Source organism: Bos taurus, chromosome 1 (assembly GCF_002263795.3).
Source record: "Bos taurus isolate L1 Dominette 01449 registration number 42190680 breed Hereford chromosome 1, ARS-UCD2.0, whole genome shotgun sequence".
NCBI lineage: Eukaryota > Metazoa > Chordata > Mammalia > Artiodactyla > Bovidae > Bos > Bos taurus.
The window spans coordinates 80,584,755-80,728,933 of NC_037328.1; the positions used below are offsets into that span (position 1 = coordinate 80,584,755).

The 144,179-nt window shown below is 42.9% G+C and overlaps 4 protein-coding genes and 3 long non-coding RNA genes across 14 annotated transcripts; 4 read left to right on the forward strand and 3 right to left on the reverse strand.

Annotated features, from left to right (window-relative positions):
- Window positions 1-27,102: 27,102 nt before the first annotated feature.
- AHSG (alpha 2-HS glycoprotein) lies at window positions 27,103-34,016 on the reverse strand. The gene is given in 7 exon segments (NM_173984.3): window positions 27,103-27,788; window positions 28,418-28,504; window positions 29,363-29,464; window positions 30,648-30,811; window positions 31,178-31,262; window positions 31,580-31,690; window positions 33,794-34,016. Coding segments are annotated over 7 exon segments (1,080 nt in total). The 5' UTR covers window positions 34,007-34,016; the 3' UTR covers window positions 27,103-27,470.
- Window positions 31,624-46,665, forward strand: LOC101906884 (uncharacterized). The gene is made up of 3 exons (XR_001500641.3): window positions 31,624-31,713; window positions 32,101-32,327; window positions 37,666-46,665. It is a non-coding gene; the product is annotated as an uncharacterized lncRNA (long non-coding RNA).
- Window positions 46,666-58,984: 12,319 nt separating this feature from the next.
- On the reverse strand, window positions 58,985-77,182 carry DNAJB11 (DnaJ heat shock protein family (Hsp40) member B11). Its single transcript, NM_001034268.1, is given in 10 exon segments — window positions 58,985-59,429; window positions 59,886-60,045; window positions 60,269-60,380; window positions 61,358-61,415; window positions 62,273-62,355; window positions 63,108-63,250; window positions 64,921-65,053; window positions 67,361-67,458; window positions 72,995-73,151; window positions 76,938-77,182. Coding segments are annotated over 10 exon segments (1,077 nt in total). The 5' UTR covers window positions 77,006-77,182; the 3' UTR covers window positions 58,985-59,364.
- Window positions 60,362-73,212, forward strand: LOC132345655 (uncharacterized). The gene is made up of 3 exons (XR_009495106.1): window positions 60,362-61,441; window positions 66,967-67,151; window positions 72,961-73,212. It is a non-coding gene; the product is annotated as an uncharacterized lncRNA (long non-coding RNA).
- Window positions 77,183-77,408: 226 nt separating the features above from the next.
- TBCCD1 (TBCC domain containing 1) lies at window positions 77,409-104,776 on the forward strand. 7 transcript variants are annotated; one of them, XR_009494156.1, is made up of 9 exons: window positions 80,959-81,034; window positions 83,593-83,971; window positions 88,656-88,811; window positions 91,218-91,584; window positions 93,359-93,545; window positions 93,679-94,176; window positions 100,101-100,251; window positions 103,153-103,384; window positions 103,593-104,776. XR_009494156.1 is itself a non-coding variant. In NM_001083730.1 (9 exon segments), coding segments are annotated over 6 exon segments (1,674 nt in total). In that variant the 5' UTR covers window positions 81,009-81,034; window positions 81,635-81,775; window positions 83,593-83,635; the 3' UTR covers window positions 100,231-100,251; window positions 103,593-104,154.
- Window positions 101,456-108,936, reverse strand: LOC132345656 (uncharacterized). The gene is made up of 2 exons (XR_009495107.1): window positions 108,887-108,936; window positions 101,456-103,214 (listed from the first exon to the last, which is right to left on the reverse strand). It is a non-coding gene; the product is annotated as an uncharacterized lncRNA (long non-coding RNA).
- On the forward strand, window positions 105,981-111,749 carry CRYGS (crystallin gamma S). 2 transcript variants are annotated; one of them, NM_174292.2, is made up of 3 exons: window positions 105,981-106,011; window positions 110,757-110,999; window positions 111,403-111,748. In NM_174292.2, exons 1-3 carry the CDS (start codon window positions 105,991-105,993, stop codon window positions 111,673-111,675), a joined length of 537 nt encoding a protein of 178 aa, NP_776717.1. In that variant the 5' UTR covers window positions 105,981-105,990; the 3' UTR covers window positions 111,676-111,748. The 2 variants fall into 2 exon arrangements, with proteins under 2 accessions (NP_776717.1, XP_015327198.1); XM_015471712.3 differs by lacking the exon at window positions 105,981-106,011 and adding an exon at window positions 109,788-110,614 and having other exon boundaries at window positions 111,403-111,749.
- Window positions 111,750-144,179: the final 32,430 nt, after the last annotated feature.

Sequence of the window (144,179 nt, forward strand, 5' to 3'; positions counted from 1 at the left end):
ATGAGGAAATACCAAGGATGTCTCAACTTTGCAGGGCACTTAGGGTCACTCAGGCCTAGGGCCTAACTCACACTAACCCAGTGTAAAAACAACTGATGTATAAACCAGACCCTGAAGGTTAGTTTATAGTGGAGAGGGATGCCTCTCTGGCATCTCCTCAGCAGGCTGGACAAACACTGACAAATTCTTCCTCTCTAATCACCCTTTTATACCCTGCAAATAGTGTTCACTGTCACTTTAGAATGCCAGGCAACAATACATTTGATTGTATTGTTTGCAATTTGATTGCATTGTATTGCAATACAATGCAAGCTTCAATAGCTTGCATTCAGTGCTGGGCAAACACCCTGGTTCCTGAATTGGAGGCCTGGTCCTGTGAAGAAGGGTACGTTTTAATTAGGGATAGTCTATCTCTGAGGAGCTGCCAGGCACCTTGCTCAGACCTGGGTACTTCTCAAGTTATCTCATCAGCACCTTTACAAGCAGGCTGGGAGGATGCAGTCTCTGCAGATGGCTTCCTTCATCCAGAGGTGTTGGTTCTCATGGATTTCACTCCCAGTGGCTGGTTTTATCTCTAAATTCTACCCTAACCAATACTGCCTGCATTGGCCAAGGAGGGGAAGGAGAATTAACACCACAGCACGCCAGCACTGCTGAGTGTGAGGTACCTACAGTCAACCCTCGTAAAGCCTTGTTGGAAGTTACCTTCACCACCACGTGATGACCATGTCACCCCACAGCACATGTCCTTTCTAATACCTCAAGTGTAAGATCTGCCAGGTTAACAGGACCAGAACTTGGTCTTAGGACACATTCTCACAGAGGGGCTGCAGCTCTGACGTATTTTCTTTCAGTGGAAGCTCTGCTATGATTCAGTTGCTTCTTTTCTAGATTTGGTCTGCATGTTGGGGTTTAAGGAGATCCTGATGAAGAAATAAAAGAATATGGGTTGGAAGCTGGGGAAATGGGTGTTGGTGATCAAAGACTGCACACTTTCAGTTATAAAATGAATAAATTCTGAGGATGTAATGTACAGCATGAAGGCTACTAGTTACCAGTATTGTACTGTATACTTGAAAGTTGTTAGGAGAGTAGATCCTAAATGTTCTCATCACACACACAAAAAAGGGAAAAATAGTAAGAACATTAGGTGATAGATGTGTCAACTAACTTAAAATGAGTGTGGTAATTCATTTTGCAGTATGTACATATCAAGTCATCATGTTATATATCTTAAAATTTACACAGTGTTTGGTGTTAATTATATCACAGTAAAAGCTGGAAAGAAAAAAGGATATGGGACAGCCAAAGTTGAATGGGATGAGAAAGACGTGTGTTCAATGGGAGTTCTCACCAAATCCCACCAGATGGAGGTATATATAGTAATAATTAAAAGAGAATTCTAGACATAAATAAGAGAGAAAAAATATATTACTCAAAATTACTAGGACTATTTTTGGAGCATTCCTTTTTGTATAATTTTGACCTTTGGAATCGTGTTGATGTTTTCAGTAGTCAAAACAATAAAATTAATTCAATGAAACTGGGAGGAGGGAGCTAAAATGGAATACAAATGGAAGCAAACAACCTGTATTTCAAATGAATATCAGACACAGTGAAAGGGAAAAAAGAGAATTAATCCAAGTAACTTTTGAACTCAATTCTTTGATTGCATATTATCAGTCTAAAAAAAAGAAATGCAAACAAATCTTGAAACTCTCCTTAGCAGGTTTGTTTTTCCACAGTGGAATCAATGTAGTAATTCCTAAAACTATGCTGTGTGTTGTAATACTGAGCAAATGACAGTTCTACTGTTTGGGAAGCCAGGTTCTCACTGGGGAGGAGAATGCAAATGGGTGAAGACAAGAAAATACTGTGAGTTGGAAAGATACTAGAGGAGGCAGTATAAATTTATAATTTTACATAGACAGCATGAGTGACTGTTGAACCACATGAAATTACTATTCTTTCCAATTCTGTCTATTGTGAGGGTCTGGAAGCAAAGGTACTCAGTAGTACTGAGTACATCACATGCTCAGATCTCAATTTTTAAGTAGTGTTTCCCATGAAAAGCAAGGAAAACCCATTGAAGAAGTGACTGATTCCAAGAAAAAAGTACAAGATGGCCTCATGCCAGAAAGTAAGCACCTACTGAAAGAATGATTAGTTCACTTGAAGAGGAACCACTTGAAGGAAATCAGTTGCCAAATCTGGGACAGCCTGCGCATCAGAACAAAATGATGAGTACTGAATTATCAGATCAGATCAGATCAGTCGCTCAGTCGTGTCTGACTCTTCGAGACCCCATGAATCGCAGCATGCCAGGCCTCCCTGTCCATCACCAACTCCCAGAGTTCACTGAGACTCACGTCCATCGAGTCAGTGATGCCATCCAGCCATCTCATCCTCTGTCGTCCCCTTCTCCTCCTGCCCCCAACCCCTCCCAGCATCAGAGTCTTTTCCAATGAGTCAACTCTTCGCATGAGGTGGCCAAAGTACTGGAGTTTCAGCTTATTGAATAAACTAGTGACCCATAAGTGTACTGATACTAACTAAATAAGGAAAAAGGAAAAACACTTGCTTACAATAAAATGCCAATTACTAAATATTGTTGAAATTACAGAGCTAGAAAATCAACATTATAACCATCAATGTAAAAACTAATTAAGGCAAGAATCATTAGTATACATTAAAACTGAGTGAAATTTTATATATGGAATAGGTTATCTATATAGTGTCAAAATATCTTCCCACAAACTGCTTATTAATTACTATTCCTTGTAAAGGGAGAAATTATAATTACATAAGCTGAGAAACCTGGAAGACACCACCCTAGCCAAATGATCAAAATTAGCATCACCAATAATGGACAAACATACCATGTGTTTCCTGAGGACCCAGCATCACTTCCATGGTGTTCCTGTGGGAAGGGAGAAAGGATAACCTAAAGCTAATCACAAGCAAAGATTAGACACATTTCTAGACACACTATGTGTGTCGAGGGAAGATTAGACACACCTGAGCAAAACTAGCCTGTACTCTTCCACAATGGCAACTCATGAAAGACAGAGAAAAGCCAAAGAACTATTTTAGACTCAGTCAGTTCGGTCGCTCAGTCATGTCCGACTCTTTGCGACCCCATGAATCGCAGCATGCCAGGCCTCCCTGTCCATCACCAACTCCCAGAGTTCACTCAGACTCACGTCCATCGAGTCAGTGATGCCATCCAGCCATCTCATCCTCTGTCATCCCCTCCTCCTCCTGCCCCCAATCCCTCCCAGCATGAGAGTCTTTTCCAATGCGTCAACTCTTTGCATGAGGTGGCCAAAGTACTGGAGTTTCAGTTTTAGCATCATTCCTTCCAAAGAAGTTCCAGGGCTGATCTCCTTCAGAATGGACTGGTTGGATCTCCTTGCAGTCCAAGGGACAAAGGAGATTTAAAAAAGACTTCATAACTAAAGACAATATGTGATTCCAGTTTGATCCTGGATTGAACCTTGAGATAAGGAGGAAAGATTGCTTCAAAAAACACTGTTGGGACAATTGACAAGTTTTGCAAATGGAATATAAGTTATAAAATAGTATATACATGTTAAATTTTCTGATTTGATAACTATTCTGTGATCATGTAAGAAAATGTACTTGCTCTTAGGAAATAGACCTGAAGTATTTAGGGATAAAGAGAAAAGTGATATCTGTAACTTATTCTCAAATGGTTAAGAAAAAAATAGTATTAATCTGACTCTGTGTGTGTGTGTGTAGAAAGAGTACATGACAAAATAGCAACAATTTGTTAACCTGGCCAAAGAGTATCTGAGAGGTCTTTGTACTACTGTAATTTTGAAGATAATATAAATAAAAAGTGAGAGATACTATAAGGTTGCTTGGAGAAGGAAATGGCAACCTACTCCAGTATTCTTGCCTGGAGAATCCCATGGACAGAGGAGCCTGGTAGGCTACTGTTCATGTGATCACAAAGAGTTGGACACGACTGAGTGACTAAGCCCATAAAGTTACTAGTTGTTTAAATACCAGATAATGATTAAGAATTAGGAAATTATTAATGGCATCCTTTGCCATAATGCCCAAATGCTATGGAATTTATTCAGTGAGCACATTGAAAGTGTCCCCCTAAATCTACATGTTGAAGACCCCATCCCAGTGTGATGGTAATTGGAGGTGAGGCCTTTAAGAGGTAACTGGGTTTGGATGACATGATGGGGTGGACCCCTCATGATGGAATTGGTGCCCTTATGATAAAAGAAGAAGAAACCAGGACTCTCTCCCTGCATCATGTAAGGATACAGCTAGAAGGTGACTGTCTATAAGCCAGGAAGAGTCCTCATCAAGAACCCAACCAGGGGAATTCCCTGGTGGTCCAGGCTCCACAGTTTTACTGCTGAGTTTGACCCACTGGCCGAGGAGCTAGGATCCCACAAGCCTCAGGGCCATAAAAGAGAAAAATGCCCATAAAAAAGCCATCCAGGTTGACATCTAGATCTTGAACTTCTATCCAAGGACTTCTAACTTTCAGAATTGTGAGAAATAATTTGTGTTGTTTAAGCCACTCAGTCTATGGTATTTTTTACAGCAGTCCAAGCTGACTAAGCTCTAAATTACAGAAAATACTAAATATAAAGTAATCTCCCAATGAGAAGATTCAATTCTTGAGGGCCAAATGCTTGTAGCTTGAGACATTCCCAATAACAGCATTATACATGGAGATTGGGCTGGCCAACCCTCACTTTCTGTAAATGGCATAACCAAATTCCAGAGAAATTAGATATTCCTCCCAAAACCTCACATCCGGCAGGGGCTGAACTCAAGACCCACCTCCACCCCCAACCCGGAGAGCTTCCGGATGAGTGGGTGGTGTTTGTTGTTCTCTTTCATCATGGAATTTGTTGGGTCAATACTCAGACAGATAGACTATTATTAACTACAGGACAGAACCAATAGACACGCCCACAGCTTTGACACAGCTTCTGCTAATGCAAGGGTCCCTGACCTCTGGTGGGCTTACATTAGAGGACATCGATCTTGGGAATGAATTTGTTTTCACCTTTCCCAGTGCCGACACTGGCCTCAGGGCGGGGTGCTCTTTAGTGGGGCCTCTGATGTGTGGTGTGGAGGAAAGGCTGGAGCTTATGGTTGAGTGAAACTGTCAGATAGAATCTGTCACTAGCTGTGTGATTTCAGGCACACTGTTTTCTCTGGCACTCAGTTTTCTCACCAATATAAACAGAGACAATATGTATATTTTACAGGACTGAATGAGATCACGTATGTGATGTATGGCCAGACAGTCGCAAGTCTTAATATTTGGTAACTTTTTCTTTTTTCTTTTGGTCCCAAAGCATTTATGCCTGTTAATGGAGCTTTAGATAGAGGGATGACTTACTACAAGTCACTTAAATATTTTTCTTGCTATAATATTTTCTTGCTAATAATACTTTAGAAGTAATTTTTGTGTGTTTTAGAAAAATTTAAAAAAACAGAAAATAAAAAAGATAAGAATATTTCACTACACTTTATTCTATGCATACATTAATATATTTTATATAAAATAATATAACACTGTGCTTACTGTATTGCAAGTTGCTTTTAAATCCAACAATAGATCATTCCCATCTTAATATATGGTCAAACTGTAGCTGTACAAACCTACTTGTACAATTTAATTTTCGATTACTACATAGTAATTCATTGACAATTCATTTGATTATTGAAATTAGTTCTCTTATAGATACAAAGATTGTTTTTAATTTTCTGCTGTTATAAAGAATGCTACATTTAATATTGTCATGGGTAAATCTTTGTTCACACCCTTAATTATTTTCTTAGTACAAATGGCTAGAAATGGAATTACGGGGTTAAAGGACATTCCTAATGCTACAATTTTTGCTATGATTTACCACATTGCCCTCCACAAAATTTTAAAAAGTAGTATTCACACCAGCATTGTATAAAACACTGGGAAATGATCTTCATTTGAATGTCCCAAGTTTACACTTTTGGGCTCCTCAGTGGACAGATGGAGCAGGACTATGATAGGATAGGGATGGGGGTGGGTAAGAAGAAAGTTCCTTCATTCAAATAATGTCCTAAATTATTCTCCAGTGAATGAAGCCGTGACAGGAACTATGCTAAATGCTGGGGATTAATAATTAAATTCCATAAAAACATCATATTGCCTGCCTGAGGAGCAGATAACAATACCATGTGATAAATCTAAGCACAAAAGTTAAGCCTACGGATTAGCCCCAGTCCTGGGTAGATGCAGGGGCCAAAGGGAACAAGCAAACATTTCCTGGAGCATGTGACATCCTACACAACTCTTGAAGCAAACAAGAGGTAATTCCATGAAGAAAGGCAGAGGGATTAAGTGATCAAGACCTCCAAGTGGGAGCACACTCAGGGAAGTCTAAACACCAAAGAATTCAAACCGAAAATGTTCTAAAAAGGCTTTCTAAAGAAGTGCCTATTTTTTGATCCACTCCATCCTAACTTGAGAATAATTTGCTCCAGTGGCATGAGGTGGATAACAGACACTGTGGGGCTGCAGATGGCAGTCATTGACCACAGGGAGGGCATCTTAACTTAGGAGTGAAGGGCCATGCTCTTTAGAATGAAATCCCCATGTGATGGGGGATATCTGGCTTGCAATACATAATTGGTGACAATTCCCAGCCTCTTCTGTGTTTTTGTTGTTTTTTAAAATATTTATCTATTTGGCTGTGCCGGATCTTAGTTTCCACATGCAGGATCCTTTATTGTGGCATGCAAACTCTTAGTTGAGGCAAGCAGAATCTAGTTTCCTGACTAGGGATTGGACTCAGACTCCTTGTTTTAGAAGCACAGAGTCTTAGCCACTGGACCACCAAGGAAGTCCCTCTCTTCTATCTGTTAACGGGTAGTTTTTCAAGTGTTCACCTTTTCTTTGGAGTTAAGATATCTAAACTTCAAAAATGCTATTAATTTTGGACAAACTGGGCCCCAAAGATTATGGGTAAATTTTCTTTTGCTGCAGTTTTATGTGACTTGAGTGTGTGTATATGTGTGTGTGTGTGTGAATTAAAAGGGGAAGGGGAAGAGGGGAGAAGGGGAAGGACAGAGGAAGGACAAGTTACCAAACCAGAGGGGTAGACAGGCAGACAGAGAGCTGAGGGCCTCCTGTGTTGTATGATTTGCATGGCATTTTCAAAGCACTGGAGTCATGGGAGGATTTTATAGACTAAGTTCTCATGAAGATCATTCCAGGTAACAGTGATAAAAGACCCAGCTTCTGCAGGATACCCCCCTCACTAAGGTAAGAGGCAAAAGAATGGACATGGGTTTCCAGCTCATGCTCATTTGTTCCAGCCTGCTCTCCACCCCAACTTCACAGCAATCTTCTCTTTCAGAACACCTGTCCTATAGACTTCAGGTTCCAGCACCAAATAGACAAACAGCCTTAGAGGGACTGTTTATCCAGCCTCCACAACACGAAGGGGTACACAACTGCATAAGCCAATTCCTTGCAATACCCCACAATGGTTCTGCTTCTCTGGTTGAACCATGACTGATGCATCACCTGTCAGAGGTGATGCTGCAGCAGAGATAGAGGTGATAGAGCAAATAGAGACAAAGGGATGACTCTGAGCTACACTAAAGTGTAGAAAATCAAGACTTGGTGACCCATTAAGTATGGCAATGAGGAGAGAGAAGGGGTCAAGAATGACCTCAGAAGTCTCAGGCCATGTATCTGGGCTGAGGAGTTGTAATGTGAGGTCATCATGAGAGTGGAGCAGTTTAGGGAGGGAAGGAGATGGAGAACTGAGTTGGGACTATTAAATCTGAGAGCATGATGGATCTCTACATGGAGATTTATAATAGGTATTGAATATATGGGACTGAGGCTAAAAAAGGATAAGATCATCATCAATACTACAGGAGGTAAAACCATGGGAGTGAATAAGCTCCCTTCTGGTAGGGCAGGTTAGGTTGTAAGATGAGACTTGAGGTCTCATATATATAAGAAACAAGCAGAGGAAGATGAGCTAAAAAAATAAATGTCTGAGATTGAAAGGCTGCAAAAGAGAAAGCCAGGCTCCATAGACAAGGGACTGAATTAAAAAAGGAAATAGGTGGTCAGAGGGTCATATGCCAGTGAGAGTTTGAACAAAAAAAGGGCTAACCAGATGTCCACTTGATTCGGCACCAGGAGGTTTCTGGGACCTTTGTTGACAGTGGTGTCGGTGGAGTGGTGGGGCAGGGTGGGGTGGAGAAGCCAAATTGCAGTAAAATCGTGGAGGCACTTCTGTTAAGCCCAGGTTAAAAGATGCAAAATTTTTAACTATGAAATGAGAGGGAAACAGACATAACATTTCACCAGATGACAAGATGTACCAAGTCCTGATGTGAGATCCTAGTATTAAATACGCATACTAGCATTTTCTATCTGCATTTCTGAACATGTTTAGGGCTGTCAACGAGCCCATTCCATTATTTAAAAACTTGTTTTAAGCCCATTGATGTAGTTCTTTGCTAACCTTATCCCCACCCACCTCTATAATTATAGCTGCAAACAGTGTTAAAAAATAGCAACAAAAACTTAAAAAAAAAGAGAGAGAGAGAGTTCAGGAAGTTGAGACCATTGTTCTTAAAAGCTTGGCTATCAATAAAAGAAAGCAACATATGATAGAGAGGAATACAGCACTTAGGAAGGACCTTTAAAACGAATGGAAGAGATTCAAGTACATTTCTGTACTGATCTACTGGGGGAGATATAGAGCCATTGGGGTGGGAAATTGTTAAAAAATACAGCAGAAGGGCAGAAGGAAGAAATTTTATGGACTAAATAAATAAATAAATTGAAGTTATATATTGGATAAGATTGCCAAAGGGAAGTGAAAGTCGCTCAGTCATGTCTGACTCTTTGCGACCCCATGGACTGTAGTCCATGAAATTCTCCAGGCCAGAATACTGGAGTGGGTAGCCTTTCCTTTCTCCAGGGCATCTTTCCAACTGAGTAATCGAACCTAGATCTCCCCCATTACAGGCAAATTCTTTACCAGCTGAGCCACAAGGGAAGTCCAAGAATACTGCGGTGGGTAGACTATCCTTTCTCCAGCTGATCTTCCCAACCCAGGAATCGAACAGGGGTCTCCTGCATTTCAGGTGGACTCTTTACCAACTGAGCTACCGGGGAAGCTTCCTGATATGAGCTTCCCTCATGTATGATATCAGAGAAGGCAACGGAACCCCACTCCAGTACTCTTGCCTGGAGAATTCCATGGACAGTGGAGCCTGGTGGGCTGCAGTCCATGGGGTCGCTAAGAGTCGGACACGACTAAGTGACTTCCCTTTCGCTTTTCGCTTTCACACATTGGAGAAGGAAATGGCAACCCACTCCAGTGTTCTTGCCTGGAGAATCCCAGGGACAGGGGAGCCTGGTGGGCTTCCGTCTATGGGGTCTCACAGAGTAGGACACGACTGAAGCCACTTAGCAGCAGCAGCAGCCCCATGTATGATGTGGGCTTCCCTCATAAACCATTGAAACTTCAGAGTAACTCAACTCTGTTTTACAAAACATCTCTGTGAAGTGGAGGAGGTTGAATACAATACAGAAAAAATATTAATAGTGTTTGTATCTGAGATATAGAACTATAGGAGGCACTTGTTTTTATTCTTTCAGCTTCTCAGTATTTTCCAAATTTTCTTTAGTGAGAATGTAACATTTTTTAAAAATTTAAGTAATAATTTTTTGAAAGGAGATTTGATAGTAAAGGGGAGGGAAGGGATAGAAATTGTCTTGAAAGGGATGCAGGCTTACAGGGAGAGTGATATTTTAAGGCAGGGATTATCTGAGAATGTTTGCAGTCAGTGGGGAGGGCGAGTCTGATGTTAGGGTAGAAAGGATGCTGGGAAGGGCCATGTAATTAGGGAACATGATGGGGTAGAATAGGCTAGGGGGATAGCTGAGAGGAGAGAAAGACCCCTACCCTGAGCAAGAGAGAAGGAGGTAAGAATGGATGACTTTGGAGATAAACTGGAGGGAGGTGGAGGGGATTTTGGCCTGGAATCTTCCTTTTTTTTTGGAAACTGGGAATTCCAATCTGTTGAGGGTTGAAATATGGGAGTGTTATCAGGGGCTTGAGGAGGCAACTCTTGCACTCTTGTGGATTAACCACTGGGTGTGCTCAGTTGCTAAGTTGTGTCTGACTCTTTGTGACCCCATGGACTGTATGTAGCCTACCAGGGTCCTCTGTCCATGGATTTTTCCAGACAAGAATACTGGAATGGGTTGCCATTTCCTACTCTAGAGGATCTTCCCAACCCAGGGATCCAACCCACATCTCTTGAGTCTCTGCATGGACAGGAGAATTCTTTACCACTGTACCACCTGGGAATCCCACTGGGCAAAGTGGGAAATAGAGGGAAAATGAGGAGCATAAGGTTGGGAGTCCTGTGGTCCCACCTGAGGATGGAGAGCAATGCTTGTCAGCACACCAAGAACAAAGTGTTGAGAAGCCAGACCCAGCAGGCTGCAAACAGGAATGGGAACGTCCAGCTGGAGCTGGGCCCTGGAAAGGCAAAGAAGGTCGAGACTTGTAGAGGGTGCTGTGTGGGTATCACTGAAATTGCTGACTGCGAGATTGGGGCTCACAGGCAAGAAAGTGAAACCAGGAGGAGTCCAGTAGACTGGACTAATAGAGACAGAGGGACTGAATCCCTCAGTGAAGCTGAAAAACCAGTTTAACTTAACCAAGGGTGTGTGAGAGGTGGAGGAAAAGGTGGCTAAAGGACCAAGCAAGGGTGTAGCGAGATTTACTGTTCAGGATGAGGACAACTGCTCCATGAGGGTGTGACTGTGGGGACAAGAGAGTCCCTGAAGTAGTGTCACTGTATCATGTCTAATCTCAACAAAGACTGTATTTGAGGCTTTCTAAGGACAAGGCCATGTCCTGTGTACACTAAAAAACAAAGAGATAGATTAAAATGGACCAGAAAATCAAGGTATGACGATAGATAGAGAAGGGGAGTAGCAGTTTTGCAAACACTTAAATGCTGATTTAAGGAATCTAGACTTTATTCCTTGCATTAGAAGTTTCTAAATATTTTAGACTCAAGTACCCCACTAATAATAAAATTTTTGAATATGGATATGTATGACTAATTATTATATATGTCTATTTCAATAATTGACATGCTCAATATTATCAAAGCTTAATTTCTTTCTTTGCAGGTAAAAATAAAAGTAGAACCCTTTAAGAAAATGAGAAGGCAAGTCACATACTGGGAAAAATTGTTTGCAAAAGACATATCTGATGCAGGATTTTAATCCAAAATAATGAACTCTTAAAATTCAACCATAAGGAAATGAGCAACCCAATTAAAAACTGGGCAAGGAGAGAGACAAAATGGCGGAGAAGCAGGCGGACGGGGAGTACAGCTCTCTCCGTGGAAGCATCAGGAATACACCATCAGACACAGAAGATCCTGCAAAACACCAGCTGAGAGCGACTAGGAGTCCCTGACTGCCAGAAAGGAATACGTGTGCTGTGCTGTGATTAGTCGCTCAGTCATGTCTGACTCTTTGTGACGCTATGGACTGTAGCCCTCCAGGCTCCTCTGTCCATGGGGATTCTTCAGGCCAGAATACCAGAGTGGGTTGCCATGCCCTCCTCCAAGGGATCTTCCCAACCCTGGTTCCTCACACTGCAGACAGATTCTTTACCATCTGAACCACCAAGGAAGCCCAAGAGTACTGGAGTGGGTAGCCATTCCCTTCTCCAGGGGATCTTCTTGACCCAGGAATCAAGCCAGGGTCTCCTGCATTGCAGTTGGATTCTTTACTAGCTGAGCTACCTGGAAAGCCCCAGAGAAATATATAGGGCCTCACAAAACTCAGTAGGATGAAGGAAGGAGGGGAGGAAGAGGAGAGGGAGCAGGACTGGACCTGGACTAGCAGGGTGGGGGACTGAAGCAGGGGTGAGATCCTCGCATCAGGGCAGCTGTCTAGGACAGTGGAGAAGCATCTGAGGCTGTTGGAGAGTGCGTTAGCTCACCTGTGACAGCCTAAATGGAACAAGAACCACATAGACAACCCTTGCTGCAGCCCTATGCATCCTGGACGGGGATGCAAGTTCTCCTGGAACATGAGGTGCCTGGGAGCTGGAGTAGAGGGATGGGAGAGCAATCCCAGGGAAAAGTCCTCTGTGGACTGTAGGGAGACAGCCCGAGAGAACGTGAGGGAGATCATGGTGGGTAATGCTGGAGAGGGGGTGGAGAAAAGGGAACCCTCTTGCACTGTTGGTGGGAATGTAAATTAAGATAGCCACTATTGAAGTCGGTATGGAGATTCCTTAAAAAACTAGGAATAAAGTGACACAGCGCTACGGGGCATATACCCTGAGGAAACCAAAATTGAAAAAGACACATGTACCCCAAAATTCACTGCAGCACTATTTACAAAAGCTAGGACATGGAAGTAAGCTAGATGTCCATCGACAGATGAATGGATAAAGAAGTTATGGTGTATATACACAATGGAATGTTAGTACTGGAGTGGGTTGCCATTTCCTTCTCCAAATGGAATATTACTCAGCCATAAAAAGGAATGCATTTGAGTTAGTTTTAATGAGGTGGATGAATTTAGAGGATGGTACTGTCAAACCTATTTGCAGAGCAGCAGTGGGGATGCAGACACAGAGAACAGACTTATGGACAAGGATGGGGGAAGGAAGGAGAGGATGAGACGAATGGAAAGAATAACATGGAAACATATACACTACCGTAGGTAAAATAAATAGCCAATGGGAATTTGCTGCATGACTCGGGGAATTCAAACAGGGGTTCTATAACAACCTAGAGGGGTGGGCTGGGGTGGGAAGTGAGAGGGAGTTTCAAGAGGGAAGGGATATATGTATACCTATGGCTGATTCATGTTAATGTATGGCAGAAACCAATACAATATTGTGGAGTAATTATCCCTCAATTAAAAATAAATAAATTTTTTAAAGAGGTAAAGAATGGGTAAAAGACCTGAACTTCACCAAAGAAGATATATACATAGCAAATAAGCATATAAAACATGCGATGTGAAACATCATATATCATTGGAGAGAAATGCAAATTAAAACAACAATGGGATACCATTACATACCTTTTGGAATGGTCAAACTCCAAAATACCAAACCATTAAATCCTGGTGAGGTGGTAGAGCAACAAGAATGCTCATCCACTGCTGGTGGGAATGCAAAATATTAATAGTACAGCTACTATGCAAGACAGTCTGGCAGTTTCTTACAAAACTAAACATAGTCTTACCACACAATCCAGCAGTCACATTCCTTGGTATTTGCCCGAGTGAACTGAAAATTTATGTCCACACAAAAACCTGCACACGAAAAAAACCTATACTTGGATGTTTATAGCAGTTTTATTCATAACTGTCCGAACTTGGAAGCAACCAAGATGTCCTTTGGTAAGTGAATGGATAAATAAACTATGGTACATCCAAGCAATGCAATTTTTATGCAGCTCTAAAAACAAGAGTTATCAAGCCATAAAAAACAAGGAGTAAACTTAAATGCATATTACTAAATAAAAGAAATCTATCTGAAAATGCAGCATATTGTATGATTCCAACTATATGACATTCCATAAAAAGGCAAAACTATGGAGACAGTAAAAAGATTAATGGTTGCCATGGAATGGATAGGGAGAGGGGGATGAATAGTTAGAGAACAGAGGATTTTTAAGGCCGTGAAAATATTAATATTCTGTTTGATACTATAATAGTGTGTGTGCTGGGTGTGCTCTGTCGCTCAGCTGTGTCTGATTCTTTGCGACTCCTTGAACTGTAGCCCACCTGTCTCCTCTGTCCATGGAATTTTTCAGGCAGGAATACTGGAGGGGGTTGCCATTTCCTACTCCAGAGGATCTTCCTGACCTGGGGATCAAACCCACGTCTCTTGCATTTCCTGCATTGGCAACGGGATATTTTTTACCACTGCACCACCTGGGAAGCCCCGCTATAATGGTAGACATGTGTTATTGAATATTTGTCCAAGCCCACAGAATGAACAACTTCACTCAAAGGGCTAACGGTTAGGTAAGCCTCAGTCAGGAGGCCGTGGGTCCCCAAGCGACAGGAGGAAATAAACTGCAAGTGGCAGACATCTTTTTCCCCTTCTCTACACAAGATTAAATTCCCTGGTGGCTCAGATAGTAAAGAATCTGCCTGCAATGCGGAAGACTGGGATTCAACCCCTGGGTCAGGAAGATCCCCTGGAGAAGGGAATGCAACCCACTCCAGTATTCTTGCCTGGAGAACCCCATGGACAGAGGAGCCTGGTGGGCTACAGTCCATGGGGTCATAAAAAGTCAGACACGATTGAGTGACTACACTTTCACTTTCACACAAGATTAATGGAGGCTCCTTTTAATCCTGTGTGGCCATGCTGGAACTTGGTTCCGCCTGAACCTAACTTTTTCTCAAACCTTGAGCTGCTAATGTCTCAGCAAACCAAGGCGTTTTTCTCATGGAAGTGTTTTTCTTAGGCTATGTTAATGAAACTATGTCTTTTCTTGGAAGTCTGCCTTTCTTCAAGATTCATGTCAATTGTTTTATGTCCAGAGATGACTCCTCTTGCACCATTCTATCTCAAAATGGATGTTGTGGGAGCCTGGTGCAGCTCTCTCAGTCTTGAGGTATTTCTTTTATCTATGATTATCAGCTTGCTAACAGGTGTATACTGCCTTGCTAAAAACCAGCAAGCGGGCACTTTTCTGTCCCCTTCTGATGTCTATGTCAGAAGCTTTCTCTATCCCTTTTTTACTTTAATAAAACTTTGTTATACAAAAGATCTGAGTGATCCAGCCTCGTCTCTGGCCCTGGATTGAAATCTTCTCTTCCAGAGGCCAAGAATACCAGATCTGGTCACAGCTCACAGGCATAACCTTTCACCACAAATGAACTCTAATATGTGAACTCTAATATGGACTTTGGAGGATAATAATGCGTTAATGTAGGTTCATCGATATAGCTACCACCCTTTCCTTGTAACTAACTTTTAAACCAGGCACCCCCATCATCTCTGGACCAAGCAAATCACACAATACCTTGCCTAACTTGCCAGTTCTTTCCGTAGGTCAAATAAGCAGAAATGAAGAATAAGGAATTAACAGATGACCAGATCTCTTCCCTAGCTTCCTCTTCCATAATCTCTCAAATTTTGTGGACAAGATAACACCTAAGAAAAGATGACAAGAAGCCTGTGAGCCTGCACAGTGAGGGATGGCAACAACTCTGGCCCACCATCTGAATGATTAGCTGGGTTTACTTCCCTCCTTCCCTTTAAAGCTTTCATGGCTGAGCAGAATCTTTGGAGGTGATTTTTTTGGGGGCACTGAATCCACTATCTCCCCAGGTTACCAGACTCTGATTAAAGACAACTTTCCTTTCTATCAACATTTGTGAATTTGATTTTGGAACCGGTGAGCAGTGAGCCCTAACTCAATACATAATTTTGAGTCTTGCAAATTTTAAATAGTGAGATATTAAAATAGCAATGAAGTCTCACCCTATATACAAAATTTGAGACAACTTGAATCTCCTAAACTTTTAAAAATTAGCCAAAGATTGAGTATTTTTAAAGCAAGGACATTTTTAAAAATTCAAGTGTTAAATATTTATTGAACAACTATTACATATTGTGAACATATAAGAAGTGCTAGGGCTACATGAACTGATAATTTAGGCATGATTGACTACTTATTATTTTTAAAATGTTACACCTCAAATTGTCCAAATACATGAGATGATTTTGCACCAGTGCAATGTTCAATGGGATATTGATCTGACTGTACACTTAGAGAGACAGACAAATAAAGCAATAGATTTGGGAGTTGGGGAGCTATTTATTCAATGTTGGGTCATTTATTTCCATAGGGAAAATTCTTTTTGCAACAACATTTTTAGAGAGATCTTTGTTCAGTTTTCACAGAGTTACTCTGGAGCAGTATGAATTTAAGAAACCCTATAAGCCTCTTGAAGGAAGTATACTTTGCAAAGACTAAAGAAGTTTACTACTAACAAAAGGCATTTTAATGAACTTATTTATAAAATCACCCTTATCCAAATATATTGCATAGTGTCCTATTTAAGAACAGACTTAATTTTTAGTACTTTATCAGGTCAAATATCTTCCTCCATCTTTAAAAACAGATTAGCAATGATTAGTGCAAGAAATGAACATTAAATGACATTTTTATAAGCACCTTTTGACCTTAATTTCAACAGGCAACTGACTCATAGTTGATTACAGTTTCAAGATTTCAAGTATATAGTAAATTAAAATATAATCTTATGTCACTTGTGTTGAATCTAAAATATGACACAAATAAACTTATCTACAAACCAGAAACAGACTCACAAACATAGAGAACAGACTTGTAGTTGCCAAGGAAGAGTGAATTGAGATTAGCAGATGCAAACTATTATATATAGAATTGATAGCAACACACTCCAGTATTCTTGCCTGGGAAATCCCATTGACAGAGGAGCCTGGCGGACCACAGTTCATGGGGTCACAAAAAGTAGGGCACAACTGAACTGAACAACAACAACAAACACACAATCAGGCCGATTGTGATTTGGGGAAATACCTCTTGATGGAAATGTGGCATAAAATGGGGAGTGTAGTGACTTAGCAATATGGAATGTAGAGTTTTGTAAGAAATTAAACTTGTGTATAGAGTCATATTTGCAAATATTCAAACAATAAAGTCTTTGGCTAAAAGAAAAAAAGCTAAAGGATGTGACAGCTGGACCATAAAGCAGACTGAGTGCCAAAGAATTGATGTTTTTGAACTGTGGTGTTGGAGAAGACTCTTGAGAGTCCCTTGGACTGCAAGGAGATCCAACCAGTCAATCCTAAAGGAAATCAATCTTGAATATTCATTGGAAGGACTGATGCTGAAGGTGAAGTTCCAGTACTTTGGCCACCTGATGTGAAGAACTGACTCGTTGAAAAAGACCCTAGTGCTGGGAAAGATTGAAGGCAGGAGGAGAAGGGGATGACAGAGAATGAGACGGTTGGATGGCATCACCAAATGGACACGAGTTTGAACAAGCTCCAGGAGTTGGTAATGGAGAGGGAAGCCTAGCATGCTGCAGTCCATGAGGTCGCAAAGAGTCGGACACCAAAGGAAAAAAGAATTGATAAATACCAAGGTCCTTCTGTGTGTGTGTGTATATATATACACATATATATAGTACAGGGAATTATATTCAATATCCTGTCATAAGCCGTAATGGAAAAGAATATGGAAAAGAATGTTTACATATGTATAACTGAATCACTTTGCCATATAGCAGAAATTAACACAGCATTGCAAATCAACTATACTTCAATAAAATACATTTTAAAAATAAAATATAAATCTTATATTTGACCCTAGCTTTAATATTCACAGTTAGAATTCCCAAAACAGATGTTAGTTTGGAGGGCTGTCTAACCCAGTCACTTTATTATTGTTTTTACAACCAATTCCTATAAGCTTCCAAAAGAGATAACAGTTATACTGTAAGTCTAGTTTCCTGCTGCCATAGCTAATGACTCTAGGATGCAAAACCCTTGAGTCAGGTTGCAATTACAGACAAGAGAAAACCACTACAAATAAAGAGTAGACAGAACTTTTCAAAAACTCCAATGAAATCTGACAATGATCTGATTTTAAAAAGAACATTGAGAAAATACAAGCTTTTCATGTCACACATACACACACCCATCTGTCTTTAGCTTGAAGCAGAAAAGCAAAATGTTAATTACAAGCTACTATTGGTGCTATGCAGTAGATATAAACCAGAAAGCAGCGGACAATTATAGAGACATCTACTGTAATTGTCATTTGGAGATTAATGCATAGTAAAAACTGTTACATAAGCAGCTTTCACCACACCAAGTACTTGAACTTCTGAACAACTCCTTAAGGTCCACAAAATTATTAACTTTAAAATAATTCTATGACCTCTGAAAACAAGTATGACAAACAAACATAAATTTAGGAAGCAAATACCTTTCATGTAAAGGCCTATGTTTTTTCTAGCCTTTTGAAACATTTTCATTATTCTGTGATTCAAATTTTGTCTCAACCATTCTGAAACACACTGAAAATTTTGTCTCATCCACTCTGAAACACTCTGATGAGTAGGCAGTTAAAAAGTGCTAGAAGAGCAAAAGAATTCTTCTAAGGTTCTGAAATTCTTCAAATTTCAGAAGTCTTAATAAAACTACGTTGCTGCTGGGGAGATGGCACTCATCGCACTGAAAAGACTTGTTTGAGGCAGAGATGCCACAAACCTTCAATTTGTAGAAAACACAGTATTTGTGAAGGGCAATACAGCAAAGCACAACAAAACAATGTGTGCCTATAAGCCTGGACACGTCTGCCACAGTCAGCTCCTCAGGGACAAGCCAGAGAGCTTCTTCCTTCAACCATCTCAAAGCTAGCATTGTACAGGCTCTGGGTTCAGGTTGGCTGCTGTATCCAAAAGGACTAGTACACGTTTTTAGGAGCACAAAGCGAGTCTTTTTCTCTTTCGCAGTTATGCCACTGGCACCTCAGTAGGAGATTTCCTATGTTCCTCAAATCTGTTTCTCTGGTGGTTGTGTTGTAGTGAAGAGGGAAAAAGAGGAATGAGTTTTTCTCTTTCCCTTTCCTGAGAACAAAGAAGATAAAGATAACAGTGAGCAGGCCTGAACATTCCTAGTTTTTTTACTTTGTGCTGTGTTTCATTGCTCAGTCATGTCTGACTCTTTGAGACTCCGTGGACTATAGCCCTCCAGGCTCCTCTGTCCATGGGGATTCTTCAGGCAAGAATACTGGAGTGGGTTGCTATGCCCTCCTCCAGAGGATCTTCTCAACCCAGGGATCGAACCCAGGTCTCCCACATTGCAGGCAGATTCTTTACCATCTGAGCCACCAGGGAAGCCCAAGAATACTGGAGTGGGTAGCCTATCTGTTCTCCAGGGGAACTTCCCAACCCAGGGATCAAACCAGCGTCTCGTGCATTGCAGGTGGATTCTTTACCATCTGCATTACTCAGGAAGCCTTTTATTTTTTTAACTTTAACTGCTCCTAACTCTTGCATGTCTGTAATTAAGTTTGCTTCTGCCCCCTAACTCTGCAGGAGCTAAAATTCACATTTTCTCCTTTGACTCTATGCTAAATACATCCCCTGTCTGGTGTTTACCCTTAAAACACCCTTCTGGTTGTAGATACGTATCAGAAAAGGCCACAGAGCCACTGAACCACCACCCGTCTCAATTCCTGGGTTACTGACGGCACTTTATCACTGTCTTTGAAACAATGCGAGAGGAAGAAATCAGTCTCGTCACTGACTCCCGACTGTGAGCCTTGCCTTATATAAGCCCCTAGGCTCCTCATGGAGGGGGAGCACAATTCTTCAGGCATGAGCCTACTGGGATCCTCTCTCCGCCACTTGAGAATAAAAGCCACCTTTCTATTTCCTCCAAACTCTGTCTCTGTGTATTTTTCGTTCGGCTTCAGTGGGCAGAGAAGGCTAGATTTTGGCTGGCCACAGTTGTTGGGCTGTATCCTAGAGGTCTGCAAGTCCTGTGCTTGCCCAGCTTCGAGACTGAAGAAAGCCCAGAGTTAGTGACAGAGACATCAATGGTGTAATGGATGGGGGAACTTACTACACATCTGGAGCAAGGTCTTGGAGTGACACCCCACAGTGTGCAGTGGATGGTGGGCAGAATGTGCCAGCAGGCTTCACTCTGGGTGGGGGGAATAGGAAGGCTATCAGTTATGGGGGAACTGGCTTCAGCTTGGCTCATCAGTTACCGGGGAAACCAGCAGAGTAGCTGAGCCCTCTAAAACCCCCTTAGCCCCTAGGGGAGTAAGTACCTACCTGCAGCAGAGGTTTTCACTTTGTTAAACTATTAAGGAGAAGCCACTCTGAGCTAAAGATTAGAATGGTACCTCAGGTGGGATGAGGAGGAGAGTGTATAGGTATTTTCTAAATAGACCCTATGATTTAAGAGCATGATTTAGGGAGAGTCAGGTAAGTAAGGTGTAGGTGAAGCAGGAACTGGTCAAGCAGGGGATGTACAGAGAGCTTTTTAGCAAGTACTTTGTAAACCTTGTTTACAACATTGCCATATGATTGTTACATGGAAGAGAAATACCCATCACCCTTTGTCAATATCATTGGAACCACTTTTTTGATTTTCTTGTGCAGCAAATTTCCATGAGTGGTTTTGATGAATACTATTCTATTATTCTTGGGCTTCCCTGATGGCTCAGCAGTAAAGAATCTGTCTGCCAATGCAGGAAATGCAGGTTCAGTCTCTGGGTGGTCAGGAAGATGCCCTGGGTAGTGGTAGGAGAAGGCAATGGCAACCCACTCCAGTATTCTTGCCTGGGAAATCCCATGGACAGAGGAGCCTTGTGAGCTACAGTCCATGGCATCACAAAAGAGTCAGGGACACAACTTAGTGACTCAAAAACAACAGCATTCTCTAATTCTAATATTCACTGTTAATATCACTGTTGTAAGTACTTCTATTATCCTGACTCCCACCAAATATTGTTGATTGGTGTGGTGATACAATATTGAAAAATATACCTGAAATTCAGTAACTTTGGAAGATGAAGCAGATATGATTTTAAAAAACCATTAAGAAGGCAAGTAAATGAGACCCACACAATGCTATTAACTTAGGAGAGCACACTCTGCAAAATATTAAAGATGATGTTGAGAAAATATAGGGCTGCATTAGATGCAAAAATGTGCTGGAAGCACAGTAGATTTAACAGCTCCATAACTCATTCTCTCTAATTTATGTTTATTCTTAAGAAGAAATTTTTCTAGAATATGTACATTTCAAATATTACTAAGTCTTTATGTATGCATTCTTTTCTTATATCAAATAAATCAGACAGGAAACTGTTCTAGGTAAATTCAAGTGAGGAAATCTTAGAGACATTTGGCATGCAATGTTAGAATTTGAAAAAAAAAAATGCCCAAGCTAGAGTTATAAAGTTGGAAGTTATCTGTATAAGATCGAGAGTTTCAATCATAAGAACGAACAGACTTCCCAAGCTTAGAGTACACATTTAGGAGAAGGTCAAGGACATAATCTTCAGAAGCCACCAAATTCAGAGTACAGGAAGAGGAAGCAGCTAGGGAGGACCCTGACTGAGTACCTAGAATGTGTCATGAAGGTTCCAAGCATATACTTCTAGCATGGAATTTAATCCTCCCTACAGTCCTGGCAGGCTGTTGCATACACCTGGTTGTATAATGGAGGCCAGAATAAATCAAAAGGTGAGTTGTCTTAGCCCAGACAGCACAAGTCTGTCAGATCAAGGCATGGGTTGGGCTGACAGAAAAATCAACGGCACAGTTATAAGACAGAGAGGAGAGAAACTGGGGTAACTCAGATGAAATGAACCAGCGCCCTCTGCCTCAGTAAAAGACACCAGCCTCTACCCAGTTTGCAAAGCCACAAATCAGGAGTTATCCTTCACCTCTCTTTTTCTTACATTAAATCCATTGGTAGGTCCTCTCTTTTTCTTACATTAAATCCATTGGTAGGTCCTAGGGGTTCTACCTGAAGTTACGTTCCTATTTTTAAACCACATCTTCTGCTCACAACCTTAGACTAAGGTACACATCTCTCCCCTAGAAAGCTCCAGTCACTTCCTATCCCATGGCTACTCTTTCCCAGATACAACCCATTTTTCCTATAGCAAATAACAATGTAACATGAATGCTATTGGCTTTGGGGGGCATTAATTAATCATTGCTCATTGTTAGGACTTCATTGTTGGGAATGTCCTGTCCATTTCAAAATGTTTAGCATCCCTAGTCTCTGTCCAGTACCATCCCAAGTAAGTGTCTCCAGTTACTTCCAAATGTCCCCAGGTCCGGGGCATGGGAGGGAATAATACCTCTTCACCCTGCCTTTCCTCATCCCAGGTCTAGAACCATGATGCCTGGTTGATCTCTTAAGGTAAATCAGATTATGCCACTTTCCTGCTTAAAACCTTTAGTGGTTTCCCATTGCACTAATTTTTCTCAATGCACTCCTAATTCCTTCTGGGGGACTTCAAGGCTGTTCACGACCTGCCCTCACCTACTTCTTCATTCTCATCTTCTAAAGCCGTCCTCTTTCTCCTCTTAGCTGCTTCAGTCCAGCTTCCTTTCTCACTCTTAGCTACATCAACATATTTTCTGCCTTTAGGCCTTCATGCCTGCTCTTCCCCCGGGAAGCTTCTCCATTTTCTCCTCTAGACTAGCCCTTCTCTTTCTCTGCAGGGTTAGACACTAATACTTATGAAGGTGTGAGGCTGCCAGTGGCTATCCTGGCTAGGACTGAAGACCAGCACTGATGCCAGAAAGAGAGAAGGAAGGAGGGAGGGAGGGGAGGAGAAAAGGAGAGGGGGAGAGGGAAAGAGAGAAGAGAAATGATTTCTGGATTCTATGGTGCCCTAGGTAAGACTCACCCATTTCAATTCCCAGCACATGAGGGAGTGACATTTTTCTTTTTACTTAAGCTGCTTTGGATTGGGTATCTACCACCTGCCAAGGAAAACACTCTAATACTCTGTGTTCCCTCACAGCCACACCTGAGTATAGCAAGGGTAGAAAGTGAATGAGTCTCTTTTAATACTGTGTGAAAGGTGAAATTTTCAGAATTCCCTTGCAAACTCCCTCACAGAAGGACTAGTCTCTTTGGCAGAGTTGCCCAAACCATTTCCAGTTCTTCACTAAATATTGCCTCTGCCCCATTATATCCTTTCTCTCTTTCTTCTTCCATCTCTTCCTATCTTTTGCCCTAAGGACACTCAAAGCTCTTCTCTCCTGGAAAAGAAAATTTCCCTCTACCCTCTAATCTATCCTGAAGTGGGAGAACAGATGAGTTCCAGGTTAGACATTTTTGCAACCAGCCTCCAGATAGAAATAACAAGTTCAGTTCAGTTCAGTCGCTCAGTCATGTCTGACTCTTTGCGGCCCCATGGACTGCAGCATGACAGGCCTCCCTGTCCATCACCAACTCCCGGAGCTTGCTCAAACTCATGCCCATTGAGTCGGTGATGCCATCCAACCAACTCATCCTCTGTTGTCCCCTTCTCCTCCCACCTTCAATCTTTCCCAGCATCAGGGTCTTTCCAAATGAGTCAGTTCTTTGCATCAGGTGGCCAAAGTATTGGAGTTTCAGCTTCAGCATCAGTCCTTTCAACGAATATTCAGGACTGATTTCCTTTGGGATGGACTGGTTGGATCTCCTTGCAGTCCAAGGGACTCTCAAGAGTCTTCTCAAACCCACAGTTCAAAAGCATCAATTCTTTGGTGCTCAGCTTTCTTTATAGTTCAACTTTCACATCCATACATGAACTGCTGGAAAAACCATAGCTTTGACTAGAAGGACCTTTGTTGGCAAAGTAATGTCCCTGTTTTTTAATATGCTATCTAGGTTGGTCATAACTTTTCTTCCAAGGAGTAAGTGTCTTTTAATTTCATGGCTGCAATCACCATCTGCAGTGATTTTGGAGCCCCAAAAAGATAAAGTCTGACACTGTTTCCACTGTTTCCCCATCTATTTGCCATGAAGTGATGGGACCAGATGCCATGATCTTCGTTTTCTGAATGTTGAACTTTAAGCCAGCTTTTTCACTCTCCTCTTTCACTTTCATCAAGAGGCTCTTTAGTTCGTCTTCGCTTTCTGCCATAAGAGTGGTGTCATTTGCATATCGGGGTTATTGATATTTCTCCCAGCAATCTTGATTCCAGCTTGTGCTTCTTCCAGCCCAGCGTTTCTCATGATGTACTCTGCATGTAAGTTAAATAAACAGGGTGACAATATACAGCCTTGACGTACTCCTTTTCCTATTTGGAACCAGTCTGTTGTTCCATGTCCAGTTCTAACTGTTGCTTCCTGACCTGCACACAGATTTCTCAAGAGGCAGGTCAGGCGGTCTGGTATCCCCACCTCTTTAAGAATTTTCCACAGTTTGTGGTGATCCACACAGTCAAAGGCTTTGGCAAAGTCAATAAAGCCAAAATAGATGTTTTTCTAGAACTCTCTCGCTTTTTTGATGATGGACGCTGGAAATTTGATCTCTGGTTCCTCTGACTTTTCTAAAACAGCTTGAACATCTGGAAGTTCACGGTTCATGTACTGTTGAAGCCTGGCTTGGAGAATTTTTAGCATTACTTTACTAGCATGTGAGACGAGTACAATTGTGCGGTAGTTTGAGCGTACTTTGGCATTGCCTTTCTTTGGGATTGAAATGAAAACTGATCTTTTCCAATCCTGTGGCCACTGCTGAGTTTTCCAAATTTGATGGCATATTGAGTGCAGCACTTTCACAGCATCATCTTTCAGGATTTGAAATAGCTCAACTGAATTCCATCACCTCCACTAGCTTTGTTCGTAGTGATGTTCCTAAGTCTCACTTGACTTCGAATTCCAGGATGTCCAGAAATAACAAGAGGAACAGGGTAAATAGCCGGACTTTGTCTCCTATGGGCACTTTAAGATAATAGTCCAGCAATGGCAGGGGCAGAGAGGGACTAAGCCCTGCTTGGGTAAAAGATCAGGAGCTCACATATTTCCCATCCTTGGAATCAGAAGGACCTCAATTGAACGTGCACAGAAAGGCTCCTTGGGGGTCAAAAAGGGAGAGGATGCCAGATTGTATGTTTTGCTAACTTCCCAGGGACTCTCGTGCTGAATTCCATCTTGGCTAAAGGATGCACGTGCACATAGGGGAGGACCCTGAGATAAATCGGCTGTAGGGTCAGAGCAAGACAACTGGCCAGAGGAAAACAAAGACCAGGAGTCTGCCCCCTGGTAAATGATTTAAACTTCCCAAGGTGCAACTCTCTCTGAACTCACCTGTGAGTCTCTCTGCTTGTGTTTTGCTTTTCTAGTACATGCCTTACTTTCCTTTCTACCTTCTGTCTCCTTGGCAATTTTTTTTTTCTAGGCAGACAAGAACTGGGGCCCAGAGTCTTAGCCCCAGTCCCTCCTGGTCTAGTGCTTAGGACTTTGTGCTCTCACTGCTGAAACCAAGTTTTCATCCCTGGTCAGGGAATGAAGGTCTCGCTGCAAGATGCTGCTCTCCACTGTGTCTGTGCAAAATCAGTCCTTTAAGATTACATCCTCTGCTCCCACCCTTCACCATCAAACTGCTTGAAAGATATTACAATCTTCCACCAGACATCTTCAACCCTGCCACCAGGCTTTCATACTCACCCTTCTTGAAACTGTATCTGCCAGTGGTCACCACCACCTCCAAGTCAGTCAACTAACCCATGGCCTTTTCTTGGTCCTCATGTTTATTGCTCTTTCTACAGCATTTAGCTCAGCTGGTCATGCCTGCCTCATCTTCCCTGGCTTATGAGGCACCTAATAGTTTTCCTACCTTCCTGGCCATTCTTTCTGGTTACTGGAATGTTGGCAAAACCTCTAGGCAAGACTGATAAGGTGAGTGTCAATGGCTTGATTCAGTCTTCCTGGGTCAAGTGAAACCACTCAATTGGTTATTAGTTCCAATCCTTTAAAATTTCATAAGAAAGGGCCCATCACTTAGGCTGCTCAGAACAACCTAATGCTAGTGGATAAACATTGAAATTATCTAGGCACCACTCTATGATGGGAACTATTTATTTCTTTATGCTCTCTGAGCACTTGGATAGTATCTACAAATGTCCACTGGATTTACCACTGGAGGTATCCCTCTTCTATTCATACTATAAACCAGAGCTTAAACTTGAGGTCTTAAAATGGATTGGCTAGAATCCATTTTAGTATATAACTCTGGGAGTTGGTGATGGACAAGGAGGCCTGGTGTGCTGCAATTCATGGGGTCACAAAGAGTCGGACACGACTGAGCGACTGAACTGAACTGAACTGGTGGCTCAGAGGGTAAAGCGTCTCCCTGCAATGTGGGAGACCTGGGTTTGATCCCTGGGTCGGAGAAGGAAATGGCAATCCACTCCAGTATTCTTGCCTGGAGAATCCCATGGACAGAGGAGCCTAGTAGGCTATAGTCCACGGGGTCGCAAAGAATCAGACACGACTGAGCAACTTCACTTTGTTTCTTTCTTACTATATACACATATAGTACAATCAACAGGTATAATTAAAGTGAGGCTCCTGTGTTAATTACTAATGTTCCCTTACCTGGGAATTGGGGAAAACCTATTTTTGGGGGCTCCAAAATCACTGCAGATAGTGACTGCAGCCATGAAATTAAAAGATGCTTACTCCTTGGAAGAAAAGTTATGACCAACCTAGATAGCATATTCAAAAGCAGAGACATTACTTTGCCAACTAAGGTCTGTCTAGTCAAGGCTATGGTTTTTCCAGTGGTCATGTATGGATGTGAGAATTGGACTGTGAAGAAGGCTGAGCACCGAAGAATTGATGCTTTTGAACTGCGGTGTTGGAGAAGACTCTTGAGAGTCCCTTGGACTACAAGGAGATCCAACCAGTCCATTCTGAAGGAGATCAGCCCTGGAATTTCTTTGGAAGGAATGATGCTAAAGCTGAAACTCCAGTACTTTGGCCACCTCATGCGAAGAGTTGACTCATTGGAAAAGACTCTGATGCTGGGAGGGATTGGGGGCTGGAGGAGAAGGGGACGACAGAGGATGAGATGGCTGGATGGTATCACTGACTCGATGGACGTGAGTCTCAGTGAACTCTGGGAGTTGGTGATGGACAGAGACCTGGCATGCTGCGCTTCATGCGGTCACAAACAGTCGAACACGACTGAGCAACTGAACTGAACTGAACTGAATGGTTGGTTTGTCTGTAGAAAGTTTAAGCACTTGGTCCTAATTTATTAATATTTTCTGACCATTATGAAATGAAAGAGTTATTTTCTTATAAGGAAATTATCAGATCATATAGGTAGTGAGCAGATCCTGGTCTCACTTTTTCCTATGTATATAGGAGGTTTTCTATTTTATTCCTATTTTCAATTTGATTTTGATTAGGGACACTTATACGGTTGCTGGAAAGACCACACACGTGAGATTGGACAAAGTAGGCAACAATCATGATGACATTTCAGCTTAGAACCTTCTTTATTAGAGCATTTTTAATGACAAGTAGATATAAACTTGGCAAGAGCACCTTTCAAAGTCACAGTTCCAATTACTTTTGTGAGGTCAAGAGAAGGTAGAGAACACAGTGGTGGTGGCTTACATCAAAGCCATGACAATCAAGCTGCTGACTTTATGTTCCATCAAACATCACTAGCACCTCCTCTGCTCCTGTCCTTGGAAGGATGAGAAGTTGGGACTCAAGACCTGACATTAATCTAGACCATAGGCAGCACTTGCTTCCAGAGCAGACAAAGCCCCTACCCATACCCATGACTTGGACAAAATGATAGCTGTATTCTCTGTGCCAAACCATCTCATCTCCGACCATCTTCTAGATCTTGAAGTATCTGATTCTCCCTGGGCAAAGGCGGACTGGACCTCCAGGAATGCTAGGCTGCCCCACTATGGGTGTTTTGCCCACGTGGAACGCTTCTCCCGAGGATGACTCCACTGAGGCCACCCCGGAGAAAGTGTGGCGCAAGTCGTAGTGTGCTCGGTGCAGCGGCAGGGGAACTGCTACCACGCTTGGCCCCACCACCACGGAGGCCACAGGCGGGCCAGCTGCAGAAGGCGTAGGCCCAGCTGCGTCCGGCACAGCGCTTGGGGCCTCAGCCTCGGCGCCGTCGGGCTGGGGCTGCGGAATCACAGGCTGGAGGAAAGAGGACCGTTTCTTTGGGTTAGCTGCCTTTCTCCTCCTTCCAGGGGAAATCCCCACCCAATTCTCTCACAGAAATAATTTTTATTTGTAAGGAATCTGGAAAAGAAGAACTACCTAGGTACAAAGGATAGTCATCAGGGTTCCAGGGGAGGGGTAACTGGCTTGTGCCATTCCCTTTCTCACAAGCTGTTTTGGGGTTGGTAGACTTATTCTCACGTTTCACGAGCAAAAGAACCCCACCTGATGGCTAACTTTCACCAGCAGCGTCACCCTCTTTTTCATCTACACCTGCAGTTACAGGGGTCTAGCAGGCACATCTACCCACCTAGTCTCTGCAACTCAGAAACCACTCCCACACACCCCCTCACTCCCTGGGTCGGCAACTAGAAACATGACCTTGCCAACTGCACCTGGGGGTGGTTCTGCCCTATACGTACCAGTTCCTGGAAGGGGAGGGAGTAAACCGTTCATTTGCTGATGGTTTCACATTCCTGGCACTATCTATGTTGTGGGGCTCAGAAGAACAGGCAGCTAATGCCCTAATTACTACTGCATGGCAGAAATCCAAAGGGGTCACTGGATTCTGAGAAGCAGGGCGAGTACATCTGTGGGGCCCTTACCTGCGTTTGGAACAACGTGCAAGTCACTCTGACGTCCTCCCCACCAAGAGCTTTCTGAATGACTGACCCCTTACAGAAGCCATATTGCTGCACAGAAAGACAGGAGGTATTTGAACAGGTTCAAAAAGTGGACTTCTCACCCAGTTTCACTTACACTCAATACATCCAGGGTAAAACGCTTTAATTCTTAATTCCTGTCTTTTTTTTTTTTTTTTAACTTTTTTCCTAAAGTTTATGCTTTCTGCTTATATTTTATATAGAATGTAGAAAATACAGAAATGTTTTGGGAGTGAGAGAGCTCACCCATAATCTCAGAAATTGTGGTGACTCAGAAGAACTTCTGTTAACATCTATGTATTTCTTTATTTTTAAATACTATTAGATATCATTTGAAAGTTGACATCATTGTGACTATACCATTTTGGAGACTGTGTTTTTCACATTCTAGAATGATAGCATTCTCTTATATCATTCATTATTCTTTGAAAACATCGTTTATCTGTCTATTTACTAACATGTCATATTTTATTCAACGATTCCCTCCTGTTGGACATTCAGGTGTTTGGGGTCATTTTGAATCTGTCATAAATCATCTTTATAGATATATTTTGTCAAACATGCTGATCTCTTTAGGCTAAATTCCTAGAAGTAGACATTACTGGCTTAAGGACTTAGGTTGCATACCTGAGGTATATCTAGAAAATCTACACTTTATACTGCCAGCAGCCTGACATGACTCATATTAGTTAGGAAATAGCCTCTCTAACTCCAGGGGCCTCCAGCAAATGAGAAGATCTGGTGATAGCTCTTAAGCAGGGGAGATGACACCCCAAGGGATGACCTGGCATGACCCAGCCTCACAGGGCATGGGTATTTTGCATTATCTCTTTCCACAGCCCCAAGATATAAACTTGTTCCATGACCAGCTTTGCCTGGCCTGCTCACCTTTTCTGCCAGTAGGTTGCACTTGGTTGGATCTACGACTTCTTTAGCAATACAGTCAGTAGCAGCCACTGCAAACTCCACAGAGACAGAAACTGGAAGAGGCTGACGAAGATACATGAAAATCTTCATGAAGCAACATGACAGTATGAGAAAGGCAGGGAAGGGGAGCCCAGAGGGAAGTAGTGAGGACCATGGTACTACATAGTCCAGGGAGCACCATTCACGTAGACCGCACCGTGTGGCCAGGAAACGTGCCCCTGGTGTCTTACACAAGGCTCACATGAGGGCATTGGGTTTTAAGGGCTTGCACACAGAAGCTGGGGTTTGGGTGTTCCCTGAAGTAGGTGCAGGTATCCACTGCCCATCCTTCCAGAGCAGAGGCGAGTTTTCAGGTAGAAAGCAGGAACCCAGGGGGCTGACCTGACACTGATCTGGGTAGGAACCCTGCCTCCTGCCAGTTTCCGTATTGGGGTTGCACTTTCAGACCCAAGGTTCAGGTTATTCCAAGATGGGATGGGAAAGTAATTAATTTCTCTCCCACATATTTTAGATAGCAGGAGCAAATTAAAAAGATAACTGGACATGCAGAAGATATTTATGCTTTTCTATCTCATTGTTCTTGGAGCATAAGGACACTTAAAATAATAAAATATTTCTTATTTGTTATAGTCTGGGGTGGCGGTTCTAGAATCACATATTCTGGTTAACAGAATTACTACCTACAGTGTATTTCCAAGTATGCCATGGCTGGCACCCAGAATACCAGTTTGTTTGTTTTTTTAACATTAGAATTATATTGTGTTCAAATGTGCTAACCTAACCACAGGACAATTAGTTGTTGTTTTTCAGTGGTTCCATGACATTTTAAGATTCTGCCATTATATACAAGTATGCCCATGTCTTTGTAAGTATCAATTACAAGAGCTGATACTTACAAGAGCTGATGTTCAGCGGTGATAGGTGATGGTGGTGTGGAGACCCATGAATTTACGGTGTGTGCTTCTGGATAAAACGGGAACTCCCACCCTCGTGTTAACTAACCGAGGAATACAGCCTGAACACACACGCAGACTCTGACTATTTTATGTTGAAGTGGCTTAGGTCGGGGGTGCGGTGAGGGTTCTCTGGGTCCAGGACACTCAGGACCCTTTCTTTCCCTTTTCTCCCACCACCCTCCTTGACTTCCTGTGGCTGCCCCTGCTCCCTCCCTCACACTTGCTTCACCACGTTCACACCCCAAAGTGCCACCAACCTGCCCAACCTGTCAGCAGGGTCTCAGTCTTACCACAAATTGAGCCCGAGAAATTTCCACCAGCTGTAAGTAGGAGCCGTTGCTCTCGGCATTGAAGGTAGCCAGCGCGACCTCCACTGCGTGCACCACCCGGCTGTCGTTGAGTGGCGCCAGCAGGGGGCAGTCTGGGCACAACTTGCGCACGTCCTCGGCGGAATCTGCGCACAGAAGTAACCTGGTTCGGGCCTGGAATTCTCAGCGGCATTTGTCGCCGCTCTGCTTATTTGAGAGGGCTAAGACTGGCTCCAAACCGTTACAGGCTGATTCTCTGCATCTTACTTAAACCCTCGAGTGGCCCCTGGCGTGCTGGCATTTTTGCAGGAGCTCCTCTCACCAAGGGGCGATTTTCAACCTCGGAGCTGAACAATTCCTTAAAAAACAGTTTTAAAATCCCCAAACTCAGGAAATTTGGCTTCCCTTTTTCATCACCAATAAAGTGGCTAGATCTGCTTCTGTTGAAACCAATTCAGGTCCCTTCCTCACTCTCTCTACCGGGTAACCGTAATGAGAATAGTCAACTCTACCTGGACTGGAATCACATTTTGTAAACAGCACGGAAAACTGGCCATCTTGTTTCAGCACGTGGATATCGCAGTCTCCTTCCACCGCCTGGAGAAATAAACCCACAGTGAGGGCCCCAGAGGGCTGACCTTCACGTCTCAAGGTGGAAGATGGGAGGAGGGGGGAAGAGGGCGTGGTCTCTCAGGCGTGGATGTCAAAGGTGAGCCTCACAAAATCTCCTTCTCTTGGTGATATTGAAACAGGACACTGCTTTTACAGAGGTTGCGGGGGAGGCGTGGGGGGCGGGGTACAACAAAAAGGGGAATTGTAAAAATTCGGCCCTAGGGAGGGCGCCATTGACTGGCAGTTTTAGTTGGGGCACCACCCCACCCCACCCCCGCAGTTGCCCTGAGAGGGCCACTCACGTGCTGCGTCTGCTGCCTCACGCTGCAGTTCGCCAGGGGCGTGGGGTCCAGTACGTGGCAGGTGGTTTCCAGGGTATCTATTTCAATGTCATACACCTCTCCCGTGGGCCGCTGTGGAGACAGAGGATGAAGAGGTGAGCCTAAGCCTGCTAAGCAGGTCCACGGGTGAGCCCCCACCGGGTGCCAACACACCCATTGTTGGAAGGGTAAGAAAGAAGTGGGCATGGGCTTGGACAGGTTGATGGAACCACAGTCATCACTCTCAAAGGTATTTGGAAGGCAAAAATGAGTGTCGGTACTTACCCTTCAAGCGGTATTTTGAAAAAGTCAGTTTGGGATTTTTCTCAGTCAAGCAGCAAAGTAAAGTGGTGTAGGATAATAATTTACTGTCTCTCCTTTATCTTCTCCATCCCTCCCTCTACTTCGTCCTTCCTTCCTTCTCAATATCTACTTTCCTTCCTTCCCCATTTTCTTTTCCTTCCTAAAGGAAAAGTTGTCATCTGTGGCTTTTTGTCTTGTAGATGCCTGGATGCAAAGTTGCTGTTCCCTACTGTCCCCTGCTGGTAGTAAGGAGGAAGCGTGATCCTTCCTTTGCTGGAGGACGCAGTGTGTCTGTCCTTCACTTGCACAGAGGAAAGGAATAGTGGGTAAGGCAGTGACAGGGAAGCTTGGATGATTCCTCGGAGTTTTCCCTGCCAGTTCACCTGTTTCTGCATCCTTCCTTCAAAGACCGAAAAAAATCCAGAAGGTACGCATATGCCTATTTTTTCCTTTCAGCCCAACTCTGCTTGCCTCTCATTTCTGTTATGCCTGTTTCACTAGTACCTGAAACCTCAGAATCTCCTTTCCTGTTTTATATTGTGCAGATGTGCCCAAATTAACTCCCTGAAAACACTCAGAGCTAGTGAACAGGAGCCAGGCACTGGGTTCTCAAACCCTGCTGTAAGTGAAAATTGCAACATTGTTCTTTCTTTCCTTCAGATATGCAGGTTGTGTGTTATTTCCCCTGAACTGATCATTGCTTCCTCTGAACCACCACTGTACTTCACTATTGCAGAACTCCTAAACTCCATCCGGGACAATCCTGATTTCGATTATTTTGTCCCATTGTAAGATCAGAGGTCTTTGAGTCAGTCCAGATGTCCTGAGGTTTGCCTTATTTTCCTTCCTAGATTGTGAATCTTCTGTGGCACTAATTATGTCTTTCTCATCTTTGTGTTAGGTTGAATCATTAAAATGCCAATATCTGACTGCTTTTAATATACAAAGCTGGCTATTTCATATGATTCAACTTAGCATGTCCCATAGCACCTAACACTGGTTCTTGTCCTGGAAGACGTAATTAGCATTGGCTGAAAATATTATCCTTCATCAGCTATAAAATCTAATTTCAAAATAGGCAATAGATGGGTCTTTTCCCCACCTCTCCAAATCACTCAGCTGACCTCCGAGGCACATTTCCCAGTTTGATCATTGTCACCAGCTTCAGACTGCATTGCTTTCTCCTCCAGCATATGAGGAGGTGAATCCTTTCATGCCAAGATTTCTCACTGGGATGTGGGTACCTTTCTTGGGAAAGCAGCTTGTGTAGAGGAAGGAATACAGTACTGAAATAGAATCCTTGCCTGATGCTTATTATTTTATGACCTTGGGTAAAAAAAAAAAAAATGCCCTAAATATGTCAGAGCCTTGGTTATCTCTTATGTAAGACAAGGACAGTACCCCCCTCCCCTCCCCACAGAACTGGGGACACAGCGGGGAAGGGATTACAGAGATGAACTGTATGAAAGGGCCTGGCACATAGTAGACACTTAAAAAATGTGCACTTCATTCACACTCAGTCTTTATGCAGAGAAACAGAAACAAAAAAAAAAAGAAGTGTTTTCCGGCTAGTGGTAGTTTGGCAGCCAGAATCCTTTCTCTGGTGCTAGTTTTTCTAGAAGGTCACACTTTCTACTTGTTACCTTCAAAATACCACTTGAAGCCTTATCCTCTCCTCACACTTCCTGCTCCCATCCAGCACCCTCCTGGAGACCCTGACCACAGTACAGAATGTCTCCTCTCTTCCTTCAGCCTGCCCTCTCCCTCCCTCCTTGGAGGAATCGGGGCATTTTCGGTATGCAGTTTCTTTTGTTCTGGGAGGCAGGCTCTCAGAGACACCCAGCTAAGCCTCCCACGCCAGCCTGTCCCACCTGGCAGGGCAGGTTCACTTACCCTCGGCCACACCTTCACACTGTCAATCTGGTTCAAGGTGTGCTTGTAGCCCCGAGGAAGGTGCTTGTTGATGTAGTCCACGGCAGCCAAGGCTGCTTGCTCTGTGTCTGGGTCATCACAGGCCGGTTCCTTATAACCTGCAACCGGGTCAAGCGGGATCGAGTGGCAGCCCCAGAGCTGAGCCAGGCAAAAGAGCAGAACGAAGGATTTCATGGTGGCTTCAGAGAGGCCCCGGTGTGTCAGCAGGCAGGCAGCTGGAGGCGTCTGGACCAACCTAGGTGCTCTGCCTGGTGGAGTGTCGAAAGGCTTTATTTATATGTTGGAGCCTGCGGAAGGATTGCGTAAGGATATGGGATGATTTCTGTTCTGGTTCCAAAAAAAAAGCCCCCTGCAAACATCAGTCCTGGAAAAGCAAACAGGTTATGACATCGCTGGCCCCCAAGAAATCTGCCAAAGTCAATGCTGCTTGGGGGCCGGTGTGGGCAGGTTGCGGGGTGGGCTGGGGAGATGCTCCAGAGTTGGCCTGGAACATGGTAACAGCAGCAAAGAGGGGAGGCAGCTGAGAGGACGAGGTGAGCACCAAGGTGAGGAGGGGCTGGCATAGTCGGCCCTGGAGCGCTGATTCTGGCAGCAGAGAGAGTGCCCTCCATTGGGAGCTGAGGGCAACATGGGGTCCATGTTGGGGAAAGTAGGGATGCTCAGCAATTTACTAAAATCTTCACATGTCAGGGACAATTGCCTTCTTCTAGAGGGAGAACAAGGCCCACAGATGTAGCAAAGGTACCAATGATTTGGAGTGAAGAGGGAGAGTTACGGGATCTTGGATAAGAGCTTGGATAAGATCCTTAGAGAAAAGAAGAAAGGAAGGGAGAGATTTCTGCCTGGAGTGCGGAATGGGGAGAGAGCCCTTCCTCCCTTTCTGTAGCAGGGCCTGGAGGGCTATGGCCCACAGGGCTTCCCCACTGCCACTTCCCCTTCTCTCCAGACTGGACTGCCAACACACTGCAAAGATGCACCCTGACCTGGGTTCCCTGGGTGGCTGGGTGTGATTGGCACCAGTGACCAAGTGTCCGCAGTGACCCCGTGCTCCCGTGGCCTGTGCTCTCAGCCAGTAGACGAGTGCAGCAGAGAGGAGCCCTGGTCCAACAGCCACTCACTTGGCAGAGCTCTGGCTTTGAATCCTGCACTGCAGGCTGAGACTCTGTGAGGACATTAAGAACACAGATGCCTCCTTAGGGCCCTTTGGAGCATCAGCAGAACTAGAGTGAGTCTTGGTGGCCAGAGCACGCGGTCACAATATTGGCTCAGACACTGCCTCTCAGTTGTGGCCCATGATGATCTCATGTGTGACCTCCAAGGAGAGGTGGCCAGGATAGCAAGAGCCTTGGAAAATATCATCCGAGGTTTAGTTTGGTTTAGCCTGGAGCAAAGAAGCCCAAAACGTGGAAACCAACACGTTTTCCAAATATTTAGACGTTGTCATTGCGTGGGGGTGGACTTGCTCTGTTGTTTGCTATTGCTTCAGAGAACAAAACTTGGTTTAAAAGTGGGGGTGTGTGTTCTATAGAGAAGCTTAATAATATTGACTTCCTGTAAGGAGGGAGATAAGCAGGGGGGGGAGCCTGTGATGGGTAGAGAAGGTAGTAGGCAGTGTAAGCTTGGTTTTCACATTTGCTCCTAGCTGTTCACAAACAGACCCTTAATTCCAGAGGCTCAGAAGGTGTTATCAGGACCCCATCCTCTGGTCATCCATCAGGATAAGCCTCGGAACTGGGGGGACTTTCCATCAGCCTTGTGCCCCATTGCCTCCAGGGCCTTGACTCATGAGAAACTTTTTGCAGATGCTCTGCTTTTCTTTTAAAATACAAAATATGGTCATTACTAAAAATTTGAAAATCACAAAAAATATATGCAGTGAGTACATGTTTCATATGTCATGAGCTCAAGTGTCTACAATGTAATTTTATTTTCCATAACACAATTGGATTTCTGACTCTGAGCTTTCTTTCATGAAAATGGAATCTACTCACTTCCAGGCAACCCAGCTTTCCAGATACGTGGATCGAAACCCGGTCCAATTTAGGTTTGCCATTATACTTCTACTCCTAATGAGGTTAGAAGAAAGCCTGAAGTGCAGAGGGGGAGATTTATGCAAATACTGATTTTGTCAAGGTCAAGAGATATCTACTTTTGCCTTGGCATCTTCTGCCAGGTAGCCTGTCTCATGTGGTCCTCAGACAAATGCACTCTTGAGCTAATGGCCTGCTTTCCTCCATCTAATCCATAGAAAGACAGTCCTCCCACATCCTATGATCAGGGGTCATATTATCAAAGCTGTGGCACCCTTTCTAGCCCACAGGCCTTTTCTTAGCTGGGAGCTACCCCCCTCTTTTTATTTTTTTGGCCACACTTCACAACATGCGGAACTTCCCAGATCAGGGATAGAATCCACGCCCCATGCAATGGAACCACAGACGTCCCAGAGCTGCCCGCCTCTTTAAGCTTGGGAGAATTTGTCTGCTTGCCCTCCCAGGCTGTGAGGGCTTCCTGAGGCTGTTTAGACAAGTTTAGTCTAAACTTGTCTGTTTAGACTTTGCTGTCATGGCCCACCGGCCCCCACCCCCACCTGCTCCAGGGCAGCCCTGCTACTCAGGGGGCTTCTCCTTACCATGTTATATCTCACTGTGCTACCTGTGTGTCCCCTCTCCTCCCTATCCCTGTAGTGAGGTTCCAGGCTCTTCTGGAGGTTCTTCTCCAGGACTCCCACACTGTTCTGGGGGTGGTTCTATTGCCATCCCAACCTGAGGGTCAGTTCAGTTGAGTTCAGTTCAGTCGCTCAGTTGTGTCCGACTCTTTGCGACCCCATGAATCGCAGCACGCCAGGCCTCCCTGTCCATCACCAACTCCCGGAGTTCACTCAAACTCATGTCCATCGAGTCGGTGATGCCATCCAGCCATCTCATCCTCTGTTGTCCCCTTCTCCTCCTGCCCCCAGAGGGAGAAAAAAAAAGTTTCTCTCTGATCATCCTGTCTGACCATTTCTGTCTTATACTTGGCACATTTCTTTTGATATCTTTGTTCTTGGATCTTTCATGGGTGACAATTTCTAAAGCCCCAGGTATTGTCCTGTTTTGCTGATGCTAGAAAAACAAAGCATGTAGTAAAGAGCGATTAATATCTCAGCTGTCATCCTAACACAGATAAACACCGAAACAAAACTCACCCATAGTCTCATCACCCAGAGATCAACAGTGTTAATGTTTTGGTGCATTTCATCTTATTTTAATATAATTCACTGTAATATAATCATACTTATGTACAGCTTAGTATTCTTTTTTCATTTAACATTATAACTTGAATATTTCTTCATGTTATTAAATACTTTAAATCTGCTTATAATGACTGCCTATGATTCTGTTGTATCATAAGCTATTTTACCTTTCTCTTATTGTTGTGTATTTAGTTTGTTTTCCATCGAGCACTCTCATATACAAAGTCGTAATGAACTTTTAATTCAGGAATCTTTGACTTTCTAGTTATTTTTATTCAGGATAGAGATTTATTAGTGAATCATTGATTTTAAAACATCTTAATTTCCATGGCCAAATTGCCTGTCAGAAATTTCTACATTAATTTCTACCCCTACCATTTAACTGGTATATTATGGCAGGTCAACTGTTGTCTCTTTTCCTCTGCCACTGCTTCCGTGCTGACTTTTGGGGGAACTTAGATATGGGAAAATCATCAGAACTCTTTTTTAATGTATTTTATGAATATCTTTGGGTTTAGCTCAACTATTCCATATGTCTAATGTTTATAAACTAAAATAGCTTTGATGTCAAGCTGAATAAAATGGTCTCAATTTTTTTCAGTTGGAAAACGGAAGATTACCATTTACTTACTGAAAATGAAGGAGACACTAGAGGATCTTTTGATATGTTTTCCAAGAAAACTGTGACAAAGGATGCCCAAGGAAGGCTCTAAGTATTTCACCATGCCTGATGACATCACTTTCAAACTTTGAAAGATTTTCACACACCAAATGCATATATCCTTGAGTGATCTTGGGTAAATTTCATCCACCTGGCTCTAGCATATCAAGAGGAGATAAGCATTTACTCCATTTTCTGGTCATTCGTCTCATTACTTTAATGACTTCTCTTTGCATTTTTCTTTGAGGCCCAGGTCTGCAATAAAACAGTGTCTAGTAGCGCATTGAGGCTATCAGGAACTTGTTAGAGCTGGTTGGGAAGAGCAGTCCCAAAGATCCAAGGAGCAGAAGAGGACCAACAACCACCAGGAGATGGCAGCAGGGTGCTAAGCCGTGCTTGGTGTGTGGAGCTCACACGGCTGATGGCGCAATTCCAAGATGGCAGCTAGGATTGGCACCAGCTGCTCTGCGTTTGTGAGTAGGGCTGTCCACTAGGGCGGCGATGCATTCAAATTTCTCCAAAGCAGAATTCAGCCTTGCGAGTTGTTAGCTGGGAGTCAGATAAGGATGGTGGCAAGTGCAGAATCAGAGTTGCTGGGGGTTGGTTCTGTTTGGGCCCTGCCAGCAGACAGGAACTCAGAGGGTAAAGATAGAGCTAGAAGGGGGTGAAGTATCAAGTCAGGCAGTGAAGGCTCAGGTGAAAGCTAGAAACCCAGCCTCTCGCGAAATAGGACATGAACAAGTGCACGTCAGCAAAAGCTAGAGGAACCATTGGTTTTCACAGGGAGGAAGTGGCAGTGGTTGGTGTTTAAAGTGTTGGACCAGATTCTTGGCTCTGCTCTTTCTGGTACTTAAAGGGCCTAGGCCCTAAGAAGCCCAGTAGTGATTTCTGATAAGCCGGGTGTTTCTTCATCCTTATGGGTATTTATTGAACACCTATCTGTGATGTCAGGTGCCTGTATGCAGAGTGATGAGAAAACAGTCTGCACTAAAGGAGCTTACCTTGACTCCCTTGGTCCAGCAACATCTGATCAGCCAAGAGCTGTAAGTTATATGAGATGATTGTGTTGTATGTTCTAGGGAGACAGGTTGGGATTTATATCTCCAGTGTAAAACCCTTGATCAATGGAATGCAAATTGCCCTTCTCCAAGGACCCACCAGGCTTCTTTTCTTTTTTTTAAATTTTTATGTATTTGTTTTTTTGCCACACCGCATGGCACATGGGATCTTAATTCCCCAACCAAGGATCTAACCTGTACCCCTTGGCACTGGAAGTATGGAGCCTCAACCTCAGGACCACCAGGGAAGTCCCCCAAGAGGTTTCTCGTGAAGGTAACGGAACCCTAGTTGCCCTGAAAGTTATTTAGAAGAGCCTTTTGCTTTCAGGGCCGATGCACCAAAGTTGGGAGACACTGGCTTGAGCACAATGTGGCAAAATAGATTAAACCCCAATGACCACAAGTGATTACTTCCTTCTTTAGGTGGAGAAAGGGCTCAGCAAGTCCCCCCCACCACACACACACACACACACACACCAATCCTGCTCATAACCGTGATCGGGCTCAAAAATCTAATCCATGGAAAGAAATGCTTGCTTTGAGGGTCACACCTCCTTAAATTATGTGCCTTCGTCCTGTACTTTGCTGGATCCTAGTCCTGGCCCTGGGGAAGAGGCAGAATCTAAACCCAGGATAGAAAAAATGTTTGTATTTCATCAAGTCTTTCTATTCTTTCAAGTATAGTGTTTTCCTTTCTATTTAGCTATTGATATTCTGTGTGAAATCAGCCTCAAGAACTCAATGACACTTGTCCTCAGCTTTCATTATCGTATAGGAAGCTATGGGGAGCCTTCTATTCTCTTCTGTTTGGAAGAAGACTTAATATCATACACTGCTTAGTGTGGCCTTGATACCTGCTCCAACGTTCTGTCTCATGAAAGAGAATCATTTAGGGTTAAAGAAAGGATGGGGAGATTTGGACTTTCTGAAGCTGTAACAGCTTCTCCTCAGAAAAACAACATCATCATCAGAGCAAATGATATTGATTCCTTATTCTGTAAAAGGCTTTGTGCTTTTTTTTTTCATAACTGCCTGAGAGTTGTACTCTTCTCATCTTCCTTCCTTTATAGAGTAACAGAGGTTCGGAGATGTTCTGGAACCTGCCCATATCACACAGTAGTGGACCCTGGCTTTACTCCAATTGCTTTGTCTCTATTAACCTCAAACCAAAAGAATATAGGGCCCCCAAAAAACTGAGGAGGTTGGCCCCTAAACATTGCCTAAAAGTGAATAAATCATTATTCTTAGCAATAGGAAACATGGCTGTATGCCATATTTGAAGAAATGCAAAAGATATAGAAAATGTATTGTGTGGTTAACAATTAAAAGAAGGGGAAAAAATTAGTTTATCCACCTCATTTCAGTCAGTGGAAAATAGCTAAAAATCGATTTTGCAGAAGAGACTTTCACCTCTTGACTTCAGTTGTTTTTGAAACTATCTCTAACTCCAGTTTAGGAGGTAAATAAAAGGTAAATGATTACATTATTTCTGGTTAAACGTTTTCCAGAAGAAGGCTAGTCAAGGCAGAGAATTACATCCATCCTTCCTGCTGGGTTTGTCATCAACATTTGATATCCTCCAAATAAGTGAGTGAGTGGCTCTCTTCAGACCAGAAGGAAGATGAGAGTTGAAACCATTGTCTTCTAATGAGCACCTTGGGGAGCCATCTGCGGCCATTGGACATGGAGGTGTTCAGAGGAGCTGTGGCCTTGGGTCGTATGGTTATACTGAGGGCACTGAAATCAGCCAACTCATTGCTCCTTAGTAAATCTGGGCCCTTCTTTATCCAGCATGTAGATGACTAGGGTTGGAATGCGTCCTTTTGGACAGTGAATCAGTATTGGAAGTTTGATGGGATCCATTTATTGACTTGTATTGAGTTATTCTCTGGACACACATTAACTCCAAACTGTTTCCTGGACACTTACACTGTGCCCAGTGCTAAGGATGCACAGATGGAAGGTGACATTCCTGTCCTCGATGCTCACTGTTGAGTCTAGCTCCACAGCACTCTGCTAGTTCTTGTGCACAAGCTAGAGGAGTACAGGCTGTGGGTCCTGCCCTCAGCCTGCATTAAATCCACAGGAACACAAGCCTGAGTTGGAAGGTTCTCGGAGCACAGCGGGGTCTATGTCATTTTCAATTTTATGTGCTCAGCACTTGCCTCCTGCCCAACCCTGTAAGACTAAGCCCCATACATGACCACTGAGGGGCTCTTGGCCAGTCTCCTACTCAACTCAGAGCCTCCTTCCAATGTCTGGAGTCTTCCTGAGGACATCCAGATACAGACTTCTCTCCACCACTGTGGCAGCCCATCTGTTATTGAATCCCTCTAGTAACCAGGAAGTTACTCGTTTCCTTCACGCTGAGTCAACACCAGCCTAACTTGCAGTCTCACCAATGGATGCAGATTCTCCCTTCAGGAACTACATAAACTAAGTCGATTTCTTGATGCAGTGTTGGGCTTCAGGCATTTACAGACATCCTAAGGCAGTGGGAGGATGAATGCTAGCAGGAAGGCAGGGCGAGTAAGATGGAGAGGGACAGGTGGGTCGGGGGGAAGGGCTTGGGAGCAGCTTAGCTTGATCAGGAGCCCTGCATTTAGAGTTAGGTGCCACCCTTTACTAGCTGTTTGATCTAACTAGAGATTTAATCGTGGTAAGCCATAGTTTCTTCATCTATTAGGTAGTGGTAGTGGTTTAATCGCTGTGTCTGATTCTTGCAATCCCATGGACTATAGCCCACCAAGCTTCTCTGTCCATGGAATTTTCCAGGCAAGAATACTGAAGTGGGTAGCCATTCCCTTCTCCAGGGGATCTTCCTGACCCAAGGATTGAACTCACGTTCCCTACATTGCAGGCGGTCTCCTGTATTTCAGGCAGATTCTTTACTACTGAGCCAGCTGGGAAGCCCTCTTCATCCATTCACTAGGGCAGTAAAACCTGGCTAATAAAAATGTTCTGAGAATTTAATGAGATAACATTTGCAAATACTCAGCCTAGGGCAGGGCACACTTTGAGCTATCAATAAATGGGAGCTCTGAATAACCCCAACAGCACTCTAGTATAGAAAGCAAAGAAAGGTATCACAGGGCAAGGGGAATACAATGTGACTAAGATATGGTCTTTGCCTTCAGTTAACAGTGACTAACAATGACAACATCCTATTCAGATGCAATGTAGGCCAATGACTAAGAATGAGGGATCCTCAACTTTATCACTTTTGACAAGTTCCTTAACCCATCTGAGTTGGTTTACTCATCTGTGAAAAGGCATACCGATAGCAGTGCATACGTCAGAGGATTGCAGAGAACATTACGTGAGATAGTACACTTAATATTCCTAGCATCGAGTAAGTATCTACACTGCCACATAGAGAGAAGAACTTGAACATGTGTAAGAATGTGACTGCATTTTTTGCACCAACAAGCTGGCAAAGAGAGAGTCATGTGTGTGTAACTTTTAGCAACAGGAAGGAGCAGAAGGAGAAAGGGGGATAGTGGGATTGTGGAAAGCTGTGTATAGGTTCTTCCCTGTTCCTTGTGCTAGTGGCATCAATAAGGCAGGACTCAGGGATAAGGGATAGTAGGCATAGATCAGTGGCTGGCAGGGCTGGGGAAGGCGAGCCCTCAGCTAAGTGCCTGTGAGGTGGGGAGCCAGGCAGGCAGGTGCTGGAGTGCTCAGGTAGGTGGGCAACTCAGGAGATTCCCTGGGAGGGGATTCAAAGGAGCATTTAAACAACTGTGTCTGCCCAGTGGGCCTCTCAGTTTCCCCTGGAGGGTTCCAGTGTAGTCTCCTGGCTTCTGACTGTGTTCCAGACAGTGATCCAGGTACTTCCAGACAGTGCAAGCATTTAGCAGTGCTCTGCACTTGGTGTTACACTCTGCTGTCACCAAACTGAAATTCCTAATAACTTTTGAACAAGGAGCCCTGTGTTTTCATTTTGCATTGAGCCATGAAATCATACAGCCAGCTCTGTTAATTATAAAAGGAACCAAGCCTACAGGCATTCATGGGAGGAGGGGAGAATCATTTCCCACTGAGGGTGGGCAACAGAAGGGAAAGAAGACGTCACAGATGGGGGTGCATTTTGAATGTGACCCTGAAAATGGGCAGGGTTTGGATAGGGAGAAATCAGAGTATGGCTGTCTGGTTGCAAGAAATACACTGACAAAGTCAAGAGGTGGAGAAGGAAGGGCTGTGTTTAGGCAATGGTAAGAAACCCTGTGAATTCAGAGTCCCCACTCCTGAGCTGCTCACACGCGCTGTCCTGGGGCAGCACTGTGCTCAGCTGGACTTTCTCAGGGCAGCCTTTTCCCCAAGACTTCTCTTAGACCTTTCCTCCAGATCCATTCTGCTAGATGCCTGTAAGCCATGTTATTCATAGAAACCACAAAGCAAGGCACCAGGCAGGAGAGATAGATATAACAAAGAATCAAGTAGAAAATTTTCATTGAAAAGTGTGGTTATTGAAATAAAAATGAAAAATACTTCAATAGGTCAAGTAATAGATCAAATGCAGACCAAGAAAAAATTCAGTCAGGAATCCCCATCATCTAACTTGCTCTCTCTTGGTTTTTGGAACTCAAGTTCTGTGTGGGGGTTTGCACAGCAGGCACGTGGTGTAAAGGTGGAATTCTGACAAGAGTCCACATCCTGTCCTCTGTCCACTACCCCACACTGCCATGGCCCTCATTTCACTCCATAGTGGTGGGTTTCCCCAAACGGACTCCTGGAGCGATCTAGAAAGCATTGCCAGCATTGGTACTTATAAATTTAGCTATAGTCATAGCCTGGCCATTCAGAGGAGAGACAACATGAAAGATATTTTCTTCTAAAACATCTCACAATTTCTATCCCCAACCTTACTACCTTAAAATTTATCTTTAGAGTTTTATTTCAAACTTCCCTAGCGGTCCAGTGATTAAGGCTCTGCACTTCCAATGCACAGGTATGGGTTCAATCCCTGGTCTGGGAACTAAGATCCCACATGACCTAAGATCTCACATGCCCCACGGCATGGCCAAGAAATTAAAATAAACAAATTATTTGAAAGAAATAAAGTTTAGTTCAGTGAACAAAGTGGATCATGAATGGCACTCCAACATACATTTGCTGATATTTCCATTTGATTTGCATAAACATTGAACTTTGTCATTCGATCCACATGCCTTGATTTTCCCTTTCCAATATAAGCATGCCACGGCTTCTGAAAGTTGGAGCTCCCATTTCTAAAATAAGTGAGACAGAGTTATAGAGATAGCTAGTTGGTTTTCTGTGGTCCCAGAGCCTCAGCCCCCTTCTAGGTCATGTTGCTGTGTGTCTGGGGATTGGTGAAACAGACCACCAAGACACCATCTGCTGGAGGGGTGGGGCGCCTTCTGGGGCAGCACCCACCTCCTTGGATAGAGTCAGGGCCGACAGGCCTGCCTGGTACGGAGGCCTCCTCCACAGTCAAAGCGAACAACACAGCAGTGTCTGTCACTCAGATTTGTCTCCTGGCCTGGCACTGCTTTGAACTCATTATCTGAATTCTATTATGCGAAAGAACTGAAGAGGGCTGTCCCCAGAGGACCTCAGGAAAATTCCAGCATTTATGTTTTGTTGCCTGTTGACAGCCTATAACGCAGAACAGCAAAGAGACCTTCTCCCACAGACTGTACAGAACTCAGTATGGCCCTGGGTGCTCCAGGGCCTCCGCTGGGGCAGGAGAAGCCAGGGTCCAGCAGCAGGAGTGGTGCCCAGGACAAGGGCCAGTGGAGCCTGGAGGCAGGCAGCAGTGTCCAGGGGCAGGCAGTGTGCCCTGCAGAAGACAGTGGTGCTCTCAAAGTCCCTGTGGCATTTGATTGCTGTTAGAAAACAATGTCCACTCATTGTAAATAGCTATTATACAATGTATCTCTAGCGATAAGCATTTAACCTAAAGAAATTTGGAAGCCTTGTGTTTAAGAAGGAATAGTAAATGGTTACCCAGGGAAGTTTAAACCAAGGGAGACCAGATTATGGAGGGAGAGAGGATGGCAGCATTATCTCTTTGTGAAAATTCCAAAACTAACAGTTCAAGGTTGATTTACTTTCTGATGTAATAGAAGTCAAATTCCGTTTGTTATTCCTGTGTCCTTTGTCCAGGAGCTTAAAGATAAGTCCATGGAAAAGTATTGACCAGAGAGCCTGAGGCAGGGGGCGGGAGGGCCTTTAGTGGAGTGGATGGGGGTGAGGTTTGTGCCCTAGTTTCCATCAGCACTGCCTTGCCTTAGATGTGAATGATTGATGTTTCATCCAGTCTAACATGAAATGTTATAGGAGTGCCACTTCATGGTATGTCAGCTGCTCTCCCTCCAACCCCAGCTAGGTTACCCTGAGCCCCACTGCTGAATAGGAATCTAACCCCCAGTGCCTACAGGCTTCAGTTCCACCTCTGCTCTGCCACTCTGATGATGTTACAAACACGCTGAGGCCAATTTTCCTACCAAGGTCAGGAGAACAGCCATGACCCTCAGGGAGGAGATCACTGAACAAGCCTGCCTCCCCACTCACACTGGCTGGCTCCCCATGCATAAGCTGGCCTTTGGGCATTGTTTGTTCCCCAGGGTCTCCAAAGTTCTTGTCACTGAGGCTGCTTGATAAATGTGTAATGAATCAACAGAGTATATTGTTTTCTTCTTGTTTCCCTTTGAAAAAGTCTGCAATTGTTTCTAATTGTTTTTTATACCAAATTAAGCCTGCAGGGAGCTTCCCAGGTGGCACCAGTGATAAAGAACTCACCTGTCAGTGCAGGAGACATAAGAAATGTGGGTTCCATCCCTGGGTTGGGAAGATCCCCTGAAGGAGGGCATGGCAACCCACTCCAGTATTCTTGCCGGGATAATCCCATGGACAGAGGAGCCTGGCAGGCTATGGTCCACAGGGTCGCTAAGAGTCAGACACAACTGAAGCAACTTAGCACACACACTGGCAAGCCCGAAAAGTCTTCCACAGTCAAGTTCTCTCTTCTTCCTTGGTATAACTCTGCCCACTCCCTCTCTGCCCCACAGACACTGAACTTTTCCCTGGCTGCAGGGAGGACATGGAGCCCCTGCCTGAGTCATAGTGAGAGGGGCTGGCATTCATGGCCAATCTGTAGGAGGAGCTAAAATGACTCTAGAACAAACTGGAAACCTGGCAACTATCAGTCAAAGTCTCCATGTAAGTGTATGTGCTCAGTTGCTCAGTCGTGTCTGACTCTTTGCGACACCATAGACTGTAGCCTGCCAGGCTCCTCTGTTCATGGGATTCTCTAGGCAAGAATACTGGAGTGGTTGCCATTTACTTCACAAAGTTTCCATACCTGACTCCTTAGTCAATAGGATGTATATTATATCAGCCTATCCCCTCCATAGTCAAAGCTATGGTTTTACCAGTAGTCATGTATGGAAGTGAGAGTTGGACCATAAAGAAGGCTGAGCATCGAAAAATTGATGCTTTCGAACTGTGGTGCAGAAGAAGACTCTTGAGTCCCGTGGACAGTATGGAGATCAAACCCGTCAATTCTAAAGGAAATCAACCCTGAATATTCATTGGAAGGACTGATGCTGAAACTGAAGCTCCAATACTTGGGCCACCTGATGCAAAGAGCCGATTCATTGGAAAAGACCCTGATTCTGGGAAAAATAGAAGGCAGGAGGAGAAGGGGCAATGGAGGATGAGATGGTTGGATGGCATCACCAACTCAATGGATATGAGTTTGAAAAGACTCCAGGAGATAGTGAAAGATAGGGAAGCCTGGCATGCTGTAGTCCATGGGGTCACAAAGAGCTGGACTGGACTGAGTGACTAAACAACAACCCCCTCCATGGTGGACAGCAACCGCTCGTGGAAATAAAGACACCATCTCAAAAATGTTTCCTGTGAGCCTCGGCTTTCCCTCTGGAGGGTTTTTGCAATCTGTGCCTGCAGGCTCAGGCTGTGACAGGGACTCTGAGATCAGCCAGCTGGCCATTGCCTACTGTCTGTAGTCAGGGAAGGCTGGAATTCTGAAATGGAATAATACCATTGTTCACAGAAACTAATATGTTTTATTAATATTATATAAAATGAAAACCCTTAATATGGGTTTTAAGAGAATGCTTGGCACAAAACAAATAATCACACGACAAAAAAATAAAGAGACAACAAAACATTAAAAAGTGAGTGAATTTTGCCAACATATAGTCAGAAAAATAATTTTAAAGATATTTTTTAGGGAATTTAAGCCCAGAACCACATAAGTAGCTTGTACTCTTAGGAAGTATGAGTGAATAAAGTTATTCATTAAAATAAATGGAAATGTGTGAAAGACAATCAAGTTTACATTTTAACCATATTGTCAGTACATGTAATAGTTTCTACAGCTGTAATATAAAGGATGAGGTGCATGTATAAAGAAAATCCTTGCCTCTCTGTTCCCCCGCATAAATGTCCAAAGTGGCGTGCTGTTTTCGATGCATGCCAATCCATGAACCAGTCCAGGAAGGCCTCACCAGGGTCTGGCCTGTCACTGCACACACTCACCCATAAACAGTCATATCTTGGCCCTGCTCTTCTAGGTTTCCATGCACATTTCTCACAGATTCCTCCTTCATGGAACATTCTCAGGACTCGGCCTGGCTCTGCCCATCCAGTCCCTTCAGCCATGCTCTTGCCCATGGCAATTATGAACAACACGCATCTTCCATGAAAGCTGCCCCTTCAAGGCTGGACCTTAGAGTGACCAATCGTCCTGGCTTGACTGAGGGGTCCATGGGGTCGCAAAGAGTGGGACATGACCGAGGGACCGAACAACAAACCCTTCCAGAGTGGACAGCACCTTCTCGTGGAAATAAAGAAACCGTCTCAAGAATGTTTCTTATGGGCCTGGGCTTTCCCTCTGGAGGCTTTTTGCCATCTGTGCCTGCAGGCTCAGGCACACAACCCATGGACCCCAAGTTTCATTCTGGAATTTGAAACTTCTAATGCTAAAACCGGAAACTAACAAGGACCAGTTGGTCACCCTAGCGCTGGTACAGGTCACACCAAGTACCGTGAGTCTTGACTTTCAGAATTCCAGCAGCACAGGCCCAGGAAATTTAAGGCTTCCTGCTATATTAACACCCTGACAGATGGTACACCACAGGTCAATTCTGGAGACACCTGTGTTTATTTCTTCTAAGACTCTGTGGTTGGTTTGCTTTTCCCCCTTTTAACTGTTAGTACTGTTGACCTGAAACAAATGAACTACCAGATATTTCTCCAGCAAAGATGGATTGCTGGATCAGCAAAGAATTGGAGTTTGGCGCCTGAAACCAAGGTGAGGTACATACAAGTCCCAGCATGGCAAGGGAAGGAGAACACTTTTATAGAGAGGAAAAGGAATTTGGGAGGGCTGTGGTAAACAAATAGTCCATGACTTTTCATCAGCTGAGTCCTTGCTAGGAAAGAAGAGGAGTCTTTCTTCTTCCAGTTGGTCTGTGCTGTCATCTCAGGGCATGAGAACTTCAAACAGTCTGATTTTAAGATCACACCAAAGTTCCAAACAGTAACTCACAGGGAGAATAAAGCTTTAACCAGCAGGATGAAACCTTTAAATAGATCCTAAATAAAGGAGAGCTTTAAGCACAAGAGAGTGTGAGGTTAGATCCAGGAGAAAGATGTACCTTCCGATTCCAGGTTCATGAGAAAAGCAGTAATCCACTCTGGGCTCAATTGTGGATACCATACCTATTTGTTTAGCAGTCCTGGAACCACTGACAGTCTTTTCTGGTCCCTGTTTAGGCCACCAAAATATTGACCTGAAACAAATAGACTGTTAGATATTTCTCCAGCAAAGATGGGTTTATTCTGACCAACAGAGAATTACATTTCAGTGTCTGCAACCATGGTGAGCTATAGGCTAGTCCCAAACAGCAAGGGAAGGAGAACGCTTTCATAAAGAGTGAAAGGAAGTTGGAAGGGCCATAGTAGACAAGAAGTCCATGGTTTCCCACTGACTGAGTCCTTGCTAGGAAAGAGAAGTCTTGCTTACTCAGGGGTTCTGCTGTCCTCCCAGAGCATGAGAGTGCCCCCTTCTGGTCTCCTAACTCTATTTGCAGTTTCTCTATTAATGTTTTATAGTACACCCCCTGGGAGAAGGCAGTGGCACCCCACTCCAGTACTCTTGCCTGGAAAATCCCATGAACGGAGGAGCCTGGTAGGCTGCAGTCCATGGGGTCGCTAAGAGTCGGACACGACTGAGCAACTTCACTTTCACTTTTCACTTTCATGCATTGGAGGAGGAAATGGCAACCTGCTCCAGTGTTCTTGCCTGGAGAATCCCAGGGACGGGGGAGCCTGGTGGGCTGCTGTCTATGGGGTCGCACAGAGTTGGACACGACTGAAGTGACTTAGCAGCAGCAGTACACCCCCTCCTAGCAGTTCCTGTCTTTCTGGGCCTGGAGCCTACTGAGAACGTAGGGTCAGTTTCCATCCACTCTTTGCAGAAACCCTTCAGCAGAGACATTTCTGTTTTTTTCAGAGTGGGGAGTACTACGGGGTCAGAAATCCACACGTGAGCAGGTCAATGAATGTTTTACACTAGTTGACACTGGGGGAAGATAACCTGTTAAGGTTTCAAAAATGTGATGCTTTACCAGAAGTGCAAATTTCTTCAAAAACAGTTTAATTGCATTTATTTCATAATAGTAAATAATAACTGTCTTCACTCAGGCTGCTATAACAAATTACCATAAATTGGGTGGCTTAAACAGCAGACGTTTATTTCTCACAGTTCCAGAGGTTGAGAAGTCCAAGACCAAGGTGTTGGCAGATCCAGTGTCCGGTGAGGGCATGCTTCCTGGTTTGCAGATGGCTGTCTTCTTCTTGTGTCCTCACATGGTGGAAAGAGAGATCTTCTCTCACATCTCTATAAGGCACTAATCCCATTTATAAGGGTTCCATCCTCATGACCTTGTTACCTTCTGAAAACTCTACTTCGGAATACCATCACTAGGCATTGGGGCTGAAATCTGTGAATTCGGTGGTTGGAGGAGAATTAAGGGCCACAAACATCCAGTCTACACTGATAACTAATATTTAAAGAGTATTTGCTGCACACCAAGTACTTTACTAAGTACTTTTAAGTACATCATGTTGTGTATCTTCAGAATATGATGTAGGTGAGGAGACTGAGGCTCAGAGAGGTTCAGATACTTCTCTGAGGTCACATTGCTGATAATGGGAAGATCTGGGCTTTGAATTCAGACAGTCTTGCTGCAGAGTCAGCACTTGGATTCAGAACCACAGACCTGGAGCTAAGTATGATCACACTCAAGCAAATTGAGAACATTGCAATTTCATAGACAGTGTTCTGGGCAATTGTGGAGCGAGCATATCAGTCAGGGTGCATCTCCTTCCTGAACCTACATCTGTATCACTGATGGGGCTTTCAGTTTCTACAGCAAGAGTTAAGTAAAAAACAAACATATCTGTACATTGAATGAATCCAAGAATTGCCCAGAGTTTAGCCAGTCTGAGATTTTATGGTCATTCTGGATTTATATGCTGTCACCAAAATTCCAGGGACCACACACCCATGGCTTACACGTAGCCAAGAATTCGTCTCACTTCAGCCAGTTTCTCTAGAAAGTGAGCCACACTGACTAGATCTAGGCTTGAAACTTCAAAGAAAAGTTAAACAAAGACCATCAGAGAAATGTAAAGACAACTCATAGTGTGGTACTTCATAACAGTTTGAGTTTGCATCTCCTTTTTGATAAAATTCTCGGCATGCACACACATCTTGGAGTAACTGTGTTTTGAGTTCTTCCCTAGAGTTTTAGGTTCAAATGTGACATTTTGCATGTGTTTTCCAAGTTTTCTGCATTGAACATGAATTATATGGGGCCAGGGGTCAGTGTGGGAACCCCCTGCACTAGATTGTGAGGCCCCCAGTGCTGAGAAGCATATTTGAGCACCTTACACACACCTATCCTCAGCACCTTGCACAGCACCTGGCAGCTGGTGGGGATGAATTCAGTGATCACACTATGGCAAGTCCTGAGGGCTACCAGAAGATGCAATTGACTTTAAGGACTTTCCTTGTGCTATTTGGTTTAAAACACAACTGTGCTATGCTTAGTCGCTCAGTTGTGTCCAACTCTCTGTGACCCCATGGACTGTAGCCAGCCAGGCTCCTCCCTGTTCATGGGGATTCTCCAGGCAAGAACGCTGGAGTGGGTTGCCAGGCCCTCCTCCAGGGAAACACAACTAGGAGTCCTCTTTTCCCAGAACCAGGTTCTGAGAGGTTTCAGCTATGTAAATGAAAGGAACCAGACCTGTCCTCTTGACAATGGTCTCAGGTTTGAGTGTCCATGGCTCTAATCAGCATCCTTCATGTTCTCGTGGAAGGTCACTGATGTGTAACCCACGTTTTTCAGGCTCCCCCAGCAGAGAAGGGGATAACCCCATGGACTAGAATGCTGCTACCTTTGGCTCAGGTCCCATTTCCAAGACTCCTGCTCCCAGAATCCTTCCCTTCCTGCGTGGCAGGGACAGGGAGGTGCTCATGGATGTGCAGATAGTCCCTTCATTCTTCTGGAGTTTCGCTGCCCTCTTTCATGCTGCAAGAGCACCATGAGGCTTCTCCATTGCTGCTCTAACATCCCTGGATCATGGTTACCGCTCTTATGTTTACCTCATGTGATCTCCTGGGGCAAATTGTATTTTCCTAAACAAAACAAACAAACAAAAAAAAACAGAAAGGGAGGAGGCACAGCAATATATGCAGGTCTATGTACTCTTTCAGAACCTGAAGAGTCTTTCATCAAAAGGTTGAGTCTAATTTCTCTCCCCTGGAATACGGGTGAGCCTTTGTGGATGCCATGAATAGAAAGAATATGGAGAAAAGATGCTGCGTGACTTAGGAGGCTAGGTCATACAAAGAAATAAAGCTTTTCCTTTCTTCTGTCTTTTGAAACGTGTTTTGGAAGCCCTGAACTAACATAGAGGAAGATCAGCTATGCTAAAGCTGCCATGCAGTGGAGGTTACATGGGGATAAAAATTCCCAAGAAGCCTCACTGTTCCAGCCACTAGCTGCTTGAATCCTCCCAGGGTCAACTGTTAGAAATGTGAATAGAGCTTTCAGAGAACTCCAGTCCCTAGGTTTTGAGCTGTCCCTGTAGACACCACATGCACAAAGGAGCTGTCTTCATCAAGTCCATCCCATACTGCAGGCTTGCAATAAAAATAAATGTTGCTGTTTTAAGCCGCTCAGTTTGGGGTAATTTGATACCCGGCAATAGTAAATGGGGTATCACCATTAACAGCATCATCAGGCTGCTCACCTGGCTTCCTTCTTGTTGCAGTTGGTGAACTGAATTAGGGGAAGTTTCTTGCTCCCACCAGTGTCAAAATTCCTTTATCAAACCTCAAAATATGGAGACATTGAACTCATACCATTTGGAGACTTACAGCTTCACATAGTGGTCCTGATGGTGTAAAACTTTGAATCAACTGATTCTTTAGTTGGTTACAGTTTTGTGTGCTCAGTATACTGTTTCAGTTGTGTTCGACACTTTGCAACCCCACGGACTGTAGCCCACCAGGATTCTCTGTCCATGGGTATTCTCCAGGCAAGAATACTGGAGTGTGTTGCCATGCCCTCCTCTAGGGGATCTTCCCGACAGGGATCAAACCCACATCTCCTGCATTTTGCACACGGGTTCTTTGTCACTGAGCCACCAGGGAAGCCATTGTTACAGTTAGTTGCCCTCAAAATTTAGTGCAAGTCCCCTTGTAATTGTGTTGTGCTGTGCTTCCCCCATCCAGAGCATTGTGCAGGAGTCAAAGCTTGTCTGGTCAGCTTTAATGTGTCCTGCTTCTCTCCTAGGACTTTTGGACCTATAAGCACAAAAGGGCTATGAAACTGTCACACACATACTAGGCACTTGGCATTTTAAACTCTTCCTGAACGCTCACCACTAATAAAAGTACTGAATAGATCAAGACTGAGAGGACATAGCTCTGTTTTGTGCCAGCAGAGACCAGCTCCCTTCCAGGTTGACACTGATTCATTAATCAACAGCACGTTCAACCACAGTTAGTGAGTTATGAATCCAATTATATGTCTTTAATTCTGCCCCCCCAAAGATATAAAGATATGGATCATAAAATGCCTTGCTGAAAACCTTGTCTATCAGTTTTCTGTTGTCCTAGGTTAGTGACCTGTTATAAGAGGCTGTGATGGACAGGGAGGCCTGGCGTGCTGCAGTTCATGGGGTTGCAAAGAGTCGGACACAAATGAGCAACTGAACTGAACTGATAAGAGACAGAGGCTTTAATTACCTGACTTGTTTTTAATCATCTAGTCTGGCTCCTCACTATGTTTTCCACAACTGATATTAGTTCTCAGGAGCCATCTTTTATTTATTTTTGTTTTTTGGCAGAATTGATCTCTAAATCAAAATCCAGCCCCTGTGGAATCTACATTAGGATTAAGTGAGGCTAAGAGAGGAGGGCAGAGACAGTCAAGGTGCATTATTTATTTGAATTTGCATTGAAAGTTATCATTCTTGTCATTTTAACGAATAACTCATTTTTTTTTTTTAAGTGATAATAGCCAGAAAATGGCTTTTTAAAAAAGTCTGGAGTTTCAGGGCTGATTTTAACACTAGCATAGCACTATTTTAGTGCCACCTGGAGGCAAACCTCATGCATCGCAGAGGGGAGGAAATTAAAAAAAAAAAAAAAAATCATAAACCTTAACAAACCTTAGTTAAGCAACATAGAAATACTAACTTGCTCCTTTTTGCCTATCTGCCCCAAGCCAGGGATTCCAGTTGGAATTGTCCAATGACCCTGTGAAATAGGTGCTATTATTATTACCATTTTGCAGATGGAAAAACTGAAGCATAGCTTGTAAGTGGTGGCACTGGAGTTTGATTCTGAGCAGTTTGATTCTAGATCATACACATTTTAATCACTATGGTATATATAGATCAATGGAACAAAATAGAAATCCCAGAGATAAATCCACACACATATGGACACCTTATCTTTGACAAAGGAGGCAAAAATATACAATGGGTTAAAGACAATCTCTTTAACAAGTGGTGCTGGGAAAACTGGTCAACCACTTGTAAAAGAATGAAACTAGAACACTTTCTAACACCATACACAAAAATAAACTCAAAATGGATTAAAGATCTAAATGTAAGACCAGAAACTATAAAACTCCTAGAGGAGAACATAGGCAAAACACTCTCTGACATACATCACAGCAGGATCCTCTATGACCCACCTTCCGGAATATTGGAAATAAAAGAAAAAATAAATGGGACCTAATTAAACTTAAAAGCTTCTGCACAACAAAGGAAACTATTAGCAAGGTGAAAAGACAGCCTTCAGAATGGGATAAAATAATAGCAAATGAAGCAACTGACAAACAACTAATCTCAAAAATATACAAGCAACTCCTACAGCTCAATTCCAGAAAAATAAATAACCCAATCAAAAAATGGGCCAAAGAACTAAATAGACATTTCTCCAAAGAAGACATACAGATGGCTAACAAACACATGAAAAGATGCTCAACATCACTCATTATCAGAGAAATGCAAATCAAAACCACTATGAGGTACCATTTCATGCCAGTCAGAATGGCTGCAATCCAAAAGTCTACAAGCAATAAATGATGGAGAGGATGTGGAGAAAAGGGAACCCTCTTACACTGTTGGTGGGAATGCAAACTAGTACCGCCACTATGGAGAACAGTGTGGAGATTCCTTAAAAAACTGGAAATAGAACTGCCTTATGACCCAGCAATCCCACTGCTGGGCATACACACTGAGGAAACCAGAAGGGAAAGAGACATGTGTACCCCAATGTTCATCGCAGCACTGTTTATAATAGCCAGGACATGGAAGCAACCGAGATGTCCATCAGCGGATGAATGGATAAGAAAGCTATGGTACATATACACAATGGAGTATTACTCAGCCATTAAAAAGAATTCATTTGAATCCGTTCTAATGAGATGGATGAAACTGGAGCCTATTATACAGAGTGAAGTAAGCCAGAAAGAAAAACACCAATACAGTATACTAACACATATATATGAAATTTAGAAAGATGGTAACAATAACCCTGTATACAAGACAGCAAAAGAGACACTTATGTATAGAACAGTCTTATGGACTCTGTGGGAGAGGGAGAGGGTGGGAAGATTTGGGAGAATGGCATTGAAACATGTATACTATCATGTATGAAACGAGTCACCAGTCCAGGTTCGATGCAGATACTGGATGCTCGGGGCTGGTGCACTGGGACGACCCAGAGGGATGGTATGGGGAGGGAGGAGGGAGGAGGGTTCAGGATGGGGAACACATGTATACCTGTGGCGGATTCATTTCGATATTTGGCAAAACCAATACAATATTGTAAAGTTTAAAAATAAAATAAAATTTAAAAAAAAGAAAAAAAAATCACTATGGTATATAAAACCTCCAATTTTGCATCTGTACTCTGTCAGGAAGAACGTTTGAAATGTAAAGGGCAGAATGAACATCAGTAAGAGGAAATGGAAGCCCAAGAGGGAAGAGCTGATGACAAGAAACACTTTTACCACTTGAAAGGAAATCAGTCTTCTAGACTAGACAAAATCTAAGTACTTAAAGGAATATAGAGGAGGTTGTTAAACATGGCTGTGATGTGGAGGGACTGTGGAGGAGTGAGAGGCTGAAGGACTGAAGATGCGCGATTTTTCCAAAAGCTAAGAACATGATAGTCAACTTAGGCATCATTTGTAAGCATGTGAGTTAGAAAGTATTGATCCCTAGGGCGCAAATATGGGCTTGACCCAAATATGGGTCAAGTCAGACCCACCTCATTTCATAATAAGCTGTTGTATAAATGGATTTCAACAAGGCCTCTCAGCACATCCTTGTGGACATGATAAGAAATATGGCTACATGCAAAACAGCTATTTTCATGGAGGCTGATATGACTATATGCTGATGTTTTGATGACAACCTGGAGCAAGGCTTTCAATGGCAAAATTCAAGAGCTGGCCTTCAATTCTTTTCTTCACTATTTGCATAAAAAATCTTGATGTCTCAGCCAATACAGAGGACAGATAACATCAAGTGGAGAAGCACAGAATATCGGATGACTGAGTTGAAATCCCCAAACATCTTAACCATCTGGACCACTGGACTGAATTGAATGAGATGTAATTGAATAACAGTGAACATGAGGCCCTTCATCCCAAAGTATTAAGTCAATTTGCCTCATATTGAGAAGTAACCTGGCAGCCTCGCTATCAGTAAAGTGAGCTACACACGTAATTTAAAATTTTCTAGAATCCACATTTTTAAAAGTAAAAAACCAAAACTAAGGTAAGGTGAATTTTATAATGTATTTTATTTATAATTTTAATAATATATTTTACCAAATATACCCAGAATACTATCATTTCAACATGTAACCAATATATAAAATTATTGCATTACTTTACATTCTTTTTTTGTACCAAGTCTTCAAAATCTACTGTGTACTTTACATGTATAGCATCTCTCAGTTTGCACCAGCCACATTTCAGGTGCTCAGAAGTGGACACATAGGACATATGTCCCATATTGGACTGAGCAGCTCTAGAGCGTTCTCACTGACACTTAGCTCTGTGATGACACTGCACTCTGATCATGGTGTTCTCAGGCTGGCTGCATCAGTAGAAATACCGCTGGCTGCATCAGTAGAGATACCATACTTAAAGTTGTACCACTCATAAGTATTGATTTCATTTAGTGGAAAGAGAAAGGGTCTGGGCTCTTTGACATAAATCATGGTGGAAGCTGTACCGGTGCCCACTATCTGTGACCTCTAGTCAACCCTTCATCATGAGTTCTGGTACCATGCCAGTGACTGGAAGTCTAGAATTTTAAAAAAGTAAACACTCCTCAAACTTTTTTCCTCTCTGCTTATCTCCTGGAGTCTTTGTTCAGGATAGATGTTTTTATTGAAGCTAATTGCAGCTTAACTTTTTTCAAAGACTACTGTAAAATCTTCCTTCCATTTTTAAGGCCAACCAATGCAACTTTTACAATTGGTTTTAAGTTTCCATATCCTGTTCCCTTTTCCAACAACAGTGATTTCTGAGCACTAACACCATCTAGGATTCAGGAATCTGGCAGTGTAACCAATAGTGAATGTAGCTGAAGAGCAGAAACTCAACTTACATAAATGTATAGCCAAAATATGTTAGAAATGTGCGAAAACTCTCCTTAAAATATATCACCCATCATCATTTCCAACTGGCTTGCCCAGTGTCACAGAACTGAGTCTGATCCCAGGCCAACCACCCTTTCTGCTGCAGGGACATTCTTCCCTGCAGGGCTGAAGACACTATTATTTATCCTCCCACCATCACTACCTAGAATATTTCTCCACACCACCTGTTTTGAGTGGAAATCATGAGTTCATGGTACTTGAAGATACATTGGAGCAGACTGCTTGGCTTCAAATGTTGGACCCATTGCTTGTAAGCTGTGAGATGTAATTCAATTTCCTCATCTGTAGGTTGAGGATAACAGTCTCTCTTCCATATAAACAACCTCATCCATAAAAACACTTGAACAGAAACTGGCCCATAGTAAGGACTCAATAAATATTTTCTACTCAATGAATAAGAGGACAAGTTTTCAGTTCTTTGCATGAAAACTCTGTAAGTCATAGAAACTTTTTTTTTTTGGTACACAGAAACTTTTGGCTTGAGGGGAGCTTACATATTGACCACTATGGCCTCCTAAGCTCATTTCGTAGGAAGCTTGCTGCCTTGGGGATTTCTGCTCCACTTCGGGGCAGCATTAACTTCTGGGAAGGCAGCTGTACCCTAGTGCAAAAAGCTTGTACTTTAAAGCCTGGTTTTACAATCTTCCTGTCATCTCCACCACATCATCCTGTTACTATGCTTTATTACAAGAAAACCTGTGGGGCTCTGATACAAGTCTTCCCATATTACATTGTGTTTCAGGGAAAGCACTTAAATAGTGACAAAGCCCCATGAACATTCTTATTTGCAGCAAAAGAATTATATCTGGGGTCTTCCTAGCTAAGAACAGTTCTAGATTAGTATGTGACTGATTCTTGCAAAAATCTTGGAAAAAATCAATAGGTACAAATCATGATCGAGAGCTCTCCTGGGCTAAGATACAGAAGATAAATGTTGATAATAATTTCTGAGGAATAAACTACAGAATCTTAGAACATAATGAATATTAAATGCACAAAAAGTCCATGAAACATACATATGTATCTATGTGGTGCATTTACTTTATAAGATTTTTAGCATTTTAAATATTCCTCAATTTTCTTTCTCTTTACAAGTAAATGCACAGTTGGATCACTCAAATCCAAATAGTGTCTGATCAAGGTTAAATGATGTGCTTGTTAACTGTTCTAAATGGATGAAATTTCTTCCCCTCTTCCCTTAATTTTTATAAAACAGGGCAAAATAAAAGAAAAGGCAACAGCAGCATTGGCTGTTATACAGACATAGACGGGAATGTTGCTGGAACCATACTGATGGCTAGACAGCAGCTCCATAAACCCTCTGCAACAGTTGTTCAACATTGAAACATTCACTAGCTAAAGTAAAGAAGAGTAGAGTGTGATCCGACCATGTAATGAAGAAAAAGGAAAGAGGTTCCAAATTCATACACTGAAGTCACATACCACCTGAATTAGGTGCCACTGACAGAAGAAAATGTAAATTTGTTACTCTAGTACTTTAAATTTCATTTTCTAGGGACAACAACAATCCTAGTTCCCAACACAAGCCAAAGACTTGTTAAACATGTCAACTGAGATTGGACACATGAAAAGTGCTTTCTAAACAGTAAAGTTCCCATGTCAGATTTTACTATTCTCTAATTAAAATGAGAAGGAATATACTTTCTCAAGGATAATTAGGTCCTTGTTTCATCCACTCCCATCTCTAATTTCTTCAGGCTCCTCTCTAGGAAGTGCCATGCGTGTGTAACTGGGTATGGGGACTTGATCTTCACCACTCTCCCACAGGTTTGTGCGTTCATCTTGCTTCATGGGAGGAAAACCCAACTAGCACACAGGACCCAGGGAGGGAAATGAAGCTGATTAAGGAAAAACGACAAGGAAAAAAGATGGAGATGGGAGAGACAACAGGGGAGCTAAACCAACAAGAAACAAGAGTCAAGAAAAAAATTAACAACAGAATGTATTTAAAAACAGACTTCTCCAGTTGGCATTTCAAATGAAACAGCTAACAATTAACTCCAACCCTTTGTACAGTGTCTTCTGGAGTCCTCTTGCAGCTTTAATTCTTGAAACTTGGGCGGCAGCACCAGACATAAATCCCAAAGGGAGAGGTATTGTTAAACCTTTTGCTGGTCATTCTTTTCTCAACACAAATGGACAAATTCTTAAGCCTGCTTACTCATTTCATGACTGTCATTAGAAGAAAAAAAACCAAACTTGCATATTGAAAATGAAAACAAATACACACACAAAAAAAACCCCTGCAGATAATAAATATCGCTGATTCACTTATTTTAAAACAAAGTCCAATTTTATTCATTCTTAATATCCTTGCAGTCCATTGTAAACCTTCTGCACTGATCCTTGTTTCAGTAGCTGTTTGATACCTGGGGAAAGAATGAACAAATGACTCCATTAACAAAAATGCAGCTTAAAGAGCATGTTTCACAGAGAGGCTCCACAAAAGGCCCTAGGACAAGCAAGGATTGGAATTAAACAAGTAACTACCCTTGTCCAACTTCATCACATGTGGATACCCATACACGCACGTCCAAGGTGAGCCCTTGTCTTTGTGTCTCAGGCAGACACACAACACACACATCGCACAAAATCCCATGAGAAGAGGCAACTGGAATGGACAGAAAGTTCTTCAGCTGTCTTCCATCCCTTCTTCTTTGTCCTCTTTCCACTTTTGACCTCTTTCCTTTACCTTTTCCTTTTTACTTACAACCCACCACCTGGGCCCTCTTCTCAAGCAACCATTGCAGCCTTCACCCTCCAAGCCTCTGATCCTTCTAAAGCAGATCTCATCTTTCCCTGAACAGTAAACATTATACCCTCACCTTCTCTTGCTTCCTCTGACAACTGTTCTTTTGGAAAATCCACATCGAAAGTGATTATTAAAGAGCCCTTGATGTTGTTGTTGTCAAAGTTGGGGAGCCCTTCCCCTTTCTTCCATAGCTTGGCTCCGGGTCTGGTGATCTTATCGCGGGAAATATGTACCTGAAAAGCAAAAGGGGATGCTAGAGAAGGACTGTACTCTCGGAGCACAACACAGCTTCTGGTGAGCACTGATACCCAGAGCTCATGTCACAGCTCAGCAGAGCATCAGGATGAAGGGGCGAGCAAAACATGTCTCTGTGGCTGCAAAGGACTAAAGTAACCTCAACATCAGCCACAAGAAGGCTTTAAAAGGACAGACTTTTAAAAGAACTAGTTTGCTTACCTTGTGACCATCCAAGTGAGTAATGTCCATATCAAAGCCCACCAGGGACTCTACGAGGGAGATTGTCACATTTGTGTATAAGTCATCTCCTCGCCTTTCAAATATTGAGTGCCTGGAAGGGAACAAGGTAAACATCAGTAACTTTCAAAGCCTTTTTTTGGGAGAGTTCAAAAAGGTTTTAGACAAGTCATGGAAAAGGATGGATACCACTCTTTCAAACAATAAGCATCTCTTAAGACACTCCTTTGTGTACAGTATTAATAGAGACTATAAAGTTAGTAGGATTTATTAAACCCTCATCTTCAGGAGCTTATGATCAGCAACAGCAAAAGCATATAATTAAAATACAAGTAATCAGATTATGGAAAAAAGAGAAGGACAACTTCTGGCCGTGGAATTGGGGGAGAAGGGCATCAGAGATCAGCGGGAATCCCAGAGCTGGGTTTATAAGGCCCAGTCAGCTCTGAAGCTATAGATAAGGAGGGTGCATGGGAGGCTGGGGACAGGACAAGAGGGAATTCTGGCAGATATGGACTTGAGAAGGGACTAGGTTCATTCATGGAACAGAACATATCCCAGTTTCCCGGGAAGTGATCAGAAAGACAAGGCAGATGAAGAACACTGGGGAAAGATCACTGAGATTAAGGAGTGCTATGAGAGAGATCAAAGTCTTTGGCACTGGGGGCCCATTTCTCCATATTTGGGTGGGAATCCTGTTTCAATGAATCCTTAGAAGTAGAGGCATCACTGGTCTCCAAGATGGTAAACAAGAAAGCCTGAGTTCCAGGCAAAATTCTTATGTAAGGGGCACTGCATGTTGAAGAGAGGCAACCAGGGAAGCTGCCCAGCAGCTGCAGATGACGTCACAGTAGGTCGTTTCTATGGAAAAGTCTCCCATTATTGCATAGGGCGCATTTCCTCAGTTAATATCTCTGACCTCCTTGTCTGCTTCTCTTTCACAGCTCCTTACTTGTCTTGTCAATGCTCTCCTCCCAACATCTTTCAGAATCTTAAGTCCTGAGTAAATAAATATTTAGACTCAATAAGAGGCTCCAACCCAAAGAAGGCTTCCAAACTGAGATGACTTACTTGACAACTTTGATTCGGAACCGCAGGTCTCCTGGCTCTCCATCCACGTGAGGCTCACCTACTCAGAAGAGATTACCACACATTGTAAGCGGAACACTGCAAATCTGTTTGGTAGCTGAAAAAAGTTTTTAAAGCCACTAACTTGGGCTTTGACTGTTAAGCCTATCTGTGAGCGCAGTCTCTCTACCTGGTTATATCAAATTTCAGATTAGTGAGGCTCACCTGTGCCTCAGGCACAGAAGTAAATAAGTTGACCTATTTCCTAAACAAAGAATGATTCACTGATTTCTGAACCTTATAAAGCTATTTTTTCTTCTAGAGTTTTAAATTTAACCCCAAAATGAGGTCTGAGAGCATCTTATTAATGCCAATTAGAGTTACATCTCTTCTTTTATTGCAGAGTTCACATTACTCCATTAAGTTCTGAACATCTTAAACTTTGATATAATTCAGGCTGTGTGTGCATGCTAGGTCGCTCAGTCGTGTCTGATTCTTTGCAACCCCATGGACCATAGTCCTCCAGGCTCCTCTGTCCATGGGATTCTCTAGGCAAGAATACTGAAGGGGGTTGCTATGCGTTCCTCCAGGGGATCTTCCTGATCTAGGGATCAAACCCACGTTTCTTATGCCCCCTGCACTGGCAAGCAGGTTCTTTATCACTAGTGCCACCTGGGAAGCCCAATTTAGGCTACTGGACAGTAACTTTTGGCCATTGTATTCAGAGGATAAACAGTAATGCTAGAGCTTAAAGATGGTCACAAAAGGCTTCCTGTGTCCTAAAAAACGATGGAAGTGTGTTGGAAATGATGCATGCATTTACTATGTGGCCATGAAGTGTGGGGTGAGGTGGGAGGTTTCATAAGCAATCAGAGAGCAGAAAGTTACGGTAATAAAACATCAATGTCAATATTTCACCTTCTCCAATGAAGGGGTACTCCATGCCGTCTCTCACCCCAGGTTCAATTTCTACCTCCAGTGTTCGTTCTTCATTCACTAGTCTGAGACAAAGAGAATTTAAAAGGAAAAACAAATGAAAATATAAACCAAATCCCAGACACAGATAATTCAAATTTTATCTACTCAATCTACTTTTTCTTGGAAGACTAGTCTGTATCTCTAGATGACAAAGCCACTTGATATCCACTTACACCTTCCACCTGCCAAATGCCAGGGCAAAGCTTCTATATATCAAGTAATCACACAACCACTGGTTCCAAAAGGGCCTACAGTGGGCTGGCTGCTTTAACACGAGGATCAGTAGCAGAGAAAACCACTTACACTTACATAAATGTCCACCTGAAAGGACAGTGTCATGTTTATCAGAAAATCTAACAGGTGAGTTTATCCTATTTGATTTTTTCCCCTGATCCCACAAATAGCTAGATTTAATATATACAACTGAAGGTTCAATTATATAGTTGTGTTCATAATATAATCAGCAAACAGTATGTCTCTAATCTGAAATTTAGCTGGACATGTAAGATTGCTCTAAATATTCCAAGTAGAAAAAAATGGAATACCAACAGCCTTAAGAATATTCAGAAATAAAGCTGATTAGTTTATAGACATAAAAGAAGATATTCAGAAGAGATACTTTAAGAAGAAACAAAAATGTTAATTTCTTTCCTCTGGCAGGACATGAGGAAGAGAGGGAAGGAAAAAAATCTAGGTATGGACCATTGGCATTTTATTAGACCAATGAGATGATTAAAGTGTCCCTTGGCAGAGCAAACAAGGTGCTTCTACTCACTTGACATTCGGGCACTCGTCGCAGACCACCTCCTGGGTCATCTGGAAGCGCCCGGGGCCCAGCTGGGTGGTCCGCATCTCCTGCCTGCAGTTGCACTTCCGTTTGCCAGGGGCCTGCCTCGCCACGGGTTTGTTTCTAACCACCTAGGAAGTGCACACACAGCATAAGCTTCTCTTTTGCATCCCCCAGATTTCAGTTTCCTCACTGGATCTGGGCTGGAAACCTTCCCTTCTCTCCCAAGCCATCCTTCAGAGAGACCCACAGCTGAGAGAAGTCCTGGAGGAGTTACAAGTCAGCCCCCACACAGGACTGTAGTAAATGGATCTTTAACGGACTCAAATAGGATCACTTTCTCCAAGCCACAAAGAAATACTACTGAGTTAACATAGTCCACAGAATTACTATTTCTTGAGAAATCTGAGCTGTGTAAAGCAGGAGCCCTGAAGAACAACCACAGCCTTCAAAAGCTGGCATGTGGCTCCCACTCCAAGATTAGCCATGATTAACCTCATGAAAACACTTCCTTGTTTCAGGCAACTCAATCTGGCAGTGTTTTCCAATGCTGCCTCAGTCTAGATACTCAGCCTGTAAGAAGAGACACAATGAGCATCTCCTTGTAGCTGACTGCAATCGAACATTCTGATCCCTCCAAATCAAAGGAAACTAAAATATATGAAGAAACGCATGTCTATGCCGCTGAATGAGGCAAATGCTTGGAGAAAAATCCCTCAAAGCCTACGAATGTATGAAGCCCAGTTCAACAGAATAAACAATAAAAGTAATTAGAGCTAACAGTTATGGCACTTACTGTGTGCCAAGCAAGGCCCTAATCACATATATTTACGAACTCTTTATGACATAGATGCCGCTATCGTCTCCATTTTACAGAGAATGGAATGAGAGTACAGCAAGGCTCAGTAATATGACCAAGGTCACACAACCAATGTACGGCAGAGCCAGGACTCTAAATCAGGCAGGCTAGCTCCAAAGTCTGTACTTCTAACCACTATGCTCTTTTAGAGTAATTATTTTTCTTAAAAAGAATCGACCGTGGGGGCATTTAAATAGCAAGGTCACATACATATATTCTTTACAATAATTAGATTAACAAGGAATTTGTTTAGGAGCATGCTAACTACAAGAAAGTGATGTGTACTTTATGTATAGTCAATGACTACAGACAACAGGCCTGCAAGGGAACATGGGAAATTATTCTCTGTACTTGAACATAGGTATAAGGCTTCCTAAAAGCGCTGTTTGGAATTGGAAAAAAACTGGAAACAACCTACATGCTTATTGATCCAGTGTGGTCGCAGTGAAATTCTATTCAGTAGAATTATAGCTGTAAGCAACAACATGGGTGAATCCCGACAATATTAAGAGTAAGTAAAAAAAAGGGCAGTCTCACAAGATAATGTACAGTCTGATGATGTTTTCAGAAAGCCAGAAACAATGTGAGTGAACGAAATACTATTCAGGTATACATACACATATAATAGAACAAATAAACAAGGAGTGGCAACAGAGACGAAACTCAGGATACGACGTAGTCACCTTGGAAGGGAGGTGGGGGATGGGATAGGGAAGTAGCATGTAGGTAGATACAAGTCATGGTTTATTGTTTTATTAAGTTCTGGGGCTGAGAGATGAGTTCATAACAATTACAGCGTATCATGAACCAAGGATTATGATTAATTCAATTCTATGCACTGCCCCCCTTCCTAAAAGACAGAGAAGGTACCCAAAAACCTCTTAGTTTTAGTCATAAGAACACATTCTAGAGAATATGAAGAGCTGAATAATTTGGACTTACTTCTACAAAATTTCCTGCATACACTTCTTCCAAAGTGACTTCTAGATCTACAATAATATCACTTCCTCTTGGAATATTTCTGTCTTGCTGACGAGGGGTTCCTCCAAACATGAAACCAAAATCTCCAAAGAAGCTGTTGGTAAGTGTAAAATCATCAGGAAAAGAAATCAGAATTCACCTCTTACAATTTTAGTTTTCTTCACACTGATAAAATACTGTGACCTACCAATGAGCAAAACTGAAAGACATTTTTAATACATACACTGAAGTAATAACATCATCTATAACTTATATAGTATTTATAGTATAGATATACAGCACATATATATTGCCCCAACACAAAAAACTTTTTAATATTGTCTAGATTGCAGCCATGAAATTAAAAGACGCTTACTCCTTGGAAAGAAAGTTATGACCAACCTAGATCGCATATTCAAAAGCAGAGACATTACTTTGCCAACAAAGGTCCATCTAGTCAAGGCTATGATTTTTCCAGTGGTCATGTATGGATGTGAGAGTTGGACTGTGAAGAAAGCTGAGTGCCGAAGAATTGATGCTTTTGAACTGTGGTGTTGGAGAAGACTCTTGAGAGTCCCTTGGACTGCAAGGAGATCCAACCAGTCCATTCTAAAGGAGATCAGTCCTGGGATTTCTTTGGAAGGAATGATGCTAAAGCTGAAACTCCAGTACTTTGGCCATCTCATGAGAAGAGTTGACTCATTGGAAAAGACTCTGATGCTGGGAGGGCTTGGGGGCAGGAGGAGAAGGGGACGACAGAGGATGAGATGGTTGGATAGCATCACTGACTCGATGGATGTGAGTCTGAGTGAACTCCGGGAGTTGGGGATGGACAGGGAGGCCTGGCGTGCTGTGATTCATGGGGTCGCAGAGTCGGACACGACTGAGCGACTGAACTGAACTGAAGACATACAGTACAGTGTATAAAGTATGCCAGTGAATTCTTAATCAATGAAAAAAAATCTCTTTAATGCTGACAAATACCAGAATATAATGGAGATATTGAGAAAGGGTATAGTATATATAAGCCCATGTATTGCTGAACCCAGTAGTAATTTTGGACTCTTGTAGTGTTCACCTTTATATGCTTTTTAGATACTAACTTTGGTGAAAGAAGCTACTGCTTTGTACAAAAATCTTGGATACATAATTAAACTAAAAAAGCATCAGCCTCAGTAAAACTCTGGATCTGACAGAAAAGGAAGTTCTGGTCTCATACGATCAAAATTAACTTGTGTTAAATAACAGAAGCATCACTTTAAATATTTAAAGCATCACTTTAAGGTTAATATAAACAATGACCTTTAACTTCATAGGAGTTCTAATCATAATCTTAAATTTTGGTTAAGAAGTCTCAGATGTCAGCATAGTGATGACAACTATACAACCCCTCAACCCCTCCCTCCAGAAAAAAAAAAGACAAAAAAAACCCCAGTCTCGGTGAATAGACTCCCTGAATCTTGAATAAAAGCAGAGGGGGAGGATTTTGGTGCAGGAGGGGCATGGGCAGAGCCTTTTCTCTTTCTGGCATCTCTGGCTATCACTTCTAACTGCCAAGAGGTTCGAACAGAACACTTCCCTGGTAGGCTAAAGCAGCCAAATCAATCCTGCGGAAGAGGAGGATTTCCTAACCGTATTACTCACACATCTTCACAGGTCCTAAAAATCTACCATCACCCCCAAACACTAAACATAGCAACTGTGATTCTTACTTTTTTTGAGTTCACAAAACTCTTTAAGAATCTGAAGAAAGCACTGCATCCTCCCCACAGAAATGCATATTCAAATATCTTTTTATTTATAATTTGACTCAAAACCCCCAATCAGGACCTCCTGTTTATGCATCATCAGAGCACATGAAAATTCAAATGTTCAATAAAGTGGGCCTCAAAGAGTGGGAAGGTAAGGTGTTTATCATCCAGCCACTCAGCCTCCTCAGAAAGCTGGGAGCAGCAAGAGACGGACAGTCTCTGCCCTGACTCCTTCCACCAATGCTGATGATCACAATCATCCCTTTCTTGCTGCCAGGATGAAGAGGCAGCTTTGGGTATAGCGGCAGGAATTTCTCTCTCTTACAAGAATCACCTTGCTCAGTAAGTGGTTTGCAGATTTGAAGACAGCGAGGAGACAAATGGAACTGGTTTCCAACATATATCACCCTCAACAGAGTCGGGATTGATTCAACTGATATGGTTGGCTAGGAGGACATCCCTGTAAGTACTACCTGTCTTTGCTTGAGCTTTGTGAAAATAGAGAAGTATATTCCCATACAAAGGATGATGAATGACCTTCTGGTCAAGGATCAGTTGAGTTGTACTCTTCATCAAAAGATTCTGAACAAGGGAGCAAGGATAATTCTTTAATAATCACTAAGTGATCCACTCTCAGACACTAATACCTTGCAGATGGATAAATTACTTACTGTGAAAAAATGTCTCCATGGGAGCTCTGATGCCCATCTTTCAAGCCCTCTTCACCATATGTATCATACTGTTTCCGTTTCTCACTATCCGATAGAACCTGGGGGCAAAAGCCAGTGGAGGAAACGATTATGAATTGGTAATGGTTTGATAAGGTGCATTCACATTTATGTTTTAAAATTTTTTAACTCTGATACTGTGTGTAAAATTTTAGTGGATTGTGGTTTTTATTATGTACGGTATTAAGGCATGTTTAAGAGTTAGTAAATTCTTTGATCAGCGTTCATTTTGTAACTTTTCACAATGCTCAACTCATGTTTTTAATTTAAATTGATCAGAACTCACCTAGCTGCATAAACATCATGCAGATTAGCACTAACAAGATTAGCGACATGGCTATGAATGTGAGGGCAGTAACAGGAAAGAGTGAGATGAATTCCTCAGGTTCACTTCCCATGTAGTTTGACTCCCATACTTAGGCTGCTAACCACTATGCTATATTATCTCTCTAAACTATAAACCCGCCAGACAAGACTGTCATTAGTCACAGAAGCAGTAAATAAGGACAGCCTTCAACTTTGCTCAGCCTCACGTATCTATACCATAAGCTCTACCCGACACTACCCCAGACAAATTAAGAGATTGGAAAGTCGAGGGAATCAAATGAAAGGTCTCCAGAAAGGTCTACACTGCGATATTTTCATATTCCCCTTTCATTCTTTTGATATATGTAGAAATCCATTTGTGGAAGAGTGCTGTCTGGCACATACAGCTCATAACGCCCTGAGTCTGAATTGCAAAGAGTGAAAAGGGACACTGCTCTACAAAGGATGCTCAAGCTCAATTTCACAACTTGAAAAAAGACTTTCTAAAGTTTTAATAAAAGATCTTCACGACCAAGATAATCACGATGGTGTGATCACTGACCTAGAGCCAGACATCCTGGAATGTGAAGTCAAGTGGGCCTTAGATAGCATCACTATGAACAAAGCTAGTGGAGGTGATGGAATTCCAGTTGAGCTCTTTCAAATCCTGAAAGATGATGCTCTGAAAGTGCTGCGCTCAATATGCCAGCAAATTTGGAAAACTCAGCAGTGGCCACAGGACTGGAAAAGGTCAGTTTTCATTCCAATCCCAAAGAAAGGCAATGCCAAAGAATGCTCAAACTACTGCACAATTGCACTCATCTCACACACTAGTAAAGTAATGCTCAAAATTCTCCAAGCCAGGCTTCAGCAATACCTGAACCGTGAACTTCCAGATGTTTAAGCTGGTTTTAGAAAAGGCAGAGGAGCCAGAGATCAAATTGCCAACATCCACTGGATCATCGAAAAAGCAAGAGAGTTCCAGAAAAATACCTATCTCTGCTTTATTGACTATGCCAAAACCTTTGACTGTGTGGATCACAATAAACTGTGGAAAATTCTGAAAGAGATGGGAATACCAGACCACCTGACCTGCCTCTTGAGAAACTTATATGCAGGTCAGGAAACAACAGTTAGAACTGGACATGGAACAACAGACTGGTTCCAAATAGGAAAAGGAGTACGTCAAGGCTGTGTATTGTCACCCTGCTTATTTAACTTATATGCAGAATACATCATGAGAAATGCTGGGCTGGAGGAAGCACAAGCTGGAATCAAGATTGCCGGAGAAATATCAATAACCTCAGATATGCAGATGACACCACCCTTCTGGCAGAAAGTGAAGAGGAACTAAAAAGCCTCTTGATGAAAGTGAAAGAGGAAAGTGAAAAAGTTGGCTTAAAGCTCAACATTCAGAAAACGAAGATCATGACATCTGGTCCCATCACTTCATGGGAAATAGATGGGGAAACAGTGGAAACAGTGGCTGACTTTATTTTTTTGGGCTCCAAAATCACTGCAGATGGTGACTGCAGCCATGAAATTAAAAGACGCTTACTCCTTGGAAGGAAAGTTATGACCAACCTAGATAGCATATTCAAAAGCAGAGACATTACTTTGCCAACAAAGGTCTGTCTAGTCAAGGCTATGGTTTTTCCAGTAGTCATGTGTGGATGTGAGAGTTGGACTGTGAAGAAAGCTGAGCCCCGAAGAATTGATGCTTTTGAACTGTGGTGTTGGAGAAGACTCTTGAGAGTCTCTTGGACTGCAAGGAGATCAACCAGTCCATTCTGAAGGAGATCAGCCCTGGGATTTCTTTGGAAGGAATGATGCTAAAGCTGAAACTCCAGTACTCTGACCACCTCATGCAAAGAGTTGACTCATTGGAAAAGACTCTGATGCTGGGAGGGACTGGGGGCAGGAGGAGAAGGGGACAACAGAGGATGAGATGGCTGGATGGTATCACTGACTTGATGGACATGAGTCTCAGTGAACTCTGTGAGTTGGTGATGGACAGGGAGGCCTGGCATGCTGCGATTCATGCGGTCACAAAGAGTTGGACGCGACTGAGTGACTGAACTGAACTGAACTGACTGAAGTTTTAATGGTTTTACAAAACTAGATGCTCAGTCATAAGTATATGCTTTCTCATGGGACCATTTCATATCTAGAATAAAGAATGTAAAACAAAATAAACTTCAGTGTTATTCAAAATCTGCCTTCCAAAAAAAGCCTCCCATTTATTGACAGCATTCTGAAATATATGCACTTTGAAGGGGCTTCCCTGGTAGCTCAGTGGTAAAGAATCCGCCTGCTAAGCAGGAGATGCGGGTTTGATCCCTGGATTGGGAAGACTCCCTGGAGAAGGAAATGGCAACCCTCTCCAGAATTCCTGTCTGGAGAATTCCATGGACAGAGGAGCCTGGAGGGCTACAGTCCCATGGCATCGCAAAGAGACTGACAGAACTTAGCAACTAAACAACAACATAACTTTGAAAATTAAACAACTTTATGTTCTTTGGTATTCTTACATTTCTATTTAGATAGCAGACTGAAGGAAAAAGTTCTTTGAAACTCATGCTTGTGTTGGCTCAGGAAAAAAAAAGGTTGGAAGTATATGGGGCTTGTTGACTCAGCAAAAGAAAGGGAAGATCTGATTGGCATATGTAAATAGGACACATTTTTGGCTCAGGGCCTGAATGATGTGTAAGGAACCACAGTAAAAAAATCTATTAACATTTAAGATACATTCAGAAGGATAAGAAGAAAGTCAGTGTATAAGAAAGTGAGCATTCTTAAAATCAAAGAGAAATGAGTTAGACTAGAAATGACTAGAGTACTCAACTAAAGCCACTATGATAGAGCAGGTGAAAAATAAAGGGTTTGATAAATATCCTTAAAAAAAAAAAAAAAGCTACTTTGGGGAAATAGAAATGGGCAGAGTTAACTTAAAAAACAAACAAAAAAAACCTCATTATTATGTGATCAGGATTTTCAATATTTTCACTTTCAAGTCCACTTCTCTGTTCTTGTCTTGGCAAAGAAATGAATTCCAGATTGGATCCATAAGAAATTCCATTTCAAACCCCTCCAAACAAAGACTATTTTTAAGTCAGCTTCTTTTTGGACATAGGAGGCTTCTGTAATAACTCATCCAAAACTACCCTCAAAGTTATCTATTATCATTCACTTACTCCTCACTTCTCTTCTATCTAAAGAATGCAGTTTTATTACAGTCTTGGAAACTTTTTTTTTTAAGAGAAAGAAAGGAATTTCTTAGTTGACTGGCCAATCAACCAGTCTCAACTAATTAAAATGCCTGCAGTAATCTCAGCTCAGTAGAGAAGACAGATGTATTCACAATAGACCCTTCAACTTTAGTGAGATTTTGATTTGTGGACACTAATTTATCCAAGGGCCAAAGATAGGCAATCAAGTGAAAGACGCAAAGAAGAAAGAAAATTTGAACTGGGGACTAGAAAGGTTCTGAGTTAAATTGCAATCTCATTGAATGATGCATGTATAGCCTGCCTAGGTCATGGTGAAACAACATGCAGAATCTATAAAGAGCACGGAAAATTCTTAGCAACAGTTCTCCCAGAAAATATTTTTTATTATTGGGTTTCTAGCAAGCAATGGGAGTATTCATGGTAAATAAAGTGCAAAACATGGAATCCATATTAACAAGAAACAAAATGTTACATACAGTAATTTAAGAGGGTCCACCAACCCTCTCAAGTTTATTTGTGAGCCTAAGGTTAAGAATTTTGGTCCTATAGGTGTTGAGAGAAGAAAGGGAAACCCCATTAGTTTTAAGTTTCATGAGCATATAAATCACTTTTACTTCATTCACTTCTTTAACCCAGGAGGCCTTGGAATCCCGTCTTTGTGGTTTTTTCCCACTAAAATATTTTTCAGACTTGTTTCCAATCTTCTCACTATACAGGGATTTAATCTGAATTCAGAAGCTGTAGCTCCCTGACTACTGGAGTCAAATTATTTTTTTCTGTGCCCTTTTAGGAAATGGGAATAAATGGTGACTAGAATTGATAACACTGTATTGTATAGCTGCAAGTTGTGAAGAAAGCAGAACTTAAATGTCCTCACTATAAAAAGAAATACATGATGTGATGGATTGAGCAAAATCCTTTCACAATGTATACACATATCAAATCACCACAAGGCACACTTTAAATATCTTACAATTTCATTTATCAATTATATCTCAACAAAGCTGAAAAAAAATAAAACCACAGATCTCTTATCCTATTTCTAGGAGAAAGGTGAATTGCAACACATGCAAAGCAGCTAACTCTTAAATTAATACACATGAAAGATTATCAGTTGCTTATTTGTAAAAATTTTTTCACCATTGTGTTCTGTAAAATGGTTCTGTGTGAAATGGTTTTTCAAATAGCAAAAAAGGTGATTAAGGATTCAGTAAATATTCCTCTGTGTTGTTAAAAATGAAAAAGAAAGAAAGAAAATGGGAATAAGAATATGCCCAGCTCTACTATATTTCATGTTGTCCTAATGAAGATTAAATGAAATGATACACATCAAAGTGTTTTAACCTCTAGATTAGAGGTTGCAAATTCAAACTATAGCTATGTTTTCTTTGATCTGCACATAAAAGAAAATTTTAAATTGAATTACTTCCCAACATGTTATAACCAGGAAAATTTACCAAAAAAATCAGGAATTCCACTCCTCTAGAAAAATTAAATGATCTGGCAACACAGTGCTTACTTCTATATATGGCAAAAACTGGTTGGGGTTGAACACCAACTGCTCCCTTGAAATGAGTCAAGTCTTCAGTTTGTCACAGTCCTCTTCATTCCCTGTTGATTGCTAAAATGGAGGCAGAATATCCACTCTCCTGTTTTATCTTATACCTGCCATGCATATTATCTGCCTGGTCCATATAGGCAGGTGGATTTGCAATCCTCATTTAGATTTTGTTTCTGCTTCTGGCTCCAACTTCCAAACACACCGACCGAAGATCAATCTACTAATTAATCTACCAATTCTATCTGCTTTCATTCATCTTTGTTAACACTACTCTCCTTAATAAAACAAATGCTGATATGAAAAGGGGAAGGAAGTGTAGTACCTTCTAAAATACATGTACAATATAGCATTGAGTACTACTTTTATCTGTTGTCTATTTCTTTTAAAAAGTGACCTGAAAAATGGGAGTGTTACTCTGCGTTACACAGTCTTTTCTGTATCTGCAGGTTTTATTTATACTTTACCTTCTTCCTGACTCACCTCATAAGCAGCACCCAGATCCTGGAATTTCTCCTGTGCTCGTGGATCATCAGGATTCCGGTCAGGATGAAGCTGCAGGGCTAGTTTCCTGTAGGCCTTTTTAATATCCTTTATAGAGGCACTGCGAGGCACCCCCAAGATCTTATAGAAGTCTCGCCTGGGGATGCAGGAGAGGGAGAAGATACTTCATTAAAAGGTTATACATTACATTTTTAAAAGTGAATTTTTTTCCTTTACATTTAGGTTTGTGTATGAGCAAAGAGGTAGGAAAATGAAGGTACATGTGTGACACACAGAAAGAATAACTAAAAAAAAACACACCAGAATTTGTAATGAGTTTCATACATTGAAGCAATCATAATGAGAGGCTATGTACTTTTTGAACAATGCTAGGATTATTCAAAGTATCTGTGACATTCTTCTCCTACTAGTTTTAGTCAAGAAAATCATTTTCTTATTTTATGGTCACACATTATTTCCAAGCAAGAACTCTATAATCAAATTGAGTCTCTTTGTCATCCTCTATTACTGACTTCAAATGACTGCTTCCAAAGATCAAATAACCTCAAAGGATGATTTTCTTTACGCAAAAAGATTGTATCACATAAACGTTCTGACCAACAGTAGCACTCTTGGAATGTTAAAGATGAAGTGACTGAAATTAACTTCAGAGGTTAACATAGAAGTTAAGTCAAAGCCCAAACAAGAGAAGTCTGAAAAGAGAATAACATTCATTTGAATGTATGAGTTGTGGATTTTTGCGCCGAAAAAGAGAAAATATCAACTTTGCAGTCATTCAGTCAGTTCAGTCACTCAGTCGTGTCCGACTCTTTGCGACTCCATGGCTGTAGCACGCCAGGCCTCCCTGTCCATCACCAATTCCCGGAGCTTGCTCAAACTCATGTCCATCGAGTTAGTGATGCCATCCATCTATCTCATCCTCTGTCATCCACTTCTCCTCCTGCCTTCAATCTTTCCCAGCATCAGGGTCTTTTCCAATCAGTCAGTTCTTCACATCAGGTGGCCAAAGTATTGGAATTTCAGCTTCAGCATCAGTCCTGCCAATGAATATTCAGGACTGATTTCCTTTAGGATGGACTGGTTGGATGTCCTTGCTGTCTAAGGGACTCTCAAGGATCTTCTCCAACACCACAGTTCAAAAGCATCAATTCTTTGGCACTCAGTCCAACTCTCACATCCATATATGACTACTGGAAAAACCATAGCCTTGACTAAATGGACCTTTGTTGGCAAAGTAATGTTTCTGCTTTTTAATATGCTGTCTAGGTTGCTCATAGCTTTTCTTCCAAGGAGCAAGCATCTTTTAATTTCATGGCTGCAGTCACCATCTGCAGTGATTTTGGAGCCCCAAAAAATAAAGTCTCTCACTGTTTCCATTACTAGGAGTTATTCCAGTTTGTCTAGATCAAGTCTTAATCACAGCCAGCTGCTGGAACCCATATGCTGGTGCCTATAAGTCTCAGCAGCTGCAAATATGCACATGGCATAAGTTAGGAGACAAAGTGCAGAGCCACTGACCTCCTTGCCAGGAACTATGCTAGAACTAAATTAACTGGAGAGCGAATCTTTGCAGGAAAGGCCAATGGGAAGACAGAATCAGACTAATAAACTTTGAGGGCAGGGACCATATCCAGTCCATAGAAGACACCAATAAATATTCATTGAATGAAATGACTAAATAAGTATGCTCTCAAAAGTCTATCCCTTTAGCCAGCAGAAATTATTCTGAAAATACACTCTCTCAACCAAGGGATGGGAAAGTTATTCACAGTGGAGATAATGTAGGAGTGATGATAATTTTAAAATGTAGTGGGGGAAAAATGCATTGGGGTACCAAGATCCATGCAATATACCAGAGAACTTTAAAAAAAAATGATTTAATAAGCTCTAAGTCACACTTTAGGGAAATCATATAAACATTTTATGTGTAAGTTTTTAAAATTATCACTGATAAGGGGATGAAGATTATTCCATGAGGATTATTTAGGTGCTTTATCCCCCTCCCCCCAAATATACGAAAGCTGGCATCTCTTGAGACAAAACTAGATAAAGGTTCACTAATGTTAACAACAAAAGAGCTAACTATATAAAAAATGAGGCTTACTTAGGATATACTTAATATAAAAATGGTTAAGAAATAGCCAAGAAAAACACAGGGAGATGGTTGGCACAGCTCAGTATCAACATTACAGTTCCCAAGAGACTCCTTTATGAAAGACTTAAGTTTATAGTTGGGCTTCCCTGGTGGCTCAGATGGTAAAGAATCTGCTTGCAATGCAAGGGACCTAGGTTTGATTGCTGGGTCGGGAAGATCTCCTGGAGAAGGAAATGGCAACCCACTTCAATATTCTTGCCTGGAGAATTCCAAGGACACAGAAGCCTGGTGGGTTTCTAGGAACCATGGGGTTCCAAAGAGTTGGATAGAACTGAGTGATTAGCACTTTCACTTTTTCACTAACTTTATAGTTAAGAGTATTAACAGGATTTATACTGACATCTTGTTCCAACAATTTAAGGTACACATTGCTTTAAGTGCAAAAAGTGCTAACAAAAACATGTTAAAAATACAATAAAGTTTTACCCAGGAGAAGAAGATTTTTATTTTAGAAATATAAGATGTTTCACAAGAAAAAAAACAAAAACCCAACAAAGTTTAAGCATATATGCACACAGGGGTAAAAAAAACTTTTAAGAGAATAACAAGCACTTAAAGTGTCAAGTTCTTCTAGGTAGTGCTTTCTCCTTTCAGAGTAACCTACAAACTTGTCAGAAGCTAACTGCAAAGAGATCCAACCAGTCCATTCTGAAGGAGATCAGCCCTGGGATTTCTTTGGAAGGAATGATGCTAAAGCTGAAACTCCAGTACTTTGGCCACCTCATGCAAAGAGTTGACTCATTGGAAAAGACCCTGATGCTGGGAGGGATTGGGGGCAGGAGGAGAAGGGGATGACAGAGGATGAGATGGATGGATGGCATCACTGACTCGATGGACGTGAGTCTGAGTGAACTCTGGGAGTTGGTGATGGACAGGGAGGCCTGGCGTGCTGTGATTCATGGGGTCGCAAAGAGTCGGACACGACTGAGCGACTGAACTGAACTGAAGGATTTACTATTTTCCACATTCTAAATATGAGCCTGGCATATCAAATTCAGTGGGCACCGGGCCTACAGGATAGTGGATCTTAAAGGCTGGAGAATGTCTAGAGTCCAGGAGGTCCTGCTTCCTTCAAACAGGTGGCACATTATCATCCTCATGTCAAAGATGGGAATTTAGGTTTTCTTTCAAAGTCACATAATTCATAAGTTGAGTGGGGCTAGAATTCCAATCTACTGTCTATTGGTAAAATGTTTCTCCCTTCTGCTTGTAATACTACTCAGCTCCCTAAGAATGCTCCCTGGAGAGACAGTGAGGCATGATAACAGCTTAGGCTCAGTATCTCACGAAGCTGCAAGGTACAAGGGCTCTTCAAAGGGTCTGCCTTGCTCCCTCAATCCAATTTCTTTCAGTCCCGGCATGGCTACCCTACCTATTCTCCCCACTTCTTCACTTTGCCTGGCATCACAACCCACCCACTTTAATGTCAGCCCAACGGCTCGTTGTAGACTTAACACTGTCTCGTCCCCCTTCTCCAACTCAGCAGACCCCCATCCCACGTTGCGTTTGGCACTGCATCCAACCCTCGCTTCTCTGGGCAAATCTAGCTCTAGGGCTTCTGGGTCTAAGCCCCTATCACCCGGGTCACCCACTGTCCTCCTCTCCATCCCACTAGCCTGGCCCACACTACCCACTCCTCTCCACCGCCTCACCACAGCAACGCCCCTTTCCACTCCCCCCGTCGGACAATGTCCCCTTCTCTCCCCAGCCTCCTTCCCAGCCAAGACTGACTTAATGGCCCAGTGCCCGCAGATTCCAATTCCTCACCCGGCGATCACGGTCCCGATGAGGTACAGCAGCAACAGGCAGAAGGTGCCCAGGTTCTGCGGGGCCATAGTCCCTCTGTGCCCGCCCCGGCCCCCCGCACTCCTCACAGCCCCCGCCGCCGCGTCGGTTCGCCAGCCCACCCAGCCCTGAGAGACCGCCTTACACCCAGGTCTCCGACTTAGTTAGGAGCGACAGCTAGCTTGCCCCCTCCTCTACCAGTCACTTCCCGGGAGTCCCGAGTCCCGGCGAGAGAAGCCCCTAGCGGGCCAGAGCCAATCGCTGCTCCGGACATCACACGCGGCCGGCGCCTCACAGCCAATCAGTGCAGTACACTTCACCTCCGAAGCGGCGCGGGCGGCCAGTTAGGCTTCGGAACTTCAGCCGCAGCTCCCGGCCAATTAGAAGGGGAAACGTCAGACAATCGCGCCGCCGCAGGAATCCGTCCGGCCCAGGCACCTGCCAGTCGGAGAAAATTACGTAAAGATTGGTGATGTAGGATGTGTTCCTAGAGCCGGCGTCCACGGTACCAGAAGTTTCCCTCCGCCCGCCTCCTTGGACTCTCTACCAATCACAAGGCTCTTCCTCCAGCACTGGCCAATTGCAGGAGGGAGGTTTTATCTCGGTTACAAGTCCAGGAATTTCATTCATATAGAGCTAGGCGCTGGACGCCCGGGAGGAGGTACGCGAGCGAGATGGGCGGGGACAATGACTGAAAGTCAACGGTACAACGGACGCGACGCTTAGGTCATGTTTTGCCTTCTCCTAACAAAACTCACGAGAAAACTGTCTTGGTTTCGCAAAGAAGAGGCCTGATGTCCGTGGAAGCAGACAGACTCAGGTTCGAATTCAGCTTCCACCACTTCTAGCGGTGAGAACATGCGCCTTGTCCCTAGTCTGAGTCTAAGCTTCTTTTCTACAAAACTGAGGCACAGCATTTACTGATAGTATTGTGAAATTTTAATCTGTAAGCCGTCTAGCGCAGCGTCTGGCACATAGTAAGCACGCAAAGAATAATAAATATTATTACACTTAAGAGAACCAAAAAAAAAAAAAAAAAAGAAACGACCCTCTGACCCCTTCCACCCGCCCCTTTGCTCATTTCAGTAAATCACCACCTAGTTGTTCACTGCAAAGCTACAGGTATCTTCCTTGATTTCTCTCCTGTGTCCCCTATCCGAATCTTTACCTTTAAACCATTTCTTGAATCTGTCCACTATTATATATCTCCACCACCTCTTGGCCAAATCACATCATCTCCCACCAGGCAAGGGCTTCCTAACTGGTCTCCCTGCCTCCACTCCTAATATCTTAGGATCTCTTTCTCACCCCGACCCTTCTCCCTGCCATGATTTTTTACACACATGTCAGATCATATAATTTCTCTGCTTAAAAGCCTCGAATGACTTTCCATTGCACTTACAATAAGATCCCCAGCCTTTATACTAGCTGTTAGATAATATAATAATGTTTCCTTGTTTAGCCACTAAGTCGTGTCCAACTCTTTGTCACCCCATGGACTGTAGCCTGCCAGGCTCCTCTGTCCATGGGATTCTCCAGGCAAGAATACTGGAGTGGGTTGCTATTTCCTTCTCCAGGGGATCTTCCTGACCCAGGGATTAAAACCCATGTCTCCTGCATTGGCAGGTGGATTCTTTACCACTGAGTCACCAGGGAAGCCCCATAAGAAACGTCTAAAGAGATTTAAAATATATCAATTATATATATGTATATCACTTGGGTATCATACACATTAAAAATATTAATAGGCAGCAAAAGACAAATATACAACTTTAAATAAACCATCTGTCTAATTATTCTCTAAATGGGTAACTAGTGCCTAAAAAGTTTAAAGAGGAATACTGGCCTAGCTGAGTCAATGTTAAAACATTGATAATATAAAGAAATAGATTTGTTCAGTTGCTCAGTCATGTCTGTATCTGACTCTTTGCAACCCCATGGACAGCAGCAGACCAGGCTTTCCTGTCCTTCACTATCTCCAGTAGTTTGCTCAAACTCATGTCCATTCAATCGATGATACCATCCAACTATCTCATCCTCAGGAAGAGAATGGGTGACAGAAAGAAATTGAAGCAGTCACCCAAATTTTCAGAATAATGTTAATCCTAGAAAATATCTTAGTTCTAAAATCTAGTAACATCCCAAAGGCGAGAGTCTCTTCCTTTACAATCCTAAAAGTTTGTACTGTTACATCTCAAAAAATAAGGAATATGTATAAAGTCAGATTAAGATGATAATCAAAAATAAAATCTCTCAGTCTAGAATATAAAGAGCTGGGGAAGTAGGAGAATGATACTGTTCAAACATGCCAATGATCATCTGCAGAATAAATATAATGAAATAAAAATTTATGGGAACTTAAATAGAAAAAGCAAACCTCACAGATAAATATTTGAACCATGATTGGCAATGCAGCTTTGGTGATCAAGTGATCACGGCAGGCAGCAGGCAGAAGTCAGAATTAGGAAGCAGGACATGGGGAGGCATGTATTGATGAATGTGCCCTGACTCTCAGCATCATTCCAGTGTGCCACTAGCCAAGTTTCAAGTGCTCTATAGCCACATGTGGCCAGTAAGAAACATTATTTTTCAATAAAGCTGGGAAAAAAAGAACAAAAAACATATATGATCTGTACCTTCACCTAGTATACTCCTTACCACGTTTTCCAGCAAAACAGTTTCCTTTATCTTTTTTGACTACATCAAGCTCATTCCTGGTTAGGGCCTTTATTCTAGTTGGTTTCTGCCTGAAACACTCTTCCCTCAGATCCTAACAGGGGTGACTCCTTTTTAAACTCAGATAACAGCTTAAATTCACCACTTTATAGAAGACTTCCTTGACCGAGCAACCAAAATTAGCAACTATTGAATCTCTGTTCTTACACTGCCCTGTTTTATTTTATTATTTTCATCCCTGCCCTAACAGTCACACATACTGGAATGCCAGTTTCATGAGAGCATGAATCTGGACTGTTCTCTTAACAGCTGTTTAAGGCAGCAGCTTAGCACAGAGTCTGCCATGGCGTAAAAGTCGCTTCCACTGTGATCTTCGTGTGCTGGCTTCTTATTCTTCGGGCCTCAGCTCAGATTTGGCATACACCCCTTTCCCCAAATTTCGTAGCACTTACATATGAAATTATTATATTTTTTCCTAATGTATTATTTGTTCTCCCTATCAAAATATACACTCCAAAAAAGCAAGGGCTTTATGTTTTGTTCACTACTGTAATTCAAGTGGCTAACATTGTGCCAGACACAGTGCAGAGCTAAGAGGGAGACCAGGTTACTGCTTTCAGGAAGATGCCTACTAAGGGAGAGAGGCCACATGCAAGAGGAGCTAAATTGCATTTTATGGTCTTATTTACCTTTGTATCTCTCACACCTAGAGGCCATAAACGAACTAAGAAAGCAGAAAATGGCCAAAAATCATAAAATGAAAGTTTAGAGAAAGAAGTGATGTTCTTATACTAGGTGAAATCCAAAAAAACTTCTTAAAGGCAGTAACATGGAGGAAAAGCTAACAGTTAAGGAGCTCACCCTGGTCGCTCTTGCTTCAGATAGCCTGGGTTTGTATCTTTGCTCGGTCGCTGTGTTACTTTCACCTCTCTAAGCCCTAGTTTCTTCATCTGTAAAACAAGTGTACTTAGAGTGCTCTTAGGAAGACTGAGATAAGTTAAGGTGCTTTAATCAGTGCCGAGTTCATAGTATTCTATAAAAGTAAACTGTCACTTTCATTATTATTACTGATGAAAGCGTGCTGACCTTACCAGCAGCTAGTTGCTGACCACAGCTCTGTGGAGCAATAGAAAACTTCCTACTACCCTGAGTAGAAAAGCGCGACTCCAGAAAGCAGCCAGGTCTGGTTCCAGGTTCCAGCATCAAGTACTCTTGGCGCCAGCCAAGTGTTTCGCAGATCGAGAAAGAAGTACTGGTCCGCTCTAGCAATGTCGTGCGCCAGGTCTCGGTGGTGCGAGGCCTCGCGCTTGCGCAGAGGGTGGCGACGAGCGCTGGACCGGTCTGGCGCGCAAGGCACGGCCGCACCCAGAGAGATCCGGTGGAACGGCCCGTTGCCTTTGCAGGTAACCGCTCGCGGGCCCGCGCCAGGGAGGGAGGAGAGGGACCATCTTGCTTCGGGCTCCGGCTGGGAAGGCAGCCTTTGCGCTCGCCAGGTCTTGGGTCCTCTACAGACCCTGTTAGCTGGGGCTTCTCTGTTCCCGAAGTCTGATCTGGGCGCTCTCAGGCTGCACATCCCGCCTCCTAACCTGGACCGCGTCCTACCCCGGACCGCGGATGAGGTGGCGGCGAAGCCTCGGGAGGACGGCCTTGGGCCTCACGCTGGTCTCCCCTCCTAAAAAACCAGGATCCCAGGGAAGCTTTTGAAGCGGAAAGGAGCTTCCGTTTATGTTTATGAATTTAGCCGTCCCGAGTTTCGTGGTTAGAATAGAGGGTTCGTCTCCAGTGGGCTTTTGATTGCTCGCTTTAGAGACAGGTGGACTATACTGGAGCGGACCAAGATCTTCCTCACAGAACCTGCATCGTCTGATTTTACTCAGAAAATTCGAAGATAGCTGTCATCCACCCCCTCACACCCTTTCTGGGGTTCATGCTTCCATGATTCTTCACCTGGCCCTTACGTGGCCCTCCGTTTAAGACCACTCATTCTGGTAATTCTCTTCTAGATTCACTCCCACTTTCCAGATTCTCCTAAAACTGGGTTCCTAAAGTATTAATATATATGTGTGTAAGTAGCTCAGTTCTGAAGTCAGATTGACTTGAATTCTAATCCAGGTTTCTCTGCCAACTCAAGTATGTGACTCTAGGTAAGTAACTCACTTAACTTTTCTAAGCCCCAGTTTTCTCATCTGAAAATGGGGATAATATATGTATCTCTAGGTGATTGTAAGGATGAAAGAAGGTGAAAAGCATGAAATACTTAGAATGCTGCCTGGCACATAATAATCACTTAATTTATGTCCGTTATTTTTTGAACAGAGAATTCCCCAAAGAAGCACAGCTTTCTTAGAATCAAGTGCCAAACAAAAATAGCAGTAAAACTTTTTTTCATCCAGTCATAAAATGAAGGTTTTTAAAGTGAAGTTAATGCTGAGGCGTGCTCAATGAAAACCATTGGTTGGTCAACTGATGGAAAATTTTATATAATCATTTTGGAAAGCAGTGGACGTATGGCGGGAACTTGTGAAATGTCAATTACTTCATTTCACAAATGCACATTTGAAAATTTTCTCTGGGAATTAATCACAAGCCGGAATATATGCAGAAAGGTGGTAATTACAGCATTATTTATAAAAGTGAAAACATTAAACTTTATCATGGAAAAATTTCACATATATAAAAGTAGAATAGGTAAGTGAACCCCCACGTGCTCATCATCCAGCTTCAACAATGATCACTATTTTGTCTGTCTTGTTTTTGTGAAAAAATTTAAATTTACAAGGTGTCTGAAAATAGAACAGATGAATAAACGAGTATATTTTTTCAGCTTTTAAAATAATACAGAATTGTACTATACAATGCAGAATATACAGTATTATCACAACTATGAACATTCAAAAACCTGTGTAGAAAAAAGGAAGGAAGTACAGTAAAATATTAACCAGTTTCCCTTTGGTGGTAGGCCTGTGGATACTTTCCTCCCCTTCCATTTTTAGATATTTAATAAATATTCCATTAAAATAGTGTATTGTTGTTACAACAAGCAATGAACAAACAAAATCTAAAAATATTGCTCCTGAACTAAGGACAATAGAATATGCCAGAGCAGGTTCACTGTTACAGAAAATAAAGATGCTTTAATTTCCTTGATCAGTTTTTTCGGTTTGTGTTTACATGAGCGTTCTTGTCTGCCACCTCTGCTAGTGCTTGATGTTGCACTCATATGGGCAACTAACACATCCAAATCTTTAATCAATCTCATCCTCTATATGTAAGTGATTGGACTTTGAAATTTTATTCCCCTTATTTTGATTAGTGTTTGCCCTCAGGGTAGAGCAAGATTTCTGGTGATAGGATGGCTCTTTTTTTCCATTTCTTCTTTTCTTTATCCTGAGCAGGCATCTATCTCATACCTCACGCATTTATACTCTTCCTAGAACAACCACTTTGAACAAGTCAGATGGTTTTATCACATTTTTTTCTTGTTCAAATAGATTATGATGAGATCTGACCAAAAAATCTATTCTGCTTTTGTTTGATGAACTGGATTCACTTTTTAAACTGAATCTAGTACATGAAACTAGTACATGTAAATGGAGAAGGCAATGGCACCCCACTCCAGCACTCTTGCTTGGAAAATCCCATGAACGGAGGAGCCTGGTGGGCCGCAGTCCATGGGGCCGCTAAGAGTTGGACACTACTGAGCAACTTCACTTTCACTTTTCACTTTCATGCATTGGAGAAGGAAATGGCAACCCACTCAGTGTTCTTGTCTGGTGAATCCCAGGGACCGGGGAGCCTGGTGGGCTGCCATCTATGGGGTGGCACAGAGTCAGACACGACTGAAGCGACTTAGCAGCAGCAGCAGTACATTTAAAAACAGTTAAGGAAAAGGTCACCTTACAAGAAAATGTGTAAATGCGTTTTGTTTCAAATTAGTTTGTAAAGAAACTTTGTTTCCTAGGTATGCAAAGAAGCCTTTTCACGCAGATGTCCTTAGAGATAATATGGATCAGTCCCGAGTTCTCCTCTGGGTGAAAGCAGAACCCTTCATAGTGGGTGCCTTGCAGATCCCCCCTCCGTCCAAGTTCAGTCTTCACTATCTCAGGAAGATATCTACCTATGTGCGAACACGGACCATAGAGGGAGGTTACCCACGCCTGTCTTGGTCTACATGGAGGCACATTGCATGTGGGAAGCTGCAGTTGGCTAAGGATCTGGCATGGCTTTACTTTGAAATGTTTGATAGTCTTGCAATGAAGACACCAGAGGAGCGCCTGGAATGGTCTGAGATTCTGTCCAACTGCATGTCTGAGGATGAAGTCGAAAAGCAAAGAAATCAGGTATGAATTTATATGTGTGTGTGTTTAGTTACTTTGGGAAATAAACTATTTAAAATTTTTGTACTAGCTGTAGAGTGTGCAAGTTTTAGATTTTATTTATTTTTTTAATATTTTAATGATGGTCAACTTTTTTTGTATTTATTTTTTTAATATAAGTTTATTTATTTTAATTGGAGATTAATTACTTTACAATATTGTATAGGTTTTGCCATACATCAACATGAATCCGCCACAGGTATACACGTGTTCCCCATCCTGAACCCCCCCTCCCTTCTCCCGCCCCATACCATCCCTCTCGGTCGTCCCAGTGCACCAGCCCCAATCATCCAGTATCGTGCATCGAATCTGGACTGGCGATTCGTTTCATATATGATATTATACATGTTTAGATTTTAATGACCATGTGATCCCAAAGCACCATTTAAGTTTTAGCATTTCCAGTTTGGCAGTATTTAGTGAATTAGTCCTTACTTAGCAATCCATACTCATCTACTTTCAAAGTGATAATGATATAGAAACCCTGTAATTGGAAGAGGGAAATATTTTCATTGACATTAAAACTAGTATTGAGGTATGTGAGTGCTTACAAACTGTTGACTGTTATGGTAAGAGCACCTGCCTGCTTTGAAGTGTGCATCTGCTGTGTGCTGGGATTCAAAGATAATTAGACTAGCAGCTCTGCCCTCATGGAGCTCATAGACTAGTAGGGGAAGCTGGTAGGTGTAAAAAGGTGCTATTTAATAAACATTTCTTCAAAGAAGACATGCAGATGACCAACAATGCTAATTATTAGAGAAGTGCAAATCAAAAACCACATCGAATTCTACTCAGTACTCTGAAATGACCATTATGGGAAAAGAATCTAAAAAAGAGGGGATATATGTGTAACTGATTCACTTTGCTATGCACCTCAAACTAACAGACCTTGTAAATCAACTGTTATTGTATTAGTCACTCAGTCATGTCCAACTCTTTGTGACCCCATCGGCTGTAGCCCACCAGGCTCCTCTGTGCATGGGATTCTCCAGGCAAGAATACTGGAGTGGGTTGCCATTCCCTTCTCCAGGGGATCTTCCCAACATAGGCATCAAATCTGGGTCTCCAGCATTGCAGGCAGGTTCTTTTCCATCTGAGCCACTAGGGAAGCCCAAGTCAACTATACTCTAATAAAAATTGTTTAATAAAAACCACTCTGAGGTATTACCTCACACCATTCAGAATGGCTATCATCAAAAAATCTACAAATAACAAATGCTGGGGAGGGTGTGGAGAAAAGACTACCTTGCAAACTGTTGACGGGAATGTAAATTGGTACAGCCACTATGGAAAACAGTATAGAGGTTCCTTAAAATAAAAATAAAGCTACCATATGATCCAGCAATCCCACTCTTGGACCTATATCCAAAGAAAACTCTAATTTGAAAAGAGGCAAGTACCCCAGTGTTCATGGCAGCATGTTTACATTTGCTAACACTTGGAGGCAACCTAAGTGTCTGTCAACAGATGAATGGATAAGAAAGACACATATATTAATTACTCATCATAGAAAAGAATGAAATCATGCCATTGGCAACAACATGGATGATCCTAGAGATTATCATACTAAATGAAGTAAGAGAAAAATAAATACGATACCACTTCTATGTGGATATAGAAAATAGTACAAATGAACTTATTTGCAAAACTGAAACAGACTCATAGCCATAGAAAACAAACTTGTGAAGTGGGGAGATAAATTAGGAGTATGGCGTTAACAGATGCACACTACCATATATAAAATAGATAAACAACAAGGATCTGCTATATGGCATAGGGAACTATATTCAATATCTCATAATACACTAATGGAAAAGAATCAAATGTATATATATAATGGAAAATAATCAAATTGTGTGTGTGTGTGTGTGTGTGTGTAACCGAATCACTTTGCTGTACACATGAAATTTAACAATATTGTAAATCAACTATACTTCAGTTTAAAAAGTACTATTTAATAGAATGGAATGAACAGTAAAAGTATGCATAGAGTACAGAAACAGAATAGAGAAGAGAATAGTTAATTCTGGTGATGAGGAAAGATTTCACAGGGAAAGTATATTAATCAGAGTAAGCTTATTACAGTAACAAGTGAGTCCAGCATTTCAGTGGCTTAGTGCAATAACATTTTATTTCTTATTCATGCGGCAGTCCAACATAAGGCGTCTGGTTGGATGAGTCTCTAGGCTGCTGTTGTCTAAGCAATGACTCAGGGATCTAGGCATCTTCTGTCTTTTAGAGCCACTATTGTACTAGTCTGCTTTGCTGCAGTTAAAAACAAACAAAAATGAAATTCCAGTGGCTTACAGTAACTGGAGTTTATTTCTTGCTTATTTGACTTTTAGTTTGCACCTTAGTGAAAGCTCTTTTCCAGGCTCTGGCTCTGTTTCTGCCCATTTGGGGACTCAGGCTGAAGGAACAGCTTCTGTGAAGGTCATGCCTGTCTTATGATAGAAGGGAAGAGCAAAAGAATAGGAGACAAGTTTTGACACCTCTTAAAACTTTTGCTCAGATGTGACATAAACGGCAGCTACTTTTGTTCCACTGGCTAAAGCCTTGTCATGTGTCCATGCCTGATACTATTAAGATGGGAGGGAATCTGCCTCATAGGAAGTAGGGAAATCCTGTGGCCATAGATAGAGCCATGTAAGCCCCTTGGAAGATGAGGAAGTGAAAATTGCAAATAAAATACAGTTTGCTAAGGCCATGCCCACTAGGGCCTGAGTCCTTCACGTCTATTCTTTGGGAGGCTTGAAAGTATTATGTGTAAATCCACCCATATTCCATTGATTGTAACCCAGTTATGCCATATCCAGTTTCAAAGGAGGCTGGGAAATGCCATCTGATTGTGTGCTCAAGGAGGGAAAGGTATTTAATTAGCACCTAGTGAGACTCTACCACATGAAATAATATCTAAACAAGGTTTTGGAAATTGAAAAAAAGTTTGGCAAGCAACCAGGAGGAGAAGGGCATTATAATTAGTTGTTGTTCAGTCGCTAAATCATGTTCAACTGTTTGTGACCTCATGAACTTCAGCACTCCAGGCTTCCCTCTCCTTTGCTGTCTCTCAGAGTTTGCCCAGGTTCACGTCCATTGCATCAGTGGTGCCATCCAACCATCTCATCCTCTGTTGCCCCCTTCTCCTCCTGCCCTCAATCTTTCCCAGCATCAGGGTCTTTTCCAGGAGTCCGCTCTTGGCATCAATTGGCCAAGGTGTCAGAGCTTCAGCATCAGCCCTTAAACATTTATTGAGTGCCTACTATGTGCAGTGGTGAGTGTTGTGGATACAGAGATGAATAAAACCTTCAAGAAGCCCCAGTGTTTTTTGAGTGCTTACTATGTGTGCTAGTTATTAGGAACATAAAAATGATAAAGAGATCTCATAGTCTCATGGAGAGGCGGGTATATGGAGAAGTAATGACAGTATAACACATAATTATTAAACGGAAGTACTAATATGTATAAAATCAGGAAGTTATGTTGAGTGAAAAAAGTCAGTCCCAAAAGATGACATACTGTGATTCTGTTTATGTAACATTCTTGAAATGACAAAATTGTGGAAACAGAGAACAGAAAAGTGGCCAGGGGCTGAAGAAGGGGTGAGGGAAGGTGGGAAGTCGGTGTGGCTATAAAAGGGCAACATGAGGATCTGTGTGTGGATGGAAGTGTTCTTTACCTTGACTGCATCCATGTCAATACCCTGTCAATACTATGGCACAATAGTTTTGCAAGATGGGAAATTGAGTAAAGAGTACATCAGATCTTTGTTCTTGCAGCTGCATGTGAAACTACACTTACCTCAAAAGGTTCAGTTAAGAAAGTAACTTTAGTTAAGAAAAAAACCTAAAAAAAAAATACATAGATTCATGAGGTTCCATGTTGACTGCTGATCTGAATAGCTAGGTTTAGGTGGTTCTGAGAACCCATATTTTTAAGTTCCTTAGGCTTCATGATTTTGAGCTGTGTTGGCAATCAGGGTGAATATAGCTGTAGTCCTAGAGGTATTACTTCACTTTTTTGCCTCCATTGTATGTGTATGGGAATGGGTGTATGAGGATAATCATGAGCTTCAAACCATACCTTCTTCAAATAAATGATTTAGAAACATTTGTCAGGCCAGTAGTATTTTTTTTTTAATCAAGCACTTTTTAAAGAATTTGATGAAAACCTGAGGCCTACTCCTCCACAGAATACCATACACCAAAAAATTACATACAATTTCAGATGTTACCCTGATATCCTAAACTTTCTTGATTAGTTGATGATTATGTTTAACTTCTGTGTCTTGATTAAATTTCCTTCCTTTCTTTCTACTTTTTAATTCAAATTACCAAGGTTTATTAAATATAATTTTAAACTTCTGAAATAATATACTTCTAAAAAGAATGGGCTTCATGACTTTTGGGAGAGAATATCAGTGGCCATAGATGCTACATAGCTTTCTGAGAAGATAAGTGACTCCAGTTTAGTTTTAGACACTCCGTCTGGGTGCCAGAGACACCTGCATCCAATGCTAGAAACATGTTTCATTTGCCCTTTTAGGGTCAGAACACTGTTGTGACTTCTTTTACTATACCTACTTAGTTGTAGACTAGTGGTTGATGTCATTTTAGGACATGGGTTCATCATTTATTTTCTTCTTGGACAGCTTTCCGTGGACACCCTGCAGTTTCTGCTCTTCTTACATATACAGCAGTTAAACAAGGTCTCCCTGAGGACATCTTTGATTGGGGAAGAGTGGCCTAGTCCCAGACACAGAGCTCAGTCTCCTGACCTGACTGAAAAATCCAGTTGTCATAATAAGGTACTGTTTAAATTATGGTCTCTTTCTCTGACAGGGACAATTTTCGAGGGAGATATATTGCCTTCATTAAAAATTACTTTGAATAACTTATATAAGCCAGAGATTTGCTGGCTTGTTTTGTTTTGATTTTTTTCCTATTTATAAAACAAAATCAACATGTGTAGTCTTAATCAACATAGAGAAGTGATTTCAGTTCCTTCAATGACACAAAAATCACTTAGATAATTTTCTGGCAAATCATTCACTTGACTCTTAATTAGTGTTCACATTTTTGCAAATGTTGATGAATTCAATTTCACATGATTGTAGGCAAGTCAGTTAACTTCTCTTGCTTCGCTTCTTTTCTCTGCTTGGGGATGATAATGCCTATTTCTGAGTGGCTGTGAGAATTCAGTAATATACAGCACATGACTTGTTGCACAGTAAGCACCAGTATATGGTGACTTTAATTTGTGTATGGCATCTCCCAGCAACTGACTGGATCAGGGATGGACACTTGACTAGAGTAACCCATTCCTTGGCATGAATTTGAAAGTGGTCTGGTTTGAAATGGTGACCATGGCCCAAACAATACCCCAAGGGGTTGAAGAAATTACCAATTGGTGATGGGTATTTGAGCTGGTAGCTCATGTGGCATTGAGACCAGCACAGCTAGCACATTTGTGAGTGACCTGGAGTTATGATGGATTAAACTCTGAGGGAATCAGAGAAAAAGAAGAGAATGGAACAGATATGCAGAGCGTCCTGGGAGAGGAAGAGGTTCAAACTGGCTTTCCGGTTCCAGTTCTGATGAGGCCTCTCTGTACTTCCATTTGGGAGATGACTATGTGTCCCTGCAGTAAATCTCCCTTCACTTAAATTAACTTGTATTCCCTGTGCCAGTGAAAGTTACTACCAGCCAGCCATCCATGCTCTCTTTATCACCACCCTTACCTACTTAGTTGTCAAGCCTTATTGATTCTGATTCCAAAATAACTTTAAAAATTTGTCTTTCTTCTTGTTCTTATATAGGTCCTAGTGTCTTTTTTTTTTTTTTTGCTTTTATTTCTGGTATTAGATCCTACTTGATCATCCTGCTTTTAATCTATAGCCCACCTACTACACTGGAGTTTCCTAAATACAGATGAGTTGTATCCATCTCCTGTCAGAACTCCACCAGTGAATTCTCACTGTCATTGTTGTCTTCACCCTTGTACTCTTGGAGTCCTCTCCAGGCTGCTTACTACGGGGGAGGGAGATGCAGCAAGAAGGGGGAAGAGCAGGTGAGGTTGTGGGCAGCTCTGCTTTGAAGTGTTCCCTGGCATCCAAAAGAGAGTTTATTCAAAAGAGAAAATGGTATAGCTGTTTACAAAATAGTTTGAAAATCTCTGGCACACACAATGAAGCCCAGAGACCTTAGTATTTCATGCAAGGCTTTTGCTGAATGGACGCTACCTACCATTTTACCTTCCTCTGCCACTTCCCAGCATGCTCCCTACACCCCACCCAGAATTTTCTCTCAACATAGCATGTAATTTTACTCCTATGGGCCTTTGGATGCAGTTTACTAGGGCTAGAATGCCTTTTTTCCTGATCTGTTTGCAAAACTACCAATGTCAATCAAGAATCTCTTCAAACAGCACTACACTAAGATTTGTTTTCCCCAAATGACGTTCTTGTTCCTCTCCTGCCCATAGAACATCTTTCAGATCTCTGCTATAGGTCTTATCTCATTGTGTTTTAGTTTATGTTGTCATTTCACTACACAGATGCTGAATTCCTTGAGGACAGGAACCATGTCTTACTCAGTTTGTATAATTCATCACATAACACTGGTCATATCACATAAGAGGTATTCAAAAAAATATGTCAAATGAATGAGCCAAGTTATTAGAATGTCTACCAACTCAAAGCTTATTCCCAAAGTGATAACTTCTTTTAAATCTGACTACTGTAAGATCAGTTGCCTTTTTTCATCAGATTTTGAAATTCTGTGATTTGAGAAGGTAAATTTAAAAAACCTAGTGCTTCATGAAATGTTTGATGTAAACTTTTAGAATATTTACTAGCTGTGTGACCTTGGGCAAATTTCTTTTTGTATCTCCATTTCTTCATCTGTGAAATGGGCATGGTAATGGCATCTAATTTAAGACTGTTGCTAGGACTAAATAATGATAAAGTTTCTTTAACAGTGCTTGGCACACACTGAAGCTTAGCTACTAGTGTTACTTTTGGATTATCTTAGGTAGGATAGAATCTCTTTATACCTATCACATGCACAGAAAATCTTTGTAAGTTTTGTATAGTCACCTTAAATGCTTTTGGGGGGATGAGGCAAAGTATAAACATAAAACAATTAAAATATGAAAGTTTCAGATCTCACTGAATCTTGTTCTGTTAAGAGTGCTTTCTTTTGATATTTTTTAGAACTGGAATGATTACAGTCATCAGGCTTTTGTCTGTGATCATCTGTCAGATCTCCTTGAGCTGCTTTTAGACCCAGAGCAACTTACTGCATCATTTCATTCAACCCACAGTAGTCTAGTCTCTCGGGAAGCTGTTGTGGCGCTCAGCTTTCTTATCGAAGGTACAGTGAGTGGAGCTAGGAAGATATATCCGCTCTATGAACTTGCACTGTGGCATCCACTGCATGCGGAAACGGGCTTCTCAAAGGCCTCTAAGACTTTTTCTTTCTACAAGCTGGAAGCCTGGTTAAGGACCTGCTTGACTGGGAATCCATTTGGTACATCTGCTTGCCTCAAGTCTGGAAAGAAATTGGCTTGGGCTCACCAAGGTATTTATTAATATCTTAATCTATATTAAATTGAATGACAGGTTATGGAACCTAGTATTTTCTGGTGTATTAGTGATCACACATCTTTTGTGGAAGACCTCAAGAATATTGCTACAATAAAAGGGAAAAAAGGGAACATCTCTTTTGTAAATGACTTTTTCTCAAGGCAGCAACAATCTCAGTTGACTCATTAGTCCAACTTGCTTTGGTTGCAGCTAACAGAAACTCCAACTTCAGTTAGTTCTTTCTTTGCTTTACTTTTGTCTTTTCTGGCTCGTTTTCCCTCTCACTCTCATGCTGATTTGTTTGAAGCTTTCCCATTTTCTGTGCCATTTAGCAGAAATTGGCTATTCCACAGTTATACCCTCATAGAGTTGTTGCAAAAATGAAGTTCTTTTAGCTATACAGACACAGGCAGACTAGCTATTTCTGAATTAGAAATGTAAATTTATAGTAGAGAGAATTTGGCTTTGGTTGCAAAGGTATCTACTTCTGATCGTCCAGTGATGGCTAACGGGATAGGTTCAGGTACTGTATGACTTCTTGGAGCCCAGGTATAAGTTTTAAGAGAAGAGAGCCTCAGAAATAGGTGCTGCACTAAGGCAAATGCCAGGCAAAATTAATGGGAAAAGACTAGAATATACTTCCAAAATCTTTGAGTTTCAGAGATAAAGAGAAAATAGTTTCCATGCAAATGTAAAAAAAAAAAAAATCACTTTTGTATCAAATTTTTGTAATGCTAAAATTCAGAAAACAGTTGAGCAACATCTACAATGATCCAAGTATTTTATATGCAACCAAGTTATTGCTCTAGCATGAGGTCAGACTCTCAGGTATGTATGGCTCCTATAAACAGGAGATACTATATAATTATTGATGTTGATAAAAGAAATATAAGTGCAAGTAAGTTTTTAAACATCGTTAGGTTAAGTACTAGGAGGAAAAAGGACATCTGACCTCTTAGGATTACAAAATGTGTTAGATAGTAGGATTACAAATAATTTTTATCTTGTTTTACTTATAGTATTTAAAAGTTTTCTGCAGTAGCCGTATATTAGTTTTCTAATAAAAGAAAACAAGAATTGTTTTAAAAGAAGAATAGCATACTACGTGACCTCTCCACATTTGGCAGTTTTCTTTACAAGAGTGGTCCTGGTGGCTTGCAGGGAAGTACAGTCTGAGAAAGCAATGACGTCATGGGGAGACTGTGTTAGGAGGGCAGCCTGCACAGAGTTTTTGAGTGTGAGTTTGTGCAAGGCACCATGTCTGAGAGGAAGATGTACTCTCAGTAATGATCCCGGGAGTAAAGACATGAACCTAAATAGAATGCATGGAATGATGTGGTAAGTAACTTGGGAGGAGTTCAGAATTTGTATTATGGCAATTTAAAAAGAATATTTCAGAGTTGGGATGATAAATTAAGGTGAGTTGGGGAAGATACTTGAATCGCGTCAACTCTACCACTTACTAGCCATATGGCCTTAGGCACATTACTTAACTTGAAGAGTAGACATGAAAAAAATCTTAGATCTATAGGCAATCTTGAATGGATTGTAGATTTAACCTTTTTTAAAAAAGACAATTTAAAATTTGGCAACATACAGAAAAGCACAGAGAGTAGTATAGCATACAGCTCTTTACCTGACACTCAGATCTAACACTTTTTAAACCTGTTATGTATCTAATTTTAGACATATGGACATGTAGATATGTATGAGCTCATTTGGATGATGGGTTTCCTTTGAAACTATCTTTATGTATTTTTCTTAAATAGTTGAAGGGACAACCAAGAGAGCGAAGATTGCCTGTAATACTCACGTGGCCCCAAGGATGCACCGCATGGTGGTGATGAGCCAGGTTTACAAGCAGACGTTGGCCAAGAGCTCAGATACTCTGGTGGGGGCACATGTAAAGATCCATCGTTGCAACGAGTCTTTTATATATCTGCTCTCCCCCTTACGGTAAGCAGTCTTCATAGTGTCCTGACGTTGTTACATCTTCTTTAGAATGGGGTCCTTTTATTTGTCATCACAGAGTAATATTGTAGCCAAACGTTTTTTAATCTTATTCAAAGGAATTTACCTCATTTTTCAGATCCGTGACAATTGAGAAGTGCAGAAATAGCACCTTTGTCCTGGGCCCTGTACAGACTGCTCTTCACCTCCACAGCTGTGACAACGTTAAAGTCATTGCTGTTTGCCATCGTCTGTCCATCTCATCGACGACAGGTTGCATCTTTCACATTCTGACACCTACACGCCCCCTTATTCTCTCTGGGAACCAGAGAGTAACTTTTGCCCCTTTTCATACCCATTACCCAATGCTGGAGGACCACATGGCTAGGACCGGCCTTGCTACAGTGCCTAACTATTGGGATAATCCCATGATTGTGTGCAGAGAGAACAGCAGCCCAAGTGTCTTCCGACTCCTACCACCATGTGAATTCTATGTGTTTATTATTCCATTTGAAATGGAAGGGGACACAACAGAGATACCTGGGGGTCTTCCATCTGCATATCAGAAAGCACTGAGCCAAAGGGAAAAAAAGATACAGGTCTGGCAGAAAACTGTGAAGGAAGCTCGTTTAACAAAGTGAGTATTTTCTAGAAGTAAGTAGTAACTTGTCTTATGTAAAACTCCACGGGAAAGCAAATTAATCTGCATGCATCCTCAGTCTCTCAGTCGTGTTTGGCTCTTTTGTGACCCCATAGACTGAAGCCCGCCAGGCTCCTCTGTCCATGGAATTCTCCAGGCAAGACTACTGGAGTGGGTTGCCTTTTCCTACTCCAGGGGATCTTCCCAATCCCCAAACCTGCGTCTCCTGCATTGGCAAGTAGATTCTTTACGACTGCGCCATCTGGGAAGCCCCCCAAATTAATCTGCACATGTTTATAATTGTGCTAAACAAACAAAATAGACAAAGTGTGTCTTTTGTTAAGGTCAGTATTCCAGGTACTGTTTGGTTGGGGGATGGGAGCAAGTGGATACTCAAGTATTAGACTCCCTCCTTTTTTTTTTGGCATAGTAAATTTTATTTTTTTTATACACAAAAAACCACTTTGTATTGGGGTATAGCCAGTTAACAATGTTGTGATAGTTCCAGGGGAACAGTGAAGGGACTTAGCCATACATAATCCATGTATCCATTTTCCCCTAAAATTCCCTCCTACCCAGGCTGCCACATAACACTGAGCAGAGTTCCATGTGCTATACAATAGGTTTTTGTTAGTTATCCATTTTAAATATAGCAGTATGTACATGACCTTCCCAAATAGACTCTCTCCTTTTAAGAAGCTTCAGTTTAACTGGCAGATAATAAGACTTAAATGAAGGACCATATATAAGGTCAATCATAAATGGATTACTTTTAGTTTTTAATTTTCTCCTCTGCACTATATTGGTGGTTCTCAAATGGTTGTGTGTCAGGATCATCTAAAGAGCTTGTTAAAAATAAAGGTCCTGGCTCCTCTACTCTACAGATAGACTTCCGAGAAGTCGATTCCTAATGCTGGTCCATGGACTAGTGCCAGTTTTTGTCAAAGTTCCTAATTCATAGTAAAATGTGAAAAATAAGTACAGTGTTTTTAAGTAGTGCTAAATTTAGTCAACTTAGAATACTGTCTTTTATTCTGAAATTGTTTTTTTCTTACTTTGTAGGTACTGAAGTATCTTGTTTTTAATAACATGCTTGATATAATAGATGCTTATGGTTTATTATGTCCACCACAAAATTTTATTTCCAGGGTACTTGTCTTTAAACTCTAAGCCAGGGACACGCTATATATAAAGCATATATAAAGATTCAGAAAACATGAGTCTGGGTAGTTGGAGAAGATTGATGGAGGAAAAAGAATTTGTGTTGGACATTGAAAATGAGCAGAGTTTGGATAGGAATTGAGGGTTAGGCAGAATACTTGAAACAGCACTAGAGGAACAGATGTGGAAACAGAAGCAGACTTAAGGTGTCCTGGAAATCAGTTGCTTAAACAAGATTCAGGGTGTGGATAATGATATTTAAACTTGTATGAGTAGATCAAGCCAGATTATGTAGAATCTTGCATATCAGTCAATAAGAGTTAGATTTATGTGGAATTAAATAATAGAAGGCATAAAAAGGTTTTAACAATGGAATGAAGTTCAGAAATCTATTTCATTTATTCAGGAACATTTATAGAATGCCTATAATGTGCAAACCACCTTATTAGATGGTATGGCAGATAAAGAAATGTGATTGGCACATATGAAGATCCTTTGATTAGATCTGAAAGAGGGAAGTCAGGGTGATATTACAGTATTCTAGACTAAAAAACTGGACTAGAGTGGAGATAAAGGGTGTGGAAACCAGAAATACTTTGACAGGAGGCTGAACTTGGTACAAGATTTTCTAAAAAAGACAAAGATGACTTCAAAAATTGGACTCCAGTTTAGACACCTTTGATCACTTTTCTTCTGGACAGAATAGCATGTACAACTTAAAAAGTAGTGGGTGCTCAGAATAATTATTAAGTAATTATTTAATAATTAAGTAATTATTGTCTGTACAATATTTTGGTATTTAATTTTGTTAGAGATGTTAGGAAAGATAACTAAGAAACATTATAGTACCACAGGATGAAGGGGTGCTTCTCCTACAACAATGTCCATTTGGGAGCTGGAGTTCGTTTAAGAAGAGGGTATCAAGTTCTTTTGGAGGCTGTTTACATGAAATGTCCTATATCCTAATAATGTCTTGATCCTTAAGACTTAGAAAAACTCTTACTTTAATAATTGGATTCCATTTGCTTGGTATTAGTTTTTTGTTTGTTATTATTTTTCCTGATTATCATTATCTTGGAAAATAGCAGCCATTCTAAAAATGTTTCTATTTCTCATGATCCAGAGCTGTGATTTGACGTGTAAGTAGGAGTGCCTATTTTAATTAGCCCTCTTGATTTTATTGGATGTTAGAATTAGTGTTGTTCTTTGGACAGCCGTGTCTGTATTGTAGTGGAAAGTACTCGGACTCAGGAATTAGTACAGACCATGCCACTTACTGTGTGACACTGAAGGTGTCATCTGATCTATCGCTTGGCTATATCACATATATATAGTGTATTTTCTACCTGATAAGATTGATATAAAGGTTCATTAATAAAGATAACTTACAGTAATGATGCAGGTATAAGACACTGTAGTGGTGTGTCCTGTACCATGTGTAGTAGTGTGAGTGTAAGGCACCCTGCTTAGTGATGAGTTTGAAAGACATATCTTCTAGGTGAGATTGTTTACTCAATATCTGAGACATGACCTGTTAGAATTAACTTCATTTTAAGAGAAACTGTTGAAAAAAGACTCGATCCAGCCATCTAATTTTCTGGATGCATTTTTGTGGCATATGGATTAAGGAAGGAAGTATATAAGATATACTTACACACTTGCATTTAGATTCTTTAATTAAAACCCTTTTTGTTTTGTATTGAGGTATAGCAAATTAACACTGTTGTGATAGTTTCAGATGGACAGCAAAGGGACTTAGTCATACATATACATGTATCTATTCTCCTCCAAACTACTTGGTTTGTATCTCATGGATTGAGCCACCAGGATATTAATAATACGGATCAGTCATGTTCAGCTTAGCAAAACAATGCTATGACCATAAAGTAAGTAAGACGTACTGAGCACTTACTATGTGCCCTGTACTGTTGTTCTAAGCACCTTCTATGTATTAACTCATTTTTTCTTCCTAACGTCAAGGCTGTATATTGTCACCCTACTTATTTAACTTATATGCAGAGTACATCATGAGAAACGCTGGGCTGGATGAAGCACAAACTGGAATCAAGACTGCCAGGAGAAATATCAATAACCTCAGATATGCAGATGACACCACCCTTATGGCAGAAGGAGAAGAAGAATTAAAGAGCCTCTTGATGAAAGTGAGAGAGGAGAGTGAAAAAGTTGGCTTAAAGCTCAACATTCAGAAAACTAAGATCATGACATCTGGTCCCATCACTTCATGGCAAATAGATGGGGAAACAGTGGAAACAGTGGCTGACTTTTTTGGGGGGCTCCCAAATCACTGAAGATGGTGATTGCAGCCATGAAATTAAAAGACGCTTACTCCTTGGAAGGAAAGTTATGACCAACCTAGACAGCATATTAAAAAGCAGAGATATTACTTTGTCAACAAAGGTCCATCTAGTCAAGGCTATGGTTTTTCCAGTAGTCATGTGTGGATGTGAGAGTTGGACTATAAAGAAAGCTGAGCGTAGAAGATTTGATGCTTTTGAACTGTGGTGTTGGAGAAGACTCTTTGAGAGTCCCTTGGACTGCAAGGAGATCCAACCAGTCCATCCTAAAGGAAATCAGTCCTGGGTGTTCATTGGAAGGAATGATGCTGAAGCTGAAACTCCAATATTTTGGCCACCTGATGTGAAGAGCTGACTTGTGTGAAAAGACCCTGATATTGGGAAAGATTGAAGGCAGGAGAAGGGAACGACAGAAGATGAGATGGTTAGATGGCATCACCAACTCAATGGACATGAGTTTGGGTAAACTCGGGGAGTTGGTGATGGACAGGGAGGCCTGGTTCATGGGGTTGCAAAGAGTCAGACACGACTGAGTGACTGAGCTGAACTGAACAATTCCTTATCATGGATGAGGAAATTAAGGAACAGGGAAATTTAAGTAATTTACCCAAAGTCACACAGGAGTCAGGATTTGCATCTAGTCAGCCTGGTTCCAGAACCTAGGTTCTTAGTGTCTCTACTGTTTTCTATGAACTATTATCATATGTAATATAATCATTAAAATGATGCGATATAAAAGTGGATCATTGGAAAAACATTCTTTTAAAGCAATGCTGTTGTTTGGATGCTGCTGGTATTTAGATGCCTAGATCTTCCCACACGTACAGAAAGCTTATACACGTGCAGAATCTGGAATGTAGTAAGGCACTTAATACATGTTAACTGTGGGTTATAGTGTCTTCAAGTGGTAAGATCCTTGATAACACTAGAAACAAGGAAGAGCACACAATTTCACCTTGGGAACATGGAAAGACAGGAATTGTTTGCTAATTTGAAAGGAAACTCCCAACATCATCCTTTTAAAGTGATTAGGTTATATAATTTCCTTACTGTGGTCCCTGTCATGAGTCCCCGTCATACTTGAAATAAAATGCAATATAAAACCTTCGTGGTACCTACCAGGCCCTTTCTGCCTCATTTTTCTCCCATTCTTTTCCTTATTCACTGTCCTCCCACCATACTATGATCTTACTTACTCATTGCCATCCAGCCATACTCCACCAGGAATGTATCTGTAGAATAAAGTTGGATATCATTACTTATTGCAAGGAGGGAGATAATTAGTTACATCTCCATAAAAGCATGTTTAAAAGAACTGATCATTCCATTTTGGGTGTGATAGATGATTTGAGGGAGGGTCTTGTTGTGAGTTGGATGCAATCTGGAAGTGAGGGTGATTCTGTGATTTGGTATTATAACAATTTTTATATTAAAGAAAGGAATAAAAGGGATAAAAATGTAATTGTAAAGAAACAGCAGTCACTCATTAGCCAGGAAAGGGTAATGCTCAGTCGTTTTTGTGGTTTGGATCACAAAATGTTTTTGTTTTTCACCCAGACCTGAGATATGATTTTGGAGTGGTTTTGTTTTTGTGTTGATCTAGCATCCCACAATGATCTTGTCTGCTACAGGTGTGCTGTAGGATTATTTATGTTTAACAGAAGAGCACCACAGCCAGGCCAGATCCAGACTACACCTAGGCCTAGCTAAGCCTAGGTGCTAAGCCAACTCCTGGCTGTCAGGAGTGTCTCTTCTCTTGCTTATCCTGAACATGTTAAATATTCTTTCACTTTTGAGCCTTTGCAGTTTTTGTGCCCTCTGCCTGGAATGTTCTTCTCCAGATATTTATTTTGCTTAATCCACCACTTCATTCAGATTTCTGCCTAAGTGTGATCTTAGGTGTCTCCTATCCCTCCTTTCTAAATTAGCATTCCCAATACTCTCAATTTCCCTACTGTGCTCTGTTTTTCTAACTACTTAAGTTCATACACACACACACACACATGTTATTTATTACCTATATTCCCTACTAGAATATGCAGTTCACAAGCAGCACAGACTACATAGATCACAATGGGAACCACTCCCTCTGGCGTCTTGTGGTGCAGAGCTGCCTGGACAGAGGCCATTTCTCTTTTCCTTTACACGTCTTATCAGTCAGAACACTACCCAGCATCACTGGTCCTCAGTAAATATCTGTTGAGTGAATAATCACAGTAGAACAAAATATATAATTACTGACAAGTTTTTACAAAGAATTGTATTTGACCATTTTTTTTTTTTTTTTGGTGGTGGTGGTGGTGATGTAGTATGTAGCACTGAACAAAGCAGTCATTCAGAGAGAACAAATGAATAACTAGAAATAATTTAAAATTTATCCTATTAAAGCATTTTATAACCACTTGGTATAAAATTAATGGGAGTGCATTGTTTTTGCCGTTTTAGGGATCAAAGGAAGCAGTTTCAGGTACTTGTGGAAAACAAGTTTTATGAGTGGTTGATTAATACAGGACACCGTCAGCAGCTGGACAGCCTTGTGCCTCCTGCAGCAGGCTCCAAACAAGCAGCAGGATAAGGCTTCCTCATCGAAACACTGGTGGGTATTTACAATGGCGACCACGTAAATTATTTGGAGGAAATCTTATGTGTGCCCCCCCCCAAAAAAACCACACAGACTGTTACGTTACCAACCATTGCTATTTTTTTCCACTGCTCCCACCAGCATATACAGAATTTTAAATGCCCATATTTATGACATTTTATACTGAGAAGACCAACCAGAATATTCAAACAGAACCTATAGCGTTATCAGCAAATAGAATAGCCAAATTTGTCTTTTTTGTCTCTTGCCTGGCACAGTCCAAAGCTGTTCGGTACTTCCCTGTATATGGCTTTAAGGTTTACTCTTTCTAACACATTTCACCTCTGTCCTGTAAACCCACATACTAGTCATTTAATTTAGCTAGTCTTTGTTAATTGTGCATTAATAAATAACTAGAATTAATCCAAATGAAGGTTTGAATACTAAACTCTAGGAAACCTGCAGATTCAATAGAAGAGGACATAGATACAGACACATTTACTGGAAGTTGTTTAATCCAAATACATAGTATTTTTTTCTAATAGAAATTAGCTTATTTTGCTATTTGAAAGTATCTTTAAAGACTCACAATAGAAAAACACAAAGGACATAAGTAGGTAGTTCACAGAAAGATACTTATAAAGATGCTCACTTTCACCTAAAATTAGAAATGTAAGATACTATTTTTCATCTATCACCTTGGCATAGGTCAAAAACGTAATTTACAACACTAAGACATTTCACTTACCACTGAGCAAAGTAAATTTGTGCAACCTTTTTGGAGGATAGTTTGACAAAATCAGAATTAAAAATGCACACATTCTTTGACTTTGTAATTTCACATCTTAGATTTAGCTTACAGATATGTAAAGATCTGTTTAAAAGAAATGTTCGTTGTAGCATTATTTGAAATAGCTGTAGGCTGGAAACAAGCCAAATGTTTCTCAGTAGAGGGCTGGTGCCTATGAACCAGTTCGTTCATGCTTGGAGTGCATCTTTAAGAAGAGTGGAGTATGTCTACAGGGGTTCACCTTGAACGATCTGTGGTGGAGTGAAAGTAAAAGGGGAGAAGGGGAGTAAAATGTTGCCTTGTGTGTTTGAGAAAAAAAAGGAGGGATAATCCCACATATTTATATACTAATTATATGCTTTTAAAATTTCTGAAAAGTTATAAAGAAATTGTTAAGAGTGTTTGAAGAATGAGACTGGATGTCTAGGGTAGGAGAAAACTTATTCTTAATTTTTATTGAGATATAATTCACATACCATAAAACTCACTTTTTAAAGTGAAGAATTCACCAGCTTTGATTATATTCACAAGTTTGTACAACCATCACCATGAACAAATCCAGAACATTTTCATCACCCTAGAAATAAAGCCCATATACATTGATAGTCAGGCCCAAATCCTCCAACTCTGATATCTCCTCTGCCCCGTGTTCCCGGGCAATCTCTAACCTGCTCTTTGTCACTTGCCTTGTCAGTTTTGGACATTTCAGGTATTGATAAGTGGAATCATGCAACATGTGGCGTTTGTGTCTGGCTTCTTTCACTTAGCATAATGTTTTTAAGGTTTATCTGTGTTATAGCATGTGACAGTATTCCTTTTTATGGTTGGATACTGTTCTGTTCAGAGAAGGCAATGGCACCCCACTCCAGTACTCTTGCCTGGAAAATCCCATGGATGGAGGAGCCTGGTGGGCTGCAGTCCATGGGGTCGCTAAGAGTCGGACACAACTGACCGACTTCCCTTTCACTTTTCACTTTCATGCATTGGAGAAGGAAATGGCAACCCACTCCAGTGTTCTTGCCTGGAGAATCCCAGGGACGGGGGAGCCTGGTGGGCTGCCGTCCATGGGGTCGCACAGAGTCAGACACGACTGAAGCGGCTTAGCAGCAGCAGCAGCACTCTTCCACTGGGGCTTCCCTGGTGGCTCAGTGGCAAAGAAACCACCTGCTGTGCAGGAGACATGGGAGACATGGGTGTGATCCCTGGGTCAGAAAGATCCCCTAGAGAAGGAAATGGCAACCCACTCCAGTATTCTTGCCTGGGAAATCCCATGGACAGAGGAGCCTGGTGGGCTACAGTCCATGGGGTTGCAAAAGAGTCAGACACGACTTAGCAACTAAACAACAACTATTAATATTCCATTATATGGATATACCACACTTTATCTGTTCATCAGTTGATAGACATTTGAGTTGCTTCCACTTGTTAGCTGTTGTGAATAATGCTGCTATATGTACTTTCTTGTATAAATTTTTGTATAGAGATATGTTTTTATTTATCTTCAGTATACAATACAGAGGAGTAGAATTGAAAGGCCATATGTTTAATTTTTTGAGGAACTGCTGAACTGTTTTCCAAAGCTGGGTAGCATATTCTTTACTGTTTATACATTGTTTATATTTTCAGTATGTATTACTTTTTATGAAAAAAGAATTTTACAATACTTCAGTTGCTCAGTCATGTCTGACTCTTTGCAACCCCATGGACTGCAGCACGCCAGGCTTCCCTGTCCATCACCAACTCCCAGAGCTCGCTCAAACTCACATCCATTGAGTCAGTGATGCCATCCAACCATCTCATCCTCTCTTGTCCCCTTCTCCTCCTGCCTTCAATCTTTCCCAGCATCAGGGTCTTTTCCAGTGAGTCAGTTCTTTGCATCAGGTGGCCAAAGTATTGGAGCTTCAGCTTCAGCATCAGTCTTTCCAATGAATATTCAGGACTGATTTCCTTTAGGATTGACTGGTTAGATCTCCTTGCAGTCCAAGAGACTCTCAAGAGTCTTTATGCTCAGCTTTCTTTATAGTCCAACTCTCACATCCATACATGACCACTGGAAAAACCATACCTTTGACTAGATGGACCTTTGTCAGCAAAGTAATGTCTCTGCTTTTTAACATTCTGTCTAGGTTTGTCATAGTTTTTCTTCCAAGGACCAAATGTCTTTTAATTTCATGGCTGCAGTCACCATCTGCAGTGATTTTGGAGCCCAAGAAAATAAAGTCTGTCACTTACAATAGTCAATAAATAGTGAAGTTAAGAATTGAAAATCTGATGAAGATTAAACAAAGGAAATGGGAACTATAAGAGGATAAAATTTTACTTTAGACTAATCCCCACTGCCTACTACTTTGTCTATATGTGAGTTTCTTTTCTTTATGTCTATATGTGAACCTAAGAAAACAGGAATGTAGTTAACTTTTAACTCACACTAAAAATCTGGAGTTTTATCACTCTAAATTATTATCTGATTGATTTATGTGATGTTGTGAAAAGGGTTTTTTCCTATTTTTCCTTGAAGGCGATAGAAAATTGTGATTATAGTTTTGTTTTCTTTTTTTTTTTCCAGTCATTTTCAGGATCCTGGCAACATGTGGATGAACAGAAGATGGTGCACACGTTGAAACTAAACTGGGAAGGTGCTCTTGCTGCTCTCAACTTTGGAGATTTTTCTTCCTATTTAAGACCTTTATGTTTCCTTCCAATTTCACTTGTTATTGTTTACATTGAATTTTAGTCTAAACTTCTATTATATAAACATATTGTTTATAGAATATTAGAAGGCTCACTTTATGATACTAAAATGAAAAAGTTGATGAAGACATGTTAATATTAAAATGACTTGAGTATTGATTTAGTAAACCTTACATTTTAAGTTGTGTAATGAAAGGGTTTCATCCTTTCTAGAGTTAAATAAGAGTTTTATAGTTCTTTGTAAGTATTTAAATTGAAATTGCTATGCCTTTTAAAAAAGAATTGAAATGAAAGTATGACTTGGAGTATAAATATAAATATAGCAGAAAAGCTTTTATACAAAGATTTTAGTCCTTAAAGTATACAACAATGAAATTGTGTAGACTTTTTATTTTTCATTTTCTGCTTCAAATTTTCAATAAAACTCTAAAAAGTAATTTTCTCCTTTTGATTAAAAAATAAAGTTTTAACTTTAGGAAAGGTTTCCAAAGTCATTCTGTGATGTTATATCAAAATAAAGTTTACATTTGATAGGAGAGTTGTGTTCTTTAAGATAAAGGAAAAGTTTAATAAATAATCTGATTGCTGATAAATGTTGTTTCATATGCTCTTTGGTCAGTGAATTAGTAATTATATCAAAATTAAATCTCTTGTGAAGAGATAAGAAATCTCTTATTTCTAAAGTGAAAATTAACTCTCAGAATGTTTTAATTGGAGTTATTACGGTTTTTAAGATGAAATTTAACCAAGCAGAGCATTGTCAAATAAAGAAACACTGGAGTAGTAGGAGTGTGTTTTGGAAATTGCTATTGGTTAATAAAGTTAATGGTATTAATTAGATACTTTCTTTAAAGAATACTAAGCACATAACTTAATACTTATAACCCAACAAGCTTCATATCAAGGCACATTTGTCATTTTCTGAACTAACCATAATATATCTGGGGGCATCCCATTTATAAAAATATTTGCTGGAGTCTTTATTAGTGTAAAGATGAGGAAGTAGAACTTTTAAGAAGAGTATATTTGACCAGGAAAATTAAAATGGAGAAGACTTGATTTGTTGTTTGAGTTTACGTGAGATGTAATCTTATTCATAAAATCAGAGGTATATTAAATGCCAAAAACTGTTCTCTACACGGGTTCTAAGATGATAGAATGGCAGAGAAATGCCACCTAGCAGGCGGCAGGTCAGGCTTAGCTAAACCTTTGTGATGCAGGATTTCCACAGTAACTTTCTACTTCTTGGGCTACATACCGTAGCACCCTTTCTTGTGGACTAGAACTTTTGTATGTATGTGTGTGTGTGGGAAAAAATGTCAGACTTAAAGGACAGTTGGCAGGAGTGTGAATTCCCACATGCCCTTTGTCTGGGTTGACCAATTGTTAACATTTTGCTACATTCACTTTTGGAGAAGGAAATAGCAATCCACTCCAGGATTCTTGCCTTATGGACAGAGGAGTCCATGGGGTCACAAAGAATCGGACACGACCGAGTGACTAACACACACACGTATTCACTTAACCACCCTCTACGTAGTGTTACTATTCTATTTTTGCTCAACAGTTTAAGGATAGGTTCCCCACATCTGGGACCTTAACTCCTAAATACGTTAGTATGTATTTCCTAAAACCAGACATTCTTTTACATAATCATGGTACATATAATTAAATTCAGGAAGTTGTAACAATGGCGCAATAGTAGTACCTAATATACAGTGTATATTACAGTTTTTCTAGTCATGCCTAAAACGCCACTTGTGTTGACTTTCCCTCCAAACACAGTACCACGCCCTGCCATTAGTTGACATGTCAGTTTCATTGCTTTGGAACATGTTTTACTTCCGTTCAGAATTAGAGTGTGGTTTTTCAACTCATCTCCTACAAGCTCTGTTGAAGTAAAAAAAAAAAGATATTGGGGGTTTCAAGGTGGCTGCTTGCTAAAAAACCAAATTGCCCAGGTAAGAGGATCTTCTTTGTTTTTAATTTTGAAAAATTTGGCTGGGTTTTGGTGTCTTGACTCAGCAGTCTATAATACAGCAAGGCTTGGTAAGCATTAAGAGGGTACTGAAGCTTTCCTTTATTTCATAATCCCGATTGTTTTTCTAGAAACCATCAATAGCCTCTAAATGACTGACTCAATTTTTGGATCCTATTCTCATGACTAAGCAAATGTTTGATTTGAAACCAGCCCAGTATAAATGTCTCTGTGCCTGTAACTCTCTAGCCATTCCTGGATTTCAGCACTGGGGAAACCAGTCTATGCACCAAACATGTCTAAAGCTGGAACCAAAGTAAGTAAATGGTCACGCTGATTTCTAGCCTACCCAGTTTCTTTTCACGTAATGATACATTGAAAGAAACATTTTGCTTCTTTACCTGGAGGTGAGTGTGATAGTTAGAAGGCTGGGATGGTTGAAGAAAAGATGAAGGAATTCTTATTATATTTTCAATTCCAGCAATTACCAAATAATTTATTAAGGGTTTTATCTTCATGTGTGGTGCTATGTTGAATACTGTACAGGTAGGTAATGTGTAAGTATCATCATGGTTTCTGCCTTCTAGCAACTGATCTTTGAATTTCCACAGGAATAAGATGTGCAGATAAGAGGATTATGTGGAGTAGAAAACTTTCAGTATTCAATTAAAATTTTGTCTTGTGAAATTTAGCCTCAACCATTAATATTCTAAGTAGCCAAAGTGGGTGGACCAATCAGGTGAATTAAATCCTACATCTCCCCTTCATTCAGCAGCTACTCTTATCCTGTTCCCTAAATAAATTGCTGACTTAGATCAGGAAAATTGCCTCTAAAATATTTGATTCATAATTGTTGGACTGGAAATTGATTCTCTTTGTGAATGAGGGAATATATCTTCCTTCTCTTTTTAATTCTTCACTGACTATAGGTCTAAAGAAAGCCTCTGGTGCCTGGTTTTCCCCCAATGTTTTACTTTGAAAATGTTCAAACCCACTGAATCTTAATAAGAAATGGTGAAAGAATACTTGTCTGTCCTTTACTTAAATTTCCAATTGTTTACACTTTGCCATATCTAGTTTCTCTGTCTCTCTTTTTACTAAATGATTTGAAAATAAATAGCAGACTTCATTATACTTTGCCTTAAGTGTTTAGGCATATCCTAAAAACAAGGGCATTCCCTGTATAAACATGATATCCTTAGCAAAACATAATACCTAATATTCAGACTATATTCACATTTTCTCCAAGTGCTCCCCGCAAAAATGCTTCATGGCTGGTTGATGTGCGATCCAGTCAAGGACCATGCATTTCATTTGGTTGTCAAGTTTCTTTAACATTTTTTAGCCTCTTTAATATAGAACAGTCCCCCCTATTTTTATTGTTGTTCTTTGAGATACTGACATTTTTCAAACTCCAAACCCAGATGTCTTATAAAGAGTACTGAAATCTGAATCTTTCTGATTGTTTTCTCATGTTTAGATTTAGACTAGCGCCTTGGCATGAAAGCTACATCGGCCATGTCAGGCACTTCCCATTGTATTTTTTCAGGAGGCACCTGTTAACTTGTTCCATAATTGGTTAGTGCCTGATTTTTTTTTTCCCCCCAATTTGGAAAATAGAACGAATAGTCATAGTTGCATCCAGAAGGTTTGGGGAGGAAAAATGAGACAATGTCTTTAGTGCTCTGAGATTTTTGAAAAATATGCCATGAGAATCCACTAAAGAGAATCTGAAGTCTTTAGAGGGCTATCCACATGCGTGGAAGGAAGGCTATTATAGAATAACTCCCACTTTCAATGATTTCCAGCGTGGGAGTACTCTTATTCCTCGTAGCTGGTTTATTCACTTAGTCAAAACTTACTTGCTAGGTCAAAGGGGATAGTAATTTGTCTCTTACTCTTATTGCTTCTTCCTTTCTCACTATCTTACTAGCAGTTTAATCCGAGGAGTTATGGGCTGGGCAAAAGCAATTTTTCTGTTTGTTTTTGTTGTCTGTAGAATACTCAAGACATTTTCCCCTCTTCTGTATTGGATTAGCAGGCTGTTTGTTTTTTTAATTGACAATTGGAGGGATTTTGTAATAACTTTTAGGAAAATCTGCACATTTCTTAGCCTTCTCAACATCTTTTTTTGTCCAACCTCTCAGCTGACTATAAAGTGGATTTATATATTTATAAAGTAGATGGTCCTTCTACAAACTGAAATTGAGTAGAGGTGCACCATTCTCTAGGTCCTAAGATTCGGAAGATCTCCAACTAAAAGAACAGCTTGACCCTGGAGCTCAGTAATGGTACTATGGCAATACTCGTGCTTTGTTTCAACCTTGGGGTGGTTGGCTGGTCTGCTGGGAAGGTGAACAGCAAGCAAAAAATTATACAGATTTCTACTGTTCATATACTGAAGTCAGCCACATAAGTGTGCAGAAGGTAGTAAGTGTGAGAAACAAGGAAGAAAGATTAATTTCCCATGGCATATCCCTTGTAGAACATCTTACTTGGTGAATAGTTGGCCAAAAACCAAAGGTCAGTTGAATTAAGGAGTTCAGAAGCTATCCATTCTTAGGTTACCTTGATTTTCCTAAAGATCTCACCACAGGTTTTGGGAAAATCCTGTCAGATTCAGGATCAGTCTTGCTCCATTTCTAAGAGTAAATGGCATATGTTGAACAGAGCCAGCTGGGCAAGTAGAAAGACAACAGAGGGAGAAGTAACCACTGACTACTGGCCAGAAGTTTGCGCTGCTGTCCACAACCAACTTGTAACTAGCTAGTGACCTTAGGCAAGTCATTTAACTTCTTTATCTGTCACCAATGTAGAAAAACTTTATTGGCAGTCATGAGGCAGCTATTAAAACTGCTTTACTGGCACTGTGCCATCAGACCCTCAGAACAACTCTGCAGTGGGCAGTGTTACCTAGATTTAACGAGTGGTGTTGCAATTTTGTTTTCTCATCTGTAAACTGGGGTACCACATATCTCTAAACCTGTCTTATGCTAAAATGGAAAAGGGAGCAGGAAGAGATGAATGTGGGAAGGGGCAAAAGGGGGTGGAGTATATGATTTAGGGGTGGGAAGGGTAAGGAAGCTTTTTTAGGGAACAGGAAAGAGAAGAGAGAAACGGAAGGGGTGGGAGGGGACAGTTTACAGTGGAAGGAAAAAACTATTAGTAGGTTCCCATCCAGAAAGACTCACCTGGGGTAGAAAAGAATGCGGTGTTACGCCCAACTGCAAGTCATTCTTGGTTTCTTCCTCTCCTTCAGCCCCTGCATCTGGCTAGTCACCAGATCCTCGTTTCTGTGACTGTCTCCTCAGTGTCATTCATGTCGCTATTGCCTTTGGTTGGTCCTCAGCAGCTCTCAACTCCACCATAGCAGTCAGCTATTTGTAGGCACAAGCTGCTACATTATTCTAGCATGGCTTCTGGGTCACTTCTGGCTTTATTTCCTAAGTCTTCACCATGTGCTCAGTCTGCACCAGGCTTAGTGAAGTACTTGTCCCTACTCTATGGTGGGCCATGTTCTTTCACTGCTTTATTCCTTTAAACGAGCTGTCCTTTTCCCTCTGCCTCTAGAAAACCCCTCCTTATCCTTCAACCCTCACCCCAGAGATCCTCTCTTCAAAAGTCCTCTCCAGACTCTTAACTGGCTCTGCTGCGGTCATCTAAAATGGCTGACCTGGTTTTTCCTCCTTCTAAACTGATAAAGCATGTTAGCCACCAGGTGGCAGCACAGCATCAGGGAATGACACCTGTGATTTCAGTTGGCGTATAACCTGGCAATGATCATGGGTGTGGAATCATAGAATCAGAAGGGACAAACTCTGTGGTCCATTTGGTCTAGTGGTTTTCAGAAACTGCGTCATGAAGCCCTGGGACTTCCTGGGAACTCGACTGCCTAATTCAAAGAGAGAAGTTTTATTTTACAGCCAGGGCTTCAACTCCAGTCCAATCCTTTTATTTGACCAATGAGAAGCTGCAGCCTGGAGCGATGGCTTGATTAAAATAGCAGGGCTGATTGTAGAGCTGCAGCTCTCCACCCAGGCATAGTATTTCCCCGTTTCCCAGGGCTGCATATTTCCCAGTGCTGTCACAGGCCTTGGAGGATTACCCTGAGGATTGTGGTGCAACTTGATAAGAGCTTGAAGCAAAGAACATTCTTGCCTTGTCGTTTTGTTACTTTGCAATGACTCTATTGGCAACAACATAATAGTACAAAACTTATATCTTCATATCTGTATATTCTATATTATCTAAAGTTCTTAAGCTAAAGTTTATGTTTTGTTTTTCTTTTTATATTTCTTATCATCTAAAATGAATTTCTATATATGGAACTCACTCATCTTCTTCCAGCCTTTGTTGAGGGTTTTGTCCAGTTCTGGGCATAGGAATCCATAGCTTAAATAAGGCTTGATCCTTGGCCTTGAAAGAAGTCTCGGTGGGAGAGACAGATAAAAAAGTGAAAAATGTATTACATAATGTGGTAAGTAGAATGAGGAAGCAGAGAAGGCAATGGCACCCCACTCCAGTACTCTTGCCTGGAAAATCCTGTGGACGGAGGAGCCTGGTAGGCTGCAGTCCATGGGGTCGCTAAGAGTTGGCTACGACTGAGTGACTTCTTTCACTTTTCACTTTCATGCATTGGAGAAGGAAATGGCAACCCACTCCAGTGTTCTTGCCTGGAGAATCCCAGGGATGGGGGAGCCTGGTGGGCTGCCATCTATGGGGTCGCACGGGGTCGCACAGAGTCGGACACGACTGAAGCGACTTAGCAGCAGCAGCAGAGTGAGGAAGAAGCCATGAACCTGAGTCTGAAAATAATGGCTTATAGTAGAGCACTCTTGTTTGGCTTCATCTTAAGCCCTCATAAAGTCCTCATTCCTATTGCTGACAACCAAAGTTGTCTGCCAGAAGGCAGATGTGAGGTACAGTAGAACTATATATTTCTCTCCTCAAAATGGAGGGAAAAGGAATTCTTAAAGTGGGAAATATGCCCTTAATTTTCATTTTTCTGTAAGCGCAGCCACCTCACCCCTCAGTCCTTTCTTCGTTTGCCCTGTACTCCAGATTACTTTCTTTGAAGACAAAAACTTTCAAGGCCGCCACTATGACAGCGATTGCGACTGTGCAGATTTCCACATGTACCTGAGCCGCTGCAACTCCATCAGAGTGGAAGGAGGCACCTGGGCTGTGTATGAAAGGCCCAATTTTGCTGGGTACATGTACATCCTACCCCGGGGCGAGTATCCTGAGTACCAGCACTGGATGGGCCTCAACGACCGCCTCAGCTCCTGCAGGGCTGTTCACCTGGTGAGTCTGGAGGTGGTGGACTCTCTCTCTCTCCTTCCCCTTCCACCCCTTTAGGCTTTTATGTAAAGGAGTTTTCTTAAGATTTTCCTACCTCTTAATGGGTGGTTGTCTCTTGTTGGCTGCTGAGACTTCAGTCAAGTGTTAGATCAGTTCATCATAAGACCACACGATTTATTTCCACTTTCTTTACCCCTTATATATTTTAAGGAATAAAGTTTTCCTTACTGAACGTCAGCTGTTTTAGTCAGTACACAGTTGGGATGGGAGTTCAGATCATCTCGCTTTCAAGATGGTGGGTCCTGAACTGCTCTCTTCTCTGAGTTCCTAGCCTGCTGTTCATTTCCGTAACAGTTGCTGTTCTTTTCCCCTTGTTTTCTGTGTTTTTTTTTTTTTTTTTTTTCAGTCTAGTGGAGGCCAGTATAAGCTTCAGATCTTTGAGAAAGGGGATTTTAATGGTCAGATGCATGAGACCACGGAAGACTGCCCTTCCATCATGGAGCAGTTCCACATGCGGGAGGTCCACTCCTGTAAGGTGCTGGAGGGCGCCTGGATCTTCTATGAGCTGCCCAACTACCGAGGCAGGCAGTACCTGCTGGACAAGAAGGAGTACCGGAAGCCCGTCGACTGGGGTGCAGCTTCCCCAGCTGTCCAGTCTTTCCGCCGCATTGTGGAGTGATGATACAGATGCGGCCAAACGCTGGCTGGCCTTGTCATCCAAATAAGCATTATAAATAAAACAATTGGCATGCATTCCACTGTTTACTGTGACGCCTCTCTTTAAACACCTTAAACAGGGACCAGTCAAGTAGTGCCCTCCACAGCACGCAGTCACATAAAGCAACTCCCTCTTCAGGTTACCGTTCTGTGTCTTTGTGCCAACCAAAATAGGATTGCATTGAAAGGATAGACAATCTTACTGCCACATGGTGGCCCTTGTTGCTTAAGGTCTATGTTAATTCACCAGGTACAGTCATCATAGCTGCCGGTTATTGTGTGCCTTCATTTTCCCATTTCTCTTCACAACAGCCCTATAAGTGAGGGGGTAGGGGGCAGTGTCTAATTGCATTTCACAAATAAATAAATTGAGGCCTAGAGAAGTTCAAAAGTTGCCCAAATTACCATCTGGTGAATGGAGGAACCTGGGTTTGGTACAGGACATTTATATTTCCAAAGCCCTTGTGCTTTTTATTTCTAACTCTTTCATTCAACACATTGGCTGGGGATCTCTGTGCATAATGTAAGACCATGAGAAACTGAAAAGCTAGGAAGGACAGGGCCTCCCAAAGTTCTGCTTGAGCTAGCACACCTATCAAAAATAGGCAGTGAAAACAGGGCTGTTACTTGAAAATAATAGAACTCTGTGTGTGTGTGTGTGTCAGTCACTCAGTCATGTCCAACTCTTTGCGACCCTATGGACAATAGCCCACCAGACTCCTCTTGTCCATGGCAAGAATACTGGAGTGGGTTGCTATTTCCTCCTCCAGGGGATATTCCTGACCCAGGAATCAAACCTGCATCTCCTATGTCTCCTGCATTAGCTGGCAGGTTCTTTACCACTGAGCCACTTGGGAAGCCCTGTGTGGTAATTCTCTCAAAAAGTATTCATTTTGTTAACTTCCCCTGCCTTTTGTAATTTTGTCTGTTTTGAGTGAGGGGTTTTGATAAACTGGGGTAGAGGAATGGGAGGATGAGCACTGAGCTGCAGAGAGCTCTGGGGCCTCCCAACCTGAAGCTAACTTTTCTGATCTCCAAAACCAGCTAGCTGAACCAAATGTTCGCTCCGGTTTGTCAAACATCGACATTCTCTGGAGGCTGAGGACTAGCTGATGACTAAGGACCACTGACACTCATTTTTAGAGGTATACTTTCAGGAAGTGGTTCAGAGATACTGCTCCTCCTTTTCTGCCCAGGAAACTGGAGTGGTGGTAACAGTGAGTTAGGGCCAGTCTCTCCTCTCATATCAACTGCTGCCACGTTCCATTCCATGGCGAGTCGGCCGCAGTCTGTTCAAAACAGCCAGAAAAGCAGCTCTGGCAGCAGCATAGGAAAACAAGTGTCAGGATGACTAACCACAGCCTCAGAGAAGAAGAAGATGGCTTTTGACAGATGAAACTGAATTATCATTTCTAGATGTTAGATGCCTTTTGGTTCATGCCCTAATCCAGAAAGCAATTGCAACCATTCTCCCCAGCTGTAGAGACATCAATCAACTTGCACTTAAATGGAATTTTACTAGCAATTGATATTAGAGGTCAAGAACACGTTACGTTCTTATCAATCAATCTCAGTTCTGGTACAATATTTTGGCATTAGAGTGAGAAGCTAGCGTCTCCCTTCCCCCCCAACCCCCTGCCCCCACCCACCCCGGTTCAAGCACACCCAGAAGAGCACCGATATTATTTAGAATTATTATCTCCCTCTACCTTTTATTATTTTGTTGCTCTGAAATGGGGGATTTCAAGAAAGCTGGACAAAGCACTCTTAGACTATTTCAGCTCTGCTTCCATCCTGAACATTCCTCAGTGACAGTTCCTTTCCTCACGGAAGAGTCAGAACGGATTCCAGTCCTTCCGCTTGCACGTGTTAACTGTAAGTCACACAGTCTAATATGCATAACCTCAATTTCCTTATTTGTAAGATATAACAGTTTGTGGGCATTAAAATGAGATAATATATGAAAAGTACGTAGCATCCATTATTTATAGTAGCTGTATTCTATAAAGAGTGTGAACACTGAATAGCAAACACTGAACTACTTTTTCCTAAAGGAAATACAGGGTTGGGTTCCTGTGAGCCTCTGGTCACAACATTCTTGTCAATTAATCAATGTATAACCTTTTAAAATATGTGTTTCTTGTAATATATATTATTGATTCATTATTTTCTCTGTAAGGCACATCACAGCTTTCTTAGGCTTGGGAACACTGGACAGGACCTTAGCACTGTCTTTGGGGTGGTTCCATACAGCAAAATCATGAATCAAGAAGGAAATAATGCAAAAACATAGAAACACTGCAAAAAGAACTCCTGTTTACAGTACAAGAGCTGAAACAAGAAGGCAGAGCATTTATTCCACCTCCACTGGGAATGCACGCCCTGGGTGACAAAGTTTTCGCTGCTGTGCTCATGTCTGAGAATGACCTCAAAAGCACCATGAGCCATGATTTGGGAATTACACATGTGCTGAAGTGAGTGGGCAAATTCACGAGTACAGAATCTGTGAATGACGAAGACTGAGTACCCTTCCCACCTTGGTGCTTGACCTGGTACCTTTCCCCAAGACATTAAGTGTTAGATCTCTGTTGTCAAGTTTCTCTGTTTTCTGGGTTTTGTTATTTTACTTGTTTAGCTTTTTCATAACTCTAATACCCCAGTTGTTTTCAGAAAAGTATCTCGGCATTTTGGCAGATGCTTCCTAGTTGGGAAGAAACATATCAGAATCATCCAACCCATGCTGTTGCCTTGAAAAAGAGCCACCTTCCACAGGAGTCTGGCTGTCCCTTCGTTCTCACGCCCACCTCCCTTCTGGTTCTGAGTCCCACCAGTCCCCAGGGCCAGCAGGGTCGTCCAGAGAGCTCTCTCACACACACACACACATTCTGTTTTCTCACTTTCTCCTCAGTCTGTCTTGTTTGGGGTCTCTTAGGCAACAGAGAACAGTGAATCACCAAGCTTTCTTTCCAGCCCTTTGCCTGACTAGCCCTTAGTATCCGGAGAGAAGGATCCCTCTATGCAGGGGAAGCCACTGTGTCCATGGGCACCTCCTCCCTCTGCCTCTTCACTCAAACCTCAAACTTCAGAATCAGAGAACTGTGTGCCCGGAGGGGCTGGGGGCCTTGCATACACTATAACAAGGGAGAGAGAGGCTTTTTAACCCCAGTTTACAGACAAGGAACTCGGGCTCAGAGAGAATGAACAACTTGTCCAAGGTTACTGGTTCCCAAGTTCTGGTTCTTTACGCTGCACCATGCAACTTCTGCCTCTCAACCTTCACAACATAGAAGCAGGGTACCTTTCCAGTCACAACATGAGCTATTTCTTTTTAAATAGCTTTATAGAGATAGAATCCACACACCATACAATTCACCTGTTGAAAATGTACAACTCAGTGGTTTTCAGTGTATTCACAGCCATAAGCAACCATCTCCACAGTCAATTTTAGGGCATTTTTGTCACCTCAGAAAGAAACCTGCACTCTTTAGGGATCACTGCCCTTGCCCACCCCCACCCCTCAGCCCTGGCAATCACCACTGCTGTCTCTATTTATGTATTTGCCTATTTTGGACATTTTACAAAAACAAACTCATATAATAAATGGTCTTTTGTGACTGACTTCTCTTGCTTAACCAAATGTTTTCAGAAGTCATTCATGTTGTATCATGCTTCATTCTTTTTATGACCAAATAATATTCCATTGTGTGGATATCCCACACGTTGTTGATCCATTCACCAGCTGATGAACATTTGAATCCTGTTGCTATAAACCTTCCTGCACAAATTTATATGTGGACACATAGTTTCATTTTGCCTGAGTATACACCCAAAGGGCAAATAGCTCAGGGAGCCTAAGCTATTTCTTCTTAAATGCTAGAAGCCTGTGGGGACTTGAAGCCATACAGACCTCAGTTCAAAACTCTCCTACTTTCTAGCTATAGGATTTCAGGCAAAAACAAATCTCTTAGTCTCTGTTTTCTTGTATGTAAAATAGAGATAATTACACCCACTTCCCAGGGGTTTTGCTGGCACTAGAAGTGATCATAAAAGGAAATTCTTAATTCAGTGAATGATCCAAAGGAGCAGGTACTCAGTAAGGGCAGTTATTCTAAAATCCTCCCAAATACGGAATCCCTGCAGGAGCAGACCTAAGAGGAGTGGTTGGTGCTGAAAAGCTTGGAGCCCGTGGGCTGGTGGTCTCTTAAGTCCCTCCCCACTTTAATGATCCGTGAGTGTCTAAGAGATGGTGTCTGGTGAACAGGTACAGAGGATGGAGGAAGGGGGCGGGGGTGCGATTTATGGAGGCAGGGGAGGATTACAGGAGAGCAGAGAACTCCTGCCCTTGAGGGGAGCAACTACTTGCACAGAAAGGGGAAGGTGATCTCTCTCACTCCATTTCTTCCCTGCCTTGTGATGCCCCCTTGGTTTTCTCTTACCTCTGTAAACTATCTCATTTCCTTTCTCTTTGGTGAAATGGCTTCCTGTTTCCCCAGCACCCCAGTGGCCCTTTGTGAGTCAGCAGCCTCCGGGGCTCAGCAACCTGGTTGAATGGTTCTGGAATTGATGAGCTCCAAGGGAAAGCCTGCCAGCACTTTGTCCCCTCGGAGAGCACTGGGCAGAGATTTGTTCCCATTGTTCATGCCCCACCTCCCTGAACAGGCCACATTAGCCCGTGCGCTGACCCGTGGGCCTGGACAATGGAGGTCTGTCTGGGGTGCTGACCTCCGCGCTTCTCCGCACACACTGCGTGCTGCGCGGAGCTCATGGGGAACTTGATGACCCTGACTAGGCTAGTTCTGCAGGGTCCAGCACTCAGGACAACAAGAGAAATCTTTAGACCGTGTGTTCCGGTAACGGGCAGGGGGCTTCCTGCAGGTTGGTTATAAACTAGAAACAAAAGCATCTTAACCACTAACAAGCTTTGGAGGCCTCCTCTAAAAGCCAGGGGTCTTTGCCATGGAGAGGGAGCTGGCTGTGTCTCAGGCTGAGTCATATAGATGCTGTTCCAGAGTTGATAGGGCCCTTTCATATGCAACTCCACATGTACCCCTCATCACAGTTATGAGAAAAAAGACAGTATTTTATTTTCACTTTACATGTGAATACACAGAGTCACTGAAGTGACTGTAGGGGTCGTTATAGACCTCTTGGGTCCCCACGGTCAGCAGCAGCCCTTTGGTATAATAGGTGCTCACGCCAAAAGTCTCTCCCGTGATATGACAACTTTGTAAAGATCATCTTAAGAAGGATGCATACTTTCAGAGTAGGTGGCTTCTGTGATTGAGTGAAATCGGGTGAGCAGAGGGCTGCTGGGCTGGGGAGGGATGTGTGAGTGTCAGTGAGCATGCATCAGAAAGACACATAGAGATGCTTTCTGTTCAGGCCTTGTTTTGTGTTATCTTCTTCCTTTTTGCCTTTCATTTTGCTGGTTCCTGATTGGGCCCTGCCACAACAGGACAGTCTGACAGATCTGTCAAGCAAAGTGGATTTGATGGGTTATCCTTCAGGCTTATTTATTCTTTTAAGCAAAGCCAGTTCATGAAAAGTTTCAAATGTACAAAACAAGTAAATTAGGGGGAGAATATTAACTTTAAAGTGGCTACTTACAGGGGTCTTTTAAAAGTTTACATTTAAAATTTCAGCAAAATGCAATGCTCATGGAAGGCTTACTATCAGAGAGTTGTGTGTTGAGTGAGAATCTATCACATGGTACATGAAGCTGAGGTACCCAGACTTATCAAAGAAGATACTCTGTCTGAGTCTGTGATGGTGTCTTCCTGTTCTTACACCCTGAAAAGAGGACCCTTCTCTGCCTTAGGGCCCACACTTTAGAGTATCCTGTGCTGTGTGTGCTAAGTCGTTCCAGCTGTGTCCGATCCTGTGTGACCCCATGGACTGTAGCCCACCAGGTTCCTCTGTCCATGGAATTCTCCAGGCAAAAATAGTGGAGTGGGTTGCTATGCCCTTCTCCAAGGAATCTTCCTGACCCAGAGATTAAACCTGTGTCTCTTATGTCTCCTGCATTAGCTGGAGGGTTCTTTACCACTAGCACCACCTGGGAAGCCCCAGAAGGATCCTACATATCACAAACTCCAAAATACAAACTGTTTTCTGCATTTCTGTCTAAATCTCTGTCTCTGTGTGTCTTTCTCTGGTTTGGTAACCAACTGGATAATGGTAATTACAGGAGAGGGTCACTTAGGCTGAAATGGATACACTAGACCAGGGAAGAGGGAGAAAATCACAGTCTCTGTCCTGGGAAACCAGAGAAACAGGGTCTGATTCATGTTTTTATTTACTTGTTTGGGAAGGGTAGCTTCATTAAGGGCTTCCCTGATGGCTCAGATGGTAAAGAATCTGCCTGCAATGTGGGAGATGCAGATTTGATCCCTGAGTCAGGAATACCCCCCTGGAGAAAGGAATGGTTACCCACTCCAGTATTCTTGCCTGGAGAGATGGTTAGATAGCATCACTGATGCAAAGGACATGAATTTGAGCAAACTCCGGGAGATGGTGACAGACAGGGTAGCCTGGCACGCTGCAGTCCATGGAGTCACAGAGAGCACAGAGTCAGACACAACTTAGAAACAACATGCTTCATTAAATTCACCCTTTTAAAGTATTTGCCTTGATGAGTTTTGATAAGTGTCTACAGTTGTGTAACCACCTGCACGATCAAGGTCTAGACCACTTTCATCACCCAGTTAAATTCCCCTCTGCCCCCTTGCAGCCAATCCTCTCCACCCTTCTTGCTCTGGAACCACTGATCTGTCTTATCTCCCCATAGCCCCCTTCTAGAATGTCATGAAGGTGGATCATGCAGCCTGGAGCCTTCTGTGCCTGGATTCTTCTCTTAACATGATGCTTTTGCGATATATCTGACATGTTGCATATTAGTAGTCTATCTTTTTAAGTTACTGAGTGGTGTTCTACTGTATGGATATACCACATTTTGCTTTATCACTTACCAGCTGAAGGAAATTGGGTTGCTTCCAGAAGGCCTCCTTTGTTGACAGTCACTTCCTATCACACAAAGAAGGCATTTAGCCAAAGCAGTTTCTATAAGATAACTCTTTCTCTTCTCTGTACTTGGGTGATGTGGTTTAGGGAGGTACTTAGAATTGCCTGGAATTCCTGGTTTGGCAAAATGACAGTCAGACTCAGAGAGAGGAACCTGCTTACCTCAGCTCCCTGGGGACCTTTACTAGGTCTGTCCCTATCGGTTCTGAGTGTCTAGTCACCAACTGGTAGTCCTGGGCCCAGGTCCAGCTAATGCCGTATCCTGGTCACAGGTTCACAGGTGGTGAGGCTGACCCAGGGGAGAGCTTACCACTTTTAGTCTCTGGGAGGCAAGGGTGGTGCTGGGGAATAGGCTGCGAGGCCCAGGCCCGTTGAGGGAGTAGCTTTGTTCACTGTCTCCATGTTTAGCCATCTGGGTGTATGGGCCTCTGTTTTCACTCTTGCTCTGGGCCTGCTCCTGCTGGTAGCTGGGGAGGCCGGCCTGGGGCCTCCTCATCAGCAAATGTTGCCTCTGCACTGGTGGCCCTCTAGTGGCACAGAGGACACAATTCTGTGTCTAAAAGCACCTGCTCTGCCTCCAGAGCATAGCTCCTGTGCCGGGAGGATCTTAGCTCATTGTTCCATCTGGTCCCCCGACTGCTGGCAGCTGTCCGGCCAGGAGAAAACAACCCGTGCTTGGCAATCCTCCCCGGCGTCCTGATCGGCTGCCTTGCTCACCCCCCACAGCAGCTGTTTCCTCCTCACCACCCTCCAGGCTCCCCACACACTCTGTCTCTCCAGATACCTCCACCTCCTACTCAGTGGGAACAAGAAAGACCACAGGGCCAGGCTTACTCAGCCCCCTCCCCACTTCCCACAGGATTCTTCCTGTCTCCACAACATCAGGGGTCCCTGACATTTTGTTCTGGTCAAGGGTGGATTCACCTTTCTCTCTCTCCACATAAAGACTCCCGTATCTATGTCTCCTGGGCCACAGGCTCCAGCTTTCATCTTGTCCTTGTCTCCTCCCATTTCTGCTCGATCACAAAATCCTAACTTCCGTGGATTCCTCCAAGGCTCCCCTTCTGACCCTCTTCCCCCCCCTACCCCCCACCCCGCCCCCGACACACACACACTTGTGCCTCTGCTCATCATCCCCTCTCCCGACCCCAGGCCTCCAGGCTTCTCTCACTCCTCGCCCATCCATCAGCCTTCCTGTGTTCAGAGTGTTCTTTCAAAACCACAGTTGTGATTGTGTCACTTTCTCGATTTAAACCCTTCTAGTGAATTTCTCAGGTTTGGAGTGTTCTGAACCAAATCAATGCAAAGAAATAGAGGAAAACAACAGAATGGGAAAGCATAGAGATCTCTTAATTAGAGATACCAAGGGAATATTTCATGCAAAGATGGGTTCGATAAAGGACAGAAATGGTAGGGACCTAACAGAAGCAGAAGATATTAAGAAGGGGTGGCAAGAATACACAGAAAAACTGTACAAAAAAGATCTTCACGACCAAGATAATCACAATGGTGTGATCACTCACCTAGAGCCAGACATTCTGGAATGTGAAGTCAAGTGGGCCTTAGAAAGCATCACTACGAACAAAGCTAGTGGAGGTGATGGAATTCCAGTTGAGCTCTTTCAAATCCTGAAAGATGATGCTGAAATATAATGCTGATAATCCTGAGAGATAATGTGAAAGTGCTGCACTCAATATGCCAGCAAATCTGGAAAACTCAGCAGTGGCCACAGGACTGGAAAAGGTCAGTTTTCATTCCAATCCCAAAGAAAGGCAATGCCAAAGAATGCTCAAACTACCACACAATTGTACTCACCTCACACGCTAGTAAAGTAATGCTCAAAATTCTCCAACCCAGGCTTCAGCAATATGTGAACCGTGAACTTCTAGATGTTCAAGCTGGTTTTAGAAAAAGGCAGAGGAACCAGAGATCAAATTGCCAACATCTGCTGGATCATGGAAAAAGCAAGAGAGTTCCAGAAAAATATCTATTTCTGCTTTACTAACTATGCCAAAGACTTTGACTGTGTAGATCACAATAAACTGTGGAAAATTCTGAAAGAGATGGGAATACCAGACCACCTGACCTGCCTCTTGAGAAATCTGTATGCAGGTCAGGAAGCAACAGTTAGAACTGGACATGGAACAACAGACTGGTTCCAAATAGGAAAAGGAATACGTCAAGGCTGTGTATTGTCACCCTGCTTATTTAACTTATATGCAGAGTACATTATGAGAAACACTGGGCTGGAAGAAGCACAAACTGGAATCAAGATTGCCGGGAGAAATATCAATAACCTCAGATATGCAGATGATACCACCCTTCTGGCAGAAAGTGAAGAGGAACTAAAAAGCCTCTTGATGAAAGTGAAAGAGGAGAGTGAAAAGTTGGCTTAAAGCTAAACATTCAGAAAACGAAAATCATGGCATGGATGGAAATAGATGGGAAATGGAAATAGATGGGGAAACAGTGGAAACAGTGTCAGACTTTATTTTTGGGGGCTCCAAAATCACTGCAGATGGTGATTGCAGCCATGAAATTAAAAGACGCTTACTCCTTGGAAGGAAAGTTATGACCAACCTACACAGCATATTCAAAAGCAGAGACATTACTATGTCAAAAAAGGTCCATCTAGTCAAGGCTATGGTTTTTCCAGTGGTCATGTATGGATGTGAGAGTTGGACTGTGAAGAAAGCTGAGCGCCGAAGAACTGATGCTTTTGAACTGTGGTGTTAGAGAAGACTCTTGAGAGTCCCTTGGACTGCAAGGAGATCCAACCAGTCCATTCTGAAGGAGATCAGCCCTGGGATTTCTTTGGAAGGAATGATGCTAAAGCTGAAACTCCAGTACTTTGGCCACCTCATGCGAAGAGTTGACTCATTGGAAAAGACTCTGATGCTGGGAGGGATTGGGGGCAGGAGGAGAAGGGGACGACAGGGGATGAGATGGCTGGATGGCATCACTGACTCGATGGACGTGAGTTTGAGTGAACTCCGGGAGTTGGTGATGGACAGGGAGGCCTGGCGTGCTGCGATTCATGGGGTCGCAAAGAGTCGTACACGACTGAGTGACTGAACTGAACTGAACTGAACCAAATCCAGACTTCCCAGGCCATGCCCCACACCCCCATGAGGCAGCACCCTCTGCCACTGGCCTGGGGTGCTGTTGTGCAGTGACTGTGCAGGGCCTTCCAGCCATGTGGAGAAAGGGGCTTGGGGAAACCCCAGGCCCACAGAGGGGCTCACAGGCCTCATCTCTTTCCACTCTCCCAGGCTCCCTCACCCCCACCTCCAACCCACAGCACTCACGGTGAATCGGTGAATCACTGATAATCCTCAAAGGCAGCCTGCTGTTTCCTTCCAGGAATCACCCTCCCTACCTCACCTGGGAAAGGTATCCTTGCTATCAGCTCAGATGTTTCCTGGGGTAGGGGTAGGGGTGGGAATGAGCTGGGGGAGGGCGGGGAGGGTCTCCTCTGCTGACGTCACCTCTTCCCATTTGGTTACACGCTCTCATCTGAGCTCCTGCCATTCTCCACCCTCACCACTACCCCAGTCCTCGGTATCCTCAGTCACAGTTGTCTCTCCGCATTTCTCTCCTCCTTAGACCATGAACTCCTTGAGGTCGGAGGCTGTATCTTGTCCATATATCACCAGGGTAGATGTCTGTTGTTATATGGACATTTACTGTGCACCTACTATGTGTCAGGTGTTTTGTGTACATTGCCTGTACTGCTAGGCTAGGAAGAAAGATTTCTCCTGAAGACCTAAACTTAGGCATAATTTACCAAGCATAACAGCAGAGATGTTCAAAGCCATCTTTGGACAACAGAAAGACTCCTCACCCTCTGAGTTTTATTGTATCCTAATGGAAATAATTGCAGGTGTGCATGCTAAGTTGCTTCACTTAGCATGTCCTGCTCTTTGCAACCCTAAGGGCTATAGCCCATCAGGCTCCTCTGTCCATGGGATTCTCCAGGCAAGTATACTGGGGTGGGTTGCCATGCTCTCCTCCAGGGGATTTTCCCAACCCAGGGATCCAACCCACATTTCTTATGTCTCCTGCGTCAGCAGGCGGGTTCTTTACCACTAGTGTCACCTGGGAAGCCCCTTCATGAGCAGGGATGAGTTAATAAACAGGAGGGGTTTGGTGAGCCATGGAATCCAAGAAAAGTCGAGTGTCAGGGACAATGTTGGGTGAGTAGGTGAGAATGTCCTAGCACTGACTTTGGAAGAGGAAGCCTGGGGGTACCTTCCCAAGGACAGGAGGTGGAGGAGGCGGGTTTTTGATGGCTGGATTCTCTAGCTGACAGCTGTCAGACAAGAGGCCTGCAGCTATCCTCGTCTGAGTCCATGTTTTGCAAACTCGACTCTGATTCTGACCTGGCTTCTGACTAATGTGACTGTTGGTTGGGCATAAGGGCTAAGAGTTCTGTGTCCTCCAGTTGTTATTACTCATAAATTACTGTCCCATCTTTATTGCACTGATACAAGTTGGTTTCCGGACTTACAATGCTGAAGGCCAAATCTTGCACCAGGACAACCTTACCAAAGTGATGAAAGGTATTCTGTGAAAAAAACCTTAGGACACAGCAGCATTCCCAGGAGGTGACATGTCAGTGGAGCTATGTAGCTATGAATGAGAACATTTGGAATTTAGACATATGGCTATAATGGCTAACTGTAGGCTCTAGGGATAGACACAGATTCAAATTCTGGTAAATTATTTACTCTTTCTGTGCCTCAATTTCCTCATCTACTAAATGGGAATAGTGAAACTGCCTACCTAGCTGTCATCATTTTCTCTACATCTTAGGCCTGTTCCACCATTGCTTTTCTCTACATTTTAAGCCTGTTCCATCACTGCAGTGATTCTCAGCCAGAAATGCTAAATGAGAAGTTACAGATGAGCAAGCTAAAGCTCAGAGGGTTGAAGTAACTGCTCCAGGCTCACAGAGCCACAAGCGATGGAACCCAGATTCAAACCCAGGCTGTCCATTCCCTTTCTGTCCTACCCATTTTCTTACCAGGCAAGACACCATAGCTTCCAGTTTTGAACCACAGAAAGGGGCCCCAGGCCTCTACTTGCACTGGTTCCACCTGCTGCTTTAACTGAGCACTGACCTGCCACTGCTGCTGGCAATACCCTCTAGCAAAGGGAAGCCTCAGGCAGACAGGCAGAGGTGGGTTTTCCAGATGTTTTTATCTGCTCAGTGGAGCTGTGGGCTGGCTTCTTTCAGGTGGACAGGATTTTTTTTTCCTGCTCTTATATAAACACTGGCATAGACTTCCCTGTTTCTAACTGGGGGAAAAAAAAAGTTGATATTTTAATAAACTTAAATATGATAAAAAAAATTATCTAAAGCGATGATAGCATGTGATTCAAAGCCCCCAGGGTGCTGTTAGCAATTTGGCATTTCCAATTCTGATGGGAATACTAATGGCAGGCTAGAAGCAGTGTCGTTATGAGTAAGACATTGCAACTGTAGAAACTTAGAAGTGTGAACTGCAGCATAGGAACAAACGCCAACATCCCACCAGAGCCAGCTGTGTATGTCAGTTTTGGTTGGCTCCCCCTTCGCAACTCAAGTTCTAATTTCTTCACAAGGAACACCAAGAGGTTTCCTGGGATCAAAGACTATCTGAGCTGCTGCAGATGCTAGAGCATCTAGTCCATCGCCCTGCCTGGCAGAGGAGGAAACTGTGGGCCAGAGAGGATGCATGCCTTGCCCAAGGTCACCAAGTTCAACAGGGCACAGCTGGGAGTAGGATCTAGGTCTTTTTCCCCAGACCAGCACTCTCTGTCTTATACCACACCACTTCTGTATTCCCCTCTCTAAGCTTCGTTTTTTCGCTCTGTAAAATGGTGTTCTAGTCAGTTGGGGCTGCTGTAACAAATAACCATAGACTGGATGGCTTAAGTAGCAGACATTTATTTCTCACAGTTCTGGAAGCTGGGAAGTCCAAGGTCGAGGCATGGGCAGATTTGGTGTCTGGTGAGAGCTTGCTTCCTGGGATGCAGATGGCCGTCTTGTGTCCTCATAGGCAGAGAGCAGAGAGGAAGTCTGCAATCCTGTTCCTGAGGGCTGTACCCTCACAACCTAATTTTGTGCTTTATAGTTTGTCCTGACAGATCATTTTAATAATATCTTAAGTCTTGACTCAATTGAAATCTAAGTAATTTGTATAAGCCACAGGTAATTAAACATTTCTAGGTTGGGATTCCCAGGTGGTGCTAGTGGTAAAGAACTCACCTGCCAATGCAGGAGACATAAGAGATACAGATTGAATCCACGGGTCGGGAAGATTCCCTGGAGGAGGGCATGGCAACCTACTCCAGTATTCTTGCTGGGATAATCCCATGCACAGAGGAGCCTGGCAGGCTATGGTCCAAGGGTCGCAAACAGCGAGACACAAATGAAGTGACTTAGCTTGCAGATTTTAACAAGACTTTGTGTAATTCTTGGAAAAAGAACCTGGTGTCTTTGGAGACACAGGGAAGAGAAACTTTCTTTTTTTCAGTTATATATATAATGGTTATATATATATATATAGGTCATTCTGACCAATGTGAAGTGATAACTGATTGTGGTTTTGATTTGCATTTCTCTAATGATTAGTAACTTGGAGCTTCTGTATGTCTTCTTTGGAGAAATGTCTACTTAGGTCTTCTGTTCATTTTTGGATTGGGTTGTTTTTTTTGATATTGAACCCTCACAACCTAAATATATCCCAAAGGCCGTACCTTCAAATACCACCACATTGGGATTAGGCTTCAATATATGAATTTACAGGGGACACACAGACGTTCAGTCCAAAGCAAGTGGAAATTTAAAATAATTCTTGGGTTGTTGTGAGAATTAAATGGGATAGTTTCTGAGAGTTGCTCTGTAAATTGCAGGTACTATACAGGTGTGGGGAGGCAGCGACGAGGAGCACATGTGTGTTTTAGAGACTGGCCTGATTAGAACCCTTGCTTCCCACTTGCTTCTCTAAACCCCAATTTCTATAAAATGGGGTGATCCCATCTTCTGCATAAAGCTGTTATTTATTTAATTTTTATAATTGACTTTTTTTTTTACCTTCAAAGATGCATGTTTGTTCCCCTTTATAGGATGTTTTCATTGACTTTTTTTTTCAGGTTAAAATTTATGAAGTATCTGAGAGACATTTTCTGTAGGCCAATGTTTTTATTATTATTATTGTGTCAAAAGTCACTTGATATGAAACATATTATTTTAACCATGTTTAACTGCACAGTTTAGTGGCACTAAGGATATTCACATTGTTGTACAACTCTCACCTTCATCCATCTCTTGAATTTTTCACCTTTCTAAGCTGAAATAAGATTTAAATGAGATGGTTTATGTAAATGTATACTTCTCTGTCAAAATATTAACTACTAAATTCTCCATCAAAGATAAAGGATATTAATTCTGTCTTTCATATGCTGCCCACCTTTTGGAGGGAGCCCTGAAATCAAACTTTTGGGAATATTCTTCTAGAAATAGAAGAAATGTTGATTGTAATAGGAATTGGCCCAAATTAAACACAGAAAGCTTTTCCTTATCCAAGAGTGCCTACTGTTTCCAAAGGTGTCAGTAAGACCAGCTTAGCGGAGAACAGGCAGCCATGACTTCCCATGAGGTTGACAAGATGTCAAGGGCTGGCTGTCAAAATGAAGGGCTGTTGCCTCGGTGTTCAAAGGACTTGGCTGTGCTAGTTATGGGAGCCTAATTTGCTTATGTAAGAGAACACTCAAGGCTGCCATCTTTATAGCCAGTGCAGATCAGCCCCACAGGGCTGCTGTGGGGAGAGAGCGGACTGCTAATCCCCCAGTTGGCTTTTTTCCTCTGCTGTCATAGAGGACAGTAAGAGATGTTCATCCAGATTTAACGTTTTTTCCAGTCTGCTTTTAGCTCCACAGTGTCCTGCCTTCCTGGTCTTACCCCCTTTAAGTTTACTGTTTAAGGTAGTCCACATGGGTAAAAGCTGTACACAGTACAGAAGAGTGTTCTGTCTCCTTCACAGCCCTCCTCTATCCTGACACCCCTGCTCTCCCCACCAATGGCAACCACCCACTCCATGCTCTCATCTCTCCCCTCAGGGATATTCCTTTCATTTTGTCCTACTTGCTCAATTAAGATATACTCATCGAGAGCCTGTTCTAGGTATTGGGGATAGAGCAGTGACTAAGAAGTCGAAAATTCCTGTCCTTACAGAGCTTACGTACAGATGGTACTTCTGACCTTTGTATATGCAGCGGGGCTTATGTGTGTTCAGATGTGTCCGATTCTTTGCAACTCCATGGACTGCAGCCGAACAAGCTCCTCTGTCCATGGAATTTTCCAGGCAAGAATACTGGAGTGGGTTGCCATTTCCTACTCGAGGGGATCTTCCTGACCCAGGGATCAAACCCATGTCTCTGACATCTCCTGCATTGGCAGGCAGATTCTTTACATTAGCGCTACCTGGGAAGCCCCTTGTATGTGCATTCTTTGCTTTTGTAACCACGTCCACCCCAGCTTCAGTACGTCAATCATTATTTTACACACTTTCCTGTACATTGCTTTTTCCTCTTAATCCTGATTCTGCTGCTGCTGCTGTTGCTGCTAAGTCGCTTCAGTCGCGTCCGACTCTGTGCGACCCCATAGACGGCAGCCCACCAGGCCCTTCCGTCCCTGGGATTCTCCAGGCCAGAACACTGGAGTGGGTTGCCATTTCCTCCTCCAATGCATGAAAGTGAAAAATGAAAGTGAAGTCACTCAGTCGTGTCCGACTCTTAGTGACCCCATGGACTGCAGCCTACCAGGCTCCTCCATCCATGGGATTTTCCAGGCAAGAGTAATAAAGGATATGTTTAAACCTAACCCAGAGGTCTTTTTGTTTTGGTCACCTGCACCCCAGACATCAGTCTCAGCCTCAAGGAAGGTAAAGTCCATAAATGACTCCTGGCCAGACAGGTAGGAAGGAAGGGCTAGAGCTACAGTCTTCTGGGGGAAAACCTTGGTAACCAGGTCCAGCCTACTGCAGGAGGATTACTATTGGATTAATCAGGGTTTTTTATGTTCTCAGGATCAGAAATCCAACTTAGATTGGCCTGAACAAGGTGGGAAGGCCTCAGGGGCAGCTCCCAGGGTAGGAAGAGGACAGAATTACCAGCTCCAGGGTCCAAGGTTACGTCCAGCTCTCCATCAGCCCCTCTTCTCTGCATTTGTCTGGTTCAGTTGGGCATGTTGGCCTCCATCTGTCCTCAGGAAACAGACCCTTTGCATTTTAGGGGGGAACAAGAGTACAAGGTCAGGCAAGAACACCTATTGGCCAGAACAGGGGCATGTGCTCACCTTTTTGTCCAGGGAGATGGTATCTATTTCCAGGAGAAGGGGCATGGGAATGTTCTCAAAACAGAACAGTTACTAAGCCCTGTTTAATGGGCTTCTGGCAGTCACCCTTCTGGGCAACATCTTTGCCAGTCCAATGTTTCTTGGACCAAATGGCATGCCTAAGACTTAAGTTAGAATGGAAATTTCCAGAGCTATTTTATAGAGTTTTATACAACATGAATTTTGGTGCACTGACAAATCATTCCTTCACTGATTCACTCTTTCATCCAACATTAATAAGCATGTGCCTTATGCCAGGCAGTGTTCCAGGCATCTGAAGATACCTGGATGAATGCAAGATACCTGGTCCCTGGTCTGATAAGAGACTCAGTCCCTGCCCTGAGAGCCTGGGGAAAAGAAATGGGCAGAGGGCTACTGAGATGTTTAACCCACACAAGTTGTGTACAGCAGGTTGTATACAGATGCCTTGGGAAGGGGGTGGGGTCAACTTACCCTGCCCGTGGGGAGCCTTCAGAGAAGAGAGGCACAGACATGCAGAACATTTGTGAGGTGGGGTGGGGGGCTTGAGATATATATTAGAACTCTTTGGGGGACAATAAATAGAAAGCAAATTTAGCTAACTCCAGTTTGAAAAAAAAAAAAAAGGCATCATACGATTATAGCAGCATTCTGGAAAACCTGGAATGAAGACCTGGAGGACCAAAGGCAAGCCAGGCAGGAGCATGCGTTCTGTGTCTTTTGTCTTTAGTTCTCTCTGTCTCTCTCTGACTCTAGTTCTTGCCAACCACCTCTCCCCTACAGATCAGCTTTCCCGATTCACATGTGGGAGCATGGCAGGTGGAAGGGTTTGAAGGCTGAGTGGGAGAATGGAACGGGGAGGTAGACAGAGGCTAACGGAACAGCCTAGCATTCCACACAGGGCCTGGAACCTCGTGGCAGCCGGGCTGGACTCACAAGCCTTCCCAGGAAGCGAGTGAGGTCGGCCACTGCCAAGCGAGGGCCAGTTATTCCAAAGGAGCAAGAAGGGAAAACTGCCCAACCTCTGAGAGGGGGGATTCTCGCCTGAGGGGCTGTCTGGTGGAAGAAATGTCCAGAGAGCTGAGAAGAAAAGGATGACCTTCCACCAGAGGGATAAAAAGGAGCAGGAGTCCTGTATCCCTCTCTAGGGCACCTACTAGTCACAAGCCAGTGAGTCTTGCTCAGAATGAAGTGTGACAGAAAAGAAGAAGGAAGTCCTTTCAGTATGAGTTTTATACCCATACAGCCTTGTTCTCCCAGAAGCCCCAGGCTGTGGGCACAGAAGTCAAAGGTTAATGGGAAGGGTTTCCTAAGTGGTCCCCCAGCGCTGCCGTGTGGGAGCTCACTCACCACCAGCTCCCAAGTGGCTGCAAACTGTGTGCACAGCAGTGCTTCAGTTCAGTTCAGTTCAGTTGCTCAGTTGTGTCAGACTCTTTGCGACCCCATGAACCGCAGCACACCAGGCCTCCCTGTCCATCACCATCTCCTGGAGTTCACTCAAATTCATGTCCATCGAGTCGGTGATGCCATCCAGCCATCTCATCCTCTGTCGTCCCCTTCTCCTCCTGCTCCCAATCCCTCCCAGCATCAGAGTCTTTCCCAATGAGTCAACTCTTCTCATGAGGTGGCTGAAGTACTGGAGTTTCAGCTTTAGCATCATTCCTTCCAAAGAACACCCAGAGCTGATCTCCTTCAGAATGGACTGGTTGGATCTCCTTGCAGTCCAAGGGACTCTCAAGAGTCTTCTCCAACACCACAGTTCAAAAGCATCAATTCTTCAGCACTCACCTTTCTTCACAGTCCAACTCTCGTATCCATACATGACCATTGGAAAAACCATAGCCTTGACTAGACAGACCTTTGTTGGCAAAGTAATGTCTCTGCTTTTCAATATGCTATCTAGGTTGGTCATAACTTTTCTTCCAAGGAGTAAGCGTCTGTTAATTTCATGGCTGTAATCACCATCTGCAGTGATTTCGGAGCCCCAAAAAATAAAGTCTGACACTGTTAGTGACAAAGAAATAAACTTGCCTCTTCTCTGGATTCAATAAGCCAGTGACCTGCAGAAGGACATGACGGGAGGGTGTACCTTTGAGGTTCCTTCCACAGGGATGTCACCAATATTTCAATTTGTTTATCTGTGGCCTGGATGCTGAAGTCACAGAAAACACACACACCCTTCAGTCCTTCTGGGTGGTTTTCTATAATTGGACAGAGCAAATTTACAAGTTCAAAAAGTCAGGAATACTCCCTGTGGCCACTGCTGCTATCCATTCCTACCCAAATGTTGGGGCAGGAGAAATGCAACCAAAATCCACCCTTTAGATTATTCCAGTCTCAGAGGCAGAGGAGTCAACTGGGTGTTCACACACTATATATATTATAGATTAAGTGGTCTTGTATTTACTTTGTAAGCATTCTTCCTGTCTCTATTTGATTGGGTAGCAGGGGGCAGAAGGGGTGGGATGTAAGACTGCCTATTTCAAGAGGCTCTGAAACTATTCCACCCTCTCACTGAGGTGTGCTTGGATGGGTGGTCTCATTATATTTCTTCTAAATGTTCCATTTACTTTCCCCATCCCAGCTCATCCCTTTGACCCAGGGCAACTGATCTCTGATAACAGAAGAGAATTGGTGCATCTAGAAGTATAAGGCTGTGGAGCTGGTGGCCTTTAAAGTAAGATTTTCTCAGTAATGCCCATTCAGTTATTCATTTTCTCAAGGCTGGGCTTTGAAGGGCAATGGCAGCACGTGGAGTCCAGGTCTCCAGAGCTGTATGCAGGGGCAAATCAGACAAACTCAACACCTACGGGAAGGTCAGTTTTGAGCACCTGGAAGAGGAATCAGGGTTCAGATCCAGCTAAAAATGATATAATTTGCATCTCTTGAGCCCAGACTATGAACTAAGCTCTCTTCATTAGACCTGATAAATGGGGGCTAACTATGCCATTTACTAGAAGCACAAGCTGATGTTCAGAGCAATTCACCCAAAGTTACATACTTTATAAGTGACAGAGCCAGAATTCAAATCCATGCAGTTTGAGTTCAGAGCCAATACTTTAAACAGTCTTATCACTTAACTACGTGTTTGGAGGAAGTTACTGACTTTGACTAAGCTTCAATTTCCTTATCTAAAAACAGGGTTATAATAACAGTTCCTACATTCAGGGTTATTGAGACATTCCATGGGATAAGGAGTTTGAAGCAGGGACCGACGAGTGGCAGCAGTTACCGTGTGACACTATGTAAGGGACCAGAAACCCAGATCCATGCTGGATGACTCTTCCTTGAACCCTGGGCTGGCATCCAGGGCCATGTGGTCCTCAGCCCTCAGATCTCTCCAGGGGAGGGTGGCTCGGGGTGGACCTAGACCCAAAAAGCCTCCAACGGTGAGAAAGAGGTCCTCATCAGGTGCAGTGTTAGGCCATTAAGCCCAGCCAGGTGAAGGGATGTGCTTGCCTCTCATTCTTCCCAGCCAAGCCTCGCTGGGCTCAGAGGAGGGCCCCCTGCCCAGCACTCATAGAAACGCTCTTGGGCTGGCCTATGAGCTGCTGGCGGTGGGTGGTGGGTGGTCCCTCTAGCTAGAAGGCTCCAGAGAACAGATGGGGCTCTCCAAGCTGTTTGGAGGTGGCAGATTGATGTATATTAACTGGCAAACCGCTCATCGTGTAGAGGCGGCCCGGAAGGAGGCCTGCAGTTGTGAGTGGGCGAAGGGGACCACAGGGAGGAAGTTGGCAAGTGCAAGGCACCCTGTAGGCGGAGGCAAGGGCAGAACCGTGGGCGACCGCGTTCTGGAGGTGAGGAGGTGAAACAGCTCGGCTCAGAGCCCGCTTGGCCCTGACTCATCGCCGAGGGAAGCATATTGGATAACATTTGTTAAACTGGTCTCATAGAAACAGTGTTGTGGGAGCCTGGAATCAGCACGTGGTGCTGCCAGAGGCCTTGCCACTCTCCTGGTGCAATTTGCAGACAGAAGACCGAGGTCCAGGTGGGGGAGACTTGTCTGAGTTGCATAGTGACCTATCTTTTTGTTGATGGCCAAAGGCAGTCTCTTTGAAAGTAAATTCAAGTTTTAAACATATATCTTGCTTCTATTTTTTAAGTTTTCCAAGTGTGATGGTCAACACAAAGTTTGAAAGAAAAGAAATCATCCAATGCTATAATTGTGATCATTTTGTTCTTTCATTTCCAGGCCTTTAAAGACACAATTTTTTATGCAGTTGCACTCATACACGAGAGAAAATTCTTACTCAATAGCATGATATTTCCTCATGCTACAGGTTTCAGGGTTGTCACCAAAAAAAAAAAAAAAAAAGGCAAAACCCACAAATCCACGTTCAATGACAGAGTTGGACTCAGGAAACATGCCTGGTCTGAATTATGCATTTGACAACTATGTGTTTTTCTGGTGTCCCTCCTGTCCTAGATAATATTTTACAAAAAGATCATTTGTAACCAAAATGAGAAATAGGACGGGGCAAGAAACTGGCTGTTTTTGCCTGAAATCCCAGGCATTATCGATGTTTATGTTCTGTTGGAGCAATGGTTCTCAGCTCATCTGCCCATTAGAATTACTTGGGGAGATTTTTTAAAATATTTATGCCTAGACCTTGTGCCCAGAGATTCAAATTTCATTGTTTGGGGATGGAACCCTGGCAGAAGTACTAATACAGTTTTCAAAGCTTTCCTAGGATCCTTCTTCAAAGGATCCTAAAGTGCAGCCAAGATGGAGAACCACCAGTGTAACAGACTGAATCCTTAGAAAGATCCTCACTCTGTGGCCCCTAGAGGATAAGGGCAGATCAATTAGAGTTCTGTCCTATGAAACAGGTTTTCTTGGTGGTCCAGTGGATAAAACTCTGCACTTCCAATGAAGGGGGCAAGGGGATTCAATCCCTGTGTCAGGAAACTAAAGTTCCCCATGCTGCACAGCACAGTAAAAAAAAAAAAAAATTTTAATTAGAATTCTGTCCTATAATAAAGACTTTTGCCATCTGCAGAGTATGACAGCTGCAATTTAAAAACATACTTAAAATTGTTTGGCAGGATATGGCTAAGAATACTGGGTGCTAAGTCATGTCTGACTCTTTGCAGCTCTGGACTGTAGTCTGCCAGGCTCCCCTGTCCCTGGGATTCTCCAGGCAAGAACACTGGAGTCGGTTGCCATTTCCCTCTCCAGGGGATCTTCCCAACCCAGGGATTGAACCCGCATCTTTTAGTTATCCTGTATTGGCAGGTGGGTTCTAGTATCACATGGGCAGCCCAAGAAGCCCAAGAATATTGGGAGGATTGTTTAATGGATGGGGAATTAAGGTGATCCGAGGGAGATCTGGGAACATGTTTTGAATGGGAGGTGGGGAGAATATGATATAGAAGATTTATTCCTGTCCACATGAGGGCTTCAGTGGATTTCTGATTTTGAGGCTCAGCAATAGTTAAGAGGCCTCGGTGGCATTGTCCAGGAAACTTGTGTGCAGCGTTCATCCCAGCTGGCCTGTGGCGGCTGCCCCTGGCTGTCCCTCACAGCCCAGAACCTGTGGGAAGCTTCCAGGTTGCTGGGGAGGTGTGCTCTTGGCACAGGATGCTCGGGCCTACAGGTGCTTGTCTGTTGTCAGCCAGGGAGGAATGGCAGTCAGCTCTGTCTCTTCCATCTCTCTCTTCAGCTCAGCTTTTTAAAATGGCCTCAAAAGTTCTTCTTCCCTTTGGTTGGAAAGTTTGGCCGAGACTGTTTCGGCACATTCAAGCTCGCTGGTTGACACTGTACCCTAGGATTTCCTTGATGCCCTGTGCCTGTATCTTCCTGAGGCTGCCTGACTCCCTCAAGGGACTGGACAAAGGGAGAGGAAGTCAATTTCATTCAGTAAACGCCCTCTGAGCATCTGCTCTGCCATGAACAGTGACAGGCAGAGTCACGTAAATGGTGAGGTCAGATCCTCACCCTTCCCCCCTAAATTGTGTGTCAGGCTATCCTGAGCCTCTGCTGGACACAGAGCTACAGGAGCACACGAGAAAGGATAGTTCATTTTGTCCAAGCACTCAGGGCTCTCCGCACTCAAGAGGGGGTGTTTGAGCTGTACTTAGAATGAAGATGTTCTAGAATCTATCATTGTAGGGATTTCCTTTGTGGCTCAGTGGTAATCTTGCAATGCAGGGTTCGACCCCTGGTTGGGGAACTAAGACCCCACATGCCTCAGAGCAACTGAGTCAGTGAGCCACAACTAGAGGGTCCAAGTGGTACACCAAAAAGTTTCCTCACGGCACAGTGAAGATCCCGAGTGCTGCAACTAAGACCCAATGCAGCCAAATAAACTCATCTTAAAAACAGAATCCATCAGTGCATAACAAATGTAGCGACTTCCAACAATAATTGACTGCACTCTCTCATCGCTCTGTGGGTTGATTGGGCTCCCTGGGAGAGTCTCCTGTAGGGTTGCAGTCAGGTTGCAGCTGGAGTCATCCAAAGGCTTGATTGGGCTTGACATCCAAAATGTAGTCACTCACATCTGGTACCTAGTTTGGGTATGGCTGGAGTGGCCTGGGCTGTATGTGGTTTCTCCAGCACGATTAGCTGTGCTTCCCCACAGAATGTAAAACTCAGGGCAGTCGAACTTCTTATATGGCAGTTGACTTCCCTCAGAGCATGATTCCAGAAGATCAAGAGGGTGGAAGCTGACCTTGGGAGTTAGGCAACATCACTTCAACTGCATTTTACTGGGCAGGCCAGATCTGAGCAGGAGGGAATTACACAAGGGCATGATGACTAGCAAATATGGTTCACTGGGGAGGCTCTTTGGGGTCCAGATGTCACAAAGGATAGGATTTCTTTCTTTCTTCTTTCCTTCCCTGCACATCTTGTGGGATCTTAGTTCCCCGACCAGGAATCAAACCCGGGCCCCGTGAGTCAAAGTACCGAGTCCTAACTACTGGACTGCCAGAGAATTTCTGAGAGTAGGATTTCAACATACAAATCCAAGATGGGAGGAGGGAAGTGTGCTTGGCAGAAGAGAGCTCACGAGCAGGGCACAGGTATGTGTGGAGAACAGAAGTTGTTTTAGTTTTGATCATTTAAAGATCTAAACAGAAGTTAAGACTGGAAAAATAGGTGGAGGTCAGACTGTGGAAGAAGGTGGATTTTATTCTGTAGGCAATAGGGAAGTACTGTGTGTTGCAGGGTTGGAAAATCCACATAATTAGATCAGAGCTTCTCTTTTTATTTGTGTTTTAAGGACCCTGGAGCTCATCTGCAAAGATTCCTATGCACAATGACCAGGTTGAGGGGGATGCGTTTCCATCCTTGAATGTTTCCTGTCTTTCCAGCGACTTCCTGTCTGTGTTTCCATCCTTGAATGTTTCCTATCTTTCCAGTGACTTCCCATCTGTGATTGACAAGTAGTTTTATTTATTTGGTCATGCCTCACAATATGTGGGATCCCCATTCCCTGATCAGGGATTAAACCTGCACTCCTGCAGTGGAAGTGCAGAGTCTTAACCACTGGACCCCCAGGAAAGTCCCCAGAGCTCTGTTTTGAACTCCCTTGCAGCAAGGTAGAGGACAATTAGAAAGACAACTGATCCTGGAGGCTAAGGGACCCCTTAGACAATGAATGCAGCAGGCCAGGTGAGAGAGGCTGAGAGTTTCACCAAAGGCAGGGTTGTGGGGCTCAGGGGGGCAAGGGGAAAGGATGAACGCAGGGAAAGGTTCAGAAACAAAATGAACAACGTGGAGCAATTGATCACATGTGGGAAATGAGGAAGAAGATGAAGTAGAAGATGAAAAATGGATTTCGAGACCAGGTGATGGGTAGGAAAGAAGACTGAAAGCCGTAATAAGTCTGCAGGATTCAGAATCGTCATCCTGCAGGTCGCAGGTGGAGGCCTTCGAAGGGATGTGACACTGGAAAAGCATTGTTACACTAGGGACAGAAGAGCTCTTCGAGAACTGATTAAAATGAAGACACATGACTTTGAGAGTCTGATTCAGCAGGTCTGGGTTGGGCCCTGTGAACTGCATCTTTAACATATACCCCAAATGATTGTGATGTTGGTCCTAGAACCCTATTTTGAGAAATGTATAGATAACAAACATCATAGTGCTTAGAACATTGGGAAAGGTGGGCATTGAGTTTGTAAATGGAGGGCAGGGAGCCAGAGGAGTGAGGGCCGTTATCAAGAGAATCTGTCTTGCCTTTGCCAGGTCAGCAGGAGTGTGGGCTTCAGGGAGGAAGGAGCAGGCAAGTCACTCAGATGCTGCAGGGTGGTCAACTGAGAACAGCCACCAGGTTTCATTCTGGAGGGCTTCTGTGGCCTCGAGGGAGTAGAAATCAGAGTATAAGGAACTGTATAAGGGGTGAGAATAGAGGCAGGTAAGTGTCAATTACTCTTCCCAGCAGTGTGGAAAAGGAAGAAAAGGAGAAAGAAATGACTGAGTTACAGCAGGGCTGAGGGGAGCATCCTTCCAGGATGAAGGGGAGGGACAGAGAGAAGGCGAGAGGGAGGGAGAGCTTAGTGATAGACACCAGGGGCTTTTGTATCTGGCTTGTAGTTCTAATTGCTTCTTACCATTTATGTGACCTTGAGCAAGTAATTCCATCTCTCTGAACTTCAGTTTTTCATCTGTTACAACAAGGATAACCGCATCCACCCTACTGGTTTGTGGTGGGAATTACAGTACTCAGCAGAATCCCTGGTCGCACTCAAGTGGGGCTAGTACTGCCTCTGCAGCTGGTTGGGAGGATGAAAGGAGGAACAGATGTAACGACACAAATAATAATGATATCTGGTACTGCAAAAGCCAAAGGGTTCACATTTTTAAAAACATATTATACAAATTTCAAACATAAACAAAATTAGGCTAACATAATGAGCATCCAAATACTCTCACCAAGATTTAATCACCCTTAAATTTTGTCACACTCACTTCAATTTTTGTTGTTGCTAAAACATTTTGAAACAAATTCCAGACCTATCATTTCACTCTTTTACCCCTAAAAACCTATTTTTTTCCAGCATTGCTCTTTCATCATCACAATTACATACCGAATCAATAGTTGCGCACTCTTTGGTAGTATCTAACGTCCCAAGCCATAATCAACTCTCCCCAGTTGTGTAAAAAATGGTTTGTCCCAGGTGCTTCATTTGGTTCATATGTCTTTAATATTTCTTAATCTGAAATAGCCCTCCTCCTCTTTTATGCCACTGAATTCTTGAAAAATGACGTGAGTCGCTTGCTTGGCAGAACAAGTCACTGTGGCGTTTGTGTTGTCAGCTCCTCACAGTGTCACTTGTTCCTGTATGCCTTTGTGTGTGTGTGTGTTTGTGGCAGTCGCTCAGTCGTGTCCAACTCTGCGACCCCGTGGGCTGCAGCCCACCAGGCTCCTCTCTCCAAGGGATTCTCCAGGCAGGAATACTGGAGTGGGCTGCCATTTCCTTCTCCAGGGAATCTGCCCGACCCAAGGATCAAACCCACGTTTCCTGCATTGCAGGTGGCTTCTTTACTGTCTGAGCCACCAGGGAAGTCCCCTCAGTTTTCAGACATTATAAAAATTCCATTGTCATTGGGGAGGAAACTGAGGTACACTGACCTCCCACTCCAGGCCTCTATTTGCCAGTCCAAGGTCTAGCGTACACCCTCCTGCTCCTGCTGCTCTAGAAATTTCTTTACGTAGAGATTAATTTAAAAGGCTTGATGGGATCAAGTTTTGTGAGGGCAAGCACTGTCCATGGCTGTATTTTGTGGTTCATGTGCCAGGTGTGAGCCTTAACCTTGGCTACACATTGCAATCTATGGAGCACTTCAAAAAATCTCCTTTTTTCGGTACCCAAGACCTTTTAAATCATAATTGGTGGGGATGGGTCTCAGGCATCAGTACTTTTTAAAGCTCCCCAGGTGACTTCAATGTGCACTATCCACTACTGTTTCATCTCATCCAAAGGCCCATTTATTTGTCAGTTATCCCATCCTTAGTGATCTCGCTAGGACGAAACAATGGATTCAGGTGGTGGTATGCATACCACTCCAGGCACAGTTCCCATTAACAGACCATCTGATTGGATCATCCACTGAACCAAACAGGATTGCAAAAGGATGATTTTTGCAGTTCTGCATTCCGTTCACATTTTTAAGCTGGAATTCTATTTAAAAAGAACTTTCTCTTATTTATCTGGGCTAGTTGGTTACCCTGAACTACAATCCACCCAGGCAAGGCAAGATAAATGGTTAATCAAGAAAAATGATGATATCTTTTCCTGAGACTGTTTGAGGGAGATGAGGGTTGAAAATGCAAACCTTCTAGGTCAGAAGAGACGAAGGGGAGGTCACATTATAGCCTGAGGTCAGGTCACCCTCAGCAAGAGGAGACAGAAAAAGAATGCCTGGAGTATGCACTGTGAGGAATGTGGCAAGCAGCTAATTATCAAGGAAAGAAGTGCTGAGTGACTGAGGGTCCAGCTGGGATTAGAGTAATTTGTGTTGGAACCACTGCTGGCAAACTTCTCCAGCAACGTTCAGCAGCAGACTAGCACTGACCCGGGTCTGGCCAGCGCCGAGCAGGCAGGGTAGAAATTGAAGGAGAGGCGGGTGAAAGGATGCAGGCAAACCCATCAATACAGCAGCACCTCTGCTCACATGTGTGGTTTTCTTGCCTGCAACCCCTGATTTCCTGGCCACCTCCTGCTTGTTCCCTGGCTCGCAAACACATGCTGCTTCCTCCAGAAGCCATCTGGTCTTCCAGCTGAGAAAGCCATGTCTGACTGGGACATCCACGGACAGAGGAACCTGTCCTCTATATGGCTCTAGTCCACGGGGTTGCAAAGAGTCAGACAAGACTGAGCGACTAACACACTTCAGTTGGATGGTATTAAGAGGTGGAGCCCTCGTGGTGGAATTAGTGTTCTTATAAAAGAGACCCCCCAGGACCCCCTGGTCCCTTCCACCATGTGAGGAGACAATAAGAAGTCTAAGACCTGCAATGCAGGAGATGTGGGTTCAATCCCTGGGTCGAGAAGAGGGGCTCGAGAAGGTCCCCTGTAAGAGGAAATGGCCCATTTCAGTATTCTTGCCTGGAAAATCCCATGGACAGAGGAGCCTGGCAGGCTACAGTCCATGGGATTGCAAAAGATTTCAACATGACTTAGTGACTAAAGTATATGTATACACACACATATGTAAAGTGTGTGTGTGTGTGTGTGTGTATATATATATATATATATATTTCCTAGAACTATGTGATTGGTGCATTGAAAATACTATGCAAGTAGTGGCTGTGTACATGGAGATAGTGAGACCACAAAGCCAGGAGGGGCAATGCCACCCGGGGTGGGGGGCATGGGAGGAGGCAGAGAAAGCTCACAAAGCAGGGCCTAGAGCTGAAACATTAGAGGTGAGTACCGTGGCCACCCAGGGGAAAGGGGCTGTGTAAGTGCAGTGGTCATGGAACTTCCAGAGCACTGGCCCATATGTAGAACATCACTTCAGAGGAGACTGGGCTGTGACATTGCTGGCATGGAGCAGAAGGTCTGGCCCGAAGCAAGTGCAGGACTCGGAGACAGCCTCGGGGAGACCTCCCACTCCTGGGGTCCTGACTGCAGCTTCCAGCATGTCCAGGGAAGTGGCCACAGGATGGCTCCATGTCCCCAGAATAAGCCAGCGCCATTTACAGGCTGATTGTGATTTGTTTAAAGAAAGCAGTGCAGTTTGCTGGAGCTGGAGGAGACATTAATTTTGTTTTGTGGGCCGCATGAGTCATCCAGGAACAAAGCTAGAGATGTAAATACACTTCACACAGCCCCAGGGTGTCACTCTGTGGCTGCCCAGGGCTGCTTGTTGCTTCAGGCAGCTCAGATCTCCTTCTGTGGGAAGGCCCAGTGCTGGAGAAACTGAGGCATGTACCTCCTGGGTCCATGCCAAACCTTAGCCTGCTTGGTAAGCCCCAAAAGGGGTGGGGGAAAACACCTGTCTCCTTCCATGCTGTGGTGGGATTTTGAAGACAGCCAATGTTCCCCACCTCGGCTGTGCTTCTTCTCATATGACCATGGGCATGGTCCATGGCCCCTCAACTTATCCAATTTCTCACCTGAAAATGAGGTGCAAGGCCCTCTAATCAGGGCTGTGGTGAGGATGGACTGTAAGAACCCCTGGGACAAATATCTGCAGAAGATGTGCTCAAGACATCCTGGTTCTGCCCCTCAGTGGATGTGGAGCGTGGAAAGCAGTGTCTCTTCTTGTGGTCCTTTGTTGGAGCCCTTGGTTCAGCTGCTTCCCCTCTCTGAACTCCAGTATGGGATCTGTCAGAAGAGGCAAGTAAACTCAGTCATCTGCTTGCAGCTCTGACAGTGCACAATTCTATGACTAAGGCAAGAACAAACTTGCCTTGAGGTAGCCTTAAGGAAAATCCCATGGATGGAGGAGCCTGGTAGGCTGCAGTCCATGGGGTCGCGAAGAGTCGGAGAGGGCTGAGCGACTTCACTTTGACTTTTCACTTTCATGCATTGGAGAAGGAAATGGCAACCCACTTGTGTTCTTGCCTGGAGAATCCCAGGGACGGAGGAGCCTGGTGGGCTGCCATTTATGGAGTTGCACAGAGTCGGACATGACTGAATCGACTTAGCAGCAGCAGCATTAAAGATGTGCTGTGTGCTCAGCTAGTTAAAGTTGAATGAGGCATTAATGGTGCATAACCAAGTAATAACTCCCAGCAAGTGCTAAATCAATCTGGGTTATTGGTTCTAGTGGGCAGGCAGTGCTATTAATATTTGGACAGTGTGGTTATTTACTTAGAGCTGAATCACAGGGGCTGGAGGAGGGCCTTTCCCCAAGCCTGCCATGAGGTTCATCAGCCACCTGTGGGAAGAAAAGGGAAGACCATTAGCTTTGTCTCAGAGCAGGCAGTTTGTGCCCATCTAGAAGCTGGGGAGCAGAAGGAATGCCTTACCCCCTACCTCCAGAGCTGCCTAAAATATCAACCCACTTTCAGGCTCAGGTCAAATTCAGCCTTCTCCAAAAGGTCAGCAGCCTGGCCTTCTGGAAGAACACATGCTTTAGACTCGGAAACTTTGTCCTGGTTCTGCCTTTTACTGGCTGCATAATTTGAGGAATGTTATTTCACCTTTTGGAACCTCAGTTTCTTCATTTATAAAATGGGAGTGATAGTAATCTCATTCCTCACAGATTGTGTAGGTTAAACAAGATAAAGGAAGTACCTACAAGGTGTAGGTGCTCAACAAATGGCAACTGTAGTAAGCTTTTCTTGGGCCCCTCTGACTGGAAAGTCTCTTTCTTCTCTACACTTTATAGCACTTTTTCTGTACTGTCATGGGACTCCCCAGTGGTTCAGTGGTAAAGAACCCACTTGCAATGCAGGAGATCCTTGGGTTGGAAAGATCCCCTGGAGTAGGAAAGGGCAACCCACTCCAGTGTACTTGCCTGGAGAATGCCATGGATACAGGAGCCTGGGGGCTGCGCCCATGGGTTACACAGAGTGGGACACAAGGACACAAGTGGGCAGCTGAGCGAACACTCACTGTGCTGTCAGAAAGACTTGGAGGTGTTCATGGATCTGCCTTCCCCTCCTGATAAAGTCTAAGTTTCTAGACAGTGAGGAATCCCATGTGCCTGAACGGAGTAGGTGTTCAATTAAAGCATCCCACATTAAGTGCAAGACAAGCTCCGAGAAGAAGTATCATTTCTCTCCTTGCCAGCGTAGCTTCCTGGCTCCTGCCAGCCAGCCAGGTGCAGGTGAGCATGTGTGAGTGAGTAGGCCTGGTCCTTGGGACTGAATATACTGTGGACACAGGTCAGGGGACAAAAGTGGGCAGGGGAGAGAGTCAGGCCAGCCGTCACACATCCAAGGGCCTATCTTCTGTCTCTTTGGTAGTAAAGCTCAGTGTGAAACATCCTGCCCATCAAACCCTGTTTAGACCAATGTGCTTGTTCTGCTCATTCTCTGTAATGGGGACCTCCAGCAGAACATTCACTGCAAAGGAGTGTGAGTCACACAAAGCCGCCTGAAAGGAGAGAGCACTCTTTGTAGAAGGACAAAAGACCTGCCAGAAGGTGGCTGAAGACCAGATCTGGTGCCAGGGAGCCACAGGGCACTGGGAAGCGGGGGCGGGAAGGGATCACACCAGCTTTGCGTCCATTGTCTGCCAGGGCCCATCCATAGTGGAGCATTCTTTAAATACTTTTCATTATCACCAATTTCAAAAACACACTCTCACACAAGCAGTAAGACAGAATCTGTCCATGTGGCTACTTAATCCTTGTGACCATGCTGTGGAGTGAGAGCCATCAGTCTCACTGACAGCTGTGAAAACAGACCTGGAGGTTTTGTGGTTTGCCCAAAATCTCAGCGCTCACTTCGTGCCATTTGTCACCCAAGCCCACACTCCACTCTTTGTACCAAAGTCTGGTCCAGTCTCCCGCCGAAGGCAGGGGTGGTCTCCTGCCTGCCCAGGTTCCACTGCTTCCAGCAATGAGGTCTCACAGCCTTGACACAAGTGTGTGTCAGACACTGTTACCAACATTGCCTCCTATCACTCACGATAGCCCTGGGAGGTAGCTACCATTATTTCCTTCACTTTACAGATGAGAACAGAGAGGTTAAGAAATTTGCCATGGTCACATAACAGCTCTGTGCTAGAGCTGAACCTAAGGTGGCTGCCCCTGAGACTCTGTTCTTTTTTATTTTTTGGCCACGCTATGAGGTATGCCGGAGAAGGCAATGGCAACCCACTCCAGTACTCTTGCCTGGAAAATCCCAGGGACGGAGGAGCCTGGTAGGCTGCAGTCCATGGGGTCGCTAAGAGTCGGACATAATTGGGTGACCTCACTTTCACTGTTGATTTTCCTGCATTGGAGAAGGAAATGGCAACCCACTCCAGTATTCTTGCTTGGAGAATCCCAGGGACAGAGGAGCCTGGTGGGCTGCCGTCTATGGGGTTGCACAGAATCGGACACTACTGAAGTGACTTAGCAGCAGCAGCAGTGAGGTATGCAGGATCTTCGTTCCCCAGCCAGGGATGGAACTTCAGTCTGAACCATGGGACCATCATGGAAGTCCCTGAGACCGCATTCTTGTCCACTTTCCTGAGAGCTTCCTTCCAGCAGCCCACTTGGCTGCAGTGCTCCTGTGCTTGAAAGATTTTCCCTATTCTAGTCTGAGTCTGCTGCCCTGGAACTCTGACCCACTAGGTTTTAATCTAGAAACACTCCAACCCTTCTTCAATGTGAAGAAGCTAGCTGCCCACACCCATCTTCTGTCCACCTTCTCCAGCTCAGGTTCTCATGTCCCCCTTCTTCTGGTGTGGATGTGTTTCAGTGGATGACACAGGGCTGCCCCAACATCCCAGGCATCATTGAATGAATCTTTAGATTGGATGATCTCATTGGGGTCACATCACTCCATTGTCTCCTGAGTCATTTAAAACCTCCAGGTGATTCTCTGTGGATCACAGTGAGACACGTGGCCCCCAGCCTGTGCTTGTACAGCTGATTGTGAGTCGGGGCTCCATTCACTGGCCCAGCAGTTGCTTCTTCAGAGGGCTCAGTTCAGCTCCTGAGCCTGTGTGCAAGAGCTTCTAGACCACCCTTGGAGTCCTTGCCCTTTCTGAGCTTCCAAGTTGACCTGGGGGCCCAATACAGGAAATCCTCATTAGGGGGGTCCAAATGAGGGCAGCGGAGAAGGCAATGGCACCCCACTCCAGTACTCTTGCCTGGAAAATCCCATGGATGGAGGAGCCTGGTGGGCTATAGTCCATGGGGTCTGCTGAGGGTCGGACACGACTGAGCGACTTCACTTTCACTTTTCACTTTCATGCATTGGAGAAGGAAATGGCAACCCACTCCAGTGTTCTTGCCTGGAGAATCCCAGGGACTGGGGAGCCTGGTGGGCTGCCATCTATGGGGTTGCACAGAGTCGGACATGACTGAAGCGACTTAGCAGCAGCAGCAGCAGCAGCAGGGAATGGATAGGCATAGCCATTTGGAGGGTCCCTCTGTGGAATTCCCTTTGTTTATAGACCATAAGACCTCCTAGCTAGGGTGCTGTAAACAATGGGCGTTCAGACAGGCTGTAGGTTGGGTTGGATGG

Coding starts and splice junctions, on each gene's coding strand:
- CRYGS (XM_015471712.3), top strand. CDS start 110,489: ATGAACCTGAGTCTGAAAATAATGGCTTATAGTAGAGCACTCTTGTTT. Junction 110,615..110,756: donor TGCCAGAAGGCAGATGTGAG/GTACAGTAGAAC, acceptor CCTGTACTCCAG/ATTACTTTCTTTGAAGACAA. Junction 111,000..111,402: donor CCTGCAGGGCTGTTCACCTG/GTGAGTCTGGAG, acceptor TTTTTTTTTCAG/TCTAGTGGAGGCCAGTATAA.
- TBCCD1 (XM_005201509.5), top strand. CDS start 83,636: ATGGATCAGTCCCGAGTTCTCCTCTGGGTGAAAGCAGAACCCTTCATA. Junction 88,812..91,217: donor AATCCAGTTGTCATAATAAG/GTACTGTTTAAA, acceptor GATATTTTTTAG/AACTGGAATGATTACAGTCA. Junction 93,546..93,678: donor TATCTGCTCTCCCCCTTACG/GTAAGCAGTCTT, acceptor CTCATTTTTCAG/ATCCGTGACAATTGAGAAGT.